Here is a 144,179-nt window from a genome sequence, read left to right as displayed (position 1 = left end):
TGATTAGTATTCTTTTTTTACGTTCCATCTAAATGGATTCATTTTCTTTCTAATAAAAAATATTCCTACTTATTTCTTTAATCTCATAATTTGTTTTTCACTTTCTTATTTTATTTTACTCTTGTATACTTTATTGTCTCACTACTTAATTTTCTAAACATCATTTTTTAAAATCTCATATTCAAAAGGAACGCTTCACTTATAGCGGAATGAACGAAGTATCTTTCATTAGAATGTAAGGAATTATAAGATCGAATGAATTTTTTTTTTATAGACATAGATGGATCGAAAAGAATAATTTTACTTAATGAAGTTTCAAAAATAATGCGAGTAGTTTTGAACTTTTGATAACTACTTGTCATAGTTTTAGAAAAGACAGTTCAATAATTATTGGATAAGATTATTCGGAAAATATGGAAAGCATGAATAAATCATTTATTCATATTTGAAAGATTGAGTCTCAAGCTTAGTTTCAGGTTGTAATTGTAATCGCGTTGATCAGCCAGAATTTTGCATCTTTTTAAATTGCCAATTGAATATGAACAGAATCAGGAATATATTCATACATAAATTCTATTTTGGCATGCCAAATAAATGATTAAGACCAATCAATAATGAATTATATTCCATAATACTAGAACAAAGGATAAGACATCACATCTTGTGTATAGTGATCTCACGATAAACACGTGAAAGTTTGAAAAGATAGAAAGCAATATATAAGTTTTAACATGAATATTGTTTTATAATGTCATGAATTTATAATCACTAGTGAATGTTTATAGGCATTTCAAGCGCACTCTTTTTAAAAAAATAATAGGATGAAGAAAGAGTAACGTAAGAGATCTCTTAAATAACTTTTTCTCTACTTTAACTATTTATTACTATTAATTTTATAAAACAAGTGTAGAAATGAAACGACTCTGTTAAAATGGAACAGAGGGAGTATAACGCATGTGCCGATGCACAGATTTTGGTTTATTTATATTATTGAAAATTATAATTTGTGTTTTTTATTTTAATAATATTTTGATTAAATGATATATTATATATATATGGATACAATAATAATTGAAGAGTAGAAATATAATTAAATAAACACTATTAATACAAATAAATTGTTAAAGTCAATTATGTATTTTGAGTTCAAAGAACATTATTATAATATTTAAAAGTAATTCTATTTAAGAAAACTTTATTCTTTCTAATAATGTGGGTCTCTTTCTCCACTAAAAATACTTCAATCATATTTTTTTCTCTCTTACTTTACCAATTATGCATTAAAACATGTATTTTTGAAATGTTGACTATTTTTTAGGGACTGGGGGAGTAGAGTAAAGGCTAATTTTGGTCCTAAACATATGACTAAAATACGAATTTGATCCAAAACATTCACTTTTTTTAAAAAAATGGGTCCATAACAAATGAAAATGTTGCCGAAGTATTCCTTTTTTTTACGGTTCCGTCAAAAAACTAACGGTCAACGCTAATTGCACAGTGGCATGATCGTTAGCCACAATAACTTGTCCACAGCCACAAAAACTTGTTCAGTCCAATAACAGTCACGCCACAGCCACAAATCACATTATTTTATCAATTGTTGGTATATTTTAATTGGACGGGAACAAAATTTATTAGACAAAAATAAATATAATGGAATGAAATGAAAAAAATGAACTGGGAATAGATTTTTTATAGATAAATTTTTTTTAAAAATAAAAATTATCCGGCGGACACCGCCGCAGCTTTCTCCGGCGTGCAACAGGAGCGGCGGCTCTGCCACCACCTCCGCCGCTATCGCCCCGTCCACGCCGCAAATGCGGCTGCACCCTCCCCGCCGCGGCTCGCCCTTGTCCAACAGTAGACCGCCGCAGCGCCGTCGTGGCTCACCCGTTGTGGAAACTCTAAGATGACTTAGTGAAAAAATGATTTAATAATTTTAAATACATGAAATGATGGACCTATAGGTATAGAGTATTCATTATGCAGAGAATGTGCACACTCTTTCCATATAATAAATGGTCTATATTTATATTTAGAGTGTTTTCATAATCTATATATCTAGTTGTAATCGAGGTTATATCTATTTTCATTTGTCAAAAGTTTATTAGTATGATATACCAGATAGGATTGTGATGCACTACTTTTGCACTAAATAAACCTGCAAGCATACAGAGTATATCTGGTATAGCCAAAAACCGTTACCGAATATCGAACACAGGAAAAACAGACAATGACTGTCTACCTTCTACTAAGCTTCTTCTACTATTTGGATAAATAAATGATTTTGGATTTTTGAAACTAAAAACAACTAATGCAAATAAATCACGGAGATAAAACAGATGAGGTAAGGGAATTCCAGGAATGTGCTTTCACAGTTATGGTTATACAGATTCCAACTACAACACCCTAACATAGTTCATACTTCAGTAGGACGAGTCGCCTAAGTTTTTCCCATGCGGTACAAACATAGATTACATACACTAGAGGCGTCAATCCTAGATTTGTAACTCCCTAAAGCTCCTATGACCCTTGAAAAGTCCTCACTCTCAATTAACAGTGTCGTTTTAAAGGAAGATAATTGTACTATCAACTAAGTCGTTCTAACTCGCCAACCTCCTCTCACGATTATGTAGCATGTCAATAGATCATCACATAATGTGTCACTCAAACGTGAAGCAATTATCCAGAACTTGAATGTAAACAAAGTAAAAACAAAACGGATATTAAATAAATAGGAACTGTATAACTAAAGTCGTTACTAACACATCCCTAGAATTCTATGAGTTTAGTTACACATGATAGAATAATCTAAAAACTTAGTTTGTAGGGAAATCATAAAGAACATAAGAACTAAAGCAAATAAAACTCAAAGGTTGAATCCGTGTAGCCTTGATCTTCTCTTGATTCCTTCTTCAAAACCCTTGAACTTTGATGATCAAAGAGAAACTCTTAAATATTATGCTCTGGAATTATTTGGCAAAAAAAAGATCCTTGTTGATGAGGTTTTAGGAGGTATATATAGCCACAAATTCGTGCATCCTAAATTAAGGCAAAAAGTAGCCAAGTATGGTAAATCTTTGGGAGAAAATAGGTCAAATCTGTGCGCCGCGTTTTCCTAGCGGGCTGTTGCACCTTGGCTAGCGGTCGCTGTGGATTGATCCGTAGCCTCTGCCTCTTGAACAGCGGTCACTGCACTTTGTTTCAGCGGTCGCTGGCAATCATCCCATAGCTTCTGGATCACTTGGAGCGGTCGCTTCGCACACCCCAGCGGTCGCTGGGCGTGTTATTCTTTTCAACACAACTTTCCCTGAGCGGACCGCTACTGGCTCAGAGGTCGGTGGCGGCCAGCGGTCGCTGGCTGGGTTGCAGCACCGCTGGACGGTTCTAAAGCTCCAGATTTCCAACTTCGACTTTTGACTTTTATTTTAGGCTCTAAAATGCAAATTTCTCACAAAACACGTAAAAAAAATACCAAAATAGATAAAATATGCAATTAATGGATATGTAATGCACCTTTAACATTCAAAACGGACTAAATAATAGCTTTAAAATAGTGCAAAATCCGAGTGTATCGAATTGCCACTTTGGTATTCCTTGAAAAAAATTTCTCTTTTATATCGAACATTGTCATTTAATGCATAAATTACATATATATAGTCATAAAATTTCGACAGTGGTAGAACTAGGTGGGGTCGGCCGACCCGGACGCCGAAGAACCTCTAGGTAATGCCTTGCCATGGCCACCGACCCCACAACATCATTCCTCTGCCCCAAACCTAGCCGCGGTTATTACCCTACTTGTTTTTAATTTAATTGGGCTTCAAATTTTAGTCCTTGAGTTTCTTTTTCTTTAAAATAGCCCAAATGGCCCAGACTTATAGTAGTAGTATAATAAATTCCATTTCATTAAAAATGAGACTTAGCCCAGACTTAAAGTAGGCCTAAAGGCTGTGATTTTCTTTTTATGTTTGAGAATATCTTCAAAAAATTGTTTTCTGGATTTAAGGAATGGAAGTGAAGATAGTATTTGATTTATTCTAATATATAATTAATGTTTTGGCGTATAAATATTTTGATAATTTGATTGAAAATATGTTTCATAATTGAACTTGGAAGTAAAATAGGAGTTTTGTAAAATTCTGTATTTTTAGTTATACAACAATAGTATATTGTTTTCAATTTTCAGGAGATGAACAACGTGATATTACTGAATTTTTGATTTACTAGCTAGTAGTACGAGATTTTAATTTTTACTTTTTTATATTGTACGCAATACAAAGGGATATTTTTATGACTGACTATGGTAGGTAGTACTTACTAAATGATGGTGTTATACTATAAATTATCCTATATTTTTGTGAAAAAAAAAATACTTTATTTAAATATCTATATTATTTAACTTTCAAATACTCACGCAGATTAATTTCTGGATCCGTCGTTGTGGACATTTTTCATTTTTAACTCGTTAGATTTGATTCATGTATGATAATGAAATAATGCTTTTCAAATGGAATAATGCTTTTCAGACACATAAATCGTATCTAAGGCTAAGCTACCATAATGTATCATTATAAATCCCGATAATACCTTGTTTGGAGTTTTGTTCATAATTATTAAAAAACAAAAGCAAATTAATTAATATTACCATGTCATTCTGTTACAGAGACTGTCCCTCCCTCAACTTTAGAAAAGTTAAATGTTTTTCTTTTAGTTCCATTTTATGAATTGGGTCACTGGGTACAAAGTTGATGCCTAGATGCGTCAATTTTCCCGTGACGACTTTTCTCCCTATATATATATATAAATCCCCACTGCATATTTATCAGCACAAAAAATCCCACAAAACTGGGCGAGTGTAAGAGTGTGATGGACTTTTCTTGTTACAGAAATTTTTCAAAAATGATACACTTGTTCTTGTCTTGTTGCCACCGCATCATTCTCTTCAAAATCAACGCCTTTTCTGCATATATTATCTACTTTCTCTCACTCTCCTGCGTTGGTTTCGGATTTCTCAAGGCTCTGAAGCCAAGAACCGATGCCTTCACGCCTCGAAACATCGACCTGTTCTACACCTCTGTCTCGGCCGCCACTGTCTCGAGCATGTCATCTGTGGAAATGGAGGCTTTCTCCAACGCGCAGCTCGTTGTCATGACGTTTCTGATGTTTCTTGGGGGCGAGATCTTCGTCTCCATGCTCAGAGTCCACTTGAACGCTTTCAAGGTGACTAGGAAACTCCGTGTTGAGGGCAGAGACGAGCCTCATGTAAGTGTTGTCAAAGTGCCCGATGAGACAGGGACCCTATCTCATCAAGATTTTGATGATGAGTCTCTCAAGTATGGTTCTATTCGATTTCTGGGTTGGGTTGTGTTGGGATATGTTGCTGTGGTGCAGATTATTGGGATCGCGTCTGTTCTGATGTATCTAGGCCTTGTTTCGGGTGCAAAGAATGTGGTCCGAAACAAGGGGATCAAGAGATTGACCTTTGTTGTTTTCACAGTGATGTCTAGTTTTGCTAGCTGTGGATTTGTGCCAACGAATGAGAATATGGTGGTTTTCAAGGAGTATTCCGGGCTACTTTTGATTCTCATCCCTCAGTTGCTGTTGGGGAACACGTTGTTCCCTGCAGCCCTGAGGGGTGTATTGTGGATAGGTCGAAGAAATAATATGGCAAAATATCTACTAAAAAGTAGTGGCATGGAAATAGGATATATGCACCTGCTCCCCGGGCTGCAGTGTTTGCTACTTGTAGCTACGGTGCTCGGATTTCTTTTGATCGGTTTTGTATTTTTCTCCTCCATGGAGTGGAACAATGCCGGCTTAGATGGCCTCAATACGTATCAAAAAGTGGTGGGCATCGTTTTCCAAATCGTTAACGCTAGGCATGCCGGTGAGACTATCGTCGATCTCTCCACGATCGCCCCGGCCATACTCGTGTTTTTCGTGCTCCTCATGTTAGTCTCCCTCTCCCTCTTTTTTCTATATATTTATTCATAAACACAACATATGGCAAATTATGCTAATACAGAGCTTTCCTATGATTGTTCATATGGCAAATTTTAGTTTTATTATATGTACATAATTGCTGCATGATCGAAAATAGAAACTTCCACATGATTACGATTCCAAATTCTCACAGCTAGTCCTCACTATTATGATGAGCACATTTTAAGTAGTGAGGTTATTCTTTATCTTATCTTGTTCCCCATGGTAAGTGGTAACAAGAAAAATAAGTGGATATTCTCTATGTCATATTGTTACTGTTACCATATGTTAAGTTTGTGCTCAATAAAATACAAATCAGCATTGTTATCATTGTCTGCCACAAATATTAACTATTGTTAGTGTTTGGTTAAACATAAACTGATAAACCAACTGGAGTATTTACATACGTTTACTAAAAAATAGTCTTAGTTTTTCATTCCGGGTCAACCACTGAAATTAAACTCCGTTCATTTAGAGTAGTAAGTTTTTTTGCTTTATTGAGATGAGTTTCAATTTTAACCGTTTAAAATGTAGTGTATTTTGAACCAAATAAATATTATGATGTCATAAGAAGTAGACATTATAATCACCAATGTTTTATATTGATAACATTGATAAAATATTACAGGTACCTTCCGCCATATACTTTATTTCTACCTATTGAGAAGGATGAACAAATCATGTCAAAATGTGAAGGAAAAGAGAAAAGGAGAAATACAATTGTCGAAAATTTCATATTTTCACAGTTATCTTATCTTGCAATATTTATTATTCTGATTTGCATCACTGAAAGGAAAAGCCTTAAAGAGGATCCTCTCAATTTCAGCGTGCTCAATATCACATTAGAAGTCATAAGGTAAACAAATTAATGCTAATTTATTTATTTTTTATTTCCTGTATATTATCTGAATTTACACACAACAGAATGGCCTGCGTCATTTTATTATCATGTGGCGCATGCACATCTATTTTATTTAATTATATAAAAACCTAAGAAATAAGAATTTTAAATAGCTTTGCATCTCCACCTTCCATTTTAGATTTTCTTTATAATATTGTCATAGGAGTAGTTATTTTCTGAAAAGATCCAAAAACATGATATTTGATTGAAAAACACAAGTTACTAAAAAAGTTTCTGGTCAGATATATTCTTGAAACTGGAAATCAATTAAAGACGAAGATAAAATTCTATTCCCATCTCACAAGATTCTTTAAACCACATTAATTAAAATTTAAGAATCTTCGACTTGTCTAAAAAAAGTTCCATCTTTTAAAATTTATTCCGTGATGGGATTATACTAGTAGTATATTTTTTTATATATCTAATTTCAAGGCTTAGGGGAAAACTATAAAATACAATTGTAAAATTAATATATAATGGGTCAGAAATTATATGCGACATTTATTTATGATGAGTAGACCTTTTTTTTTTTTTTTTTACTTTTTCACAATGATAATAAATGACCCGTTTTTATTGTTCTCTCTTTTCAAACAAAAAAGTCAATATTTCATTAACTATCTAGTCTACATTTGACCAATCCTATAACTAAAAGTTGTCATAAATATTACTCCATTTCTAATTTGTTTATGACCACAAATTGCAGTGCCTACGGCAACGTTGGATTCACAACTGGTTATAGCTGCGATCGTCAGCTAAGAGCAGATCCAAAATGTGTCAACAAATGGTATGGATTTTCCGGAAAATGGAGTGATGAAGGTAAAATTATCCTCATAATAGTAATGTTTTTCGGTAGACTGAAACAATTCAACATGAACGGAGGGCGAGCATGGATGCTGTTATAACCGGTGACAGATGCAGAAATTTATTCAAGTCTATAATTTGAGTTTCATATATATTAAAAAAAATGAGCTCGGTGTATAAAATATCAGATAATAGCCACTCTTGGCTCCGCCAATAATCTTGACTAGTATGCATATTACACTATTGTATTGTAGATTGAATAGTTTTTATGTAATATAGTTTTCCTAGTTTTGGGGTTTATTTAGAAAATACTATGTTATGGTCTTTTGTAATGTGCAATTACTCTTTTTTTTTTTTCTTCACAAACTATTTTAATTTTAAAATAATAAATAAACTGGTAATTATATTAGAAACTACTAAGCTCTCACTTTCAAACTTTTGTTACAACTTTTTTTTATTACTAATTATTTTGTAATTGGACTACCCTAATTTAATTTGCTGGCATTGGAAAAGTGGATATGGACTCCAGCCCACACGCACCAAATCCATCTCAATCAAATGCTAGTGATCAATAAAATTGATTAATTGTTGGACAAATAAGCGCACTATATATTATTTCACTTTAACCCAAACATTAATGTTCATCACATGAGCTAATGAAATAGACAAAGCAAATATAATGTTCAACATTTAAAGATTAAAGCGAGAAAGAGGTTTACGAATTTGGGATCCTACACGACAATCATTTCGAGTTTCTATGTTAGAGCCCTAAACGCTTAGCATGCAAACACTCATCAAATAAAGGTACTCGTAAATTGCAATCGAGCTGTTCGAGTCTTGGCAAAAAATTCATCCGCAACTTGTTCAATAGTAAACAACCTGAGGTCGAAGCAAGCTCAAACTTGATTAATAGGCAATGAACCTAGTTCGATCAATAAGACAAAGCTTGAAACAAGCTCGAACACCCGAATATTTAAATGAGTCAAGCTTTGAGATGGATAATACTCTACTCGAGCCAACTCATTCACAATCTTATCTATGAATAGGAAAAATACCACATTATTAATTTGACTTTTAGTAATGTCTTAATATAAAAGAACCATTGATTATAGACGGAATTTCCATCATTAAACCAAAATAAATGTTTCAATAATTAAAGTTTAGCGCGATTTACTCGTGGATATGTTGTTTCAATAAAAATCCTGGTCAATAAAATATCAACCTAGCCCATCAGCAAAATTTATTGATGATTATCATCATTAAAAAGGTTGTCACGAATGTCTTTTTGCATCATGGTTAGCCGACAGATTAGCCATATATAGATGTGTTCATCGACCTAGATACCAATAGAGATTCCAGAAAATCTATTTCTGATTATGTGTTCAGTTTAGGAAGTGGAGCCATAATAAGGTAGAGTGAAAAACTGATACGATCCTATCTCCCAATTATTTAGTTATATTTTGATTTACAGTATTTTTTCCATATTTGTTTAGATATTTGTTTCTTTTTCAATAAGTTAGGGTAGTAGTATTAGACTATTATAAATAGGAGAGATTGTTATCATATTATTCAATCAATTAATGAAATATTTTCCCCACGATATAATGATTTTCCCCACCAAAGATATCGTGTGTTTTCCAATCCTAATTTTGGATTCCCTCCGCCAATCCTAATTGGACGCTAGAGTATCTATCAGCCGCCGAGTAATCTGCCCAACGGGAGCGACTCCCGCGCACAGAAACTCCGCCATCGTCCGCCGAGCCTGTTGGCCGTCGGAAATTTATCTCACCGCCGAGCAAAACTCGCCGCCAGTGCTTGTTAAGGGAAACACCCTTAACAACTGGTGCTTTCATCGTGATCTCACCCTCCCACCATCTCGAACCGAAGTACACCGCTGCCCGACGGAAAACATTCCACGCACAGCAACTGCTTTGGTTGTCAAGTCCCGCCTGTCCGCCGAGCTCTAGCCACCGGACAATCTTCTTTTGCAACGCCCGACGAGAAGGATTCTCGCGCGCTGCGTCGAAGTCAGAACACCATCATGTCATCCAAGTATCATCATTCGCCAATTCGATCATAGCCATACACAGCCACTGCCCGATCCTGAGTTCTCCTTTCGAACAGCGCCGCCGCACGAAATTCAACAGCCACCCAAACGTGTTTCAGCAGCTTGGCATGCCGATGGAGGAGAGCCCTCACAATTCGACCACCCACAGCAGCTGCTTTACCAGTCGGACAGGTACAGCCGCTGGAACATTCCTAGAACAGCAGAGATCGCACGCGGGACAGAGATCCATGCCAAGCTGGATCATCTCCTTGTTGTGTTTGATAACTGGGAGAACAAGTAGGATACCACGGATCGTCGTGTCAGAAAATTACATGCTCTGCAACGACCTGAGCCTGCTCCCGACGGTGGAGAGCGTCGAAGTGCAAGATAGCCATGGAGTAACCCATCGCCACTCCCGCTCGAAGATAGACCAACTATCCCACGACATCCTAACTTGGGGTATCCGGGGCGCTTTCACGACCAACCCCATCCGCAAACCATTGCTAACAATTGGGATCAAGAGGAGTGGCAGTATCGCAGAGACTACCGTCAACGACAGGGTTTTGAGGAGTATACGAGGCGACACCAGCAGCTTCGTAATGGATACGTCGGGAAGCTCTGTCCACCCTCACGTTGGGATCCACCCGACTATCGCTGCCCGTAGTCCTTGCAGCCTATGTACCGGTCACCGCAGTCCGACCGATTGCTGAGTCACGGCACAGCTCCGTTGCCTTCCGTTGCCCCGCCACGGTCCGGCTTCACGCACCAGCCACAAAAGTCCAACAAGTTTATTGCTTCGGGGAAGTAGCGTGATCTACCCAATACTCCTAATCTCATGATTCGTTCGCCTTGCCCAGTCCAATTAGGCACCGTAAGTAATTACAACGAAAACTGCGTATTTATAGATTGGAGCAAGTCGCCCTTCTCGCCTGCGTGAATGCATTGTTTGAGGAGAATATTGATGACGATAATCTAGCTGAGGGTGTTCCTAACAGCATTGCTCACAATGAGGGTGTTAATCTTGTTGTACCAAATGACGAGTCCCTGGAAGAGAGCGTCAAGACCGACAATACACCGCTGCAAATGCTCGTCGGGACATATGATGAGAAGATTGATGATCTTAATGTTCCAACACATAAGGAATTGGAGATGACAGATGATATAGCGACTTTGCTGGAGAAAGCAAATAAAGCCAAAGCCCTTTGATCTAGTTTAGAGCTGAAAGAAAAATATTTCATTATGTTGATTGAGAAGCCAAGCAAGAGAGAGTGCATGGGGAATCAGAGCCTTGTTGATGACATCAAGGCTGGATTTTGATATGAAAAAACATGACAATCAAGAGGAAATGGAAGAGAAGAGAAGGTTTTTTGAGGATGAGCTTAAATAAAAAGCGGAAGAATTGGATAAAACATGGGATGTTCATTCCGGTTTGCAACACTTGCTAGTGTCTATATAGATTTGAATGTCAGTAATGTAACAAGTATGAATCCTCGATTACCGTTGCTCGACGCCGATGCAAGGTTGATTCCTCCGGGAAATGACACGCCGTGTTTGAGCATTCATGTAGGTGTGGCAATACTTTTCATTTTAGCTTTGAATAGTCACGACAACAATGTGGCGGGGGTGTCCACCATATCTTATACCCAACACAGTTCTCCATTGGTGACTTTGAATGGAAATGATGAAGGGAAACGAACAACTATTCGGTGGGCATTTGATCCAGGAGGAGATACCGCGCCAAAGCTTCTACTTTCAACTCTCTTCGTGGTTTTATGGTTCCCGCCTTGAGGACAAGGTGGATTTCAATCGTGAGGGAGTTGATACGATCCTATCTCCCAATTATTTAGTTATATTTTGATTTACTGTATCTTTTCCATATTTGTTTAGATATTTGTTTCTTGTTCAATAAGTTAGGGTAATAGTATCAGACTATTATAAATAGGAGAGATTGTTATCATATTATTCAATCAATTAATGAAATACTTTTCCCACCAAAGATATCGCTGTGTTTTCCAATCCTAATTTTGGATTCCCTCCGCCAATCCTAATTGGACGTCGGAGTATTCTATCAGCCACCGAATTATCTGCCCGACGGGAGCGACTCCCGCGCACAGAAACTCCGCCATCGTCCGTCGAGCCTGTTGCCCATCGGAAATTTATCTCCACCGCTGGTTCTTGTTAAGGGAAACACCTTTATCAAAAGCATAAATGCATTGCCGACTGTATTCAGGAAGCTGTATACATTAATGTTTCAAAAGTAGCAAAGAAAGTTGTTTGGCTCAGAAAGTCCCTAATGAATCAGAACATGATTCTAAGTCTGCAAATGAGCATCGCGATTTACTATAATAACATTGGTATGGTTGCTAACTTGAAAAAACTCTCGCCTTTTAACAAATCAATGTACTTCCTCTTCCTCTGTCCTAAATAAGTTGTGTCACTTCCTTTTTGCAATCATTTTTAAAAAATTGTAAAAAATAGTTAAAGTGGATATATAATAAAGTAAAAGCAGAATAATTAATACTCTTATCTACATTATTCCTGGATTTACTTTACTATAATATCCATTTTAGCTATTTATTACGATTTTTTCAAAACGAGTGCAAAAAAAAAGAAAATTCAACTTAGTTAGGACGGAGAAAGTAATAAATAATTAATGGCATATAATGAAAGTTATTCACGTAAGCAGAGGCGAAGCTATGTTACCAATTTCAGTAATAATATATAATTAGGCAATTTAGCACTATTGTTATAAAGCAATAGTGCAGATGGCAGAACACTTGGCTCTTGTCCTCATTGTCCGTGTTCGACTCCCCTTTGCAATACATTTATTCTCTATTCATTTATTTTTATTGTTTGCATATTTTTACCATAAATTTATGTATAAAAATTATTTAAGATCATTAAATAATTATATTTGCAATATAGGAATAAATGGAAAAAAATCATATAAATATAATGGGTCCTTTTGTAGTCAACATTATTTATAACAATAATCACCAAATGTATCTATAGTTTCTGTCCGTCCTTAAACTATTTCCCTCTCATTATTCATCTCTATTGAAACCCTACTGCTTATGTTGTACGGAGTAGTTGTTTTTTTCTGGCAACAACGATACCCAAAATTTGAGCTTCGGTATTAAAATTCTGGCTTCGCTTCTATATTGTGTTCAGATTTCTGAACTCAATATGTAATCGATTTCGGATCATATAAATAGACTAGGATCAAAGGTCTACCTCAACTCTGCATTATTCCACCAATTAAAATTTCGATTCACCAAATTAAAATGCTGAAAGAAATGCAGTAAGATAAGCTTGAGAGTTGGAGCAGCTATAGCCCATAGTTTCTTCTTCCCCGGCAAAGAAATTATGCCTTAATTTAGTACCATATTCGTGATATGTTGCTCGTTTAACTGATAAACGCCCTTAACTTTGGAATTAAGGATCCTACTTGCCGGTGTGTGAGATATGAAGGCCGATTCTCCCCTCCCCAAATATGGTGATGGAAAAGTATATATATTGGGAATCAATTCATTATTTAATTATGTGGTTAGTAAAAATGACAAGTGTCTAGTTATATATTACTACACATGGTTATATATTTTTCTTTCGATTATTCCATTTTAATTGACGTGTGATTCAATTTGTTTTCATAATAATACTAGGATATATTATCCACCTTCTAGACTATTCTTTCTATTTGAAGAATAAGTTGAAAACTAAACAACTCCTTTAACTCCACAAAAACTAACAGGCACCTTTACGGAGTATACAAAAGATATGTATTAAATTCAAGCAATTTAGGAGTTTTGTTTCTTGCATCATCTAAAATCAATTTAGTTCTCTTTTCACAATATTTCATACGCTAATTCCAACTTTTAATACTGGGCTTCATATATTTAAAATAAAGCTCAATCTCCATTAACAATGATCAATTTTAATTTCCTTGAGATTTATCTATTGATCATAATCCAGATATTTCCTTGTTGAAATAATAAATTTCATTTAAGCATATTTTGGGATGTTACATAATGAAACGATTTCAAATCCCTCTTATTGCATAAATGAAATAATTGCAACATTGATTTGAGTTTTACAAAATTTCAAAAAGCATTTGTAGAAACTCAATAGGTGAGAAAAATTAATTGCAGAATCCATGTGCAAAAGCACTATTTCCACAGAATTCGAATGATTTCGCATTCATTAAATTGTGGGAATTGTCGATCCTATGGTGAATAAATTCATTAACTAAGTTACATAAATTTGTTGAGGAGAAAATTGAGAGATACTGAAGTTTTAGTGCAAAAATTTCATCAATAGCGGTGATAAGAACAAGAATTAGAGGATGGAAGCTGTTAACAATTGGAACCAGTAATTTGCAGAAGAAACTCAAGAAGAGAGATGAGAGAATTTTTAGGGATTTTATTTCTTGGTTGAGAGTAAAAATGGAAGAGGAAAATTACAATTGAATTAGCCCTAATTCCCGACTAAGAGAGTAAAGCTAAAAGATGGTCAACTTATTAGTTGATCCAACAGTCAAGATTTAATCTATCTAAACCAATCTCAACGGCCTAGATTTAATACAGCCTTAAATCTATCCCTCATCTAAAATGGCTAAGTGTTGAGCTGAATGAGTAATGTCATCTACAAATCTCCACCTTGCTCAATCAGTCTCATCACTTGTCTGCAAAAGAATTAATCTCCTGCACAGCTCCACCTTCTCTCTTGGCAAAGCTTTTGTGAGCATGTCTGCTGAGTTAACCTTGGTTCTTATCTTGTACACTTCAACTTCACCCTCTTCAATCTTCTCTCGGATGAAGTGCAAGCGCACATCGATGTGCTTGCTCCGTTCATGGAACACCTAGTGTCTAGCAAGAGCAATGGCACTGCTACTGTCACAGCCTATAGCAACACATTTCTGAACAACTCCTAACTCTGCTGCAAGACCCTTCAGCCAGAAACTTTCTTTTATTGTAGCTGCAAGTGCCAAGTACTTGGTCTCAGTTGTAGACAATGCCACCACATGTTGTTGGCTGGACTTCCAACTAACTGCAGAGCCATACATAGTAAACACATACCCTGTTTGTGACCTTCTATTGTCTATATCCCCAGCATAATCCGAGTCACAGAAGCCCATTAATGCATTACCACTGTGATTCTTATTTCCACCATACATGATCCCCAACCTTGTAGCTCCTTTCAAGTATCTCAATAGCCATTTGAGTGCCAGCCAATGATCCCTTCCATGGTCTGCCATAAATCTACTAGTCAAGCTCACAGCCTGTGCAATGTCTGGTCTTGTACATACCATAGCATACATCACACTACCTATGATATTAGCATAAGGAATTACCTTCATTTCTGTTCTTTCTTCCTCAGTCTGAGGTTTCTGATCTGTTGACAGCCTGAAGTGTTGGGCTAAAGGTGTTGTAGCCTCCTTCAGATTATCAATCTTGAATCTTCTAAACATCTTCAACAAATAATCAGATTGCCCCAGCCAGATGCTCCCCTGCTTCCTGTTTCTGATTATGCTCATTCCCAATATTTTTCTAGCTGGGCCAAGATCTTTCATATCAAAGCCAGATCTCAGATCCTCCTTTACTTGCTCCACCTCAATCTTGGAAGACCCTGCAATGAGCATATCATCCACATACAATAGTAGATAGGCCACTGGCACTCCACCTTTCTTCTTGAAATAGACACATGAGTCATACTTAGACCTTGTGAAACCACAAACCAGCATATGAGTGTTGAATTTTTTGTGCCACTGCCTGCTAGCTTGCTTAAGACCATAAAGACTTTTAACCAGTTTACACACTTTCATCTCTTCCCCAGGTACAACGAACCCCTCGGGCTGAACCATATAGATTGTTTCCTCCAAATCTCCATTGAGGAAAGCTGTCTTAACATCCATCTGCTCAAGTTCCCAATTGTTCTTTGCCACGACTGACAACAGCATTCTGATGGAGCTATGTTTCACAACAGGTGAGAACACCTCATTATAATCTATCCCATACTCTTGAGTGAATCCTCTTGCCACTAACCTGGCTTTAAATCTGACAGAACCATCAACCTCTAATTTCTTCTTAAAAATCCACTTACAAGTGACCAACTTTCTGCCCTCCACCTTTTCCACAAGAACCCAGGTTTTATTTCTTGTTAGTGAATCCATTTCCTCTCTCATGGCCAGCAGCCACTTATCTTTATCCTCACTTTCCATGGCCTCCCTGTATGTGAGAGGCTCCTCAAGCTCAATCTCCTCTGCAGCAACTAGTGCATAGAAAATCATTTCAGAATCAGAGAACCTGCTAGGAAGCTTTCCAGGTCTTCTGACTCTATCTCTGGCCAACTGCCAGTTTCTTAGATCCCCCTCTTCATCACCAGATAAATCAGATCTAGTATCAGAGCCCTCAGCTGCATCAGTAGATATTTCTTCAATTCCAGTGTCAGAAACTTGCATATCTGGAGTCTGAGTATCAATGTGCCTATCTCCAGGCTCCACCTCAAAGTCACTACTATCATTAGCAACTATTCTTACCCCATCAGAAGTATTTCCCTTACCCAAATATGGCATATCATTCTCCAGAAATATCACATCTCTGCTTATTATTATCTTGTGATTTCCAGGCTCTATGCACCACAATCTGTAACCTTTGACTCCCTTCTGGTATCCTAGCATAACACACATTAAAGCCCTAGGATCAAGCTTCCCTTGCTTCACATGAGCAAAAACTTTGCAGCCAAATGTTTTGAGATTGTTGTAATCTGCATTCCTGCCAAACCACCTATAATCTGGAGTATCACCACTGATGCTGCTTGAGGGACATTTATTCATCAAATACACAGCAGTTGAAGCAGCCTCTCCCCAGAATTTCTTTCCCAATCCCGAGGAGAACAACATACATCTAACCCTTTCAACAATGGTTCTATTGGCCCTCTCAGCAACCCCATTTTGTTGAGGGTTCATAGGAACTGTCCTATGCCTTTTGATACCCTTTTACTTACAAAAATCATCAAAACTTTTAGACAAATATTCAAGTCCATTGTCAGTTTTGAGACACTTCACTTTACAGCCTTTTTCTAGCTCAACTTCAATGCACCACTCTTTAAACTTGGCTAATGCCTCTGACTTTTCCTTTAGTATGTATATCCAAATTTTCCTTGAATAATCATCTATCAATGACATATAATATCTACCTCCTCCTATAGTGTTTACTGATGCTGGTCCCCAGAGGTCACTGTGAATATATTCCAGAGGAGAGGAAGATGTGTGCTTACCAGCAGGGTATGGGAGCTTCTTAGCCTTTCCTTTGATGCAGTCCTGACAAGGCTGCATCTCATGTGATCCATCAGCTGATATGACTTGCTTCTTGACTAACTCCTTAACACTTCCAATTGCTGGATGACCAAGCCTTTCATGCCACACTTTGAGACTTGAAGATCCAACCAGATTCAGTTCATCCCTTTGAATCTTGATGACAGATGCATAAAGATAGTACAAACTGCCTCTTCTCTCAGCTGTCATAACCACATCCTCTCCCTTCCTGACCAACATCTTTCCACCAGATGACAGAAAAGAACACCCCTTCTGCTCCAATGACCCCAATGATATCAAATTCCTCTTAACTTCTGGTATATATCTGACATCACTAAGAACTTTCACACTTTGATTTTGCATCTTAAGCCTGATGGATCCGATTCCCTTCACACTACACAGTTGATTATTTCCAAGAGTGACAGTACTATTAGCATCATGCAAATTCTCAAACCACTCTTTATTTGGACAGATATGAAAGCTGCACCCACTATCCATGATCCAAGATGCCCCATCAATAGTTTCCATTATATTCAAAACCTCAACTGCACTACTTGATTCAATACAGTCAGAAGTATTTGTACCTTGATTTCCAGATGTGGCTTGCTTCCTTTTCCACCCGAAGCAATCCTTCTTTAAATGCGCAGGCTTCTTGCAGTAAAAACATACTCTACTTTCCTTCTGATCACTCCCAGAAGATTTGGGAACTTCAAATTTCTTCGTGAAGGGTTTCTTGCCCTTGAAACCTTTAATGTTCAGGCTCTCTGAAGTAGGATCAACACTTCTTGAGCCAGAATTCTGCAACTCCTTTGCCCTTAGTGCAGATTGCACCTCCAAGAATGTGACAGTTCCTTCTCTCCCATACATTATTGCATCTCGAAGCTGATCATAGGATTTGGGTAGAGCATTGAGAAGAAGTATTGCCTTGTCCTCATCGCCAATCGTCACATCGATGTTTTCAAGATCATCGATTGCTTTGTTGAAACCCTCCAACTGCTCGAGGATCCCCTTCTCTTCCAAGAACTTGTATGAGTACACTCGCTGCTTCATGCATAATCGATTGGCGAGGGATTTCGTTAAGTACAGGTTCTCCAGTTTCTTAAGGATTCCGGCCGCCGTGGTTTCTTTGGCGACCTCCCTAAGCACCTTGTCACCAAGGCATAGCACCACCACACTGTGTGCCTTTGCTGCAATTTCAGCTCGCTTTGCCACCGCTTTCTCATCAAGATCCACCGCGGCCGTCTCCTTCTCTTTCTCCGTCTTAAGCGCCGCCGACAACCCTTGTTGAATGAGCATCGCGCGCATCTTCATCCGCCATAGACCGAAGTCATTTTTCCCGGTGAACTTCTCGGCTTCGAGCCTTGCCGCCATTCTTCCCTGCGAATTTGATTCCAAAACTAAAAAAGGAACGCAATCAACTCCGATTGCTCGCTTCCCACAGACGGCGCCAGTTGTTAACAATTGGAACCAGTAATTTGCAGAAGAAACTCAAGAAGAGAGATGAGAGAATTTTTGGGGATTTTATTTCTTGGCTGAGAGTAAAAATGGAAGAGGAAAATTACAATTGAATTAGTCCTAATTCCCGACTAAGAGAGTAAAGCTAAAAGATGGTCAACTTATTAGTTGATCCAACAGTCAAGATTTAATCTATCTAAACCAATCTCAACGGCCTAGATTTAATACAGCCTTAAATCTATCCCTCATCTAAAATGGCTAAGTGTTGAGCTGAATGAGTAATGTCATCTACAGAAGCAATAACATAGAGTAAATAAAATATATGACGCGATACAAGTGTGGAATTAATTAATACTAGTGTCACACTCCCGTGTGATGCACGACCCATTTTATTTTCATTACATTTAGATATGAAAATGACGGAAACCTTTAATGATTAGTATATCCAATATTCCGCAATCACGTTCATTGGCTTAGCCTCTACTGATAAATATATTGATAATAATAATAATTTTAGTATAACATTTGTGCAAATGCATGTACCATTAATTTATTTTTATATTTATTTAAATTTTTAAAAAAATAAGCAATATCTATACATAACAAAAATAATACTATATTAATAAACTAATTTAGTCTTGAACTAAATTAATAAAAATATAAATTATTATAAATTATGTATACAGTCTATTTTAGTCTTGAACTAAATTAATAAAAATATAAATTATTATAAATTATGTATACAATCTATTTTAGTAAAATTATAATGCGTGATCATTATTTTTCATTATGTCCCAAATTCAAATTATAATATAATTAATTAAAAAAAGAATTTAAATTTAGCTCCCATGACATAATTTTACATAATCTCAGCACTTTTACTTAATTTTACATAATCTCAGCACTTTTACGTGTTAAGTATTAAGATTCTACACAATTCACATAACGAATCTCAAAATGATACCAAGATTTTAACAAAATAATACTTGTAAACAATGCAGATAGTATTACCCTGAACACCTTAACCTTTAACTATAGCATGTCATGATTCACACCCCTAAATATGTGTGATTTGTTTCCTTAATTAATTTAAACTATTCAAGGCAATATACCATATCACCATCAAATGTTCTTGTTTGTCTATTTGTTAGTACTATAAAATAATCAATCTTCACGTATTATAATTTTCGGTTAGTCAATTACGTATAATTCGTATATAAAAAATATCTCTAAAATTTTGCCATAAAAAATCGTTTCCAACGTCACACATACATAAATTTTCATTTCAAAAAGGAATATATCCCTACAATCAAGCCCTAAAAAACTGTTTTCAACATTATGAAAATTCATTACCTATTCCAATGATATAAATGGTACATAAGCAACATCCCTCTCCTCTTTATTCTTCTTTATTGATGAAAACATTTTCCACCTCTGTCAGCCGAAAATGCTATCGCCACCTAGCCATTCTTGCGACTGTTGCGACTCCCTTCACCACATACATTTCATCCCTTTTTCTTTGTCGCTTAGTTCTTTTTAAAGAACATCAAAGATTAGAGTTCATTTCTTTTGAAGAAAATTAAGATTGATCAAGACAAAGAATAATGGTATGGTGTAAAGTTTTTTGCTAAGAATAAAGGCATCATCTCTCAAGTCTCCATCTTCTATAAAAGAGAAATTAGTGAAAGAGTGAAATTTTAGTTACCAAATACCATATATTTATAGTACAAATATCTAAACTTTTCACTTTTTTAAACGTATAACATTAATATTGTTTTTATGTTGTTTATTAATATGGATAACGTATCACTAATATTTTAAAAGTATATAGTAATATAACATATTATAAGAATTAATCCTCCACTAAATCTATTGATATTAGCATTGATCTCCTGTCAAATAATAAATTCACTCTGTTAAATTTATTAAAATATAGTTTAATATTGATACAATAATAAAGGACATCAATTTCAAGAAATTTATCATATTAAAAACCGTTTACTTTAAATTACTCTAGAATTTATTCATATGATTGGTAGTTACAAAAATTATAAATATTTAAATTTATATCTAAAATTTATACATATTCAAAATATAGGTCAAAACTCGCTTTTTATACGTATAGATAGGTAGATGACATTTAATATAATTCTTTTCTAATAGTATTACTAACAGTGTTTATTTTTTAATCCAATTCAAGATTATATGTCTTTTATATTTTTAATAATGTGTCAATGGCATATATAAACAGCCGTATGTTCTTACTAATTCTCTTCATATTATGAATAATCATGGGAGTAACGGTAAATAATTGCAAGAATAATTACTCTAGAATTTATTCATATGATTGGTAGTTACAAAAATTATAAATATTTAAATCTATACCCAGAATTTATACATATTTAAAATATAGGCCAAAACTCGTCTTTTATATATGTATAGATAGATAGATTGGAAAGAGAAAATATTGAGGAATATAAATTTTAAAAAATTATTGGTGACATTGCCACATCAACATAGTCGCCAAAGGCGCTCAAATAATGTCACTTAGCGGACCGCCTCTAAAAATAGAATATCTTAAATACATAAAATTAATTAAATAAAAAGGAGCTTAATTTTAGTACTCCCTTCGTTTCATAGTAATGAAGACGTTTTTTTTCGGCACGGAGAATAAGAAAAATTGTGTTATGTGAATTATGTAAATGGAGAATAAAGTGGAAAATGAAAAAGGTAGAAAAATAAAGAGAGAGAAAAGTAAGAGAGAATAAAGTAGGTGTGGAAAAATATGTTGACTTTTACTAAAAGAGGAAATGACTCTATTACTGTGGAACGTACCAAAATAGCAAAATGACTCTATTACTGTGGAACGGAGGGAGTAATTAGGATTTGAAAGGTAAGTCAACAAATTAATTTAGATCATTAAATTTTGAGTGAACTACATTTTTAGGTCGTATACTTTCAGCGATGAACATTTGCGGTCCCTATACTTGCAAAATATCATTTGCAGTCCTCATACTATACCAAATGCTCATTTTAGGTGCTTTTTCACTTTTTGACCAAATTTTTGGACAAAAATGTCCCCAAAAGACTAAAGGGCATTTTTATACACTCATTGGATATTTATGTTAGTTTGAGTACTTTAACTATGATTTATATTTTATTCGAATTATTTTTGTTTGGATTGTTATAGGATAAAAACATAGTTTTAATCTTGGATTTTAACTTAATAAAAATCGATTTACTATAAAGAACATATTCTATTTCCTCAAACTAAAATGAATCAATTAAAAGGATGATTTTATAAAAAAAGGGGTGGGGTTAACATTTAAAAAGTCTTTAGAAAAATTTAAAATATCGTTGCTGCACAAATAATTTAATATTTTAATATTTCAAAAGTATATTATAATAGTTGTAATTTATAATCATATTATATTGCTATTATTTCATTTTTATTGTTAACTAGGTTACTTCTTCACGAAGAAGTTGGAAACTATTTTTAATCTCTAACTTTCTCAGATTCAACCTTTATCATTCATTTAACAATATGACCATTTACTATTCTGGAGCAGAATTTTCGTAAGAGCTAAATATAATTTGAAGAAGAAAAACTGTAAAAAAAAATTTGGGTAGGATAAAAAGCAACACCCTTCATTTTTACTAGCTTCGCCCCTGTGGGTTGTGCAAAATGACACTATAACCAATCTAAACAAAATTATTAAAATAAAATACAAATCATAGTTAAAGTACCTAAGCTAACATAAATATAAAAATAAGTAGTATTACTATTACCAACTTTTGGAGAGAGAGTGTATAAAAATGTCTTTTAGGCTTTTGAGGGTGTTTTTGTCAGAAAATGTGGTCAACATGTGAAAAAGCATCTGAAATGAGTAATTAGTATAGTATGAAGACCGCAAATAATATTTTGCAAGTATAGGGACCGCAAATGTTCGTCGCTAAAAGCATAGAGCCTAAAAATGTAATTCACTCTTAAATTTTATTGGATTGGGCTAAATCTCACTAAAGAAAAGGTTCAAAACGAAGACTATCCAAATCTCATTGGATGACTAGACAAGACAAGCCCATCAGAAACCATAAGGAGACTCAGATCACATGACTTACACTGAAGCATAGTTTTCAAAATCTACATATTGAGATTTTCGAATATTGCATCCTATTTATCACTCTGATATCTTTTTTCTAGATTCAGTGTTCCATAGAATAGTGCTCACATAATGTTCAAACCTTGAGTAAGGGAAATTGACTATAGAATTCAAGGATCGAATTAACTGGTGGTCTAATGGAAATAACAAACCTTCGTCTACATAGGATCATTTATTTTGATACGGTGTCTGTTTAAATCTAGATATTTTTATGTACTAAATAAATAAGGTTTCAAATATTATATATTCTTTATTAATAAATATAATATATATAAATTGTACATGTACATAATATTCCTAAATTTTAAATATAATTAAATTAATATATTATAAATGAGTTTTGTTATTATTAGTATATTATATAGTTGCAGGTCAAAACAAGTGCATATGAAAACTTATAGTAGTAATAAATTTTCACTGATTTGAAATTTAGTATGTAATATTTAATTTAATTATTATTTCTTCTTAAATTTATAAATATAATTTAACATTTTAGTATTTCGTAAATTGTTACATAGTGATTAGCATTAAAGTTATTTTAAGTTAATTTATATTTATAATTTAGTTTTTAATTTAATAATAATAAAAAATAAAATAAAATACATATATATACAATTTATATATACTCCCATCCCTTATAATTTGTCACCATTTGACCCTGCACGGGTTTCAAGAAATGTAACATAAAGTGAGTTGAAAAAATTAGTGGCATGTGGGTCGTACTTTTATATATTAGTTTTATAATAAAATGTGAGTCGGAATATGTTAGTGGAATGTGAGATGCACTGCCAAAAATGATAAAAATGAAAGGTGACAAGTTTTTAGGGACGGAAGAAAATAAAAATAAGTGACAAATTTTCAGGGACAAAGGGAGTATTTATCGCTACCCATTTTTAAATAGCCTCAACAATTTATTTTGTTGAAAATTAATTTATGCATTTGATGCACTTTTTATTAGCACTAAAAATACCAGCAAGTATACATGGTAGATCTAGTATAGTTAAATGTCAGTACCGGATATCGAATAAGGAGAATAAATTTACAAATCGTCTACCTAATACACAGCCTCATATACTATTTTGAAAAACATGATTTTTTGGGTTGAGTAATGAACTAGACAGAAATAAATAAATAAATAAAACAAGTAATGAAACAAAATGGAGGTAAACTTGGTTTGAGATAAATAAAGCAAGTAATGAAACAAAATGGCGGTAAACTTGGTTTGAGAAAGCAGAAGAGACAAGAGAATCCTAGGCTAGCGATGTCATCAACTCATTAGTGATTCAAATAATTTAGAGATAAGAGATTAACAATAATCAAAGTAACAACAACCAGTTAAATATAAACCAAAGAATAATTAAAGTAAAATGAGTTCTGAACATTAAACAAATAAAAAGAACATAGAGTCAGTTACATTCATCCCCTAGGATTCTATAAATTTAGCTATCCATAGACAGATAATCTAAATAAATAATCCATCCATTCCACGTTACTTGAGGCGTTTCTTTCCAACACGGGATTTATGAAAGTTGTGTTTAGTGAGTTAAATAAAGTGGATGGGAGAATAAACTAAGAGAACGAAGAGAAAGTAGAGTAAAATAAAGAATAAAGTAGGTGAGATTAGATGTTTGTTTTTAGTCAAAAAGAGAAATGATTCAAGTAACTTGGGATAACCCAAAATGGAATATGACTAAAGTAACTTGAGACGAAGGGAGTATAAGAAAAATAAGACATGTTCAATCAAACAAAAACTAGATAAAACTCGAAATATTTAATCTTGCTCTTGCTCGATCTCCATTGAATTCTATGCTCCTTGTAGAAGATGGAGTAATTTATGTTTAAGGTAGGAGAAGGGATAAAGGCACTCAGAATGGTGAATAATATGAATTATGTTATGGGGTATTTATAGGCTCGAAAAAGGTTTGGAGAAGGTAAATTTCGTGCTCCATAGGTTAAGGAAAAGATTTAGCTTCACAAGGTAATATCCTCTTTCCTTTCCTTGAATTTCCGCCTAAATTCAGCACTTGATAGCATTGCGTGACTTTCGTAAAATGGTTATAACATTATCCACAAAACTCCAATTGAGATGATGAAGGTATCAACGCAAAGCTCTTTCGAAGATAAAGAGAATGGTATGTAGCACGCCCTAATCGAACTTCAGAATCGCCGGTAAAATGGGTTTGAACTGAGGTTGCTGCGCGCGAACAGCCCAGCGAAAATTTTCAGCTCTGCGGACTAGTTTTCAGTGACCACTGGCGTGTGCCAGCGGCCCGCTAGGTAGCATTCTGCTCCAGCTTCTGAATTTTGACCTTTTTATGTCTTTTTCGGCTCTATTTTGTATATTTCTCACAAACCACGTCAAAATATCAAAATGGATAAAATATGCAAATAATGGACATGTAATGCAACTTTGACACTCAAAATAGAATAAATAATGGCCTTAAAATAGTGCAAAATCCGAGCGTATCAGTCTTAAAATTAGACACTGCAATAATTATGAAGAGAGATTGAAAATTTAAAATTTACATGCATTAAAATTAAAACCTATCACTAAAATGACAATAACGAGTATAACTGTAAAATTGTTAGCACACTAGTTAAACATTAACAAGTAATAACTTTATGTTACTTCCTTAGTTCCAGCTAAGATGACACGTTTCTTTCTTACACGTGTTTTAGAAAAATGATACTCCCTATGTTCCTTGTTAATTGAGTCATTTTTTTATTTCCAAGATAACTGAGACATTTCTATTTTTGGCAAAATATAACACTATCTTTTATTATTTATCTTTTTGTGACGATGTTACTGTCTTCATTGTACCTTTTAGTTATATATTTTTATATCAATTTATTATTGGTAGTATTTTAGTATTGAAGTATATAGTTGTAACGATATAAATGTCATAATTAACAAATATTTTCATGTTTGGTTTAATTGAAAATATATTTAATTTTATATCTATAATTATCTAACATATTGATACTGTATAGTAATATATTTTTTAATTTTTTAATCTTGTTTAGTATTATTTAATTTATTCAATTTATTCGCAGTATCTAATTAATAGAACAAAAATGTTATATGTCGCGCATAGCACGTGAACTAAGAAAAGTAATTATCTCCCACTAATTGTGGTCATCCATAAAATTGTTAAAACTTAGGATGACAATCGACCACCAAATACAACAATCACGAACAAATTTCAAAGAAACTTTAATTATTCAATGTCTAGAAAGCTGCAATCACTCCCACTATTTATAGGTGCACAAAAACTCTATAAACATGAAAGAAAATAGTTAAAAACTTGAAAAAACAAAATAAAATTTTAAAAGTAGTAAATTGACTATATCACCCTTAAAACAATCTCAAATGTCCGAAATCTATCGTCCATCATGGCTTTTGCAATGAGTTGTTTCATCATCATCATCCATAGGATTCACATTCTCAAAAGATATCACATGCATATCTTGTGTCATTCTGTCACAACACGAGTATACAAAGATTTAGTGCAATTCAGTTGTAGATTAACAGTAAGATGTTGATGAAAAAAAAAATCATACATTATCATGTTTGATCTGTTTCACATTAACTGATACATTTTCTTTTTGGAATGTCACCACACATTTTTTAAAACAAAAACACAATTCTTTCCTACTTTTTCATCTCTCTAATTAATTCACAAAATAATATTTCTTCCGTCCCACCATAAGCGAGCCATTTCTTTTGACACAAGATTTAAAAATTGAAACTTAAAAAGTTAAAGTTAAGAGAATAAAGTATATGAAAGAGAAAACTAGAAGAGAGAAAAGAAAAAAGTAGGTGAGAAGATTTTATTTTTACTTAAAATGAAAACGGCTAACATATGGTGGACGTCGTGAAACGAAGGAAATACTGCATAAAATGTTAAATAAGAACTGTCCTACTTAAAATAGGACGAAGAGAGTATTAATTATCATTTGACTAATATTTTCATCGGAAAAGTATCCGTTAACATTGTTGATAACTATCAACCATCTAGATGAAGTATTAGAGTTTTATATATCATCATTGGTGGGTTAACATCTGTTCTAAAGTTATTAGCGTTTTTCAACCAATGATGGTTCTATTATCAGGGTAGATATTGTTGGATATACCTCAATTGACAAAAAACAAATACAGAACACAACTGGTGAATAGAAAATTTAAAAAAAAGAAAAACAAGATAGTCTGCAGTTCATTATGTTTAGGCACGAAATTAAAGAAAACATATGCATAGTACCTATTGTCTGTCTAATCTCAAACATAGAATTATCATAATGAAACTATTGGAGTAAATTAGATAAAATGATAAAATGAATACGATTTCCTGTGTTCGAAATGTGAAACTACACAACAAAAAACAAGTCACGGGGTATGTTAAATGACAAACCAGTTCCCTGCTACCACTCAATTCTCTCTCTCCTCACATTTTGTGTGACCAACTACACCTTTTCTATAACATGTTTTGAGGAAATTCAGGCTTCCATTTCCCCCACCTTGTCATAATGGCTATTTCATCACCTCAATTACAATTACTAATTTTCTCCATCTTTTCTTTCTACATTGTTCAACTTCACGCTCTCAACATCGGCCTTCAAGTAAATGTTGGTCTCGGCTTGGTAAGACGTTTGCCCCCTCTTTTAAAACAATAACATACTTATGGTTTAACGTATCTCACATCACATATTTCAGTATTTTATTCTTATTTTTAAATGAATTTATCTCTTGCAGTTCAAGGAGTGTAGTAAAACGTGCGAATCAATGTTCTGTGAAGGTAGTTGTGTTTTTTTTTCTATACATAATTTAATTTCCTCTTCTCTTGGATCTTGTGGTCACATATTTTTTTTACCTTTTTTCTTGTTTTTTTTGAATTTTGTATATTTGAAATTTTAGCACCTCCATTTTTACGATATGGGAAATATTGTGGGCTGTTATACACTGGATGCCCAGGAGAGCAGCCGTGTGATCGCTTAGACACATGTTGTATGCATCATGATCAGTGCATATCAAATATGGGAAGTAAGTTCTTCAATTTTGTCAATTATTGATTAATTATGTTATGTAAATTTCTAGGTATTTTACATCTCATATTCGACCCTAGTTTTGATGGCGACCCGAACCCCTGACCATAATTACATAGTACTCTCCCACCTCGCTTTTCGGATAATGATTTCTCCATTTTAGAAATTATAACAATTTAATTAAGAATTCTCAAAAAGAAAAATGAATCGCTTTAAAATATTTCTTAACGGTTTAACTTTGGGGAAACCTTTAACCTCAAAATATAACTCACTATTGACTAACATTATCTACCATTCACAAGCAATCATAAGCATAGAAATATGTGGAGTAAATGTAAAAAGTGGAGTACAATAATTAGAGATATGTGGTCATGAATCACCCTCGCCAGTCCCCTCCCCGTGCATTTCACTAATGGTACATTATGTAACATGAAATTTAAATTAATTTGTAGCTGCATTTTTATAAAATTAAATATGCAATTATAATATTTTAGTTTATATTTTTATATGATAATATAAAGTATATGAAAATATATTTTTAATTCAAATGTTTATTTGATAACTCAATTGTTTTTAAAAAATTTGACATTAATTGACTGCTTTTGTTAATTTTTATTAATATACATTTGTAATTCTACATTATTCTTTTTAGTATATTATCGTAAAGGGTGCGTTATAATGCTAACTTTTCTTAAATTGTTTGCTAACTCATCAACGTAGTGTATTAAAAATGTCAACACGATCACATTAAAATATCAACACATATTTGTGTTGACATTTCAGTATCATCGTGTTGACAATTTTAATACACTACGCTGATGAGTTAGCAATTTAAGAAAAGTTAGCAACGGATCACACCCCTTATCGTAAATATCTTTTTTATTTATTACATTTACACGTTTTTTTTTTATTTTCATCTAAGAATCATCGTACCCGTGTGGTACCGTTTTTCCAATTTGTCTCCACGTTGAATGATAATTTTAAATAATACTCTCTCCGTTCTATTGAAGATGACCTTTTTTTTTTAGTTTGTCATGTGCCATCCAAAGGAAGGGGTCATCTTTCTTGGGACGGAGGGAGTAGTAGTTGGTAATTCTGATTATTTGGAATGCTAAAATAATCTAATGTTGGGTGAGCGCAGACGATTACTTGAGCCAGAAATGCAATAAAGAATTCTTAAAATGTGTGGATTCATTCAAGAAGTCAAGGGCGCCCACATTCAAAGGCAACACCTGTGAAATTGGTGATGTTATCCAAGCTATTAACAATGCCATGAAAGCTGCTATCGTTGCAGGACGAATTTTTGGTAAACCTTAAACACCAACCAATTACTTAAATTTTTAATTGATCGATATTGTTGTGTAGCAAATTTCGATCCCACTCTCTATTGGCTAAGGGTTTGACTTTGACTGCAAAGGATAAGATTTGGGTTATTACTATACTGCTCTTCGTACCTAAATCTCACTTCAATGATTTCCATTAAATATTCAAATCCACCAATTCCAGGGGAGGATCCCCTGCCGTGGTTATTAACACAGCAGTGTGCGGTGCTTAAAACGCACAAATTTACAAACTAAACGCAACATTTCTGCGGACTCTTTTCATGTTTGTTTTAAACAATTTTTTGATCTATTAAATAGTAAAACACTTAAAAAGGCGTTTGCATATAAGAGTATTTTATTATACATGTTGACTTTAAAATTTAAATTTAAATACAAGAATTATGGAGTAGTTAATAAGGGTGCTTAAAACACACGAATTTAGAGTTCCTATATTTTGGTTAATTGAATCATAAAGGATTGTTGAATATTTTGGCATAAGAAGATAGAGGTAGAGAAATAAGAAGATAGAGGTAGAGAAAGCATTGAATTATGGAGCATATACATATTTGAAAGTCAATCCAGCACAACCAGTTTCTCATATTCTTTCCCAGAAATGGCAGCTTCCATCACTGCCACTGGATCCATCACTCCACCTTCTTCAAGAAATATTTTCAGCAAATTCTTGGAGAATCCACTCACAAGCGCCACCCCTTTCTGATTGGCCGGCACCGGCGTCGCTCTCGAATCCCTCAGATTCCAAAACACAATCTCCGGCACACACTCTCCATATCCCTTCTCTTTATACTTCCTCACTATCGCCTCATAATCCGTCTCCCATGGATTCGATGAAGCCTGATCGAATTCCATATCACTGAACACAAACAGCCTCTTTATCATCTCTTCCGCTTTCAGATTCCCTTTCACAGCCACTTTGAGTATCAAATCAAACACCTTTTGGAAATCAGTGTTCATTCCCCATTCCATTCTTCTCACAAACTCCGTCTTCGATTTCAACCTCTCCCCTTCCACTCTCTGAAGCCTCGGGTTTTCGCTGAATGTGATCACCTTCCCCTTCCATGGCTCCTCGCTCAGTTCCGACACAAGCACCCCTAACGCCACCGACACCTCCATCGGAATCCCGGACATGCTCCCGGAGACATCACACACTGCAAGGCAATTGCTCAATTTCCCAATTTTAGCCATGTCATCCACCATTCTCCTCCACTGCAGCTCCGCCACTTCTCCGCCATTCTCATCGTTCAAGGATTCTATTATCTCGTGAGGAAGCAATGCGCCGGCGGCAATCGTGGCTTTGCCGGACTTCACTTTATCGAGATACTCTTTAAACCTTTGTTCATCGTGCTTGAAGAAGAGAGTCTTGTATGTTTTCATCGCCACAGAGGCCACTCTGTTGTATGGCAAAGTTCCCCATTGATTGGCGCCGATGTAAACCTCCGGCAGCTCCAATGCCTTGCGCAGCGGCACCAGCACCTCCTTCCTCAGACGATCCCTCACCCGATACGCGTAATGCGCCTCCTCCACGCCTTCGTACTCTGCAAATTCCGCCCTCGGAAACACCTTCTTCCCTACAGTCTCACACAGCAGAGTTATTCTGTCGAAGGACGAATCCAGAGAGGGGCACCATTTGGCGGCGAGGCTGATTTTGTTGAAATTCCCTGATTTGTGCATCTCCATATCCGATCTCAACTGCTGAGCGAAGAGATCGGAAACGCAGTCGTGCAGGAACTTGAAATTGGGGTCGTGATTGAATCTATCCACCACTCTCTTCGCTCTCTCGATCCTCTTCTCTTCAGGCGTCGATTTGTTCAATCTATTGAACTCAGCCGTATAGGTGATGCCTCTTCTCCTCTTTCCGTTCCGATTCTTCGACTGAGATGAATTCCATAACTCTCCAATCTGTTTGGCCAATTGGCGTGCCTCAGGCCCTTCGAGGAGGCGGAAGAGGATCTCGAGCAAATCCTTGAAATAGCCGAATTCAGCGAAGGAAGCAGCGTTGGAAGCAAGGGTTTTGGGGTGGTGGTGGTGCAGCCAGAGGGCGGCGGTGTAGAAACCCTCTTTATCCGATTTGCCGGTGCCTCTGACTCCACGGAGATTGCAGACGAGCTTGAGAGCCTTGAGAGGATCATGATCCCAGGCGAGCTTGAGGCGATCGGTCAGGGATTGAGGAGGCGTGTCAGGGACGATGTGGAAGAAGAAATCCAAGCAGGGATTTCCGGTGGAGAGAAAGGTGGGAGAGAGGTTTTCAGTGAGGCCTAACGGCGGGAGTGTTGTTGTTGTTGTGTTAAAATCTGCAACCATAAGATCGATGAATGCATCGCCGGTGGAGGTGGATTTGGGTGAGTGGTGGTGGATTTCCGGTGGTCCGACGAGAATAGCGGGTGCCATGATTGTATTTGATAATTAATTGTAATGCGAAAGCGGCAATTGTTATATAGCACAGGAAATACTTGAAGGCCACGCACAGCCTGCACAATACGTGGTGACCAAGCACAACACAACTCCATTTCTTTTATTTATTCTTCATAAATATATTCAGTAACCCCAAAAATGCAACCCACTTTATTATTCCTTTTTTTTTTACCGCTTAACTATTTTCTAATTCAAAACATGAAAAAGGTGTATATCAGCATGAAATAAAAATTCTGATATCACAGTAAAAATAGTGTTTTATATTCAAAATGTAAAGTTGCTGTTACAAAAAAATTGATCTGCCATCCAGAGATTAAACTATGCATTTGACTCTCTTCAAAGCATAAGCACATATCTTTCAGAGAAGAAAGTAAATATACAAAGGACAACAATTACTTTACTTTTATTTTATAATTATTTTTACTTTTCTATTTTGTGTTTTTTATGTGACCCCTGCTTCCAATGCTACCAATGAAAGTAGTCTTAGAGCAATGTTCATGACCATGGTGTCTTAATCATTAAACCGTGTGGTCGTGGTCGTGGCCGTGGTCGTGGTCGTGGTCATAGTTAAAAAATACACTTATCTGGAACCGGACTAATAAGGAGGTGTTCAGTTTGCAAGATTGTATCTTAAATATATAGTGTTGGTTTATGAGATTTAAATCCCACACTCAATCATAGATGGATAATCATGAGATAATTCCTCTTCAACTAAAATAATCTCACAACTCAATCCTAAATTTTATACTCCTTCCGTCCTTTATTAGGAGTCTCATTTCTTGGCGGCACGGGTTTCAATAAATGTTTAAAAAAATGGGTGAAAAAAGTTAGCGGAATATGGATTGTGAGTGGAATGTGAGACCTATTACCATATATATACTGGTCTTATTTTATCTAGGAAACCGAACACACCTAAGTGTATTAATAATAAATCATACTCACTCCATTTCCTCATAATTGACTCATTTTTTTCATTTTGGAAAGTTTTCTCATAGTCGAGTTTGAGTCATTTCAATATAGGGCAAATTGCCTGTAAAGTCACGACCTTTCACCATAATTTGATTTTTCCCGTGAACTTTAAATGTTGCATGAAAAGTCATGAACTTTACTGAACTGTGTAAATTTCTCATCTGACGCGACCCAATAGATTTCCGACACAATTACCTATTCTAAGCGGCGTGCCAGAGGCGTGACTTGACAAAACTCCACTAATTCTGATTGTTTCTCTTCTATCTTTGCAATCTCTGACCCTGAACTTATCACAAACATACAAGTAGAATAATTGAAAACATACAAATCGAATTCAGCATACAAATCGACATAAACATACAAATTGAATTTCACAAATCGAATTCTGCATAATAGTAACATTAATTCCACAATTCGAATGGAACCCTAAATTTGTCATTTGCCAAGTCACGCCTCCGGCGCGTCACGTAGAATAAGTTGTGTCAGAAATCTATCGGGTCGGATAGGATGAGAAATTTACACAGTTAGATAAAGTTCATGCTTTTTATGCAACATTTAAAGTTCACGGGAAAAACTAAACTATGTTGAAAGTTCATGACTTTCCAGACAATTTGTCATTTCAATAATATACTATAGTTTAATAATTAACACTTTTTCTCACTCTTACTTTACTCTTTCTTATTTTATTCTCTCTGCCTTATACGCTTTCTACTCTATTCTCTTTACTTTTCTATATGATACGACCATGGAAACCGCGTACCTGCAGCTGGCGTTATTCAGTATTCTGCCCATCGAGATGACGTCCGAAAGCCTTGAAACTGCCTCCATTGTCTTCGTCTTCGAAAGAGCTTTGCGTGGGTACTTTGCACACCCCAATCGGAGTTTGGATGAGGGAGATATGACCGTTCTACGGAGGTCGCAAAATGTAGAAGAAGTTCTACCCGGCTAGGTGACTTTTGGTCACCAAATTCCACCCGAGCAGGTGGCTACCCGAAGGCATGGCGGGAATAACAAGTTCCACCCGGACGGGTGGCTTTCGGACACCAAAATCCACCCGGACGGGTGGCTACCCGAAGGCATGGCGGAAACAGCAAGTTCCACCCGGGAGGGTGGCTTTCGGCCACCAAATTCCACCCGGGCGGGTGGCCCACGCAAAGACTAGAATTTTTGGGCCTTTTTCTTGGAATTTGGCCTTCAACTATAAATAGGACTTTATCTCATTTTCTCCTTAGATTGTGATTGAATTAAAGTTATCTTCCTAATGAGTTTTCATCTTTGAGGAATGTATCCAATTCCTTTCTTGAAGGTTGTTTGTCTCAATTTCATAGATTGATTCAAGTAGAGGTATGCATCAATGCGTGTATCCATTGAGTAGTGGAGCTAAGGGGTGATAGAGCTATTGAAAGTTGCATAAGGTTGTTTCCATCTTTTTGGTCAAGGTCCTATGTTCATAACTCTTTTATCTCATCATTATACACATGCTTTCCATTCCTAATCTTCCATCCATTCTTGTTTAGATTCAATTTTTGTTGGTTTGATCTTTTATTATCTTTTGCTTTGTGTTGAAAAATTGAAAATAGCCTCACAAAAAATAATTAGATCAAACATCATCAATGGATAATTTCTTGAAAAATGAATCATAAAATACATGAATCCTTATTACTATAACTCTTACTTCTTTTTATCTATCCACTTATCGTACTAAAACATTTTTTTAAAAATATGTGTCGAAAAAGAGAAAGTGCTCCTAGTTTCCATCCTTCCTAAAATCAACTCTGGCCAATGTATTAAGGAAAGAGTTAACACTTAAATCAATCTCTAAAGTGAATTGCACGATCCTTAGCAACCCTGTAGCTGCTACTCAAGCTCATCCCGTGGCATTTGAGCTTCCTGTAGTTTTTCTTAGTAAACAAAACATGACACAAGACATAAATTTGGAAGGGATGGAAGGAGTCAAAAATTTTCCACAATTAAATTTTCTGGAGAATTAAAGTTATATGCATTTCAAAGTTTGTATATTTGTTTTACAATATTATAAGTTCGCCCTATAAATTAGAGTCTAGAACTGACGGTCAGAAGACGTAGACTTCCCAGTGCACCACGTATGATTAAATTTGGACGAAGCTTAGTTTTGTTAGAAATTTACTAGTACAAGTTAAAAGTTTATGATATTTTTGGCATATTTAAAGTTTGCGGTAAAAACCTAAATTGACCAATAATTGATATATTTTTTTGGCTAATTTAATGTATAAGACCAAAATTTTTAAATTAAATGTAAAAAGACCAGTTTTAGACATTTGTCTACTTAAAATGTCAAAATTTTGGAAATGAACATGTAAAGTATTTTTTTAACATTATTTTAATAGTTTGAGAAAATATCATAGTTGACTCTTCAAGTTTTTTTTTCCCAATAAACGTCAGTGTTTTGATTCCACATATTATGTCACATAAGAGCATCCACAATGGAGGCTAGCGGATAGACTAGCCAATCGTCGAGCTCTAGCCGATTTGCGGACGCTAGCTGACCGCTGGCCGATCCCGCTAGCCCCCATTGTAGGCTCAATTTCGACTAGCCGATTGCATTTTTTTAATATATTTTTTATACATTTTTTTATTGTATTTTTTTAATGTATTTTTATGCATTTTTTAATTGCATTTTTAATGTATTTTTTTATGAATTTTTTTTAATTATGTAATTTTTTTAGGATGTACCTTTTTTTAATTTATATAAAATTATTGCATTTTTTAATGTATTTTTTTAAAAAAATTAGTGAGAAGTAGAGTGCGGCGGGGGCTCGTGTGTGGAAGCTCGTTTTTTTTAATTATGTAATTTTTTTTAATTAATGTACTTTTAAAAAAAATGAAATTAATGAATTTTTCCGTATATGTGTCGTAAATTTAATTTCGTATTTTGTGTTTAATTCCGTAAATTTAGTTGGTTTTTTAATAGTGTTGATGATGTGGCTAGCCTGTGGCTAGCCTATTGCTTGTCCAGTTGCTGGTAAATTTAATTCTGTAAATTAATATGTCTCGTAAATTTTGTGTTTAATTCCGTAAATTAATATGTCTCGTAAATTTAATTCCGTAATTTATCGTAAATTTAATTGCGTAAATGTCGTTGTTTTTGAAATATTTTTATTGCGGCTAGCCTGTGGTTAGCCTTAGACTAGCCTATTTGCTTAAAATGATGATGTGGAAGGTGGAATTTTAGTGCTGATGACATGGTAGGGAGAGAGAGTGACTAGCCTGTGGCTGGCCTAAAACCATCGTGGATGCTCTAAAGATTAACCATGCCACATAGTATCAAGTGTGCCACGTCAATTTTAATGATTGCTATAATGATCGATCATAAAAAATTACTCCCCCATTAAAAAAATATGCACTTAGTATTCGGCATGAGTTTTAATGTAAAATTGGTTAGTGGAGAATGAGTCCCATCCAATTAGAAAGAATTATTGTGGTACGCTGGGAGTAATAATGTAAATGATTTAGGAAAATATTAAATTTTTTTCCAATATCATGATAGTAATAGTTAATTTGTTGAGTATAATATCTGAATATCCTTTAACTTTTGTCTATATTTTATTTAAAAAAATCTTTTAAGATAGGAGAAGAGCTCAAGTCTCACTCCCGCGCTTCTGTATCCCATTCTCCGGCCACTTCCATTTCTTAAATACGCTCAGCCCAAACCACAATTAACCATTTAATTGCAATTACTGTGCAAAATCTTAAAATAAAACGAAATTAATTTAATGGAAGTTGGGTGAAGAAGATGAATAATTAAATCATTACTGAAAATCCGACTTAATACGGAAAAAAGGTAGATGGTGAGAGGTTGGTGAGAGAGAGAAAAGCGAATCTGCAAATCTGCTTGTGGATCCAATAGGAAAAAGAGATTCAGGAAGAAATGGGACACAAAAAGCATCTTGTTTTTGCCTACTACGTCACCGGCCATGGATTTGGCCATGCCACCCGTGTTGCCGAGGTTCTCTTTTAGCTACCACCATTTCTGTTGTTCTGTTCTTCTAATTTATTTTGGCAATGTTGAATGTTTATGAATCTCTTCTCAATTGTGTAAATGTGCATTGCCTATTACTTAGGTTTCATTAGTTTCTTTGAGTTTGATTGAGTTCTAGCTTTGAACTTATGAGAGATTATTTCTGAGAATGAAATTGATAATCCTTTTTTTACAATTATTAACAATTCACTAATGCTTAGAGTAGTTAGATTGGATGAAGTTCAGCTTGTAACAACGAAGCATGTCTCGATATTGTTAGGAGAAATGAAGGTGGGGGGGTTCAGTTATTGTAGGGCTTAATTTGCTCTTCGGGAGCACAGGTTAGGGAAATGCATTTATAGAGTCTACTCAAACTGTTTATGTCCAAGTTAGGGAAGGAGATACTTTGGGAGTAAGGGTCGAAGAAGGACAATCACTCATTTTTAAAACCAATGTTCTTAAGAAAGAGCCAAGAGGGAGGGGGTTCTTCCAAATGAAATCCAATGGGATCCAGGGAGACTATGTCTTCATTCATAGTCTTCCAAGTGCTGGGAATAACCTTAATGGTGAGGTTTCGGGAATATCAATGGATGATGATGCTCTTCATAACATGTGGGATACAGAAGTTTTCAGATATGTAACTTGTTTGGTTTACTTGAAACTGTGGACATTGGTGACTTTCACGAGGTTGGTGACGGACTATCTTGGCTGCAAATCTTTTTCGGAATCCTTCTTCCTGCAACCTAGTTCTCCACTTTTCCTTCTCCATCAAAGTTTCATCAATGTACTATCCTTGCCATTGTTTGGTCTCATCTGGGCCTCTCATGGCTCATGCAGTCATGCTGGGTCATTTTTTCATTTAAAGGATCAATAATTGTTCTCCATTACCTCATTGGTCGTGGTGACTCAAACCCCTAACCTATTGGTTGGAGGAAAAGAGTATTACCAAATAAGTTGCAGTTTGTTGTATACTTAGAGATCAGAATTTTAGTCTTGTAATTTCATTGTTTCTTTTGGAGTGGATGGCTTGTCTAAATGTATACATTTCATTTCTTTCTTGGATTAAAAAATACCTTTGATTTCCTTAACAAAAGAGAAGAAGAGAAGGTATCATATTTCTGTATGATAGCTTCTTTGCTTTTGCACACAAAAAATCTCATTTCGTAGCATTTATGGCTACTTTGGAAGTTCATAAATTGATGCTGATTATTTTTCAAATGTTGCTTATGTGCAGGTGGTTCGCAATCTCATCCTGCTAGGACATGAAATTCATGTGGTTACAGCTGCTTCAGAGCACATTTTTACCACAGAGATACAGTCACCTAAACTTTTCATCCGCAAGGTCAATCCCCTACCTTCCCCCCTTTTTTGTATCCGAGACTTAATATGCTTGGAGGTACAAAAGCTATGTATACTGTGCCTCTAGAAGCTGTGCCGCTCTAGATAGAAAGAAAAGTTGCGTTTGCATAAAAATCAAAACTTGTTTGTCGGATGCTAGCAATGTAGAGTGGATCTTTTGGAAGATCTGTTGTCAAACTCATGTAGACTGTATAATAAATGTAATTTTAACTCTCTGCAGGTGCTATTAGACATTGGAGTCATTCAAACAGATGCATTGACAGTTGATCGTCTTGCATCCTTGGAGAAGGTACTAGGCTACTAGCAATATAAATGGAGAAAGTCTTATTTTTACTCTCAATTCACATTTTACATATTGACTTCTGTTGATTGTCTCATGACTTATTTGCTTCCACATTTCAACAGTATGTTGAGATAGCTGTGGTACCTCGGGATTCTATATTGTCAACTGAGGCTGAATGGCTGAAATCCATAAATGCTAGTTTAGTGGTATGACATACAAAAAATCTCTCCCTTTCAACTGATATACTGACTTAAGCTTGCTTCCTTAAAACAATTTGACATAGAATCATCTACTTTAAGTTGGATCGCAGATGAAAAAACGCTCTTTCTATTTGTACTGAATCACAACAGGTATCTGATGCTGTCCCTGTTGCATGCCAAGCAGCAGCGGATGCTGGAGTTCGTGCTGTTTGTGTGACCAACTTTAGGTGATTATACATATTTAAATCAACTCTATTTATTTTGTTTCTCTTCTGATCTTTAACCTTTTGTAGTTGGGACTTCATATATGCCGATTATGTTATGGTGGCTGGACGTCAAAGTCACTCTATCATTTGGCAGGTAAGTTATAGTTAATTTAGCCAACTTCAATGGATAATCATCAGCACAACTTCCAACCAAATTAACATTTTGGTATTTAGAGAACTCATAATTTTTTCATTGCAATTACAAAAGGAGATGGTATTCTTCCATTATTGATAACCACTGAGAAGAGTTCATCTGATGGTCCGATGATCGCATGATTGCATTGCTTACTTTAGAGTTAATTTAAGTGCATTAATTAGACATTTTGTCATTTTATTCGCTAGCTTGTGAAGAAATGTTCCATCTTAATTCTTAAATCTTTCTATGACAACTATAGAAATGCTAGAACAGTGCATTGATTTTTGAAGGTATCTGAAGACGGCTAGGCATCACCCACCTTCACCGCATTGCCTTGCGGCCCTTGCCCCTACATTATATGAAGATCATTAAAAATTTATTGTGCTTTCACTTAGGACTCATCATCATTTTTTAGCACTGAGATCTCAAAAGTATGGGGTCATAGCTCCTATAACACTTGTTACCTCTAAGCAAAGTCCACATTTATATGATATATGTCTCTGCTTCGGGACCAAACTGCATGGATTTATTTTTACGCTTTCATATAGTCTTGTTTTGGTTATAATCATAATCATAAGCCCTAATGATAAGGGGAATAAATTGTGTTATTTGATGAGAGCATGGATCATAAATTAACTCTCAATACTACTCCATGAAGAAACTGTTACGTACTCTTCAGTTGTATTGATTTCACATGTGTGCCCTTTTCACTTTTGTTAAGTAGTTGTACTCTTAGATCTTTACTTTGAAATTTTCCCTCCTTTCCTTAGAAGAACTTGAAAACCTTTGTTTTGGTTTTGCTTATTAAAATCTTTGCAGATAGCTGAAGACTATTCTCATTGCGACTTCGTTATACGTCTCCCAGGATACTGCCCAAGTATGGTGGTCCCAGAATCGTGTTCTCTCTTAAAAATTTCATATATGTGCACATACTAAAATATTATCTTCTCTTTTTCTCTGAACCAGTCTAAATTTTTGGTAGCTGCATGAACAGAGAAAGTGCAGTATGCTGGTCTCTTTGGTAACCTTTAGAATTTTGAGAACCCTTGAGAAGTTGTGGGATAGGGTTATATTCAATGTTGATTGTATGGTTTTGATTCACGAGGATTTTAAACCAACCTTGTCTCTAACATTGTTAGAGATGTATGTCTTATTTGACTACTAGTGGATGGAGTATCCACAATGTGACACCTGTCTGATGATATGGAATAAATATATTTAAAATCAACCTCTCCCTCCATGCACCAATGCCTAGCCTACACTGACACGCACAATATTTTAGTTTTATAGTTTCCATCTTATTATGTCTTCTAGTACCATATACATTAGATTCTTCTGTGTGTCTTCATTGTTTAGCTGAACGGAATATAAAATGATATTCAGCATACTGACAAAGTCTGCTAAGCAGATGTCAAAATAATTGCTTCATTAATTTTCAGCTTCTCATTTGTTTTCTCACCACTTTCACCATAATTCATTTAGATTACCAATTACCATGCATGTCTGCTGAACTAAGATTGGGGATATCAAAGGTTCAATATAATCTGTTTAGTGTGTGTAAATAGGTTTACTTTATAGTTGAAATCATATGCAACTAATTCTCAAGCATATGCGAACCTTGCAGTGCCTGCTTTTCGAGATGTGGTTGATGTACCTCTTGTAGTTCGGAGATTGTGCAGGTCACGGGCTGAGGTTAGCTTATGCTACTAAATGTCTTCTGCTGGTGTAAGATACCTTTCTGATTGTTGATTCACTTTTGTTCAGGTTAGGAAAGAGCTTGGAATTGCGGAAGACACGAAAGTTTTGATTTATAATTTTGGCGGACAGGTGGAGATTCTAACTGTACATTTTAAAATTCTGCTGTTTGTGAAGGCATCAGAAATGCCATTCTCTTTATCTTTTTCCGATCAAAACTTTTCAAATTAATAAACTAGTCGTGAATTTTAAACGACACTTTAGATGTGGCAGTTCTAGTGTTTTGTCTTAGGTGCAGGTACTTCTGTAGGAATGTCAGTTTTCTCTAGTTAAGATTTGATTTAGTGACCGCTTTTGGATGGTTTGTACGATCTTATATTTCTCAAACAATCACTAATATCAGAGCTATTCATTGCTTACAGCCAGCTGGGTGGAAGCTTCAGAAGGAGTATCTACCCGATGGATGGATATGTTTGGTTCGTCTCCCTACATGTTCGTGTGTTGCAGTTTGTCGTGAGTTATAATTTTGCTGGTTTGCATACTGTTACTTTATCTAGGTCTGCGGAGCATCAGAAGGGAAGGAGCTTCCAGAAAATTTTATTAAGCTTCCAAAGGATATTTATACACCTGATTTTATTGCAGCCTCAGACTGCATGCTTGGTAGCCTTACACCAAACTTCTTGCCATTTTTCTGATGAATGATTCAATTTAATTAGTAGTATTTTCAACTTACATTATGATGACTCACATCTCTCAGGTAAAATTGGATATGGTACCGTGAGTGAAGCCTTGGCATACAAAGTGCCTTTGATTTTTGTTCGCAGAGAATATTTCAATGAAGAACCGTTTGTTAGGAACATGCTTGAGGTGCATTCTCACCTTGTATATTCATTAAATTTACGTGCGATGTTAATGCAAACGTAATAATTATTTGAGATCTTGTCAAACTGTATCATATTGCATAAACAGTTTTATCAATGTGGTGTGGAGATCAAAAGGAGAGATTTGCTTACCGGATGTTGGGCACCGTATATTAAACATGCAATTTCCCTAAGACCGTGTTATGATGCAGGCACTAATGGCGGTGAGGTATCTTATCTTTTTTTTTCTTTTAATACTAGCGGGTAGGAATACATGGCAGACATGGATAGTTCAGGTTTGGCTGCTGGATGAAAGGCTTTGTTTGATGATATCCAAATATGAGCTGACTTTTATAACACAAAATTCATAATCAATGGCATACCAAATGGGCCTTTTTTTTATGAATGTATGCTTTACTGCAGGTAGGAATACATCACAACTGTTACTATCTTTCTTCACTTGTTTCTTCTATTTGTTCGACAAACCATTAATATATGTACATTTTTTGGTTTGTATTAAACATTGCTCCCTCCGTCCACGAAAAATAGGACACATTGTGAATGGCACGAGTTTTAATGTGAAATTGGTAAAGTAAGAGAAAAGGGAAAAAAGTAAGAGAGAAGTAGTGTTTGTGGAATGTGGGGTCCATATTATTAGTAAGAGAGAAGGGAAAAAAGTAAGAGAGAAGTTGTTGAAAACTTTCTTTTTTCAAAACATGGTCTATTTTTTGTGGACAATCAAAAATGGCAAATGTGGTCTATTTTTCGTGGACGGAGGGAGTATATTTTTTGGATTAAAGTTAAGTAGTTTAGATTTTGGATTTGATGCCAAGCTACATTAAGCATTAAGTACATAATATTCTTTACCAGTACCGATCATCATCCAAAATTTTTCCATTACAATTATATACTCCCCCACCCCCAAAAAATAATCCATTGTTGCCATTTTGGCCCGTCCATCAAAATTAGTTCAATTCCATTTTCAGAAACTTTTTCACCACACATTGCACTACTATTAATGTTGGTTTCACTATCCACTAACACTATTTCACTGGTTTGTTTAGTTAACTTCAGCTAACTTGTTCTCATTTTTCATGAATTTAAAGGTGGTTGCTCATATACTTCAGGATACAGCTTTGGGGAAAAATGTTACTCCTAAGGTATTTTTTTCTTCAAGCATCTTATAATCCTCTGCTTCCTCTTTACTCGCATTTCAGCATCCTCTTTTGATTAAATAGTATTAGTGCTTTTAGGACTGATATATTTTAAAATCCGAATTAAAGAAATAGTGTCCTAGTTTCCTAAGGATTTGATTTAAGTCCATAATAAAAGTTTGATTTCATCTGAACACCTTTAAACAATTTATGAAATTAAAATGTGATAGGAGAACAATGTAAACATGATCTATTGTTTGGGTTCACAGATTCTCTCCTAGTGTTTTTATGTGTTTTGCAATATATCACTCTTACTCCTTACACGTCTTGTTTGATTCAGCTTAGTGGATCAAGAAGGCTGCAGGATGCCATTGTCCTTGGGTATCAGCTCCAGAGAGTTTCTGGGAAAGATATAGATGTCCCTAGTTGGTATGCACTTGCACAAGACGAACTTAGCTTTCGCATACCATCAGCCGATGAGACCAGTACCTTGACCAGAGAGTAAATTTTTTGTCTTTTAACTTTAAATTGGTTGCCGCACTTGCACTGATTTCTAATCCTTGATCGCTTGGAAGTATTACGACTTTCTCTATAATTCTATATGTTTAGGACTGACGACATCGAAATCTTGCATGGAGATCATCATAATCTTTCAGATACAATAGGTTTCTTAAACAGTTTGATGGAGCTGCATGCCTTAACCAGCATCAGGAATAGTAGTCAGCTTCACTCACGTGAAAGTCTTGCTGCAGCTGCAATGTTTAACTGGGAGGTACTTTGAATCCAGTTATGGATTTTTGCAAATGCATCTCAATATTGGGTTTTTGAACTCTGTAATATATGGTGTTTTCTTGATATTTTTTACATAGTATAGACAATTTTGTTGACAATTGTTCCTAGATTTGGTGGAATGATATAAGAATTCATAATTATATTTCAAAACACTATCCCCATACTTTAATATATAACCTAGTAATTAGTCAAGTTTCTAATTTCTAGACTGTCCACTATGTGAGTTGGAGGTCTACTGACATAGGCGGGCATATGAATCTACTGATATTCAATATCTCAATCAAATCATTACATAAGGCAATAAAATGTTTCCTAAGAACATGCAATAATGCAATTACAATCTGTCATCACGGGCTTGGTAATATTGTTATTAGGGCCAATACTCACAAGGGAGCTTGATCACGAGTTTCTGTGTACTTCGGACATTTTCAATAAACTGAAGCTTCCTAACATCTTATTAGTCACTTTTCTTGTAAAAAAAGTATGGTTATGTGGTGTACAATTTATTTTAAGTAAGCTAAACATATTATTTAGATGATACAGAATCATCATAAACTCGTCTGTCTCTTTAGTATGTTCCATAATTCCAGTCTAGTTTATAATCGCTGCAATTTGCACTTATAGTACTACTTGTTATGCTGCTCTTCATATTTCAAGGTTCTGTTCCTTATCTGGTTTGTAGGAAGAAATTATTGTAGCTAGAGCACCAGGTAGATTAGATGTCATGGGAGGATTTGGAGATTATTCAGGAAGCTTAGTTCTGCAGGTGCTTATCTATCCATGAGATGCTTCTTTCATCCAGACAATGGTGACTTCTTTGGTACTACTAAATGCTTGTTAGTAATTTTCAAATACCTTTACCGATTTCACTTGCAGATGCCTATTAGAGAGGCGTGTCATGTTGCTATTCAGCGAAGTCATCCAGGCAAGCACAAGTTGTGGAAACATGCTGAGGCCAGGCAGCAAAATAAAGGACAAGGCCCCACACCAGTTCTCCAAGTTGTATGTAGCCATGAAAACTCTTCAGGAAAAACCACCTTAAAACGTTAGATTTAATACTTAATAACATGAATATCAATTTAGAAGCTTTGATTTCATAAAAACAGTCGCTAGTACTAGTAAAACCAATTAGTAAGAACTTTCAGTTAATGTTGTTCAACTGTTCAACGACTAATCAGTTATTACTAATTGTCATAGCTATATTAACATAGACAAATACGTCGTGTCTAGTCATGATTTTATATTTTCAAGTTACGTCCCTTCAGCTCGGTTCATTTAGCTACCAAGCTAGTTCACGAACTAACAAGCCGGATACTACCATCCTCAAGCTTGGCTCGTTTAGCTAACGAGCTTCACTAAATGAGCTTTTATCAAGACAAGCTTGCATTAGCTCATGAGTAGCATTTTCATTTACAGCCCTAGCTCTGCATGCATCTTTCTACAGCAGAATGAGTTCACATATGCTTAGAGAGATCTCTATTCCAACAGTTTAACCTTGTAATCACATATTTGTGATTATTTTCCTAGAAACCTGAATTAAGAAACATAATATAGGTTTTTTATCGACAGAATTTGGCTGCTTAAGAGATTAAGCGCCCGCATAGGTATTTGATAGGTATCTGTAGCTTTCACACATAAGCACTAAGGTGTTGGTTATGCAGGTATCATTTGGCTCAGAACTTAGTAACAGAGCTCCTACTTTTGACATGGACTTGTCTGAATTTTTGGAAGATGGACATCCTATTTCATATCAGAAAGCAAGAGACTATTTTGCTCAGGACCCGTCACAGAAGTAATTCCATTTTTCATGTTTAGTTTACTATTACTTGTTCTATAAAAACTAGTTTGTCACTATCCTGATGCCATCCTAGGTGGGCAGCATATGTTGCTGGTACAATTTTGGTATTGATGACTGAATTGGGCATTCAATTTGTGGACAGTATCAGCATACTGGTAAAGATCTGACGTTATGGACATTATTATTATACTCCTAATTGGGAAATGCTTTGTTGCATAACAACTGCTACAGGGAATGTTGTTTTCTGCTTCTGTGAACTGATGGTTTGAGTAGATTTATGATAATAATGTCTGGCATACCATGAACTTAATCACATAAACTGATTGTGCTCTACATACCATTATCATTACTAAGACATTTTTTGATAGTACAAAAAAAAATTGTAGTACTGTCGGGTTTCTTGTAGTAAGTATGTAGCTATGTTTGAACAAGACTGGCAACCATCATGTGTAGACAGTTAATAGGAAATATGATACCCCCTCCGTCCCTGAAAGTTTGTCTCATTTTTCTATTTCCGTCCGTCTCACAAAATTTGTCCCATTTCACTTTTTACCATTTTTGGTAGTGGACCCCATGTTCGACTAACTCATTCATACTCACATTTTATTATAAAACTAATATATAAAAGTAGGACCCACATTCCACTAACTTTTTCAACTCACTTTTCATTACATTTCTTAAAACCTGTCAGGTCAAAGTGGGACAATATTTGGGGGACGGAGGGAGTATTTTATTTGATATAGACTCTTAGGGAATAATACCACTAGCAATGGGGTGGTAAGTCACATTTGAACGTTAGTAGGCTAACTGCTCTGTCCCTGTAGTTTTAAGAGGGTTGGACCATCTTCATTATTCATTTGAAGTCATAAGCAATTTATAGTAGCATAACTGCATAAGAAGTAAGACAATGGAATAAAACTGTTTAATAGAAAAAAATAGTACTCCCTCCGTTCCATAGTAGTGGAAGCATTTCTTTTTGGCACGGAGATTAAGAAAATGATGTGTAATGTATTAAATAAAAAGATAATAAAGTACGAGAGAGGAAAAAGTAGAGAGAATAAAGTGAAAAAGTAGAGAATAAAGTAAGAGAGAAGGAAAAGTAAGTGAGAAGAAATGCGTGACTCCACTACTATGGAACGTACCAAAATGGCAAAATGACTCCACTAGGAGGGAGTAAATATTACAGGGTCGGTTTCAGACTGACCAAAAAGATCCATATGGAGCTGTCAAACTAGAGAATTTCGCAACAGAAAACAAAGTTTCTGTTTCTATTAATGGGTTGCATCATGCTGGAGTTGCTGAGGATTTCTCTACTATTGTTTTTCTCTGTTTTCTCAGAAATATATGCAAAATGCTAGTTTTCAGTTGATTCTGTTAATTTTTGTGGCCCCTGTGCAAGTAGAACTATCAGTAAAAGCTAAATTTGAAAAACTTTCAAGGTGATTTCTGGTGTCCCGGAGGGCAAAGGTGTATCATCTTCCGCTGCAATAGAAGTTGCAACAATGTCTGCTGTGGCTGCTTCTCATGGTAATGATAGATGCTACTTCTTCAGGTGTCAGATAGGAATAGTATGATCAGTCAAAGTCTTCATATGTTAGGCAATAACAACTTCAGTATTTACTGTTTGAATCCAATAGATCATTCTGCTTATATGTTTGTAGAGGTCCAGCATGAGTAGATATGAATTTTGCAAGCGATGGTATCTTAGATAAAGGAGGCTAGGAGCTTAATATCAATAAATATATGAATCAATCTAATACTCTAGAAGCTACTCGATGGTACTGTGTACTAACACTAACTTGTACATCAAGAGACATAGATCCATAAAACCTGAGTGTAGATGTACAGTCTTGGATGAAGATTACTAATTAACCCCTCCACATGACCCGTGAGCTGATCAAATTTTTAATTTTTATTAGAGTTTTTCCCAGCCTTGTGAATGAATTATTTGACTGCTGTTCTATTTTTCAGGATTAGATATTGCACCAAGGGATCTTGCTTTGCTTTGTCAAAAGGCATGCTACGCTCCTAATCAATTTTCGTCGGAGTTCCTTTAAGTCTAAATTTTACACTGCTATTTACCGCTTAACATTGATCGAGTATCTCATGTAAAAGGTCGAGAATCATGTTGTTGGTGCTCCGTGTGGCGTGATGGACCAGATGGCTTCTGCATGTGGTGAAGAAAACAAACTACTAGCAATGTTGTGTCAGGTGTGACCTATAGTAAAGCATGCTGTTCATCATAAATTAAGAAGCTACTTAACAATTGAATTGTAGTTTTCCTGTTTCTTCAGCCTGCTGAAGTCTTAGGTCATGTGGAAATCCCTCCTCACATACGATTTTGGGGGATAGACTCAGGGATACGACACTGGTATACATTTAGTGATGCACTTCTTAGATCATTTCTGTAGTTAATATTTTGAGTTTTGTGGTCATGAAGAACTTTTTGGTGTTCCAATTGTGCCCTCTATTGTTATAAAAACTGCCGCAAATATTCTGTTGTCTGGTGGTATTTGAGAAATACTCCATATGATTTGAATTTATGAAACATGCAATAATCTATAAGTTAATATTTTCTGATACTCCAAGAGAAGCTTCTATAATGAGAAGATGAGCTATTGAGATCAATTTTTGGGCTTCACTACAACTCTTGAACATATTAATCTGTCCTACTTTTAGTAATGAACTGAGTTATATAATTCTTATAAATAGGGCTATGATCCCTATTAAAAATGAGCCACTCACCCCTTAAAAGGCCTCTTAAGGGGTGAGTGGCCCATTTCTAATATGGTATCAGAGCAGGCCCAAGTCAATGATGGATTTTATCTCTTTATCTGTCCTCTTGCCTACCCACGTGATGGAAGTCCGACGTGTCATTCCAGCCCAAACGTGCGGGACCTGTTAAATGTCTAAATCTTGTCCCACATCGACTTGGTGAAGATCCTATCTAATCTATATAAGTGTGGATAACCATCCCCCCTTACGAGGCCTTTTAATGGGTGAGTGTCCCATTTGTAATAATCCCTACTTTACAGTGTGTAGAAAAAAAGTTCAGTTCAGCTACTTTGTCATGGTCTTTTTGGAGGATGGTCTCCTAATCACAGGAGTAATTATCTTTTTATTTTATTTATCTTTGTTTATTTCGTATGCTTTGTATGTGTATTAGCGAATGCATATGGTACGCCTGCCTGTTACTCCGTATCATATTTCTTAACAGTCATTTATTCCATCAAAGTTACGGATGGAAAGAAATCACTGTTTCCTGCTGGGGATCTTAATCAAATGGTTACTGACTTCACTTGAAAGTTAATTATGGTTGTCACCAACCAATAGTTGTGAAAAACTTACTAATGAGTTTCAGAAACATTTTTGGCGTTGCAAAAGAATCTGAAGTACGCATTTTATAGTCTTGATTAGGGAATGGATGGCTGGGTAGAGATTGAATTCTATTTATTTCAGGTGGCAATTGAATATAATGTGGATCATTTTCTTGACTGAGAGAGTTTTTTCTGTCTGTAACATCCTCCATTTCAAGCTTCTTTTCAAATAGACATCTTATCCAGGATGCATATTGCTGTTACATATTATGACATATTAGTCCATCATCGACTTGGTAAAGATCGTGTTTTTAGTGTATAAGTTGGACAGCCCTCCCCTTTTATAAACCATTATAAGAATATAATGGGCCCAATCCTAAAATGGGTATCAAAGCAGGCTAAAGTCGATGTGGATATGTTTGGTCATGTGTGTTTGTCTCGCATCGGTTTGGCAAAAGTCATGTTTTTGGTATCAAAGTGACTTCATTTGTAGTTACAAAGGTATATCATATGCTATTTTTAAATTTCTTTTAATGGTATAATCACATCTTGGATCAACTTATGGCTTGAGTTGATTAATATTGCCTACACTATGTGGTATGATCCATCGATAATTTTCCCATGTATTGCTGTTTAGGCTTTCAAAGCATTGCTATCAGCTGCTCCTTCAGATGATCAACTTTGTGCACTTGGAGAGCTCATGTATCAGGTATCTTCAAATATCTTCCATATTCTTTTATTGATGCAAGGATTTGGAACTTTGTTTCACATCGGGCATTTCCTCTTATTACAAGATCCCAACTGCTAATGTGAACAGCCCTGCACGTAGATCTATTGTTCTTGGCCTCATCAAAATCTGCAAATTCAGTACCCCAATAAACATAGCTCTATATAAATTAATAATCAAATAAATACTATCTTTGAATGATACAAGTATATACAAATAGTATGAAGTTAAATTTACTAAAGTAGAATTGATCATTTACTCACTAACATAAATTATACATACATTAGTGTCACTACAGCTACAATGCATGTGGACTTGGTTCAGATGGGACGGATAAGTTAGTCCAACTGGTACAAGAAATACAGCATAGCAAATCCTACAGCGGGACTCTATTTGGGGCGAAGATTACGGGCGGAGGTTCTGGAGGAACAGTTTGTGTCCTAGGGAAAAACATATCAAGAAGTGTAGATCAAATTGCTAAGGTATCTTTCAAGTATTCTTTTGTAGTTTACAACATATCTAGCTGATTTCCATTCTTTTCAAACTTCACGTGTGACATTTTATTGTCTCGTTGTATGAACAAAACCATCTTTACATGTATATGGTTCATTTCTTGTGCTGAAGCTTTACTACTACTAAATTGGTTCATTAATCATAAGCTGAAACCTTTGCAACTGTATACTCTTCCTGATAGAATTGGTGATCCTATAAAACCAATATTCGACTGGCTCGGCCAATGATACCACAGCCTTACCTTGCCCCCTATTTAAGTCTGAATACGAGGTGGTTGGTAGGATCAATTTCTCCTTCTCACTTACTTACGGCTGGAAAATAGACCATAACACTGCCAAGGTTTTATCTCTATTACAGTGCTTAGTTTTCCAGATCTCAAAATGTTGGTATTATGCAATGAAGCAACTATGGTTAAGTAAAAATTACCAAAATGGCCGTTGCGATATTTTTCTAACCTCGAACAGCAATTAGTTTTGAACCCTTTACTTCCTATTTGTCAGGTTGCATGATTTGCATCACACATCAGGATGAAAAGCATTTGATATTTTTTCTAGCCGCCATTTTTTCTAAGTATTACAAAGTTTATGCCGGTGTGCAGATTCAGCAGAGGTACAAAGCAAGCACCGGCTTCTTGCCTCATGTCTTTGAGGGCTCTTCGCCTGGTGCTTGCAAGTTTGGCTATCTGAAAATACGCCTTAGATCGCGTTCGACCTAGAATATGGAACGTGGCTGTCTCGTTTTGCAAACATTGCGGACATTAGTTTCGTGCCAGCACAGTTTGCAGGTACGTGAAACTGCTACTGATGCCACTACCTTTTGAATATTAATTGGCTGTGATTTAGATCATGAATAACTCTTCAATTGCATTATAATTTGAGGCAAATGTTACACCATTATATATGAATGATACTACTTCATCTATATTTCATATTTTGCCTTTTTTTTTTTCATTTCAAAAACATTAGATTCAAATGAGCGTTTGTCCAAGCGTATGTTATCTTTGACGGAGAATGGTGGAAAACATATGTTTTTCTCTCTTTTTGCACTCATTTCACACATTCCTTATTATGCATGATTGTTGATGATATTATATTTTTTCATTCTTCGATTAGGAATCCCAGTCTGCCATTTCGGTCCGTCTGCAATTAAGAGTTTCTTTTCATTTTTACAATAAATGGTAAATAGGTTATACATTCCACTAACTTATTTCACACATATTTGATTACTATAAAATGTATACCCCTCTCTTCTCAGGGCAGTTGAGTTGTATTCTTTAATTCCTTTTGGGGCTGGTCCCATAGTAGTCAAGCCAAATTTTTTTTAGAAAAAAACTTTATTATCTCTCCTACTTTATTCTCTTTCCACTTCAACTTTTAAACATCAATTTCTTAAATCACATACCCAAAAAAAGTGCCTCAACTAACTTCGGCGAAGGTAGTATATAAAATGAAACATTCTAGTATCTTTTTCCACCTTCTGACTTTATATTTCTTAACTCATGTGGAACTTAACCGGGACTCGTAATCGCGGACATGAGGAGTACGTAATAGTTAATGCACACTATAACACCATTTCCAAATAGATTTTCCCAGTTAAGAATACAAATCAATCACTAGATCAAAAATTTAAGCACAAATAAATATTACAAGAGCAAATGAGAATATCTATCAATGTAAGTAAATTTTGTGATCTATAAATTGATGGATTTGAAATCCTGAGATAATCCTCTTGATGATCGCATGTCACTTTCGCTGGCGTATGGTGATACGAAATCATCATCGAATTCCTTGTCTTTGATCTCCTCCACCATCTCCACCACCTCTTTAATCTCCGGCCGCCTCTCGAGGTTGGCCTGGCAGCAGCTCAACCCTATTTTCAATAGCTTCATCATGTCACCTGTCACGGCCATGTCTTGATCAAACACCAACGCGCCAGTGCCGAAGGTTTTCAGCCAGGTAGCGACGTCGACATCAGGCTGTTGGTCTATGACAGAGGGTCTCCCGGTGAGGATTTCGAGTATCAAATGTCCAAAGCACCAGACGTCGGTTTTCTTGGTTAGTTTGGCAGTTTCCTTGTACTCAGGCGACTTGTAGGCGATCATGTGGTGTTTTGCATGGTCTTTGTTGAGGATGGGGATTAAGCCGTAGTCGGTGAGGAGGGGGTTGAAGTCGGCGTCAAGGAGCACGTTGGACGCCTTGAGGTGGCCGTGTGCTGGAGTGAGGCTAGGTAGCTCATTGTGCAGGTAGAGAAGCCCTTTCGCCACCCCTTTGACGATTTTCAGCCGCGTCCTCCACTCTAGTGATTGATTTCCTGATCATAAAAATTTATGGAATTAGGGTTGGTCGTCGATTTTAAGTGACATGTTTTCCTCTTTTTGGATGTCATTCTAATGACACATTTCCTTAAATGGAAATATCATCTCTACTTTATTCTTTCTTCTTTCAACTCACAAAACATAACTGTATAAAATCTCGTGCCAAAAAGAAAATGATCCACTTAGAGTGAGACAAGAGAGTAGTTTTCTTTTATTATTTCAATCTATTCAACAAATTTTTTTAACACATATTAAACTATTAATAAGGTGGGTCCACCACCCACTAACACTAGTTCAATTTCTTCTCTTTATCTATCATACTTTACCAATTTCGTATTAAAACTCAGTATTCTTAGATATACAAACATACCGTGTCTTGGAGCGGTGAGACTGCCGTTGTGGACAAAGTCAGCTACGAAGAGCTTCTCCTCCTTCTTGTAGTAGAAGGCGAGAATAGGGTGCACATTGCGATGGTTGATGCGGCCGAGCCTCCTCATGTGCTCGTTGAAATCTTCCTTGCTCACTTGGTTCATGTGCTTGAATCTCTTGACGGTCATCTTCTTCCCCTTGAGCCCCGCCTTGTATGTCGATCCGAACACGCTGCTGCTTAGAATCTCGGCCGACGACTTCAGCAGCTCCTGCATTTCGAACCTCTCCGTCTCTTCTTTCAGGAAAGTCAGCAGCTTCATGCTTGGCTTCCCGCCTTCGGGCGATGCACTTCCGGTGCTTCTTACCATTCGGTTTAACTCCGGGCTGCCCCTTTCCATTCGGTTTAACTCCGGGCTGCCTCTTTCCATTTGGTCTAACTCTGGGCTGCCTCCTTGCTGTTTCTTGCCACACATAAGGAAGATGCAAACTCCTAAAAGGGATACGAGGGCTGCCCCGGCGACAACACCAATTGTCGTCTCCGGGAACAGGTGCTGGAAGCTCTCGTCCTTGTTTGCGGAGCATGATTCAAGCGGCGCTCCACACAGCTCTTTGTTTCCTGATCGCCACAAATAATATCGTTATTATTTCATTCTATTATTGTTAAAAGGAGTGCATGAACTAACTCCCCCTTTCAACGATTAAGTATCATAAGTTGACTCGGCTTGGGTTTCAAGAAATATAATGAAAAATAGGTAGAATAAAATTAGCATAGCGTGGTCTTACTATTAAATGAATAGTCAAATTTGGGGTCCATTAGTTTTTTAATAAAATGTGAGTGGAATGAATAGTCAAATTTGGAGTCCATTACCAAAAGTAGTAAAAATTAAATGTCATTTAATTATGGACGAACTAAAAAAAAACTTGAAGACACTTAATCGTAAACGGAGGGAGTAATTCCCAAAATTACTATTCTAAAGCTATAAATAGATATGCTTACAAATTTTATACTCTTATCGTTGCAAGGTTCAACAATTCATTCCCAAATTACATAATAGTAATATGAAATTTGAGTTTTGTTCTTGGGACATATCCCAAATGGGCAAATACTAATAGAGTATTAGCTGCATTTATATATTTTGCTCGCACATTTTCTAATTTTTTGGATGGTTCGAACCCAACAATTCACAATCACAAGCTTTTTAGTTATAAATTGCTTGCAATATTTTGCTTACACTACACAACTATGAAGCTTTATAGTTTGTAGTCATGATTCATGAATTAAGAACAAACCAATACTTTCATCCCTAAAATTGCTTTAAAAAAAAAAAATTGTAGCTATATATGTGCTATATTTATACTACCAAAATTCATATTTTGATATCTTTGCTCCTATTTCTGAAGGTAAAGAAACGAGTAAAAGAAAATTGAAAACAGAAGGAACAAAATTTTACCAGAAAACGAGGAAGCATGTAGACGGCTGAGGGCTTGAGGGATTTGGCCTGCCAATCTATTATTTGATACATTGAATTTTATCAATCCTTGCTGCTGGAAATTGGGTATTTCTCCTTCAAACTCATTGTCTTCGAGCGCCAATTCTACCAACCTAGGCACCTTTGCCAACGTAGACGGTATAGCGCCAGAGAACTTGTTGTTAGCCAAGTGAAGCTTCTTCAATGACCGCATTCCATAGAAGGCATTGTCCGGGATCTCACCAGAAAACTTGTTGTTGGACAGAAATACGGTCTTTAGCGCGCCATGGAGCGTGAGGTTGGGCAAGGAACCCCTGAAATCATTGTTCTTGAAGCTCACACTTCTCAAATTGGGCAATTTGGCTAGGGTTTCAACATCGATCACGCCACGCAAACCCATATTCTCGAGCTTCAGGCCCCACACGTGGCCTTGTTCGCACAAGACGCCTTTCCAACCGTTGCATGGGGGCTTGGAGACGGTCCAATTGCCCAAGGCGGCCGTGTTTTCAAGGGAGGCTTTGAACTTGAGGAGGACATTGCTATCTGATTCACCGTGTGAGGTGGTGAAAAGGAGGAGGAGAAGGAAGAGGAGAATCGGGGTGGCCTGCAAAAGGACGTCGCGCTGAACCATCATGAGTTGTGGTGGTGGCGCGCACTTCTCATGAGTGCGCGCCCTTGTCAGTGAGACACCTAAAACTCAGAATGTCCTCTTTGAGGGCAAAAAGAATGAGGAAATTGTAATGAAATTTGGGAAATATGGTGGTTATAATTTGTGGATGGGAGAGAGGCTACCAAGAATAGTGTGTAATGTAATGTCCACTATCTCATTGCATAGTTTTTGCATGAGATATTTGCGTTTTGCCTTTACTTTTGTTTAGATTAGGGTTTAAGATTGGTTGGGATGAATGATTTATATCCATATTGTTTACTCGATTTTCTTCAATTAAAGTCCACACAACGTCACTTATAACTTATTATGCATTTTGCATTAAAATCTCCGAAATTTGTTTTTTCTTCTGTCAACAAACTTCAGTTTAAAATCATATATAAGTAAAAAATCACAATATAAGAATCGTCGTGTCTTAGTCACAGTAAGAGAGATAGAGAGAAAAAGTATTTTGAAGTATTGTTAGTGGAGAATAGGTTCAACTTCATTAAAGAGAAAAAAGTTTTCAAAATTACGCAAATTCTTGTCGGTCGGATTAAATGGAAAGAGTGGATATTCTTGTGGGACGAGGGGAGTATCTTAGTAATAATTTTTCCAGTCATTTTTACCTACATATATACATCATATAAAAAATACGTATTATGTATATACTTCCTCCGTCCACAAAAAATAGAGCATATTTATCATTTTTGGTTGTCCATTAAAAGTAGAGCACATTCATTTATAGAAAGTTTTCAACAAATAATAACTCTACACATCATTCCACTAACACTACTTCTCATTCACTTTTTCTCATTCTCTCTTACTTTTTTCCCTTCTCTCTTATTTTACCAATTCTACATTAAAACTCGTATCGTATACCAATTGCACTATTTTTTGTAGACGGAGGGAATAATAATTTTAAGTGTAATTTTTTGGAATGTCAATTGTGAAAATGACAACCGGCATATTCTAATAATTTGCATATAATGAGATAAGTGCATGTATACTGCACTGTTACTCCCTCCGTCCGCAAATAGGAGTCCCGTTTTTCCATTTTAGTCCGTCCGTGAATAAGAGTTCCGATTCACTTTTATCATAAATGGTAATAGGGTCCCACCTTCACCCAACTCATTTCACTCGCATTTCATTTAAAACTAATATATATAAGTGGGACCCCTATTCCACTAACCTTTTTCTCACTCACTTTTCTTAACATTTCTTAAAATCCGTGCCGCCAAGGAATGAGACTCGTAATGGCGGACGGAGGGAGTATAAATTATAGAGAGAACATCTTTTTTAGTACACCAACTATCCCAAATGAATAAATTTAGTCCGTAACATTTCATAATATCTTTTGAGGTCCATCAACTATAAGTTAATATAATTTTACTACATTTTGGCTATTTCCAATATTTTCATGACCAAAGTACCCTTAAGTCCAAGAAGGACAATTCAATCTATTTATCCTCTCATTTTCATTAAAGTATTTAATTTATTTTTCTTTCTTTATTCATTCACTTTCTTCTAATTTATTTGAGATTAAATTTAATAGTGTCTTATACTATTATTATTAATATATACCATACCTTATTTGAATATTATGAGAGTACTTTCTAGTGCTAGTTAATACTTTTATATGATTACATTCTCAATTATTTAGATAAAATTAAGATAAAATATTTTATTTTAATAAATCTCTTAATTAAATTATACTAATACTCAAGTTCAGGGAAATGATACGCTACATCCTTACGTGAGCATTATCCTCTTTTCATGCTCATACTCTTTAATGAGTTTGTTTTGTACTTATATATTTGGTTTGTATCTAATACAACATCTATAAATCGAGCTTTGATTTTTATAATTTTTATAAAATTAAAACAATTTTTTAATATAACAGAATCAAGCTAAATATATAAAATAAAATAAATATTATTAAATAAACATGAAATGAGGATAGTGATCGGATAAGATCCTTAGATAAAGTATAAAGTATGTAGGATATAATTTCCCTTTAACTTCAATACATATAATAATCTAAGTTCAATATAAGTGCGCTTTGAAATAGCGATTAAAATAACAACGGTAACAATTTACATATATGAAGGTTCGTAGGCTCGTAGCAACATGATAATATCCTCAGTTCAATATATATAAAATACGTCCATTGCATATATACTAGTGAATTGTATTTTATGTTTCAGTCAAACATTTTTACTGTATAATTGCTACGTCTTGTATGTGCACACGAATTATAACTAAACTACACCATACATTACATTTTATATGTAGTGGACCATATTTGACCTTAATTAATGAATAATGCTTCCATACATATACATACATAAAAAAAACGTAGTGTATGATCAAATATTAACTACTCCCTCCATCCCTAACAATTCGTCACCGTTTGACCCGACTCGAGTTTTAAAAAATAATAGAAAGTGAGTTGAAAAAGTTGGTGGCACGTGAGTCCTACTTTTATATACTCCAGTTTTATAACAAAATGTGAGTGTAAAAGAGTTAGTGGAATATATGGTCACTACCAAAAATGGAAAAAGTAAAAGGTGACAAATTTTTAGGGATGAACGAAAAAGGAAATAGGTGACAAATTTTCAGGACGGAGAGCGTAATTTACAGTAATAACTAATATAACTAATTTCAATTTTGTATGTGAAAAAAATATTAACACAAAGACATAAAGTTATTGATTTTCATATGTTGATAAACTTATGTCTTTATATTGATATTTAAATTTATATGTTGTATTTTGAGATAATTATGTCTTTGTATTGATAATTTTAAGAGTGAACATCTTTTTAGGTCCACGAACTTTGTTAAAGTATCATTTTAGGTCCGTAAACTTTGAAAATATCATTTTAGGTCCGTCAACTAAAAATTAATATCATTTGAGGTATTTTGAACTTTTTTCGGATGAAATGCCCTTAAGGCTTTCAAAGGGCAATTTGGACAATTCTTTCGTCACTCATCTTGCGCCAGAGACCTATAGTCCAACAATTTTTAACGAAATTTTTTTATATTTAAATTCAATTTGGATGGTAATTGATCTCCATTCTGAAATTCATATAAATAATACTCTGAATGACAATCCAAATTAATAGCTATCTAATTTCAAAATAAATAAACTAAATATAATTCACAAATCACTTATAGTAAGTTCTTAAAATGCAGTTTAGATTGAAAAAATATAATAAAGTATCAAGTCTCAATTCACTATCCCTATATAATTGGTCATCTAATAATTGAAAAATTAACACATACTCCCTCTGTCCCACTAGAAATGAAACGTTTTTCTTATTGGGTTGTCCCTTTAAAAATGAATCGTTTCTTAAAATAGAAATAACTTTATCTCTAATTTCCCCTCTCTCTTGCTTTACTCTCTCTTCTTTAACTCACAAAACAACACTATATAAAATCTTGTGCCGAAAAGCAAACGTTTCATATTTATTGGGACGGAGGGAGTACTATTTTTACAGCAAATTTTAATTATATTTAAATTCAATTTGGATTGGAATTGAATTAAATAGTAGTAGTAAAAAATTGTACAAATTGCCCTTTGAAAGCCTTAAGGGCATTTTCGTCCGGAAAAAGTTTAAAATACCTCAAATGATATTAACTTGTAGTTGACGGACCTAAAATGATATTTTCAAAGTTCACAGACTTAAAAATGATACTTTGACAAAGTTTATGGACCTAAAAAGATGTTCCCTCTAATTTGAATACACAGAATTGAAAGTTATTACTTATTACTGTTGACGCGATCCACAAAAGGTTCCAATTCTATTTATCAAACTTGACTTAAAAAAAAAACTTAAAATCCTAACGAACTCGGATGACAATTCTCACGCTTTCTTCATACTTCTTGACTCCAGTTTGCATACGCTTAGCTTCGTTCGTTGGCTTATAATCCTGCCGAAGGCACACTGGACTCCATTCATCAGCAAACAATCCAACTTCTTGTATAAGCCGTGGGTTGCAGACTTCGGTCCACTCCACCGGGGTTCTTCTCCAACATTGTTTGGATTCAAAGCGAGGATCGCATCAATTAGAGTGACCAAATCCAAGCAGAACATATGTTTATTAGAATATAGGACAAAACAGATGCATTCATTGCATTTATAGTAACAGGCACTTAACACAGCATAGCAATTGAATAAACTTCCTAGCAATTTCCCTACACAAAGGGCAAGAGTATCATTTCACAATGTCCCTCAAATCTCACTGGATTTGAACTGGCAGGAAGTGTCCAGTCAGCGGCTTCCTCGTGTCGAGTTAGGCAAAGTTTGGACAGCAGCTAGGGGATTTACTTGGTATGAGAATGCAAGTTGCCACAGGTCCAAACAAGCCTTCCTAAAAGAGAGAGCATGCTTAACAAGAAACCTGCATCAGCACAACAAGTCCTTACTAATAGTTAACTGAAGACTAAAGTCATAGTACGATAGATGTGATTAAACAGATTATGTGCAAAATTAAGGAAAATAAAATATGCATCTCCTCTCTATTGTATCAACTGACGGAGATTGTAAAATTGCCCAAACATTCGCAAACAAATTCAGTTAGCACTACGAAGAATAAGGTTCCGTACAACTAGCTATAAGTCGAGAACAAGGAATACGAAGATGCACTTAATGCGAAGACTAAAAAGACTACAAAGGGTTACACTTGAAAAACATCTAAGTTGTATAATATGCTGATTTTTCAAATTTATAGATATTACAGTCAATGTCAATGTATGGTTGAATCCTCAGTCAAGTAATGATTGCACAAACATGACTTTTAGTTTGGAGCAGTTATAAAGAGATTCCTTCATTTCAACTGAAGCAGAATTAATTATACTGCCCTTCAAGACTGTCACATTTTTAGCTGTGAGCTAGAGAAAATATGAAATGGATAGAGCAAGTATTGCAAAAGATTGCAGCAGTCTGTCAGCGAGTTGTTAACTATTGAAATAGAGAATCATGCTAGGTAAAATCTAAAAATGATACCAATGATTTCCACCAGTGAGGCCAAGAGTATTCTTACCTCTTCAACATGACTTGCTTTTTTCTTGTGATGTAAAACATGATCAATAGCAGAGATGCCAACAGAAATTTCCCACTTGGTATTGATAATTGAACATTGCCTAACTTCACACTAAAAGTAGGAAACCACAAGAAATATGGAACTCTGTTACGAGAAAGTTTCAGAATTTCCGCCTTTGCTGTATTATTATTCTGTTCGTGAGTAGGGAATCCTGGTGCATTATCTTTCTGATGTGCATTATATGGTGTTTGGTCTTTTAAGAATTCAGGTTTGTATAGAGAAGTTTGAGATGAACTGGTCACGGAAGAACTCATTGATTGTAAGCGCCTCAGAAGAACCTGTGAGACAATAGCAGAAGCAATTATGTAACAGCAGAAAGTTTCAACTGAAATTACAAAAATTAGTTACTTATGGATATTGTTCATGAGCAGCAATGTAAGTATATAGATCTAATAGAAGAACCCAGACAAATTGAATATTACTTTCGAAAGAAGCCCCGGTATCAAATAACCCAAGGGATCCACACACACTCAGCCAGTGTGATTTGATCCAACAAATTGCATTTCATGGTATTTCAATCCGAGAGTTGAAAAATAGAACGATGACCAAACCAACCATTATAGTGTTCGATACAGACTTCCCACAAAATCCTTAGCTTCTACTTGTCAGATCTCCATTTTAAATTACGAATAAATGGGCAAACAGTTTAAGATGATTCTTAACTTTAGTGAGGATGCCTTGTCTTATGCAAATATTTAAGAAGATTTATAAATTTGACCAAGTTGTTATATACACGACCATTGGTCAATAGTAGTGATTGGTTGATGGAAAGGATGATGGCATAATGCATAACAAAGTCACTCTGAAGAGCTGTGAAATTAAAAATGACATAAGATATTGGACGCTATGAAATTAGAAAAAGGATAAGACATTTCTTATGTTACCTGACGCTTCTCAATAGGCAGAACAGCCTTTTCTACCCAGGATATAGCCAGGTTCGTGTCTTTCAAAGTTGTAGCGAGAAGTGTCACAACATAGAGCTCGACAACTTCTAAATACTTGTCAACACTGATAAAAAATGGATAGTTAGATCCTCCTGTATCAGCTACCCTAGCTTCTTCACCTAAAAGAGGATGGTATTTGTCATCCACATACGTCCAGCTGTTTACAAATTCCTCAAGAAAACCTTGAGCAATAGATGAGAGGCCCTCTGACAATTGAAAGCACACCCTGTGGGGGCAATAAAACAGTCACCCTTGCTGACATAATGACATTTAACATAAGATATCTGATGTAGCAGATGAAGCACTTGGAAACGGATAATGCATGATTAGGCTTCCCATCATAAGAACATATATAACTCTCAGATCGAATAACTGACATCTTCAGAATCCCCACTTGCCTTCATTCTATGCAACGAACATAGATTCCAGATGTATCAGAGACAACTGTAAAGTCCCTATAGAAGACTAATTCTATCCGAAAACCACGAGATTCAGAAAATTGGAGAACACAAACTAAGGGCTTTGGGAGGATAAGGAAATTCTCTAATTATCCTTCTCTTGACAAATGTATATATTTTATTTCCTTCAACACCACAATAAAACACTGCTGCTATTGCATAAAACTAATAAGCACATTCACATACATAGTGCTCATGTATTTCCATGCTCCCTTTTGTACTATAGATTATCCAAAAAAACCCCGTAGGGTTGGCTTATCAGTTATAGAATTGCATTGGAGAAACATTTTATCAAATAAGACAAAATCTCTAGTTAAGAAGTAAGAGGCTGTTTTATAAGCTGTTTAGGGGTCTTCAAAAATGTATGGGAAAATAAGCTTAGAAAAGCAGGTTCTAAAGCAAGGTCAAAACGTACCCCGCAACGAAAACCTGAACAGGAATGAGATTGAGTGAACCAAATAAGAGTTTGAAGTCCTTCAATATCTCCGACGTCCTGCAAATAACCTTGTCAATTGAAATTTTAGTCACAAAACAAACAACAGAAATTAAAGAATTGACCTTGCCAATTGTTTCATGGATTGTACGAGAATCATGCCAGCTGATTCAAGCATATCAATCCATTCATCTTCGAAGCTCTCCGGAAATTCCGAAACCTGATTGATGCGATTATTATTCTGGAGTAATTGTTTAAGAATAGAAGAAGACAACGAGGCCGCCTCATCGAACAAGCAGCAGACGAGGTAACTGCAAATCGGATTACAAAATTATAGTAAATGTGAAGATGAAAGAGGGAAATTTGATGAATAGCAGCAATTGTTACTTTTCAGCGATATCAACTTGTTCCCAGATTGACGAGCTTTCATCCCTAATATCCATTTTCCCTTCCAATTCTTTCTCTGCTTTCCTATTTCGGTTCCCTTTTCTAGAGATGCGTAACAGAACACACAGGATATGGAAAATCCAAATCCAAATAGGTCGAAAAATTGAAAAATACAATTTACATAATTACTTCTCCCATCAAAAATAGTTATAGATGGACACAGTAATTTCTTCTCCCGTCAAAAATAGTTATAGATGGACATAGGCATGCTTATTCGGTCGGTTCATGTTCTAACAGACCGGTTGATCGGTTAATCTGTTTTAATTTTTCACAAAACTGGAACTGGATCTGGAACAGGTCGATTCCGATTCCAAACTGGAAACCGATGTATAATTTTAATCCGAATTTATTTATAATTTTAAATAGTTCAATACTACAAAAATAATAATTTAACATCTAGAAATATACCAACAAATAATACCTGAAAATTCAAATAAATACACAAAAAATACAAACCAACAATACAATAATATTCATGTATGGGTAAGAGTGATGTCAAGTGTAGTAGGTCGGACAAGTCTGTTTTTTTTTTAAATATAGGAGTTTCTATAATTTAGCAATTTTTTTAAAAAAAATGAGTTTTAAAATTGAATTCCATTTTTCCTTTTTTGGCTAAACAAATATTCCATGGAATTTTCATACTAATTGATCTTGTTGTGACTTTTTAGTTTATAACAGAATATTTAATAAATTATTCACGAACAAATTAAAATCGTATATCAAATGAATTGTTACATAAATTTGTTATAAAGTTAAATTTCTATCATATGAAATGATATAGTATTTGCATAAGTTCTTTTGGAAATTGAAAACAAACTTATGATGTCCTACTTATAGTAGTTAGTCCATAAAAACTGGATTGGGTAAATAATTATAGATTCAAAGTATTACGATTTAAATATTTTAAATACTTTAGAAAACAGAGCTCGCAAATTTGACATTGTTTAAATCTAAAAATTACTCAATGTTTCAAATCATTTTACCTCAATTCAATTTATAATTCAAGTAAGTTAGATTTATTAATATATTAAATTATATAAGAAAATTTTAATTGAATTGTACGGTTCCCGGTTAGGAACCGATTGGTTCCGATTCTAACCGGGACTGGTTTTATTTAAAAAGTTAGAGCTGTACCAGTTTCGGTTCCGGTTAATTGAGAACTGCAGAACCGTTTATGCACCCCTAGATGGACGATTCGTATTTTAATGGAATATTAATATTAAAGAAAATGAGAAAAAGTGGAAAAAATACGAGAGAGAAAAGAAAAAGAGAAGAGAAAGAAAATGAGCGAATAGAATAGTGTTGTCAATAATTTAAGAGAAACATTTCATTAATTGAGATTATTTTTTAAGGGTACACTAAAACTAAAAAAAGGATGAAAATATTTTTTATGGACTATAAAATAACTGTATTTGCCATGAAAATGAATTTCAATAGAAAAAAAAATGTAAAATTGCTTCGTCTAGACTAAACCTAGGTCCTCTTTTGAACCTTCCTCACAATCCTAATCCTAAATACATTCAAGCCATCACAAATCAGTAACTCATGTTTTAAATACTTTTGCAGCCCAGCTAAATTGAGTTGTATATTTCATTTTAGATATTCTAATTATGTTGAATTGTTTTTTTTTTTTTACAGAAAAAACCAAATACCAAATTATTCTTACTTTATATTCTTTTATATTTTATGTTCTATCTTATTTCATTTTATATTTATTTATTTTAGTTAATATTAATATTGTAATCTTTGTGCTCAAAAGGAAGGTCTCAGTTTAAATGGGATAAAACACACAACTCTATAACAAATTCATTAAAGGTCTTCCACACTTGATGAGTCACCTCTCCTATTTTTTAAACATTTCTTAGTAATTTGTAATTGTAAACATTTATACTCTCTCTGTACTATAAAAATATGGGCATTAAATATAATATAAGAATTAAGACAAAATTAGTAAAGTAAGAGACATAAAGAGAACGGTATAAAATAAGAAAGATGATACCTTGAAACTACAGTATGTTTTTACTTACTTCCAGTAGGTTTTGAAATGATTCAACACATGCTTCATTCGAATTCATTTATCTGGGTTTTTACTTTATTCACTTAAAAAAATGCAATTTATTCCAGTATGTTTATTACTTCATTAAAAAATGTTATTACTTCATCAGACAAAGTTTTTACTTTATTCCGGTAAGACTTCAGATGCTTCTATACATATTTCATTCAAATAGTTTATTACATCATTCAATGTGCTTATTACACTATTCAATTAGGCTATCATTCCGTTTTGTTGTTAGCGTCGTGGTGACAGTGATAGACATTATAGAGAGAAAGAACGATACGCGACGGCGAAACCGCCTTTACGTACCGGAATGAAGTAATAATGCTATTGGAATGAAGTAAAAACCTACTGGAATGAAATAATATATTTTGGAATGAAGTTAAATCTTTCCTAATATGTTAGTATGACTTATTTGCCTTGGGCTAAGTAAAATATGCTCTTGCGGAAGACGAAAATAATTTATAAATTTGATGCATCTATTAACAAGGAACGAAGGGAGTACATGGGAGAGAAAAAACATCCTTAACTTTACCATCAATAATTTTATAGTAAAAAAGAAGTAATTATCTCAAAAATTACATTATGACATAATAATATATATAAAAAGTAGTACTATATAAATATTCATAATATTGAAAAAATAGATGAATATAAAAAAAAAAAGAAACTAAAGAAATATCCTAAATAAAGTATACACTATAATATTAAGAAGAAGATAACAAAAATATTAAATTAAAAATGGTGAGTGAGAGAATATTTATTATTTCATCTTCTTAATAACGTGAAGCTGTATAAATTATACTCCCTCCGTCCCGCTTTAGCAGTCTCATTAACTTTTTTGTCCTCTTTTTGTAAAAATGATAAAAAATAGTTAAAGTGGAGAAATGGTAAAGTAAGAGAGACAATAATTTAGATAAGACTCTTCTCTATATTATTTTCTCTCTTAATTTTCTATTTCTCCTCTTTAACTATTTTTTATAATTTTTACAAAAAACTGAAAGAAAAGTCAATGGGACTGCTAAAGCGGGACGGAGGGAGTAGTTTTATTTACTATACTAATTAATTAGATACTTATAAATTTGGGCTTTCATTCCAATCACTCAACCCTAATGACCCAAGCCCAACATAACATATAACTAATAGCCCAGTAAGGCTATCTTCTTCCCCAATCTCACATGCAAAATTGCAGAGCGCGGCGATGGCAGGGATTGTGCAGAGCGCGCGATGGCGTCCAGGGTGGGGATACTGGGTCCAGCACCGGCCAAGCCCTGCTGGAGTGCTATCTCCGTCCCTGCTTCATAGAATTGCGAGTATAGGACTGTTGAAATGTCATTTCTCCTCTAAGGTAATGTTAGTTTATGATATAAAATGTAATGAAAGGCCGGTGTAATGTTTGAGGGTCTATGCTGATAGTCTCGCAAATTTAATGTAATAACAATCCATTTTTCTAGTAATGGATGATCAAATATTTTTGCATTGTACCTACTTGTCTACACTTTGCTTGCATTCACAATTTATAAGACAAAAATAAAACATCCTCTATCTATGAAATATTTTATTAACTTTAACACAAATTTTAAAAATATAAAAAAATAGATTAAAAAAGTTAATAAAATGTGAATTCTATTTTATATACTTTCTCCGTCAATCAAAACTTGGCAAAAGTTGTCCCGACGCAGATTTTAAGAAATGTAATAAAGAGTGAGTTGAAAAAGTTAGTGGAATGTGATGTCTACTTTTATATACTCCCCTTGTCCACAAAAAAGTTTCATTTTGCCATTTTGGGCTGTCCACAAAAAATAGTCTCATTTCTATGAGTGGATATCTCTCTTACTTTACCTACCTTTTCTCTTTCTATCTTACTTTACCAAATTTCTCATTAAAACTTGTGCTGCACAAATGTGAATATTTTTTATGGACAGAGGGAGCATTAGTTTTATAATAAAATGTGAGTGAAGATGAGTTAGTGGAACATGAGGTTCATTACCAAAAATAATTAAAAGTAATTGTTATAAGTATTAGCGGACGAACTAAAAAAGAAGACTAGTGACAAGTAATAGCGGACGGATGAAGTATTAACTATATTATAAAAGGGTGGTGATCAATTGCTAAATAATTAGTAAATCTAAAATTGAGACCAATTCCTAACCGTTAGATGTGGAATTAGTGGTTGAAATAATGTCAAGTGGATTATAATATAAATTTAAATAATAATTAAATAAAGTCAAAGAGTATTAATGTCAATTCATTAATATAGTAGTTAAAACTAATTTATTTCTCTCTTTTCAAAATCATCTCAAAATTTTAAATTTACGTAACTCTCTCAATTTAAATAACTTTTTAACAACAAATTAAAGATAATTTATAAGGATTCTAACGAAATCTCGATTGCATATGTTCCAACAACGTTCGATTGATGAAATTTGATAATTTTTATTTCAGTTTTCGCATATGTCACCGTGTTGATATTTGTAATACACTATGTTGATATAAAAAAACACGAAAATTATAATATGTTAACTAAAGGACGATCTTACCCCTTTGTTGATATTTTGTCTATTTATTGAAATACATGAGGTTTAATCTTATCCATTTATTTTAAAATCTAAGGGTGTAGATTTGGTCTTAATTTTGGATTATGATATTATAAGTAATATAAGAGGACCCTATTATAAAATATGAATAAAATATATTAACAGAGTGTGAGTTATATGCATAAAAATAATAAAAGTAAAATATATAGTAATAACTAAAATTACATTTTCATATTTTAAAATAAAAATATGAGAGATTTAATTAGAGAATGAAGAATTACTAGTACTATTTCATAAGCCTGTCACCATCATACATTCAAAAAGGGAAAAAGGAAAAAATGTAAAAATTCACTATTCGTATAATGAATATTGATAGTATTGTTAATTTGTCATTTTTTTTTTAATTTAAGTAATGTGCATCACATAAAAAGTCGAATTCATAATAATGCATCTCAAGGTGCACAGAAATAGAATGAATGGACTGGTTTAATATGTTATCACCTTTGATATAATAATATTGATAGATATTATGAGTCATTATTTGGATGGGGTAGTTCTTTTATTTATTTTTAGATAAATTTTGGAAGTATTAAGTACTATCATTCGATGAATTATTGCCAACATATTGTTAATTACTACTCTCTCTGTCTCATCCTTCAGTCTCACGATATTTGAGTCACTAATTTTTTACATTCGTTTTAAAAAAATAAAATAGTTAAAGTATAGAAAGAGTAAAGTAACTGAAAGAATAATGTTGAAAAAAGTCTTTTTCTTTGTATTCTATCTCTTACTTTATTCTCTATCAACTTTTACTATTTATTATAATTATTTCAAAATTAGTGCAAAAAGAATGGACTCAAATAACATAGGGCGGAGGAAGTACTAAAGTTGCTTCAATTAATTATGCCCAAGTCGAACCGAAATTTTCAAATGAAATCAAACAAATCAATCTAATTTGTTTTAATTCGGCTGTAAAAAATTGGAACTTCAAAAAACACCGAAATTATGTAAATTTTTCGTATCTAATTTACTTGAAAAAAGATCCAACTAATAATTTATTAGATGTTGATGCCTTGTTTTTTTCGTCCGTGAAGATGCCAATTTGGACAACGTTATTCCACTTTCTTTTGAAAGATTCATCGGATGTAATATCACTAATAGCAGTTACTTCATTATTCCCTAAAAAATATAAACATATATTTTGATACGAGTTTTAATGTATGACTAGTAAAGTAAAAAAGAAAGATAAAGAATAGTGTAAGTATGTTAATAGAGAGTGAGCTCCACATCATTAGTACTGTACTGTAATGATATAAGTTGTAAATAAAATGATAAGTATGAGTAATGTATTATTTAACTATTCTAAATTAGAAAGTTCATACTTGTCAAGGACGGGGCAATAAAGAAATACTCCATCCGTCCACGATTAAGAGTTCCATTTCTAAATGACGTGGGTTTTAAGAAATGTTAAGAAAAGTGGGTGGAAGAAAGTTAGTGGAATATGAGTCCCACTTTTATATATTAGTTTTAAATGATATGTGAGTGGAATGAGTTAGTGGAATGTGGGGTCTCTTTACCATTTATGGTAATTATGAACCGAGACTCTTATTCGTGGAACCAAAATGAAAAAACGAGACTTTTATTCGTGGACAGAGGGAGTAGTTAATATTTTTCGCTAAAGGAGGGACTGTAATTTAAACACGTTTATAGGACTGCACTATCAGGACTGCATGACAAGGCTTTGTTATGTAATCTAAACTTATCGTTAGCATGAACAAGGTGTGTTTGGTTTTGTAACTAATTTAATTTATTCTTTTTTGGAAGCTGGTTAACTTGATTGCTCAAATCTTTTAGATGACGAGGACTTCCTAACTCAAAAACATTAAAAAAATATTTTTTTTGTTTTTTCCTAGTTGGCTCAATATAATGAAATATTTTTTTTTCCGACTATTTCCTCATGCTCGAGCCTCTAGTAGAAAAGACATTAATTACTCTTACCAAATATCCAAACACCATTATCACGTTGATGCCATATCGTTATTATTATGGAATCATTTGTCGGTTATAATTGTATAGGTGGAAAAATATCTTAAGTTCCAGGAATATGTCTCTAAGCCTGTTAACGTTTGTTAGGCTAAAAATTTATATTTGTCCAATCAGTTTAGAGTTTTTCTTTTGTTGGATAAGGGATATTCCATCGACAAAATGTAATGAAATATTCTTCATGCTAATTTGTAGAGACTTTAAAAGTTGAAATAGATGGCCCAAAGATTTAAGGTTGATCCATATATAAAGGCAAGCATCATCCTTTAATCATTTAAATAAAGAATGAACGAGCCTCACGCCACTTGAACAAACTCCTCGATTGATCATTTTGGCATAGTTATGAAATGTTGTTAATGTAGTTGCATACATGTATTTAATATTTCAATTTTAATTTATAAATGTTTCTGCAAAAGTTCATGCTGACAAGATTTGAATCATTTGATGAATAAACAAAACAAGATGTATATTGTTACAAATCTACGTGAATTAGTGAACATAAGTAAATATGATCACTTACGTCTATGCAATATAATATTTTTAACTTGATTAAAATTTTAAATGTAACTTGAGATTTTATTAACTCTTGGATTGTATGTGCAACATGGTTTGTTGTCAAAGCTCTTTCTATTTTATTCATATCATTGCGATTCTAATTAAAATTTTAGAAAATTTTGTTTCCTTTAATGTATTTTAATCATATCATTGCGATTCTTATTATAATTTGAGAATATTTATATATTTATAATATACCTATATAGGGGAGCTAGCACTAGGGTGCCCCCTTATTTAGAGTCACAACGTACATCCAATCTGGTGCTGCCATCAATCTGGTGCTGCCATGACACAAAACATGCAATATTTTAAACACAAAAATGCAATCTAGTTGTATATGCATTTCCACAGATTGCATTTTAGTTGTAGGTAAATTACATTTTATAGTGTTGAGTTTTGCATTCACATAAATTGCATTTTATATTGTTAAGTTTTGCATTTTCACATATATAAATGCAATCCGTCTATATATAAAATGCAAATTAAACAGTCAATATCTAAAATGCAAAACTTAACAATAAAAAATGCAATCTACATATAACAAAAATGCAATCAGCCGAAATTCATTTATAACTTCTACAAATATATATTGCATTTTAGTGTTTATAATATTGCATATTTTGCGCACATGATAGCACCAGATTGGATGTACGTTATAACTTTAAAATTAATTATTATACTAGTACATCCATACCTATATATGTTTATTTCAACGTGGTCCTCAAAGTCGCTTGTTCTCTTTCAAATAATTACAATTATTTTAAATTTCATGAATGCTGCATAACAATAGAAGTTATTCATGTTGTGACAGAAATTAATTAGTATTCTCTAAACTTCGATAGATACATTGAGTACACATTATTCATGTTATATGTAATTAAGCTACTAAGTCACCATTCAGTGCATGGACCATCTAAACCAGGGACCATGGAGATGGGACCAATGGGTGCAACTGAATTTTAACAAAACATCAGAGGTGTATTGATCATTATACTTAATATTTTTAAATTAAAATATTCGTACAATTTCCTCATTGTTGTTATTCATTTGATTTCTTCAAAATTTATTAATTAAAACTTACACATCAAGATCATTTTTATGTGTCCCGGTGTTTCGTTATAATGGTATGTATTTCATCTGTCCCGTAAAAATAAAAATTTTAGGGATGACACAGTTTTTACTGTGAAATTTGTAAATTAGGAAAAACGTAAATAGAAAAAGTAATTAAGCTCACCTTATAAGAAAAAAAAAAGACCTTTCAAAAATATAAAGAGGGTTATTTTTTTGGGATGAACCAAGAAAGAAAAGGAAGAAGACTATTTTAAGAGATGGATGGAGTATATATATTTATGTAATTAATATTTGAGATGTGATTTTTAAATTATTCATTCAGAAAAGAAAAAATGCTATCTTCTATTAAGTATCAAATGGTATACTGTATAATCTATTGTGGACAAGGGAATAATTAATGTCAAATGCCGAAGCCTAGAATTTGAATTCACCATGACCCAACCTTTAAATTTCTATCTAGTTTGCTAATAGAAAAAAGGTAGTACCATCGTTTATAATTATATTGGTTCAAATTTTTGGTTGCACCATTTTTAATAAATGCTTCATGTCGTGGAGAGGCTTCATTTCAATTTCATGTATTGATATTTTTTTATTGTTGTGTTGATTACAAGAAAAAGATTATGACTGCATTATTAACATTAGCTTGTAGATTCAAGTCACTTATTGCATTTTATTAATATATTATCCACCCCAACAAATATTTATGTCTCCATCACTTGAGTATTGTAATTTTCAAATCCGAAGCGAACAAGGCCGTTTGTCACTATATATAGTATCACGATGATTAATTAGTGAAACTCAATATAATTACAAAAAAAAAATTGAAAATGTGGAGACTGATACTCTCTAAAGGTGATGATGATCCATGGCTCACAAGCTTCAACAATCACACCGGAAGACAGTTTTGGGAATTCGACCCGACCCCCGGGGCAGAAGAAGAGCAACTGCTCATTGACAAGGCTCGTAGCGACTTTGTCAGAAGTCGCTACGAGGTCAGACATAGTTCTGATCTCCTAATGCGCATTCAGGTCTTTTATTTAATTTTTTTTGAAATGCACATATGAGATGAAGGATGTTGAGATATTGATAATTTATTCATGATTATAATAGTTTGCAAAGAAGAACATTTGTGATGTGGATCCAGCGAAAGTAAGAGGCGGAGAAGAAGTGAGTGAGGAACGAGTGGTGGTAGCGTTGCGAGGGGCGCTGAGATTCTACGCCACTCTTCAAGCCGAGGATGGACATTGGCCCGGCGATTATGCCGGCCCTTTGTTTCTCCTCCCATTCTTGGTACAAATTCTCTGTCTTCTTCTTTTCTAATTAAAAAATATACATAAATTTCAAGACCGCAACACCCAAAGACCTTTGGCCTCTATGGATTAACCACTACCACTAGGACAACACACGCATAGTGTAATAATCATGCAACATAACAACGAGCTTTCTATCGAATTTTTTCGCAGATTATATCATTGTTTGTAATGGGCGCTTTAAACACCATCCTTCCGGCTGAACACCGGAAAGAGATACGCCGGTACATCTATAACCATCAGGTTAGAATATTAGTGACCTGTACTTTGAGTGACAGTATTGATTGCTTGTATAGATATATTAAAAAAAGTTTTTAAGGATTAGGAAAAATTATTGGAAATGAATTACAAAATAAACTTCCCTGATACGCTCATATTTATTTTCATGATCAACTTATACTAAATAGTTCATTCAAGAATTATTTGTATATAGTAAATGAGTTATAAAATACTTTTCACGGTGACAAGTCTATATAATTGGGATGTCCAAAACTCGAAAAAAATACCTATATAATTAGTTTGGAGGGCATATATATAATTCATTGTGTATGATTTGGTTCAATACAAGTGGCCTATTTTTATAAAAAAAATTTTGTTTGTGCAAACATAAAATTAGTTACTAACATAGATTTCTTATTTTAGGTGTGTAGTTCACAGGGTCCTCATATATAACTAAATTTTAGTGAAAAATCGTATAACTAAACATTGAGGTCATTTTTAGATAATGGACGATGTCCTTTAAATACGGAGTATATCATAAAATGATTGTAAAATGGACTCCATATTTTATTCCTTATGTGAACTAAAACCATAAAATAAACTGTGTTATCTAAAAATGTTTGTTACTGTATACAGTTATTTATTAATCACTACCTCCCAGTCCATATATGCTACTAATGAATTAACCTATAACATTGTTGTGTGTGTTTTAAAAAGCAAAACGCTCCTAAAAGTAGATGGTAGATTCAGTGAAGTTATTTTAGTTTATATGATATGTATATAGGTAGATATATTGAATGAATGAAAGTGAAAGTGCAGAATATTGATGGAGGATGGGGGTTGCATATAGAAGGGCAGAGTGGCATGTTTTGCACTGCCCTTAACTACGTGAGCCTGCGGCTGATGGGAGAAGGAATGGACGAGGGAGATGGCGCGATGAGCAAGGCCAGGACGTGGATTCTCGATCATGGTGGCGCTACTTACATTCCCTCATGGGGAAAGTGTTTTCTCTCTGTCCTTGGTGTGTATGAATGGGATGGGAATAACCCTATGCCTCCGGAGCTCTGGCTTCTTCCCTATTTCCTCCCAATCCATCCGGGCCGCATGTGGTGCCACTGTCGCATGGTTTATCTTCCCATGTCGTATCTATTCGCTAAGAGGTTCGTAGGGCCAATCAATGCCGTTGTTCTATCTCTCAGGAAAGAGCTTTATCCTCAGCCCTACCACCTCATTCAATGGAATTCAGCTAGATTCCAATGCTGTAAGGAGGATATATACTCCCCACATCCACTCATGCAAGACATTCTCTGGAAATGTCTCGACACGTTTGCAGAACCTCTTCTTACGCGATGGCCTCTCTCCAAGATGAGACATAGAGCACTTCGCTATGTTATGGACCACATCCAACACGAAGATGAAACCACTAATTATTTATGCATTGGTCCTGTGAATAAGGTGCTGAACATGTTGTGCCGGTGGATTGACAATCCCAATTCGTTGGCAGTGAAAAGGCACGTTTCGAGAGTGAAGGACTATCTGTGGCTGGCTGAGGATGGCATGAAGATGCAGGTGCGTGCGTGCGTATATTTATTAAGACGAATGTATTAATATATGCATGTTGTTTAAATTGGTGATGGCAGGGATACAATGGGAGTCAGTTTTGGGATTGTGTTTTGGCAGTCCAAGCAATAATCAATACCAATCTTTCTAGTGAATATGGTGTGATGCTTCGAAGGGCTCATGACTTCATCAAACGATCGCAAGTAAGTTAGACGGCCGTTGAGAATTTGTGTATATGGTGTAAGGTGATGAAAAATGTTACTATAACGAGGATAGTATGTGTGTGAATGATAGATGAGAGAGGAAAGCTTGAGTTGTTGGTACCGGCATAGGACAAAAGGCGGTTGGCCATTTTCAACCACAGACAATGGGTGGCCAGTCTCAGATTGTACAGCAGAAGGGCTCAAGACAGCCCTTCTGCTGGCGCAGGTGGGTTCGGATATAAGTGGAGAAGCGTTAGAAGCGGAGAAGCTGTACGAGGCGGTCGACCTAGTCTTATCCCTTCAGGTTATGCTTCAGCTGCTATTCAACTAATTTTGTGCACATACTGATACATACTAGACTAATCCCATCTTGCAGAATAGCAGTGGAGGCTTTGCATCGTACGAACTCACGAGATCGTACCATTGGCTAGAGATGATCAATCCAGCAGAGACGTTCGGGGACATCATTATCGACTACCAGTGAGCATTATCATAAAAATGCACACCAACTTTGAATTGAATTGAATTGTTGTAGCTTATAAATATAAATAACGAAATAGGTATGTGGAATGCACATCAGCAGCAATCCAAGGCCTGAAGGTGTTCAAGAAAATGCATCCAGGATATCGAGCAAAGGAGATTGAAAGATGCATAGACAAAGGTGTCAAGTTTATTGAGAGCATACAGTTAGGTGATGGGTCATGGTATGGAAGCTGGGGTGTGTGCTACACCTACGGAACATGGTTCGGAATAAGTGGACTGATAGCCGGCAGCAAGACCTATGACAACAGCCCATCTCTCAGAAAAGCTGTTCATTTTTTACTCTCCAAACAGCTTGCCTCTGGTGGCTGGGCTGAATCCTATCTCTCAAGCCAAAATATGGTATTGCAAATCATACTCATTTCTCATTTCTAACTAATGCTAATACTAATAATGTTGCAACTGCATTATATATATAGGTCTACACAAACATTGGCAACAACAAATCCCACATAGTTAGCACTGCATGGGCTTTGCTAGCACTTGTTGAAGCAAGCCAAGTAACTAGGGACCCGGCTCCGCTTCATCGTGCAGCTAAGGTGCTCCTTAATTCGCAAATGCCAAATGGAGATTTCCCGCAACAGGTATAAAATACTTTCTCAAGTCCATAAAAATAGTCTCATTTTGCCGTTTTAGTTCATCGCACAAAATTATTTGGCTGGAAATCTTTTCACGACACAACAGATTACAATACTACCCACTTACATTTCTCTTTGTCTCATACTTTACGGGTGTAGTTCCTAAAGTCTCTATTATTTGGAGACGGAAGGATTATATAATGTTTTATTTGGATTTATTGCTTCTTATTAATTCTACTAATATAATTATACTATGTTATAATTTTTGTTTGCAGGAAATAATCGGTGTGTTCAATAAAAACTGCATGATAAGCTACTCAGCTTACAGAAATATTTTCCCAATATGGGCACTTGGAGTTTATCTCAACAAAGTATTGCGACTATAAATGTACAAATTTTTACATCCACTCTAATAAATTGTGAATATTCATCTGCCCATAGGCATAATTTCAAATTGTGTTTTATCTATTATCAGCCACAGTTAATGTTATTTGAAATATAACTACAAACTTTATCATAAATTGATTGGATTATTAGAGTATTAATGAAAATTATTCAGCTTAAAATTAAATAAAGCGTCTCAGTCTATTAGTAGATCAAAAAAACTAATCGTGTTATATCGTTGCAATTCAAATTTAATATACAATTTGCAGATTTGGTGTATCGAACATGGAATATAAAATTATGTCGTGATTTCTATGGATTTTGCATTGATTTGGATATAGAATAATACAAATGAAAAGATATCAGACAACTACTTTAGTTAAATTTGAATTGATTTGATAAGTGATACTCTGGAGTGTTATGTTTATCTTATATACAGAATTACAGATACTAGTATTGATTGAATTGATTGGCCAAATTAAAAGGCAATGCGTCAACTTCAATTTAATATACTCTATTATGTTTATCTGATATATTTATTTAATTGATTGGCCAAAAGGCAATCTGTCAATTTCAATATTCTTTAATCCACAACCCATCCTTAAATTAATTTCTTTTTGTTAACTATGTATAAGCTTTATATCACTTTTATCTATCTTGTTGCAACTCCAACACCCACATAATTGTGGAAAATCCAGAATCTCATCCACTGGTTGTGTCATAAACATCATTCTACGTGGATACAGTGAATTTATTTGGGCTGCTTTTAGCTGCACTTGGAAATATTGACAGAGAAAGAAAAAAAATGAAACTATTGTTCGAAACTGTAATTTGCAGTCATAACGAAGAGTCATGTACCTTAGTAAAGAGTCGTGTATGCATCTATAAATACCATTGTAATCTCCACCATTTTATTCATTCAAGGGAATCATTCAATTAAATTATCATATTCAGTATTTAGTGAAATATATCTATCTATATCATGTTCCTCTCCAAATATCAGAGTACCCTAAACCACTATTATCGATTCCCATACCCAACAAATAGATATCTAGAGCCTTGTTATTTAACATGGCATCAAGCATTTCCATGTTTTCTTATACTCCAAATCAAGTTCCTATCTTCGAAGGAGAGCTCGTATGATTTTCAACACAAGCTATTTTAATGAAACGATTTTGCAAAATGACTGTTAACTATGAAATAAATAAATTGAATCTGATACAAACTTCTAATCAAGAATCTGAAATTCAAACATCGACACAATGATCAACAAAAATGCGTTGGCATAATACTGACCAATTCAAAAACAACAAATGATACATGTTGTGAATCACTTCAGCAAAAAATACATAATCTAAGATATTCATCACAGCTTTCAGACATGAACATCATGAAAACTAACGCTCTAATGATAATCTTCAAGATTGCAAAAACCAAAATACATAAAATCCTGAAGTACTTATTTCTTCTTTCCAGCCTTTGTCTACACAATGATGTAAAACCATAGTTAGCATGGCAATTGGATCACATCAAAATTTTAGAGGGCTAATCACAATGAAAGGACCTTCTTGATACCACAGATCTTCTTCGCTCTGTTCTTGCATTCTTTCAGAATTCCAAAATAAGTAATGTTAGATAGATATAGGAAACAACTTATTTTCAGCCTGTTAAACATGCCTTATGCTCTCATTATTATTTTAACTGAGAGTGCTAAAACTATAATCAAAACATGTTCCCGAAATGATACTATAAGCACTGTTAAAAAAATAGTACTAGTAGTTAAATATAGATAAATTACCATGATTACTCTGTAGCATTTTTCAGTGGATTTGCCACCACCAGTGTGTCCTGAACTTGAACACAAAGATGGCATTTGTATCCTTAACCTCATACATCCTAGACAGCTTCTCCTTCAATAAACACAGACAACTAAGATCAAGAACATACTTCCTACATACAATGCTGATTTCAAATAGTTGTGTTGTTAAAAATCCTATTACTTCTCATGCTCCATTAACATACTCATCATCAACATAAGAAGATAACTGAAACACTATTACAATTAACAGCTACCGTCTCAGCACATAAACATTAGTCCATAAATCTATCCTCTCTTATTCAAGTCCAGGCCCAAAACATAGAAGAGCTATTTTCGTATAACATCATAATTCATAACATTATACTAAGTACATGTTCTGTAACATCTATCTACACTAAAAGAACTCCTAACTTACAAATATATAATATTCATAATACTTCTGACCTATATAATGTAGCAAAAACAAAATTAATGAAGGCAAACTAACAATGTAACCAAAAAAACAGACCTTGGAGACATTAGCTCTTCCAGGATGCAACATATCGCTGATGAATTGCTTCCTCGAGAGGAGGCGATTTGTCATGAACTTCCTTGTTCTGATTGTGACAGCCTTGGCCGGCAATTTCCTGCAAAATATTACAGCAAGAGTTGAAACTGAAAAAATGTATCCTGTTTCATCAAGATTCAAAATCATCGCGTTACTTTCACAATCTGTACAGAGATAAATCTACATTGTGCGAGGTGAAATAGTAAAATTTGAGCTACAAATGCACAAAATTCTTAAAAAATTACAACATGTATTTCTATCAATATTCTAGATCATCACCATCACTTCCACAAGCTAAAGGTATATCTGTTTCATCAATATCTTCGCTTCCACAATCTGCAAACTGCTCAAACTCAGAAGCAAGCTTCATCTCCTGCGTGATCAGCTCCGCAAGATCAGGCCGTTTCGTGTTCTTGTAAGCCTCGACCACCGCCTTCACCAGCGCCTCACTAGGTGCGACCTCCCCGTGTTTCAACTGGCTGTGCACGCGCTTCACCCCCTCGACCATCCCAGCTCTCCCATAGCAATGCACGAGATTGATCAACGTCACAACATCGGGCTCGACCCCTTCGTCCTGCATCCTCATGAACATCTTCAATGCGTCATCTATCTTCCCGTAAGCAACGTAGGCCCGGATAGCAGCATTGTAAGCAGAAGCATTCGACCTCAACCCTACTTCCTCCTTCCTAAAAATCCCGCACCACTCGAGAGCGTAGGCGTGCAACCCCACAATGGAGAAAGCTGAGGTCACCACCGCCTGTTTGGCAAATGGCCTGCCCTCGTAGTAGGATGTTTGGAGGTCGCGCACAGCCTCAGCAGGGACACCGCCCTTCTTCAAGACCGTGAAGAGGACCTTGAATGTCTCCTTGTTTGGGGCGACCTTCCCCACCACCACCATCTCGTGCAAAAGCTTGCCACACTTGACAAGTTGTCCGTGTGCAGCATAGCATGCCATGACTTTGTTGTAACCAACGCAGTCTCTCAAGAAACCCGACTCCCTCATCTGCTCCGCTACCTCAATGGCTGAGTCGAGCATCCCCATGTTCTTGTAGACGAGCATCATGGTAGCAAAGGTGACCCCATCGGCCAAACCTGTCTCCCTCAGATGATCATACATTGCCTCCCCCTCAGAAAGCATCCCCAATTCAGCATACACATTCAGCATGCTGTTAGATGCCACGATATCCAGGCCCCTATCAAGCATCTGCATCCTCTCATACATCCTCCTCGCCCCCTCAACGGATCCGATTTTACCATAAGCCTTGATCATTGAAGTCAAGATCACTTGGTTAGGAGAAATCCCAGAGTCCTCCATGGCCTTGAAGTACACATTTGCTTCCTCAAACTTCCCATCCTCAGCAAACGCATTGATCAACGAGCCATACACGATCTCATTAGGTCTCACATCTAACAGAAGCATCTCTTGCAACACATCAATTGCAATAGAGAAGCTTTTCTTCTCTGCAAACCTAGCAATCACGGCAGAGAACGTCAAGCATGAAGGCTTAAGTCTTGCATCCATCATTTCATTCAAGAATTCCCTTGCTCTGTCTGCTAAACCACCTGCAGCAAGCATCTGGATAATAGAGTTGTACGTGCACTCATCCGGCCACGTTCCTTGATTCCTCATGCTCTTGAAAAGAGAGATTGCTTTGTCGTACATTTGAGCCTTACCATAAGCTTTGATCATCACATTATACTCCAACACATCCCTCTTCTGCCCAAATCCATCCCTTTCGCCATAAAACAAAGCCTCAGCTTCAGTCCAAAGTCCGTTCTCAGCATAAACATCGAGGAGAGCTCCATAAATCCTCGATGAAAAGCCACCACGGGACTTCACCCTCTCAATCAACAACTTCACTCTCTCATTCATCCCAACACCAACATACATCTTAGCAAGCAATGGCAGAGAACTCTGATCAACACATTTCCCGAACCTCTCAATTTCTTGGATCACAGATTCAACTTCTTCAATCATATTACGTTCACTCAATATCTTGATCACAACCCTATGTGTTGCATCATCGGGGAAAAGACCAAACTCCCTAATCTTCCTAAACCACCCTAGAGCTGCATCTACATCCCCTAAATCAGCATAAAGTTTCAAAAAAATGTTACACGTCTTCGTATCCGGTCTAATACCTCTCTCCTCCATTGCATCAAGCAAAGCCTCTGCCTCAGACAAATGCCCCTCACTCCCACATATGAAAATCATAGTGTTAAACGTGAAAGCATCCAACGGCACACTGGCCTTCAACATATCAGAAAACACACCCGCAGCCTCCTCCAAACGCCCCGCCTTCCCATACAAATCAATGAGCGTGTTATAAGTAGTCGTCAGGCGCGGCTTCCTCGTCACATCACTCTCCTCCACACCACCAAAATCTCGCGATCTCCCCCCACTTCGAAAGAGCTCAGTCAGCAAGAACTGCTTCAAGCTCAAAGCTTCCTCATCACTCTCAAAATCTAGATAATCCAACTCAACTCTCCCAACACACCAATCCTTATAGAACTTATCCGCCTTATCAAACTCTCCCGCATCCTTCAACACCTTAATGACAGTGGACATTGTAACCTCGTCGGGGAAGACCCCCCTTAGTTTCATGTGCTTGATCCACAAAAGAGCCTCCTTCACCAGCCCTGCCTTCCCATACACATCCACAAGCATCCCATACGTGTTGTTCGTGGCCACAACACCCTTCTCGGACATCTCGATCCAGCAGAGGCGCAGCTCATCCCATTTCTGAGCCCTACCCAATGCGCGAAGCACCACATTGTAATGTATCACATTTGGGGCATAATCTTGCTGGGATTTAAACCAATTAAAAACCCTAATTACCTTATCCCACCTACTCTGCTCTTTGAGAATCAAAGTTTGCTCCTTGGGATTGAGCTTCCCGCAATAGGAATCGAGAAGGGTTTCAACATCTCTCCTGCCCTCCAATTCACGCAAAATCACCGGCAAAACGCCACCGTACTTCTTCTTTTTTCCTTTATTCAAGCTTTTTTGGGAAAAATGTAAGTCCTTGGAAAGACACTGGAGCTTAAACCCTAGAAAAACCACATCTTTACCATGGTATTGGTGACAACTAAACCCCCAAAATAGCGAGCTCGTAGGGGAGCGAAGGCTGCGAAGCTTAGATGGTGAAGAAGATGGAGTTGAAGCTTGTGCCAAAGAACTGCCGCAGCATTGCAACATCATTTTTTTTCAATTTTGAAAAGAGAGGGGGAAAAGAGGCATCTAATTGGGCGCGCTCACCATCTTCTCTTCTAGCTCTTGAATGATTTCCTGGAAATATGGATAAATAGTCGTGAATAGTCGGAAATGGCTACGGTTTAGGGTTCAAATAACCTCCAAATTATAATCTGAGTTCTGTGAAATGTTAAGTGCAACTATGAAGAAAAGAGAGACTTGTCCATATTACAATTGAACAAGCCTTTCCACCTCTTTAAATAAGTTCTCGTTCCAAGCATGCTGTTTTAAAATCAATTAGCACATAGCCTCTGCCCCAAAATCATAACCAAGCATGCTTATTGTTTTCATCAAAACTCCAACTTTTTTGTGTTCAACTTGAACATATGGAATCACCTTGTTAATTTAGGAATGAATCTAACCTTTTATTTCAGGAATTTTGAAATTAGGAGATTGGGCAGAGTAGCGATAGAGGTAATTGTCAGAACAAAATTGAGGGGGCTGGTGTAGAGACGCCAGTGAGTTTCGCCGGCGCTGCTTTTTTAGCCTATTTATGCAAATTCTCTATATAAATTTTATTTTTATTTTTCTCAACCTATTTTCATTTTCCTGAAAAAATTCATATATTGAAATATGTAAATTGATTTTGCTAAAGGAAATATTAATTCAACTAATTAAATAATTTTCTTTTTATTACAAATAGTTTGTCCTCTTGAATAATTAATTATGTTCTTCTTCAACCTTGCCTCTAAAATTTTAATTAATAAATCTACTGTTGCATGTTTCAGAAATGTTTAAATATAAGTTTTTGTCTACTATTTATAATTATCTTTACAAATTATTATATCCGGTAATAACTTTTATGCTGATAATTCATGGATTTTTTTGAATGAAGCTGCAAATCATTATTTTTCAAGTTTGAAGAATTATTCTGACAAGAATTTTGTTTGTTTTGCATACTTTTTGGGATATTTATTGAAACATAATTTATTTAAATAACGGAAAATTTATAATTTGTTTGGGCACAAGAGTAATTGCTAAAATAAATTTAAAACATATCCTTTCAAATCCAGAAATATAATTATTCCTAAATATTTACAATTATTATACTTATTTTTATTCATAAAATTCTCTCAATAATGGAACCGTATTTTGTATCTGACTGAAGAAAAATGAAAAGATGAAAAAATAGAAAGAATAAAAAACCGTAATTTGTAGTGCTGAATTCAAATGCTAAAAAAAATACAAAATAAAAGAGGATTAAAGTATTGTTTTCGTAATTTGTTTAAAAAACAAAATTGGGTGCAAAATGTACATCAACAAGTGTTTAAAGAACTCCTTATTATTCTAAAGAATCACTAATTTAAATTTAATTGAGAAGAAAAACAAAAGAACTACGTTTGATTAGTAGCTCCAGCCTCCAGCAATTAGGGGTGAGAATTCGGCCGGTTCGGTTCCGATCGAACCAATTAGTCGGTTAACCGACTCCCATTTTTTCCGAAATCGAACCCTTTGTCGGTTCGGTCTTCGGCTCCAATAAGTGCAATATAATATAGTAAGTAATAAGTAAAAAAAAAAGGACAAAAACCATGATTTCATTCCATCATAAAAAACCAAAATTCCAACAAAGTTTACAAAACTAAGTCCAAAACCAATATAAACCAACATCATTCATCAAACTAATTTTTACTTTTCTAAAACAATAATAATAAAACTAAAATAAATATATAAAAATTAAATATTTAGAAAATAACGGTTATTTGATTCTAACCTTTCAGTTCTTGGTTAAAACCGGAACCGAGATTAGCTTAAACTTAATAATCAGAATCGAACCTTAACCGAAAACCGAAAAAATAAGGTTCAGTTAACCAAGAACCGAGAAACGTTTCCCCGGACCTACCAGTGATAATAGAACATGAACATAATTTATATAAATAACGGTAATTATAAACCAATTCATCTTACCTTCGGGATATATTATACCAAAATCAACACAAAACTTGAAGGCGATCTTCGCTTTACAACATCTTCTCGAACCACGTTTCCGTTTATTTGAAGATCCTTCCTGCTTATTCACTACAACATCTTCTTCAGAAACGTGCAATGTTAGAGTTTGTATACTAGAAATCACATTTCGAGAGTTTGAATACTGTAAAAACTCTTATTTTATTTTTCAAGGAATAAAACCGATTATTTTTGTCATAATGTTGTTATGTTTTATATTTAATGGATGTTTAATGCATATTTAAATGTATAAGCAACTTAACAAAGTCTAAGTCTTTGTTTTAGTAGACCGGTTGTGGACGACGTCTACTTTAAGGTAACACAGTCAGTTCTGTCAAGTCAGAGAGAGTTTCACTTGACCGAGTGGAAATGTGGCGAGAAGTCACTTGAACAGTGTGAGTCTAAGTGACCAAAAACTGTCAAGTGAGAGAGTTCCACTCGACCAAGTGGAAATGTGGCGAGAAGTCACTCGGACAAAGTGAGTCTAAGTGGCCAATATAGAAAAACAGATCTTTTCTTATTCGATTTTACCCTTCCCAACCAATTATCACCCACGTTATGTTTTTCGTAGTCCAAATTCATTTTGTCCATTATACAGCTGAATGTTAGTATCAAATTAGCTGTTTTTTAGTCACCGTTACTATTTTCTTGTCCAAATAAAATACATTTTAAATTTATACTCAATTGATAATATACATCGACTCGATTTGGATCTCATATGTCTGTATTTCTAACTTGATGCATTCCAAAGGCATGAGCATATTTCAAAGATAATAATACTACTACAATTTTACAGAAAAAGTTAAACTTGCAATTTAGTTGTGTCTAGTCGTATGTATCCAATCGATTTTGTTAAATTATTATTAAAAAAATTTGCACTATTACAAGTGTGACATTATATTTATGAAATATATGTATATATGGTAGTGATAAAATGAAAATTTATATATTGTACAAACTCAAAACTCATCAACACAGCTTCAACACAATTTCAATACAATATCAACACAGTGTAAAGTTTCAAGATTTTAATGTCAACACAGTATCAACACAATATCAACACAACATCAATCATTGACTACCGTTGAAATTCTGTTGACATTTTCTTGTTGATGCTTTTTTGTGATCTGTTGACATTTTTCAATGGTCCAGATCATAGTTTTGAGTTTATACAATATTTAGAGTTTTCATTTTATCACATTCCTATGCATATAAGTGTAAGTTTTCTATTTAATAGCGTGTTTTTTGGTATAAGATAAAAAATTCTAATAATATTTAAAGTTTTTAAAATAAGGATAAACATTTCTAAATATTCCTAAAACATGACACAACATAATTAGTAGTATTACACTCCATGCATCATATAGGAGTCTTCCTATCGGACTTTGCAGTGAAGAAGATTTATGGGTTGAGAAATATAACACGCTAATATTGTAGGGAAACTTCTAATTTATTGATTGATTAAATGAATACAATCTCTTCTATTTATAATACTAGAATACTCCTAACGTATTGAATATGAAATAAATATCTAAACATATGAATCAAACAATAACTAAATAATTGAGATATCCTATGATATGATCGTGTCGTATGGTGAACCTATTGGAATCAAAATTTATGATTTACATAAATGATACATGTTGAGCACTATTAATAAACATAAAGCGAAAGCATACTCAGATCATGACGTGTTTGATGAATTATGAAGTAATGTTCTTAAGAGAATCTGTTTCTCTTTTCCGCCTTTTGTCAATAAGAATGGATCTATTGACGTATTATTTGTTACAGTTAGGGAATAACCCCGTATTTAGAGAGCGAATCTCTAATTTTATTATAACTTTAGTTTCGCTTAACAAAATTAAAATTATTAAAATGGTAACTTCACAATAATCCTTGTATTTTTGTAGATCAATATACTACGATGTTGATTGATATATCTAATTATTTAAATATAGTCACATGGCTAAATCATGTTATGCTGTTTTTTCTTATTTATTGAGAAAAAAGAGTAAACGACAATAATTGGGCCGAGCTAGCGACCCCAGTTATTCAATTAAACCAATACGGGCCCAAACTTTTTGGCCCTATTAAAATGCAGTTCCCCTTTCTCTCTCACTCTATCTCTTCTCTCTCTCACAGCGGTTGCGCCCCCTTTCGCCGCTTCCCCCCATCTCCGCAATCTATTGGTATTGGACAACTATTTTATTCAATAGTTACATGTTTTGTCTAGCTATTTTATTATTACTAATATTTTGTTTTGGTTTTCATTCAACAGCACATGCTCAATGGAGCCTGCGAGGTCAGATCACAAAAGTGGTATATGACCAGTTAATTGCAATCCAAAAGTTCATTACAAAGTAATCTGTAATCCTCCTCATAAGTCTTTCTACTTGGCACAAACTTGCATGACCTCTGAAAATGCATTTATGTCTGAAAATTGTGTAGTGTCTACTGTTTTTAGAAGAAGTCTTGATTAATATCGCATTCAAACTGATTTCAGCACTATCAAAGATTCAGAAACTTTCAAGTATATGCTCTTTTGATTTTAATCAATTTGCTTTGACAGAAAAAATTAGTTTCACTTTACATGAACGTAAATGAGAAGGACAGTGCAACTGCACACTATCGTAGGGGAAATGATAATTTACTTTGGTGGAATGCTATAAAAAATGAATGAAAAAATTAACTTTCTACAGAACCTGACTCATTTCACCGATGGGTTGGATCCCAAGTTGTAAAAAACTAAAATTACATATTATTAGTACATGTTATCTGAATTTATAGAATTATTTATAGTTTTAGAAAAATAATAATAGAACTAAATACTTAACATCTAGTTTGAGATTCTTGGCCCACAAAACCTAGCCCATTTCACCGGTGAAGCTATAAACATCAAATAAAATTAACTTATTAGTATAGATTTTTTATGTTATTAGTAATATAATTTTAGTTTGAAAATCAACATATCAATTATGTTAGTAGTATTTTGTAAACTTATAAATATTTTAATTTAGTTTATGTGTGCATTTGTAAACTCATTAATTAATGATCACAAAAGTGGTATACGGTCAGTTAATTGCAATCCAAAAATTCATTATAAAGGAATCTGTAATCCTCCTTATACGTCTCTCTACTGGGTCCAAACTTGCATGACCTCTGAAAATGCATTTAGGTCTAAAAATTGTGTAGTGTCTACTATTTTTAGAAGAAGGATGATATCACATTCAAACTGATTTCAACACTATCAAAGATTCAGAAACTTTGAAGTATATGCTCTTTGATGATTTAAATCAATTTGCTTTGGCAAAAGAAATTAGTTTCACTTTACATGATTTCTTAAAAAAGAAACTATTGGGCACTACGTGGAATGTAAATGAGAAGGTCAGTGCAACTGCACACTATCATAGCGGAAATGATAATTCACTTTGGTGGAATGCTATAAAAAAATGAATAAAAAAATTAACTTTCTACATGACCCGACTCATTTCACTGATGGGTTAGATCCCAAGTTGTACAAAACTAAAATTACATGCTATTAGTAGATGTTAACTGAATTTATAGACTTATTTATAGATGTAGAAAATTAATAATAGTACTAAATACTTAACATCTAGTTTGAGATTCTTGGCCCACAAAACCTAGCTCATTTCACCGGTGAAGTTATTGTGACGCTGATAAGGCTAATTTCATGCATTGGTTATGTAGTGAAAAACATCACATTTCTGCTGGATCTAACAAGTTTTGTTAAGCCAGGTGTGTGTGTAGCGCTAGATCCAGGAGATGCTGGAGGAGGATATCTAGCGAGGAGCAGGAACGGAATCACGAGGAAAAGCTAGAGGAAGGAAGCCAAAAGCTGAGGGCAATCAAGTCAATCAATACCTCGCTGGGCCCCACCTCGAAGCTTATAAATAAAGGAGTGCGCAACAAGAATGGCAGATCGGTTACACTCCACACACAGTCACGCTCTTAGCACACACACTAGGGAAATGGGAAATTTGGGGTGGTTTTCGTTTTCGTGAATTACGTATCAGTGCACCACCGTCCCTTGAGGGCGAAGAAACAATTGTTCTCTTAATTTCTGTTTACTACTCTGTTCCGTCTCGAACTTCACGTTTGGAAGTCGAGCTTGTTGTTTTGTTGCTGAATCAGTTTATCCGTTCTGTTTACGTTTGATTTGCCTTGATGAAGTTGGATTTCGTGTTGATTATTATGACGCTTGCTATTTTGGTTTGTTTATTTGAGATGTTCTCTTGAATTTGTTGCTGAATATTTTAGGAGATTCGAGAATCGTGGTATTGAAGTTGTGTTCGGTTGGATTTTTGTTCGGATGCTTGGATCCGGAGTGGATTTAGCATCCGAAGTGTGGATCTGAACAGGGGAGGTGAAATTTGTGCATGAGATTATGGGGATTTTGTTCTGCTTGGTTTGCTTCGTCTAGTAGTGTGATTTCCGTCGTTGTTTCGTTTACCGTTAAAATTATGTTTCCAATCTACATCTGAGTTTGTTTTTCTCGATCTCTGCATTTATTTGTGTTCGTTGAAGAAGATGAAGTCATTTTCAGTTGATGCTTTAGTTAGTTAGGCTGCAGATTCGATTCTGTCCGTACTTACCTTTTTCAGAGTTTGGTCCCCACTTGTTTTAATCTCCTTGGTCTAGAGATGTTCGTAGAAGTCCCAGATCTAGTAGTTGATTTGATTTAGTTCTTATACATAATTCATTTTTTGCCTAGATCTAGCAGTTAGCATAGCATACTTTATTTCCAAATTCACTTAGTTAAATTCCTCAACCCAAAATATGCGTGGCAGCAGCCAACCCAAAAATAGTTTCCAATTCTCTACGCATGTATTTTACGAGTCCATCTCTGTGGGATCGATCCCTACTTCCCTGTGCTAGTTTAGTATCTGTGGTTGAGGGTTTTGAAGGTTTGCTTGCGTACCAACGACCAGACTTCCAGTCTTGTGAGTCTCTAGACCTTGTGATCTAGTTGATTTACTGGATCTAGGAAGTGTGTAATTAGAAATTGATAGGATACAGCAAGCAAGAAAATCAACTCTTCAAATGGCGCCGTTGCCGGGGATGGATGGCGTAGTTTGTTTATGTGTTTAGAGATTTGGTGTAAATAGTTTTAATCTTTTGAATTTCGCTTTTGGCAGTTTATGAGCAAGGGCTCAAGGTCAGGAATCTGGAGCAACCCATCTTGGTCAAGGAACGTGCAGTTGAAGTGGCAAGTTAAGGAATCAACATCCGCCATAACTACCAGATCGGGGTTGTCAACTGTAGATCCATTTCCGTTTGAATCAGGGAGTGAAGAAGAGTGGAATTCATCGGGGAAAGAGGATTCACGGTCGTCGTCAGAAACTGAGCATTCGGAAAGGGAGGAAGAGGAGTCTGTAATGGCAAACTTAGTGGACCTAGACCCAGAGATTGGTTCGCTAACTGCACATCTCGACGGAGAGCCAGCTCATGCCATAGTGTCAAATCAACGTCAGCGGTCTATTGAGATCAAGACGAATGTGCTGGGCGTTTTACCTACATTCTCTGGACGGAGGAATGAGTGTCCTTATGAGTTTTTGAACGAGTTTAGTAAGCTATGTAGCATCCAGAAAAGGCCTAACGAAACTACCGAGGAGGACTATCGCCTGCGAGCGATTCCATTTGCATTGAAAGGAGAGGCAAACACTTGGTTGCTGAGGCTTCCACCTGACTCGATCACCACATGGAGGGATTTCAAATTGGAGTTCCTGGACTATTTCTTTCCGTCCAATAAGACAAACGCTTTGAAAAAAGAAATTCAAGAGTGTAAGCAGGACTACGATGAATCTTTAAGCCAATATTGGTCTCGGTTTAAAGGCCTGCTTGACGCTTGCCCAAATCACAGGATGACGGAGGCTGAAACATTTTATCTATTCTACGAAGGGGCAAATCCTGAGTCCAAGGACTTAATGAATTCCTCGAGCGGGGGGAATTTCACCAAGAATAAGGCAAGCGAGGCACGCGAGATTCTGGGAAGATTAATCGACGCGAAGAAGGCGTATGACTGCCCGCGTGCTATCATGAGGAGAAGCTCCGCGAACACAGTTAAGGAACGAGAAGGAGAAGAGGTTAGAGACAGAATAGATCGACTGGAGAAGGCACTGCTAAATGCCATTGAAAAGAAAAATACCCCTGGGTCGACTGATAAGGAAAAAAACCCAGGTCAAGAGGAACATCAGCTTCAATTTTACAATAATCCCTCACTCGATGGAGATTTCCAAGCTCAAGTGAATGCAATGGGGAATTGGAATCAAAGTAATCAAAATACCAACTGGAACCAGTGGAAGATTAAGGAGGCACCATGGAGGGACAATCCTTGTTTCAGATGGGCTGAAGGGAACCAACAACCACAGTCACAACACCCAGGTCCAGCGGAGAACCAGCAGACATGGCCCAGCCGGAATCAGGAAGGACCACAGCATAATTCTAACTGGGCAGGGAAGCAGCAAGAGGGGCTGAACAACTGGAATTTCCGTAACCAAGGGGATCAGCATAACTGGAACAACAGGAACCAGAGCAACCAAGGGAATTCTTATGTGCCACCGCATCAGAGGAACAATTCAGGAAACAATCAAAATTTCCAACAGAGTCACCCAGGTCCAGCAACCCAGTACAACAATAATCAAGGAGGTCAGGGAAATTTTCGCCAGAACCAGGTGGTTGGAACCAATCAAAATCAAGGATTTAATCCCAGTTCAATTCAAGGTTTCCGACCACAGCGGAATCTTGATGACATGGTGCATGACCTGGTAAATTTCCAACAACACATGCAGAATAACATGCAGGCTAACAATGACGTGGTGCACAAAATTCAAGATGCCCAGCAGGAGCAGAAGTCTGCCATGGACATGTTGGCAAAGCAGATGTCCCAGTTGGCCACGTCGCTGAACGAAATGCGGGGAAATGAAGGGAAATTGCCTGCCACTGTCAAACCACCAGACCGAGCAAATATTAGTCAAATTACCTTGAGATCGGGGAAAGGCTATGAAGGACCGAAGCAAGTGATAAACGAGGAGACACCCTCACAGATGAACGGAGAAAAGGGGAATCAGAAGTCTCGAGGAGATGATCCTGGACTCAGAGAAATTCCTATACAGGATGACCTCCAGGAGGGAGATTTAAGGGGATCTATGCCTCGACTAAGTGACCCATTTTTCCTTGATCCAGAACCTGAGTTGGAACTTAAAGAGGGAAGCAGGGAGACAGGTGCAGCCCCAGCAGGGAGTTCCACGAATGCAGTAAAGCGACCCAAACCATTCCCATATCGAGGAGAAGCCAAGAAAAAGAAAGATGATACTGAGGACCTTGTGGAAATATTTAGTAAGCTGGAGATTAACCTACCCTTTTTGCAGGCTCTGAAAATACCCACCTTCAGCAAGTTCATCAAGGAATTCATAGCAGGAAAAACCAAACCTGATGGGAAGATTGTTATAGGAGAAAATGTATCCGCCGTGATACAAAAGAGGAGGATGCCGTCAAAGTGTACAGATCCAGGTATGTTCACTCTTCCTATTTCTATAGGTGATATTAAAATTGAGCATGCCATGTGTGATCTAGGTGCTTCGATAAATGTCCTACCGCTGTCAATATATAAAAAATTGGTGGGAGTCAGTTTGGTCGATACTAAAGTAGTGATTCAGTTGGCCGATAGAACATGCATATCGCCTGAGGGAGTATTGGAAAATGTCATAGTCAGAGTGCATGATTTCCTATACCCAGCTGATTTTCATGTGATAAAAATGAGGGGTAATGAATCTGCTGAGTCTAGTGGGGTGTTACTGGGGAGACCTTTCCTTCGCACCGCGAAGACTGTTATTGATGTGTTTGATGGAACCATATGCCTGGACTATCATGGGGAGAAATACACCTTCAACATTGAAGAAGCTATGAAAAAACCGCTTGATGTTGAAAACTTGCATGTTGTAGATGTAATTAACCCCCTAGTCCAAGAATATCTTGAGACTGAACTAATGCAGGAACAGTTTGACAATTCGGAGCTGAGCCAGACTGTAGAAAAGGAGGTGACAGGATGGTGTGAAACTTTTTTCACACAGGACTTGACAGATGATCAGATCAATGAAGCGATCATGGCATTCTGCCACCAGCCACTATCATTCCAATCAGCCAGATCTGTTCAGGAGAAGAGCCCAGACGAGGGAGCGAATCTAGAGGAAATGGCGCCAAGAAGTAAGGCGGAGAACCCTTTACCTCAGGAAGCCATCACACCGAAGAAGGAGTTGAAAACTTTGCCTGAAAATTTAAAGTATGCATACCTGGAGGAAGGAGAAACTTGTCCAGTGATAATTAACAGCCGCTTGACTGAAGACCAAGAGAGTGCGCTGCTGGAAGTAATAAGGAGGAACAAGAAGGCCATAGGGTGGACACTTTCTGACCTAGTTGGAATTAGCCCTGATCTTTGCATGCACCACATCAGACTAGAGGAAGGGGCAAAGGCTCGGCGTGATCCACAAAGGAAACTGAATCCAAACATGAGGGAGGAAGTGCTCAAGGAAGTTCTGAAACTACTGTCCCTTGGAATCATATACTCTATTCCAGATAGCGAGTGGGTCAGTCCGGTTCACATGGTACCGAAGAAATCTGGAATACAAGTGGTGAAGAATGACAAGAATGAGTTGGTGCCTACTCGACTGGTCACTGGATGGAGGATGTGCATCGACTATAGGAAACTAAATGAAGCCACCAAAAAGGATCATTTTCCTTTACCATTCATTGACCAGATGCTAGAGAGGCTGGCTGGCAAACAGTATTTCTGTTTCCTCGACGGATATAGCGGTTATTTCCAGATTTTCGTGAACCCAGAGGACCAGGAAAAGACCACATTTACATGCCCTTTTGGAACTTATGCCTACCGAAGGATGCCATTTGGTCTATGTAATGCACCAGGTACATTCCAACGTTGTATGATGAGTATTTTTTCGGATCTACTAGAGGTATGCATCGAGATATTCATGGATGATTTCACTGTATATGGAGGCTCATTTGATACTTGTTTAGCCAGCCTTGACCTAGTGCTGCAAAGATGTCAAGAGAAACATCTAGTCCTGAATTTTGAAAAATGTCACTTCATGGTAACTGAGGGGATTGTTTTAGGTCATGTGGTCTCTGAAAGAGGAATACAAGTGGACAAGGCAAAGGTGGAAGTGATTGCAAAGCTACCTTACCCTACAAATCAAAAGGAAGTTAGAGGATTCCTCGGTCACGCAGGGTTTTATCGAAGGTTTATCAAGGACTTTGCAAAAATTGCGCAACCACTCACTCATTTGCTGCACAACGATGTGGAGTTCGAGTTTGATGAGGGATGCAAGAGGGCATTTCAATTGCTCAAGGAGAGACTAGTGTCCGCACCAATTATCAGGGCACCGGACTGGAATCACCCTTTTGAGATAATGTGCGACGCGAGCGATTTCGCTGTGGGAGCCGTCCTAGGGCAGAAGATAGATGGGAAAAACTACGTAATTTTCTATGCGTCCAAGACACTAAATCAAGCTCAGAAGAATTACGATACTACGGAGAAGGAAATGTTGGCTGTCGTCTACTCGTTCGAAAAATTCCGCCCTTATCTTCTTGGGTCAAAGGTTATTGTTTTCACTGATCATGCAGCAATAAAGTACTTGCTAGCTAAGAAAGAATCAAAGCCAAGGCTAATTCGATGGGTCCTACTTCTACAGGAGTTTGATTGGGAAGTAAGAGACAAAAGAGGAACAGAGAATCGAGTGGCTGACCACTTGAGTAGAATTCATCAAGGAGATACGGACGAGGCTATTCCCGATGTTTTTCCCGAAGAACATTTGTACTATATGGACGAACCACCTAGACCGATAAGCTGGGAATCTGTCTTAGTTTTAACAGGTCCAGGAGAATCTGATCGAGGAAAGCGCGTACGTAACGCAGAACCATGGTACGCAGACCTGGCAAATTACTTGGTCACGGGAGAGGTGCCAAGTTCAGGGGAAGCCTCCCGGGCCCAGAAGATGAAGCTTAAAAGCGAAGCCAAATATTACTTCTGGGATGATCCTTATCTTTGGAAGATGTGTGCAGATCAGATAATTCGACGTTGCATTCCTGAATGGGAACAAAGAGATGTACTCCATCATTGTCACTCCTTGGCGTGTGGAGGGCATTTCGGACCAAGGAGAACCGCAAGGAAAGTTCTAGACAGTGGATTCTACTGGCCTACATTGAACAAGGATGCCTTTGAATACTGTCAATGCTGCGAAAGGTGTCAACAGACAGGGGGAATCTCGAGACGAGATGAGATGCCCCAAGTGCCCATAGTGATCTGCGAAATTTTCGATGTTTGGGGGATGGATTTTATGGGCCCATTTCCGTCGTCGTACGGAAATGCTTACATATTGGTCGCTGTAGACTACGTTTCCAAATGGATAGAGGCGAAGGCTACGCCCACTTGTGAGTCTAAAGAGGTGGCCAAGTTTCTGAAGTCAAACATTTTCAGCAGATATGGAGTTCCTAGAGCGATTATCTCAGATCAAGGAACACACTTCTGCAACCGCACTATAGAAGCGCTCATGAGGAAATACGGCGTGCATCATAGATTGTCTACACCATATCACCCCCAATCGAATGGGCAAGCTGAAGTCTCTAATAGGGAGATAAAGAGTATTTTGGAAAAATCAGTTAACACCACAAGGAAGGATTGGAGTAAACGCCTTGACGATGCTTTGTGGGCGTATAGAACTGCTTACAAGACACCAATCGGGATGTCACCTTATAGGTTGGTGTTTGGGAAAATGTGTCACTTACCCGTGGAAGTGGAGCACAAGGCATACTGGGCCATTAAGGAAATGAATATGAAGTCTGTGGCATGTGAAGAAGAAAGGAAGCTGCAATTACAGGAGCTGGAGGAACTACGGCTAGAGGCATTCGATTCAGCAATGTGGTACAAGGAAAGAACGAAGCTCTGGCACGACAAGAACCTCCGGGTCAAGGAACTTCAGGTGGGGCAGAAAGTACTTCTATTTCAGTCCAGACTCAAGCTAATGCCAGGGAAGTTGAAGTCAAAGTGGGTAGGTCCATATACCATCGTTGGCCTCCGCGCACACGGAGCAGTGGAAATCCAGGGAAGTGCTCCTAACTCGGTCCCTTTTCTTGTTAATGGCCATAGATTGAAAGTCTATAGGGATAATTCTGAGCTATGCGTAGTGGAGGAAATACCACTACGTGCGCTCTCAGTTATCACTTAGCCAGACAAAGGAATATTCTCGATGAACTCCTGGGTCAAGGGAAATGTTATGTTTTTACACACTGATCCAGGGGATTCGAGAATATTCAAAGGTAATTGTACATAGTTTAATTGCTTTAGAAGACAAAGAAAATCCAAACAAAATAAAAATTCAAAAATTTCCAAAAATATTTTCGAAGACCCAAACTCAAAGGGGATTTATGTCTCGTACTTTAACCTTGACCCAGGAGTCTGGGGTCTTCATATTTTTTTAGGTCGCGGTCAAGGGAATCAATTAGAGGAAGAGTGCATGAAGGAGCAGTTGAGGAGGGAAGTTATAATTTGAAATTCAAAATGCCGACAATTATGGAGGAGTACGGTCGCTGATGTCATGCCTGCAACCGTCTCTCTCTTCTGTGTAAAAGATGCGAACCGACCTTCTCTCTCCACATAATAATTTCACAACTTGCTCCTCCCTCTCTCTACTGTCATTCTCTCTCTAAGCTTACAAACCCTAACCAAATCGGCCGAAGTGGCGAGGCACAGAAGATCATCCACAGCAGTCCCTCGATCAAGCCATTCCAGCAGTTGACCACCCCGACTATTCCCGAGAAAGTTCCAAATCCACCGAGGACGAAAATGCTAATGAGGAAACCAGGACTCGATCAAGCTGCAGAAGGAAAGGAAGAGCTGGAGCAACCAGCGAAGAAGAAAGTGAAAACAAACCGCCCCAGTGTTCCACCACCGTCTGGCTCTCGCGGGAGCCAGCCCCAGAAATGAGCAATTTCCCCAGACCAAGTAAATTTTAGTTTTTGTGTTTCTTTTTCTGTGTTTTATTTCCATGCGTTGCTGTGTTTTATGCTATCTTCTCCCACTTAGCCCAATGCTTGGTCTAAGTGTGAGAAGTTCTATGTTTTCTGTTGGTTTATTCTTCTCCCACTTAGCCCGTTGCTCGGTCTAAGTGTGAGAAGTGAAATTGTTGTTTAATTCTGCATTGAATTCTCTGTTTTCCCCCCTTCACGACGATGGCTTGAGGACAAGCTTGAGTGAAGTGGGAGGGGGAGAGGAATCAATGCAGTGTTATTATGCTTTGAGGAGTCGTAGGTCTAGGGGTGTGTCGCATGAACTAGTGGATATAATACGGCAGATTCCCTTAGGGAGAGCAATTGAAAATAGGAGGTATTCCAACTTAGAAGCCTGATTCTTTAGTAAGCCGAACCAATCTGAATGAAGCGAGAACGATAGTAAATGCCTTTACTTGCTCAGTTGTGAAGCCCTACTCTAGAGGTGAGTTATAAGCCTGTGATAACACTTAGAGCTAACATATGTCAAAAGTCTGCCACTGAATGCTGAAGGAAAAGAGAAGAAAAAAAAAAATATAAATAAAAAAGGGGGAAAGGAGAAAATATATAATCATAAAATCTGGAGGTATAAGCTGGACGAAGTCCAGAGGAGGAAATAAAAAGAGAGAAAAAAATCAAGGAGGTATAAGCTGGACGAAGTCCAGGAAATCAAGGAGGTATAAGCTGGACGAAGTCCAGGAAATCAAGGAGGTATAAGCTGGACGAAGTCCAGAAAGAAAAAAGAAAAAAAAAGGGGGATAGTGACGGAGGATAGAAGGAGGAATTCTCATAACCCGAGGTTTCAGTGGTTGGCAATAACTTAAGAGAGAATCGGTCCTAACATCCCTGGTGAGGAATGAGTGATCGAGTGAATCTAACAATTGGGGAAGTAAAAGGCTATCTTGACGAGCTGACAGATTGGCTAGGTAGAGGGGAGAAAAGGGCCTATTTGGAGGAGTGCAGCCTGTTGGATTGACCTTAATCTTGTGGGGACGGTTGTCTAAAAGTTGAAACCAGTTCATGCATATGTGTTTATGTGTTTTCATCTTATGTGATTATGTACTCTTTGTTTTAGTGTCTAGCTTTGCCTCAGTTGTGTCTAGGTGTAGGAGTTTTGTCTAGAGTCTGTAGAGTCGGTCAAGGGGATAACCATGCTTGAAATTCGCCTTATTCTTCTTTTCTTCTTGTCTTTATACTTGAGGACAAGTATGGTTTAAGTGTGAGCAGTTTGATAAGGCTAATTTCATGCATTGGTTATGTAGTGAAAAACATCACATTTCTGCTGGATCTAACAAGTTTTGTTAAGCCAGGTGTGTGTGTAGCGCTAGATCCAGGAGATGCTGGAGGAGGATATCTAGCGAGGAGCAGGAACGGAATCACGAGGAAAAGCTAGAGGAAGGAAGCCAAAAGCTGAGGGCAATCAAGTCAATCAATACCTCGCTGGGCCCCACCTCGAAGCTTATAAATAAAGGAGTGCGCAACAAGAATGGCAGATCGGTTACACTCCACACACAGTCACGCTCTTAGCACACACACTAGGGAAATGGGAAATTTGGGGTGGTTTTCGTTTTCGTGAATTACGTATCAGTGCACCACCGTCCCTTGAGGGCGAAGAAACAATTGTTCTCTTAATTTCTGTTTACTACTCTGTTCCGTCTCGAACTTCACGTTTGGAAGTCGAGCTTGTTGTTTTGTTGCTGAATCAGTTTATCCGTTCTGTTTACGTTTGATTTGCCTTGATGAAGTTGGATTTCGTGTTGATTATTATGACGCTTGCTATTTTGGTTTGTTTATTTGAGATGTTCTCTTGAATTTGTTGCTGAATATTTTAGGAGATTCGAGAATCGTGGTATTGAAGTTGTGTTCGGTTGGATTTTTGTTCGGATGCTTGGATCCGGAGTGGATTTAGCATCCGAAGTGTGGATCTGAACAGGGGAGGTGAAATTTGTGCATGAGATTATGGGGATTTTGTTCTGCTTGGTTTGCTTCGTCTAGTAGTGTGATTTCCGTCGTTGTTTCGTTTACCGTTAAAATTATGTTTCCAATCTACATCTGAGTTTGTTTTTCTCGATCTCTGCATTTATTTGTGTTCGTTGAAGAAGATGAAGTCATTTTCAGTTGATGCTTTAGTTAGTTAGGCTGCAGATTCGATTCTGTCCGTACTTACCTTTTTCAGAGTTTGGTCCCCACTTGTTTTAATCTCCTTGGTCTAGAGATGTTCGTAGAAGTCCCAGATCTAGTAGTTGATTTGATTTAGTTCTTATACATAATTCATTTTTTGCCTAGATCTAGCAGTTAGCATAGCATACTTTATTTCCAAATTCACTTAGTTAAATTCCTCAACCCAAAATATGCGTGGCAGCAGCCAACCCAAAAATAGTTTCCAATTCTCTACGCATGTATTTTACGAGTCCATCTCTGTGGGATCGATCCCTACTTCCCTGTGCTAGTTTAGTATCTGTGGTTGAGGGTTTTGAAGGTTTGCTTGCGTACCAACGACCAGACTTCCAGTCTTGTGAGTCTCTAGACCTTGTGATCTAGTTGATTTACTGGATCTAGGAAGTGTGTAATTAGAAATTGATAGGATACAGCAAGCAAGAAAATCAACTCTTCAGACGCCCCGGAATTTCGTTCCCTTCCTTTGGGATAAATTGGATCTATTAGTTTATTTAATTTCCTTTAGAAGATGTGTCGTAGTTTATCGTTGTAAATCTCGACTTTGGAGTAATCTAAGCATTTTTGTTGGAAGAAATAAAGTGCAAGGAAATTAGTGTGTGTTCAAGGAATAAAAGTAAAGGAAATACTTTTATTAGAAAAATGCAATTCTAGAATGCAACATTTCCACTTTAAAGATTCTAACCCTAAGCTAATTTTGGAGACTAAGCTAATTTTGGCAAGTATGGGAAAATGAGACAAATAGTGTTGTAAGCAAATCTTCTTCTCCCTCTTCTATCTTTTTCGGTCTTGGAGAGACCACAAGGTGCCAAGAGGAGCCTCCACATCAATCTGCCAAAGTATCACAAAAAGAGGATAAATACAAGTCCAACAATTCATAGAAAAATGTTTTAAGATAAAAGGGGTAAGAATCTTGGAAGGAGACAACTCAAGGCTGACCATAAAGACGATTTAGGACTGCCAAGAATCTCACAAATGGGAATAGAACAATTCTAGACAAGGTCTCATGACCTCATCACAAGCACAATTAGGGAAACTGTTTTGTCCTCCGTCAAGATCAAGGAGGCAGAGGATCAGCCAAGAAGGCAGGCCCCATAACTTACACCAATTTAGTATGAAAAGCCTTTTAGCAAAACTTAAAAGGGAATTGAGATACAGCCCAAAGAGGGAGCCTTTGTCCCCAAGAATCTGCCACAAATAGCCAAAATCTATAGCTATGTAAGCAGCCCCATCTCCCTTCTCCTCCCCTCATTTTCGACACCATAAGTTTCACCAAATCATTCGAGAGTGCAGCAAGGAGTAGAGGAGGAACAAGGAGGAGTTGTGAGGCAGGACATCAGTCCTATCAGAGAGGAATCATTAAGCTAGATAATCCCAACAACACCCTTTGCATCATATAGATCAACCACAACACTTAGCCAAGAACTTAGAGCTCAATAAGATTTTCACAACAATAGCTTGAGCAAGTAACATGAGAACTTAGATGCATAGGAGAAACCTCAATACAGTAGCAAGAGCACAAGACTTATGATAAATCAATAGCTAGTGTTGTAAGAAAAGCAATCAAATCAAGGGAAGAACCATTTCAGTAGGCCATACACCAAGACTCCATCTTTGAAACTTCTCAATCGAGCTACTGTCTTAGAAAGGGATTCAAGGTATAAACTTTACATAGAAAATTCCTCAACATAGCTACTGCCCCAAAGAATTTAATTACTTAATAGAACAAGTAAAAGGGGTCGGGAAAAGAAGACTTAGCTAAGACGATGGGCTGTCCGGCAGAGAATCGGCGGTGACGGACGCTGGCGCGAAGGAGGCGACGGCTCCTCTCCACCGCTGGTTTCTCCGAGGATGAGAGTGTTAGAGTTTGTATACTAGAAATCACGTTTCGAGTGATTGAATAGTGTAAAACTCTTATTTTATTTTCCAAGGAATAAAACAGATTATTTTTGTCATAAGGTTGTTATGTTTTACATTTAATGGATGTTAATTGCATGTTTAAATGTATAAGTTAACTTAACAAAGTCTAAGTCTTTGTTTTAGTAGACCGGTTGTGGGTGACGTCCACTTTAAGGTAACACGGTCAGTCCTAAACAAAGAAAAAGAAGAATTTCACGACCTAGATGAAATTAGACTATCCATCGTGAAAGGTTGCAATGTCAGTCCGCATATTTCTAAGCCTTATTGAAATAAGATGACATTGGTGTAGTAAAGCACTGAACGGATTTAACAGCAAGACTTGTCTTTATGCTATCTACTGAAAGGTGAGGTCTTGATAAATATTTGTTTCTTAATCAATGTAGGTTAGCATTGAGCATACGGTATTGATTATGCATTACTTTGACTTATCAAATGGTGCGGGTTTTTCGTAACCCAATAATCCTGATATATTGGGTAGTGGTGATTAATATCTAGCGGTGCTAAGATTGCTATTATATTGAATCGTGCGCGAGGTGAGTCTCGTTTGATGATGTCCTCAAGAGGAGCGCGAAACAAGGTTTTATTATTCGGAACCTAGCTAGTTGGAGTATGATCACTCTATGAATAATAAATAAGCGTTTCATGCTAAGTCCACTCTTGGAATTAATAAGAAATTAATTAATTAAGTCCATAGCAGACATTAATTAATTAATGGACATTTTTATCTCAAGCGCGAGAAATGAAAGTTAAAACGGAAACCCAGATTACTTATAATTTCAGATTTGGATGGGGAGAGTTCAAATATTACTTCTGTAGTGGCTGCTCGTAATATTCCAATTAAAGCTTATATTAAATTGTGGGTTTAATTTAATTAGTAAAAAGTAAATTGGATGAGCCCATATCCAAAACTTTCCATAGATCCCTGTCTGGCCCAAAATGAATTTAATATAAATAGGAGAATAAATGAGACAGAAATAACATAATTTATTTCACTGAAATTTTCGTCCCTCCCTTCCCCCTTATTGGAGTTGGACGATTTTTCCTCTCCTCCGTGGAGTAGAATTTCTGTCTTCTTTATTTAAGTCCTAGTATTCCGGTGAGATCAGCCCACGCTGATATTAGAGTACAGTTCGGGAACCAGAGAGAAGATCCGTGGTCTAGTATTCAAAGCGTCACGTGGAGAAGTCGCTAGTCATCGTCAATTCTTTGGAAAATTAATAAGGTATTATTTCTGCTCCGTAGAAAAGCATGTTTTAGGTTTCATTATACTTAAAGCATGATTAATTCAAGTTATCAGCATGATACATGTGAGAATTGCGCGAATAGATTTTGTCTAAATAATATGCTAAATAGATCTGATTATTATGTGATTTATTTGTTCGATTAATTATTAAATTATGAAATTCGAACGCGCTTCCGCTGCCAATTCCTTCAATTCGTATCAGAGCCAGTCTTTGGCTCTGATTTAAATTTCGCGAAATTCATGTATGCATGTGTTATTTGATTACGAAGCACGTTCTTGTATTTTATTGTTTAATTTTTATGCATGATGAACTCAAGAACATTCGAATCAATAGAACTTGAATTTTCGATTGTACGAGATGTGCAATTCGTCGGCACTTGTGATCGAAGAGGGTTGTCGAGTTAAGTGGGAGAGCGGAAAGCGATCGGCCGGCGACGCGCAGACGAGGGTGGTCTCGTGCACGCCGCCGGCAAGACCGCCGGTCCCGGCAAACCCCACAAAAACGTGACCGATCAGTGGGAGCTTTGAAGCGATCATCCGGCGACGTACAACGACAGGAGAACTCAGAAAACAACTACGAGAGATACAATATTCACAACAGCACACACATCACGCAGCACGCAATACAACAGAGAGAGCTTTCAAATGGAAGATACGCCCATCAAAGTTCAGCCTTCAGCTCTAGTGCTGGTGGTTACACTCCAGCAAAGGTGACAGACTTAAATTGTACGTTGAATCCAGCCTCCACATGTAGTGGAGTACACCTACAAATAGGGTAGTCATCCATGCAATCTAACACACTATAAGTATTCTATGCATCATAAGATCTCTTTCTCTCAGCTTTGTTTTTGTTGTCATCATCCAGTTCGTCGGAGCTTTACTAGCGGCGCTGCTACTTCAGAAACGAAGTCGTATTATCTTTGGGGATGACACGCCAATCCTAGAGCACTATCGGGGCATATCTCGTCCTATGGAAAGTGGACTCTTCGACTTGGCTTATTCTTTAGTGTTTATAGTTTCTGATCTGTATTTCATTTCAATTTATTTACGTGTAGTTTCTCCATTCTTCATTTGGATTGTAATGTTTATATCTCTATACTCATGTTACACAACAATTTCTTTATAGTCTTTCAGAATACATAGTAGAGAGAATATAAATATATTGAACCGTTCGACATAGAGAACATAATCCGAGTTCATATTTTTAGATGATATAAGAACATTTATTTTATATTCAGTCTCTCATCAAATAGAAAATTACAAATGATATCTAGATTTATTTTCATAATAAATTGAATATTCTTTAGCTTAACAAATGATATCTAGATTTATTCTCATAAGAAATTGAATATTCTTTAGCTTAAATTTAATTTAATTAGACAAATAAAAAATATCTATACATATCAAATTAGTGTTAGTTATATGAATTATGGGGTGCGATCATATCATAACTCATATTTATATGATAACCTAATAACCCTATCATTTTATGTGTCAAAAGTATCATTTTTACTAAATATGATATTTATACACGATAAAATGATATTTTTTCAGCATGCATAAAATGATGCTTTTATTCCATAAAATGATATTTTTCGTCCATAAAATGAGGATTATTAGGTTATCACCATAAATATGGGTTATGTTATGATCATATCCCTATGAATTATATACCTACATTCAAATAATATTCATGTATTCAATTACTTAATAAACAAGAAGGAGAAACTCACTAATAAATGTTATTTACATCATTCGATGATCTCTGTAGATTGGATGGGCTCTTCTCCATCTATAGATGGCTTTATAATTGTGGCAAAAACTACATTATAGACAATAGTAAAAACAAATAGAAATGAAACAGCATATGCCCAAAATGATCCTGATATTTCTGAATTCTCTTCTATTCCCTCGAAACTCGGCGACCGGCTCATGTCCACAGCTGAGCTATGTCCACAAAAATTAGTTCAATTCACAAATATAAACATAACATGTATTCAAAATCTGCAACAATTAAGTGAAATAAAACCTGATTTAAGCTTGGAATTTGATTACACGTACATGTATTAGATTTATAGTAGTAATAGAAAGCATTACCATTTATCACTTTTTTTATGATAAATAAAAATGGTAAGAAAAGTAACCTCTAATCTTAGGGGTGGTAGGTTGTTTGGTAGAGAGAGATTGAAGCTGTTCATCAAGCTTCCTCAAAGCTTCGCGGGCCTTATCTTCATCCGTCTCAAATTCAGACTCCTTTTCCGCACCATTAATTCTTATACCTTTCTTTATGGTAAAATCTGATCTTTTTATGGATTTGGAGATTAAAGGATGATTGTGCAGAAAAGGAGAGCTATAATGAATAAGCATCTCTGCTTCAGGATATCAGATAGATAGATAGACGCCTTATCAGTTTTGTTGTTGTGTGTGTGTGTGTGTAAATTGAGGGAGTATTTTTTTATGGATTTGGAGATAGGTATTTTTTATTGATTTTTTTGGTTTTAAAAATTTATCCACCTCCATTGGGCTTAATAAGTCAAAGATAAAATCATATTGGGCCGCAAAAAGAGAGAATTTTGTGGGAAATAAAAAGACCTCATCTATTAGTGGAGGAAAAAAAAGAGAAACCAGTGAGACTCTTTAAAAAACAAAATTAAAAGTGATGGGGGAAAAATCCGTATATTATAAATCTATTTTATTTTTTTTTAAGAACTATCAGCCCCAAAAAAATAAGAACATTTAGAATCCCACATAAATTAATGCATAATTAGTAAAATAATAAAAAGATAGAAAGAAAAAGTAATAATAATATTGCTAGTGGAGAACGAGGCCCACTTTATTAGAGGGAAAGAAGTTAATAAAAACAGAAGTGAATATTTTTATGGGACATCCTGTAATGAAAAATGTTCTTATTTATTTTTATGAGACAGGAAGAGTATTATTTAGCAGCAAGAAAGTTACTCCATTCGTTCCTTATTAATAGAGACATTTCTTTTCTGCACAGAGTTTAAGAATAGTGTGTTAAATGATCGGTGAAAAAAGTAAGTGATAATAAAGTAAAAAAGGGAAATTACTTTTTGCTAAAAATAGAAATGACTCAATTAACTTGGAATTTCCATAAATAGAAAAATAACTCTATTAATATGGAACAGAAGAAGTACTTTAGAAGTACTTTCCTATGTAGCCCAATTGTTTCTTCTACCCTCTACTGCTAGGAGCAATCTGAAGTGTTGTTTCCTACCCCCTCTATCCCATTAATAATGAACCTTTTTCTTTTTTAAATAGTCCCATTAAAAATAAATATTTTCTAAAATCGAAGAAACTCTATCTCTACTTTTTCATCTTTCTTACTTTACTCTCTCATTGAGACTGCAAACAAAATTATGTAAATTCAATTTTAAGTGGCTCTCCAGTTCTGCCCGAAATTTATGAACAAAACAAGCAATTTGCAAAAATGGAAGTACCTAGTATTTTATCTCCAATAAATATCATCATGCTCATACATCACATACAAACAACCATAAGGTAACAAACAACATGGACTTGCAAATTAACCACCCTTCAACTACAAACGGGGAGGATGAAAGAAAGTCGGTATACTAATCCCTCATCTACAAATCAGCCCTTCCCACAAGTTATCTTCTCAACCAATACAGGAAAGGATCGGATTAAACAACATGATTCGCAGCCTGAAGCAGTAAATGTAGAATTCTCGAAACAATCTGCAGGCTGATACTCATCTGATCACAAAGTGGATACGCACACAATATCGCAAACTACATGTGGTTTCCTATCCTCTACCCATGCCATATACTCTTATTTACCGACTACAAGAAAGAATTCTTTGCTAGCATCAAGATGGAGTGACGTACAGCACAGGAACCAGCCCGGCCAGTTTCCCGTCTCTCCCTGGACGTTTCTTCTTGACCTGCTCAGCAACTTTGGAGTTAGCAAACTACACTAGCTGCTCAAAATCAAGAATCATGTGTACAAGCAGCCAATAGTGAAAAAATAATTCCGCTAACTTAGAATTCTTAGTTGATATTCAAAGATTTTCGAATTTCAACAATCAAATTTTCTTGGTATCCTAATTAGTTACACCATTGGACATCAGTAAAAATTTTATTTGTATGGCATGACTAGGAGATAATAAAGACGAAAACTAGTTTTGCTCCTGTAGAAGGCACTGGTTATGTTATTAACAGAGTCACGAACTAGGGTTTTTAGATTGCGCATTGTGTGGTTAGCCTGCACATTAATATATGATACAGTAACCATCTATAAGCGCTCTTGATGAAATGGAAAGAAATAAAACCATTAACCGCAGATTTAACCAGCACCCATGAAAGAAAGGATGAGAAGGATTTAGTAGTCAAATGCAAAATCTTGATATAGACAAGAGAAGCCATTTCCCATAAGTTGTGTGATCATCATGCTCGCAACTTTCAGGAAGTAACTTATGAAACACAGTGACATTAATAATAAAGTAACTATAGTAATTATAGCGATGCATATTAAAGTGCATTGTACTTACAGAATACCAGCCATCTACTTCATCCTCTATCTCTAAATCTTCACCAGCTGTAATGCTTAGCTGCAGGTATCAGAAAGCATGAGAATATACACATGTGATGATGTGAGAACTACAGCAGTAACATTCAAGCAGTTTTAATCCATATGAAGCACGACTTAGCTTCTGCAAGTGGGCAGCTGAAATGTTAATTTAACTCACCTCGTCGTCACCACCAGCTGTGAAGTCATAAAGTGCTGTCCCGAATTGTGGATTCCCTGAAGATGGTCGTCCATCACTAAAACTTTGTGACCCAGATCCAGACCCAGACCCAGCTAAGGGATTCTCAAATGACTCATATCTTCGATGATCAGGTGATGAATAAGGTGGAGGTTCTTCTCTTATCTGCAAAACTTATATATCAGGCTAGCTTTTTTATTTAACAATTATAATGTGGGAAAGAAGGAAGTTTAGGTATCTAACCGGGGAACCAGGACTTTCATATGCACCATATCTACTTGCACCTGGCTTTTCCTGCTTAGCAACTCAAAATTGTTTATTACTGTATTATGTATATAACCACTTTGGCTGGTAAACAAGGTGAAATTAAATTAACAAATTTTTGGCCAAGTAAAGATAGTATATGCCAGTTGGAGTTTTTAATTTAAAATTGGGCCGGGCATGGGTTAATTGGGTCGGTCTATTAGGGTTAATTGGCCGGTCTCTAGTTAATGGGCTGAATAGTCAAAATTCAAAAACAGAGGTAAAAAATCAAAATCAACGTTATGGCGCCATGCCCGTGGCACCCGCCACAAAAACACACTAAAAACCGACGTGGAGATGCTGTTTCCACTTTCCACCACCGAACGCCACGCCATAGCGCCATGGTGCCGCCATATCCGCTAATTAACAACATTGGTTGGATTCAGTTGAAGGAACATCTAGAACTATGATATTTATACTACTGGTATGAGCAGACTATATTGACAAGTTATACGGTCCAATTTGTAGATTTGAGTATATTGTGAATATAACTTGGTTGGGGACTTGGGGTTGATCTGATGTCTGACAAAAACTACTCATTCGATAAATATATCTTCCAAGAAAGCCTAAAATATCATTCAAGGACATGCACCAACTTATTTAGGCCAAAATCAGCTATGAGATGGTGATAAACAGAAGTTGATGAAAATGTGACATACCTTAGTAGATGCTTTTGAGCTGAATAATGATGGATAATTCATTCCTCCAAAGTGGGAGGATATGGATGTTTCAACAGATCCTACTGACTCTGGGGATGAAGAACCAGATGATCTTGCATCATATTCCTGCAGATCACACATATTTAATAAGTTGTCTACAGAGGAGATAGATATCAAAGGACCAGGAGAGATTCTAACCCCCGTTTCTGTCGTTTCCAATAGAGTCTTAGCCCACATATCATCGTAACTCATAGAAGGTCTGGAAATTATGTTCTCTTCTTCTACATCAGGGGCATCTGTACCAGCACCAGCAAGAAATTCATTGACCTGAAACACAGCATGTATAAAGTGAATCTCTCAGTCTCAGGTCAAAAAAACAAGAAAATTACAACAATCCATCAAAGAGGCAGAGAAAGCATGATTCAATAAGAATATTAACTAAATTGATAATTTTCCCAGCATCTACTTAACACTTTCCTTAACAACATCAGAGTAGTAGCATGACATATTAAGATAATCAACTACAATTTCCTATAATGGCTTAAAATAATGTTAAACCCTTCAATACAACATGAAAATGTGCAGGGGTGCTAAGAAGAAACAAAAAGTCTGATTTAAAAAATCGGAAAGAGTAATTCATCAGAAAGGGATGAGTAACCCTCAAAAAATACTGACATACCAACTGGCAATATCTTATAACAAACCAAAAATACAAAGAAAAACTGATATTATTTGTGATTTGAAACACACCGAGCAACACTACCTACCCGGCTATCCCCACGCCTCCTCTAAAGTTTCTTATTTATCCTCGAACATTCGTCCTTTCCTGTCTAGCCTTAGTAACCAACGGAGGGTTGGTACGATAATCTAACACAATGATTTACCCTTTTTGCATTTGCATCTAAGCTAACAAAATGAGACAGGATTGAATCCTTAACTGGATATGGCTATGGCATAAATCATGCCAAATCATTAACTGCCCAAACATATTTCCCATTAATTATGTGGCTATCCTAAATCCTCATCTTAAGAATCATATTTGTAGATAAAAGTAAACACATTAACAAAGGGCAACAACAAATGAGGTAGTGCCCAATTACTTCACTTGTTGCAGCCAAAGAGAAAAAAATTATTTATCCCAATATTTTTTTTTTTGGAAATAATAAACATTAATTCTTGGACATGCTCATTGATTCTTACCCTGTTCATAGCAGGTGCCCCATCATCAGCAAGATTTGCAGCCCAAAAATTAACAAGGTCATCATCAAGTGCATCTGGCAAAGCTGACTTTGTTTTGACCGTTTCATAGATAAGATCAGGAACCCTTGTCTTGGAAGTTTCATAAATAAGATCAGAAATCCCCGTGGCAACAGCAGGGTCATTGAGGCCCGTTGACGCACTTATATTGTGCCGAGTGCGATAGATATCAATGAGCTTAGCACTGTTTCATAATATCAAAATAAATAAAATAAACAGTTAGATTGATTCTAGTAACTGAGTTTTTGTTATCAACATCAGCAATGACCAGGAAAACAGTTAATTATTCTCAAGGACAATGGTCTATGTTTTCCCTTGGTCATACATTGTCCAAGAAATTACTAACTACAATGAAATTGCATATACTCAATATAACTTTGCAAACTAAAGACAGCTCTAAAAATCAACCCTTGTTATATACAATACCCCTTAAAAAGAACCGTCTAGGTTTTGTTTTCTTGATTAGAACAGCACTGAGCTTGGGCAGAAGAGACTCTTCCGATTGCTTATTAGTTGTTACTCCCTCCGTCCCTTAAAATAGACTACATTTGCCATTTTGGGATGTCTCAATTCTATTTAAGGAAACTTTTTTCTCTCCCCAGTCTCCACTAACTATACTTCAATCACTTTTTTCTTTCTAACTCTCGCTTACTTTACCAATTGTGTATTAAAACCCATTCCATTTCAAATGTTGTCTAGGGACGGAGGGAGTATTTCGTTTTGGTTATTAAAATTATTCTTCTGGAGTTCCCCTATTATTTGGTTGTTAGTTCTATATAACCCCTCTTTTCTGGAATTGAAGTCTCCATAAGTATTGCCATTCAGGTGACCATTAAAAACCAATAAGAGGTAAATCAGATGGGAAAAAAGTACCTTGTTGGGCCTAAAGGGAGATATTTTGCTCTTGGAACATAGCAAAAAAGTGAGACAAGATCTAGCAACCTCTCATGAGTCTCATACAGCTTCTTAAGTTCCTCATCCGTCCATTCTTTCTTTGCATTGTCATGATTGCGCATCTCCCTGAACATTCAAGGGCAAAAATAAATTAAGAAACACATTAAGACAGTTAAAACTCAGATAAAGTATTCCTTACTTTATGAGTTCATCTTGCGCACTATACATTTCATCAAGGACTTTAAGCATGGGACTTATTAAAGATCCAAGGCCCGTACCACTTGCTCCCTGATCTTCACCATTACTAGAATGCATGTCCGAAAACTGAGATTGCACACCACCCTGAGCCAAAGTATGCAAAAATTCATAGATCTGGAGCCTATAAGGCTCACCAGATCTGATTGCCATAGTTGTAAGAGCCTGAGCAGCAACAATGCGAATCTGCCGTGCACGCCCAGAAACCCATGTTAGCATTCCCTTTTTGGAGATTTTTCCATGCCGAAGATTAAAACTTCTATTAACAAATAAAATGTGGTGGAAAGGACAAATCGACCCAAAAATGGATATCATCGTTTTATAAATGCTCCAAACTTTCCTGTTCACCCTAAAAACTCACTGATGCTTTTCAAGACAAAAAAAATAGTAGCACAAAGCTGAAACAATAATCCCTGAAAAAACTTCAATCCTTTTGCTGAGACCTCCTAAATTAGCAAAGGCAGAAGGGAGATCAATTGAGACTGCACCAAACTTTTTTTAGAATTTACATCACAAACTGTATGAAGAAATCATCTACTTAAGATAGTAGAGACTTCAGATCCATTCGTGCAGAAGGCACACAAACTTAGGGCAAAAGAAACACAAGTCAGCTTTCTGTAATGTCCAATTAAATTTACAGAAACTGAAAGGAAGGTATCAGAAGGAAAGGGCTTGAAAGGGGAATTACAAGAAAATATTAGAGATGAATCCAAATCTACCTTCTAACATCCCATTCATTCTCAAGAAGCCAAGCATCCTCCTACTCCCTCAACGAGAATTCAACTTTTGCAATTCATGTATTTCAATATGATGACAGACATGAAATTTTACTTACAAAAAAAAAAAAGAATTGAAAACATTTGCAGTCAACCAAACAAAAGAAGCAATAGGTTTGTGAAGCCAAAAAGATATACGATAAAGTGAAAGATACAAATTTGAGGGAGATACATCTTTCCAAACCCTCTCTTTATTGACACCCCTAACAAGGACCTAACTAATTGGACTCTGAGTACACTATAGAAATGCATTTCCAAGGGCTTTTGAAGGTGGATCTGATAGCAATACCTGCATCCCACTTATTCAAGCACATGGAGGCTGGAAGGTGGGAAAGAAGACAACCAGATCATTTAAGCTGGGCATTTATTCTCACATAAAGAAGACAGCCAGATCATTCTATCACCATAATATAGGGCTATAATTATAAAATCTCATCAAATAGCAATCAGTGCATCCTAGCGTAACAATCTGTATCTAGCTCCAAAATACGTAAACCAAAAGTACAAGATCTTGCAAAAAATGTGTTCAAACTTCAAATATCGACCAGTTTTTCAAGTTGAATTAGGACATGGAGGAAAGCAAGGAACGCGATACAAACCTCCCAGCTGCCACTGAAAGCACACCTTTGAAGGCGAGTTAGAGCGCCAGCTAGTGTCGGATTACGGGAGCTTGCAGCAGCAACCATTTTATCTGCATCCAGCATCATCAATGCTGTACCAGGTGGGGTTGCTGACTCCCAAGCATATTCAGAGGCAGCGTAATTTGCATTTTCACCAAGGAACCAAACCTAGGTATGATTGAAATGTACCTTAGCATATGATAAAACTGCCAATTGGGAAACATAAATATGCAAAATGAGTATATATAACTCACTGCTGCTTGAACTAATCTTTGCAAAGCAAGTGCGGACTTAGGATCCGAGGCAGATACTCTATCAATTGAGGTAATTCCCGAAACTGAGCCAGGCTGAGGGGGTGGTAAGTCGAGAACTATTGTGACAGCTTCTAGGGCTGTGTGTTTTCCATCCGCTCCAGCTCCAACAAGACAAGTCTAGAAACATATACTGTTAGCAAAGATGTGAAAATAGAGCAATACGAAATCTGACTGGATCACCTAAACATACTTTCCAAAGTAGCTGAAGAACATCAGCATCTATCTTCCCTGGAACTTTAGTCGCAAATATTCTAGCAATTTCAAGAAGGGTGACTGCCATATCTGGTGTGGCCTGAAAAACACAAATACGGAGGTGGAAAATGTAACACATCACATATGCTTGAAAGATAAAAAATAAGCTTAAGTTGAGAATGTTTAAAAGCTTTCCATCATGCAGAACACGGGTAACTGTACATAATCAAGATCAGCAATCTATTTTTTGGGAGGCAAGAGTCAACAGATAAGTTGCACTAATTTCTCAACTGAGAGATGAAATATATGAAACTTATTAACTATAGCCACTTAAAAAGTGAAAATAATGTATAATCTAAAAAATCAAACTTTTCCCCACACATAAGAATTTAAGATCAAAGTGTGTATGTTTCACTGTTTTGTTTTGGGAAGGGGGGATCAAAATTCATAGACCCAAATGAAAGAGAGGAAAATGTCTAGAAAGATTAAATATAGCCTCCTTCCATCTTTAGTACCTTAAAACGAGCATGCAATGTGAGCAATATATCGTTTAACAAAGTTGCTGGCCAAGACGGATCTGAGAGCTCAGAAGCGATTATAGATTCCAGTTCATCAAAAGATTCATATGGACTTTGCATCCATATCAGAGCTTTAATCACCATTGCACGCACATAAACACATTCACACGCAACAGTTGTTCGCACGACCTCCATTAGTGAAGCCAACAAACTTGCAATTGTATCCTTCGAACCAATCCCATTAGAAACTGAGGGAGCTTTGCGACCTAGCAGCAATAGCAGAATAGAAAAACAGAATCTTTTACCAGGGCAGATTGGAAGTCATAAGGCAAAGTAATCTGGCCATAAAGAGTAGAAAAGGCTGAATTTATATATATATGGGGTGTGATCAATTGCTAACTTTCTTAAGTTGCTAACTTGCTAACTCATCAACGCAGTGTATTAAAAATGTCAACACATAATTTTGTTGAACTTCAATATAATGTGCTGATATTATGTGTTGACATTTTGATGTAACCGTATTGACATTTTTAATACACTATATTGATGAGTTAGCATAGTTAGCAATTTAAATAGTTAGCAATATAACGCACCCCTATATATATATGTATGTATACACACAAGAATCCACGCATAACTTTCATAGTGTCTCTAAAATGACTGATGCTTAGAACTGAATAAATAAGTTATTCAATACATTTGAAGTGTAGCAGATTCCAATCAGGAAAGTAGGGCAGTTCTTTAAAAAGCAGACCGACGTCATGGAACAACAACTATTTGATGTGAGGACCATTCAATGTTCAACAAAGAATTAACTTGGTTTCTACTTAATTTTCTGTGGGAGTAATATGAACTCTAGACTGACCAATGAGAGAGAAGGGTATAATTATACTAATATCCGCACTTTATTTCCTATAAATTATTATTTGTAGATAACTCAGAACCACCACTTCCTCTGTGGCACCTTCTGAACCATTTCCTTCAACGTCTCAACATAATGCAACATCCTTAGACCTAATGAGCAGTCATCCCCTTAGCTCATTCAATAACCCCCGACCCATAAGACATGCAATTGTTGAGACACTCGATCATAAACAAACAGTATATTATCTCACAATAATGAAGAATGCATTTGCCAAACCCTCTCCACAGAATGATTATCTTCTTTGCACACCACCAGATTTAAAATCAGTAAGCAATAAACCAAAGTGGAGTAACCTCTTTCACAGTATTCAAGAGCCGAAACTATGAAGTTTAATTTTATTAAACATGTTATCAAATGAAACAAAAATAACTATAACAATATCCCACATCGGTGTGTAAGAGAGAAATGAAACCACTATATCACCAATTGGTTTTAGAATGGAACCCTATGCATTTCTATCTATAAACAAACTATACATACTTATGAACCTACTGCATACAACTTAATTCACCATATGGAAAAAGAACAAATGCTAAAAAAGTCGGAAAGCAGAAATGGAAATATCTACGGACACTCATCTGGGATACAATTACATCATAAATTCATCAAGACATACATATCCATTATAGTTTGAAAATAAATACCACATGTTCCTGAGAAGGTAGAGGACCAGTTTAAGGCATAAACATCTGGGTTTAAATAATCCTTGCTTACCCAAACATAACCGAAAGAACTCATCACCATTTCTTATTTTACTGTTTCATCCTATGGCTATGATAACCAGCTCGAATAATTTTGAGAAGACATGATGGACATTATAACCGGGAAATGCAGGTAATACATGAACTACCTTCAGATGGTGCAGTTGGATTTATATCTGGATCATATGAGTCATTGTTGTCAGAGAAAGTATTAACTTCTGCTCCTTCATCTATATCCTGCAGCCCTAATGCGAAAGCAGCAGCACGACTTTTTCCCATTTCCTGGACAACTCTGCTTGCTGCATGCAATACAGGCCGAGAGAAACTCCGGAAAGAACTTTCCAATCTGTAAATAAAAGCAAAAGCACCATCTAATGTTTGAATCAGACATAGATATATAATGATGAATAAGAAAAAATTATGTAGACACATTGCCACATTGAGCAAGTAAATGCCAAATAGAATAAAAAAGAGGACTATGACCTCCGCATGACAAGTTTGATCAGTGGTTGAGGACGCCTAGTCTTTGCAGATTTATCTTTGGTGGCCTTCGATGGAGCAGCATCTTTTTCATCAGAAGTCGAGTCTCTCATAGAAGGTGTATCTGGAAGTTTGAGAATTTCTCTACTTAATCGATACCATCCGGCAGCTCTTTCTTCAGTCCTGTATTGATTTTTTAAAGGAATTTAACTACATCGAGGGAAACTAAGAAATATGCATGTATCAGCTATATGTACAAAAGTCACTCATTAGAAGTTCAAAAAAAAAAAATGGAAGACAAATACTCAAAAACTGCAATTGTACTCATGGGTACCTTTCTGAGTTATCAAATTTACCCAGGATACAAAGTATAGCCTCAAAACAAACTCTTTCACTGGGATCCAAGAGAAGTTGGTAGAGTACAGAATTAAACTGAGACTTGATGTCTGGACGTTCTGCACTCACAAATTTTATTTCATCTCAATATTATCCAAGATTACAGTTCAGGATTAAAACTGCAGTGTGAAGGTAAAATTTAGATATTTTCAAAAACATGTACCATCCAGAACTCGAGCTCTGGCCACCGTATGACACAACTTAGCAAGTGCAACTCTAGCAAGAACGTCATGCAAATGAAGTACATCCTGCAAAGCCCCTGATTTATAGAAACTCTGATGAAGATAATGGTAAAAGAATTCAAGGATGATTTTCACACAATCTAAGGGAACAGAAGCTTTTAAACATCAGTCATACCCCCAGGTTGGACATGCTTTCCTGCAAATACCACAAAATATGAAAATTAGAGATAATTTGAAATCTTGAATTCAAATTCATGAATACAATATCATCCTAGCAACAAAGGTAGGTCTACAGCTGGCAATAAGATATCAAAAGTTTCATCCACATTTTTGTGCTGGCAGTTGTGTTAAGAACTTGACACAATTATCCCTCTCAAATTTATCTTGGTTAAAAAAGCAGCCCTTTATCTCCATAATTCTAATTTCACAACTCATGGTCAACACCCCAAGCTTTGAAAACCTAAGAGGCCATCATGCCACAGGGCTTTCCCTAATTCATTAGATATAATTTAAGAAGTCGGTTTGGAAGTAAGTCGTCTTTTGCTTTCTCTTAATAGATATTGGAAATATCTCCCCAGTCACCGCATATGCTGAAAGAGGAACAATATATGCTGGAAGAGGAAAATATTTGCTTTTGAACTTAGAATCTATGACCCCATAAATAGCAGAGCATTTGGAGGCCTTCAGAATCCTTAAGAAAAAATAAAAGTGCGTTGACAATTTGACATGGGTTTTATCCAGCATTCAGTTTCAAATGGTTTTGCTTACATAATATATTCTGTGAAATGGGCTCTTGCAGTATTTCATACAATTCTTAAGAATTAGAAGAACAAGAGAGCAGTTAGCAGAAAAAATATGCATATTGAGAAACTCTAATACATACGAAACAATGAGTTCTACTACGGGTACGTGCAAAATGCCCTCGCATGAATATCTTATCACCTAGTAAACACCATTTGATATCCATGTCTACGAACAAAATTTGAAACAAAACTGTGAATAACTTCAAAGTGTTACATTACCTAATGCCATTGCAACTGCGTAAGGATCTTTCGAAGCTAATTCAGATAGAATTTCCAAGGAATGTCTGACTGCTACTGGATCAGAGAACAAAACACTGCAATGTCATTCAAATTAGGGTCTTAGATGATATAAAAATGAATACTAGTGGCATAGAATGATTATAATATGACACCGTGTTCTGAAAGACCTAAATGTAAAAGCTGTAAGATCCAAACACAATCACTAGATATGGTTGATAGATGAGCACAACAACCATCATGTTATAATTGGAATATTTCTTGTGGTTCAAAGGGCCAATTAGCTTTAAAAAGTTCAAAATAAAATATTTATGAGTTTAGCAGCATAAAAGACCATCTTCTACCCCTTGAGCCTTGTACAAATTCACAAAGGGCTCCCCTCAGTCCTCACTTCCAAATCTTTTATTTACAGTTTACCATCTAAACCCTTCAAATAAAGTTGCAGAGATATAAACCAAATTAGTAGAAAATCTAACTTCAAATACAAAACAATTACATCCACAGGATGTAACATGTCAGAAAGAACTTGGTAATATAAATAAAGTAATTGGATGCAGCAACTAACACATATCTTAGAGAGTACTACGAGTGCATTTATAAGTTACAAAATACTCCTTCTGTCCCATTAGAAATGAAACGTTTTCCTTTTTGGGTTGTCCCATTAAAAATGAAACATTTCCTAAAATAGAAACAACACTATCTCTACTTTTTCCTCTCTCTTACTTTCCTCTCTCTTCATTAACTCACAAAATAACACTGCATAAAATCTCTTACCGGATTCCAAATGATTCATATTTATTGGGATGGAGGGTGTATTAAAAGGCTAAGAGGGTCCAAAAAGGTGTCTCGTACTCAACCTTTAATATAGAAAATTATAATACAAAACAGATACAACATAGATACTGAAGATGGAAGATAGTTTCATTAACCTGAATCAGGGATTCAGGATTAAGATTAAATATAGAACCAACCAAATCTACCAGACTAGTACTAAAGACCATTGAACTCTAGACATCCTCAGTATGTAAAGCATCAATGAAAGACAGTAAGCTAACCCTTGTACAGCACGGTGAAGAAATGCAGGATTTCCTGGATCCAGAGGGAGTCTTCTCAAAGCACTTATGGCTGCATATTGTAGATTGCTTCGGATGACCGACTGATGAATTGCCATCCAAAAGAACGATGAGAGTGGTTAATGTACTTAGTTAAAACAGTCCCAAAAACACAGAAAAGCTTAATACATTAGTTTTGGTGAGATGCAAGCCGCTGATAAAGATGAAGTTTAAGATCCAGTGATAAACCACCCAAAGTTCCTTAAACTAAACATACATTTAATAAAAAATGGAACAACTAATGCAAAGGATGGAATGGATGCACTAAAAGTTTAGGAAATCCATAAAACAATTAAACTAAAAACCTTAAGGACTAGTGAATTCTTATAACCAGCTAGTGACATCCTGGTGGATAGATGATAAAAATGATAATAATATAATTACAACTAACATTGAACAACAACGTAGGGTGTAGGAGTATGAAATATCCTTAAAAAGTCATTTATTAGTTCATTTTTACCATCTTTCAAGGCAGAAATATATCTATAATTTAACATTGCATACAGCTGAGGCAGAGACAATAAGTTATGACTGGTTTGGATGCATATAATAACTCAAATTAAGAATATCCAAGTATATCACAGTAAAAGATGGAGATTAGCCCTATGATTGGTAGCCAAATGGATGTAAATTAATAGTCCGAGGCAACTAGAAGTCAAATTCATGCAGCCCTAAGATGACAAAACAGTATCCCAGCCTCAGCGACGGATGTAACACTAAAGATACGTCTAAGGCATAATCAGAAGGTGCACCAAGCAGGAGAAGACGTCAAGAGAAACATTCTCATTACCTCCTTATCACCTCCCTTTAATCCGAAAATTCCCTTCTTTCGCTTCTGAGGTTCACCAACCTGGCAATCAAAAACTTCTATTTGAGTATTCAGAGTTAGTTGTACAGTTCTCTTTTTTCATTTAAGAGATAGGTAGAAAGTTATAACTAAACAAACCTTTTCTAGAATGCTGAACACAATTTCATACAACTTGGATAGGATTTCTGAGTTGCTTGAAGGAGCATAAGTAAGAGCCTTCAGCGCTTGCAGCCTACGTGGATGAACTACAAGAGAAATTAAAGAAATAAATAGCAGATCTTCAGTTTAAGATATTACAGAACTTTGTTTGAGATTTCAGAAACAAGAATAGCTACATTTAGACAGCATTTTTTCACAAATTGGTGAATTACAACTAACACACACAAGAACCTTTAAGATCATGTGAAACTTGAAGATTAAAAAATTCAATTCATAAATAAAAAAAATTTACATCCACCCCCAACCCTATGCAAGCTAGAGGTCCCAGAAGACCAGACCAAAGGGAATTCTCATTCAGAAATGTACTCCAAAAATCCAAACCTGTAAAGAATTTAAACCTTGACCCTAAACTCTATTTATAATTTAACTTGTAATATTTTTTCACTATCAATAGACAAAAAACAAATTCAAGAAAAGGTAAGTATAAACGAGATAGATAATGAGTTGTTAAAATATGTGAGAAAGTGTCATTACTCACATTCAACTTCTTCATTTAAAGCTTCAGAAGTTAATCGCTCAACTACGCGGGGAACAACATCAGCTCTCGTCACACCACCAACTGCATCAATGTCAGCCAGAGCATCCCAATTTGGTGTAGGTATCCCACCACCAGGGCTTAAACCTTGTGAACCAGAATCTGATAGAATTCTTGCCAGGTAGTAATAAACATACCGCAGTACAGTCTTATCTTCACACTGCTGGTCAAGCTAGAGTTTGGAATAAACAAAAGGATAAGTCACTTCTCATTCATAGAAAACAAAGATTGACCAGTTTAAGAAACTTAGTGAAAGTAACTTGAATACTGAGTAAAGTGCATCACATCACAACATAAACGTATGGCCATGGTTTATTCTGGAAGACTCTTGACTCATGACATAGATGAATGCTCGAATGTATAACAAGAATGTTTAGAGCTAAATCTTTAGCTTCTTTTCTAATAGTGTTATTGATTGGGACCATTAAGACCATTCTTATCTTATTATTTTATTTCACTTGGACAGTGGACACCCATCCAAGAAATTTTGGATATTCGAATCTTTTAAACATAAACCAACCATCGTAAATCCCTTTAGACAAGCAACATTGAATGAAACTTTCAGTTTGATCTTAGAACCTGACTACCCCTTTCCGTTGACTGAAAAACAGATGAAAACACTAAAGGATCATAAGTTGTACCCCAGTTTCCTTATTTGCATACTGTCATTTTCAAATATTGCTTAGGGAAACAAACACAGTACCAGAAAACTATGGATATGCAGTCAACATCATGAAAAATGCACTGGATGACTAACAAAAAGAGAATTTTAGTTCATACACAAAATAATGCTCCCTCCATCTCCTAAAAGTAGGGACTTTTGGGACGGCACCGGTTTTAATGGGAAATTGGTAATGTACGAGAGGAAAAGAGAAAAGTACTTGAAGTAGTGTTAGTGGTCAGTGGGACCCGCCTTATTACTAGTGTAATGTGTGGTGAAAAGGTTTCCAAAAATAGAAAGTGGACTAATTTTGTGGGACAGACTAAAATGGCAAAAGGAGATTATTTTTGGGTATGGAGGGAGTAAGTAAAGCATTTGTTATAACCACAAATTTAAGTTTCAATTGCTCTTGTTTTTGCTTCTTGAGCTTAAAAAGCTCCATTCTTTTCATCACTACAACAGCAAATCATGTCAATTTTATTGATATTTTTCTAGGGAATTACTGATATTTTTCCCACTGATAGCAGATCTTGTGAATTTTATTTTGCTTACAATTTCTGCATAAACACATGGGTTTATCTCTTTGTTCAAACAGTTAGTAAAATGGAATCAGTAAAGCATTTCAGGGCATGATGAATACATCCTTAAAAGTAAAGAGATTTAATGGTTAAAATTAAAATAACTACTATATAACACAGTTGATTATAATGGAAACTTTGGATCAGACTCAAGAGGCACACCCCTCTCGTGACTCATCAAACTCTTACTATTATACCACTACCAAGCAACTTAAACATCATCCCCTGTGAGATTGCTTCAACCAGCACCATCATCCGCATTTCCTGAGCATCTACAAATTCCCATCGGTAACCACTGATAAGCTTCTGTTCCCACAGCGCCTGCTCTTCTAGCTGATTTCTACATTGCCTTTAATAACTTTGGGTTACAATTATCATATAGGTTTAAAAGCCAGTTTCCTCATTTCATTTTGGTTAGTAGGGCGCTGTATTTGAGAAGGATTCATTGTTAATATAAATCAGCTATATTCACATTATTCAAGTTCATTACCATTTTTATGGTTGTTGCTTGTCTTAGTTAGATCTCTTCTTGTCTAGTTATGATGGTTTGTTCAGTGTTAGTGGATGTACTCTTCAGTAGTTAATTATCTAGGTGTATGCGATAGAAACTAATTTTGTGATACCATATCATAGCACAAGATCAAAGTAAAATTCTTACACAACAAACTAACTAACTTGGTAAAGGAACTTTGGGAAGCTCAACTTGATAGCAAAGTCTAATCAAATAGCAAACACTAAGCTCTAGGTTTTTCTCCACACAAGCATCTGGTTCTTATAGAAAAATCGTACCATTAAAAGTGACGGTGCCAAAGACGGGTCCACAGAGTTGTAGACAGCAAGCTTTGGAAATACATGGTGCACCAATTGCCTCTGTGAGCTTTTCTACAAATATACACCAAGAACATGGAAATCAAGAGATGAACTTATCTAACACCATCAAGGCCTAGCATAAATATATAGAGAATAAAAGCAAACAAAATAATAATACTTGATCTGACGAGGCTGCTAGCTCGTGAATACTCCTTGCAAGTTGGGCATAAGACACTGGCTGTTACAACCAGATAAAAGCATCAGCACCTAAAAAGTTGTACCATTATGAAAAAACAACGACTATGTAACAGCTTATGCAATTTCATATGATCATAGCAGAGTTCAAATTCATCATGGAGAGAAATTGAGTAATGCAGTTATAATTCAAGGTAGATCACTAAGCTGTTTACGATTCATGAAAAAAAGAGCTCAGGCGAATCAAATCCAATCTCATATCACAACATATCTCAAAATCAAGTGGGGTGGAAATACAAAAATTAAAAATCAAGACCTTCTTCTTTTGCCTTTGGGGCATAATATTGGCGCGAACTGGATTGAAAGCAGCCTTGGCAGCAGAGATGGTATCACTCTGGATCTGCATCAGAGTCCCCTTCTTCGACTTCCGTTCCGCCACCACCGGCGGGCCAACTGAGGCCGCGGAATCAATTGGCGGCGGCGCCGTGGTCGACGCCGCAGGTGTGGGCTTCGACGAGGAACCGTCCGAGGTTATGAGATCCATGAGCGTGGTACCCGATGACTCCTGCAAAAATTGAAAACGAACAATTAAACAGGATTGGTGAAAATTGGAACGGCAAATCTAAATTTGGAAGTAGATAATTGAGCGAGGAAAAAGGGAAAGGAGATCTTTGAGACCAACCGCCATGGACAAATCTCGGCGAAATAGCAGGAAGAAGCGGTCGACTTGTTTGTGTAGTGATCGGAGCTTTCTTTTTTCAACTTTTAGAGTTAAAATATGGCAACAAATCTGAAATTAAAATTGAAAGGACTTTTTTCATTTTTAAAAAAATTTAATCAAAATGACATAATAGTGTCTTACCTGCAGAACATTGTATCTCTATAATATTTCAAATTAATATAGTACTATCAAATGTAGAAATTTAAAAAGTCATAAGGGTCATTTCAATAATCTCTGATAAGATTGTACACTGTGGGAGTGTTCAGTTTGCATTAGTGTGTCTCGTATTAAATATATAATATGTTTGGTTCATGAGATTCAATCTCAGAATTCAATTTTAGATGGATAATCATGGGTTGATTAGTCATGGCTAATCCCTTAGGGCTAAAATAATTCCACAACTCAATCCTTGTAGCAAAAGGTGATGCGGTCACCCTGGCCGCCCCCACACCCCGGCCCGACAGTTTGTGAGGGGGTTCAATCAGGGTACACAGCGGCCCGTTAGAGAGGAGGCAATATCTGCTCCCCCGGAACCAACTGCGCTAAACCCCTGCGGGCAAAACTAAAGTATGGGTAAACAATATTTATAGTCGCACAGGCTCACCCCCTAAGGGGCCCCTTACTCCAGAAATCCTAATCGGTATAGGCCCACTAAGGAGCCCGTGTCGTAGGATTTTTTTGGGAGCCATGTTTCGACTATCGCGGGACACACACACGCACACTCCCCAAGACTCTCCTCCGGCATGTTCTATGATGGGCCCGGAGGCCCGAAAACCCATGCACGAAGGCATGAATCCGGGCCAAGGCCCGTTAAGGCACCAGGCCCGGAGGCCCGATGCGACGCCGAAGGGCCCGGAGGCCCGACGGGGAGCACGTGCACGGGGCATGATTCCCGGCCGAGGCCCGAAGAAGGGATGCAACATGAGAGACGCGGGCCCGAAGGCCGGCGAGAGACGCGGACCCGAGGGCTGGCGAGCAACACACCCAAGTGCATGGACGCTAAGGCAGCAGCACCTCCATGGAAATTAATTCCACAGAGTTGGCTCCATTGAGAATCGAACACGTGACCTCGTGGACGGATAAGGATTCTAGGCAGAGCCTATCACCATTGAGTCAATGGTGCTCCTTTAAACTAAAGTATGGGTAAACAATATTTATAGTCGCACAGGCCCACCCCCTAAGGGGCCCCTTACTCCAGAAACCCTAATCGGTACTGGCCCACTAAGGAGCCCGTGTCGTAGGATTTTTTGGGAGCCATGTTTCGACTATCGCGGGACACACACACACGCACACTCCCCAAGACTCTCCTCCGGCAAGTTCTATGGTGGTCCCGTACCACCACGTGCCCTTACACGTTGGAGAATCCCAGAGATTGGTACCCCTTTTCGGCATGTTCTACGGTGGGCCTGGAGGCCCGAAACCCCATGCACGGAGAGTTGTTCCAAAGATCTCTGAAGGGCCCGGAGGCCCGACGTGAAGCACATGCACGAGGCATGATTTCGGGCCAAGGCCCGTTAAGGCACCGTGCCCGGAGGCCCGATGGACGCCAAAGGGCCCGGAGGCCCGACGGGAAGCACATGCACGGGGCACGATTTCGGGCCAAGGCCCGTTAAGGCACCGGGCCTGGAGGCCCGATGCGACGCCGAAGGGCCCGGATGCCCGATGGGGAGCACGTGCACGGGGCACGATTGGGCATCTCAATCCTAGTTTGTATCTTGGTATTATTTTATCTAGGAAACCGAACACCACCTATATAAACTACTACTTCCTCCGTCCCAGTTTAAGAGTCTCATTTAGAATTTATCGGATTTGGATATAAAATTTAACCTCATTGTTGATGAAATTTACACTCAAATGCAATTACTTTTATAAAAATAAAACAAAACAAAATCATAAACATACAAAAAGTCAAAAGTCAAAAGGGTTCCACTTTCCACTACCTCACTTCAATTATTACACATTCCAATAACCACTATCTCACTTCAATTATTACACACTCCAATAATTTCTTAAAACTCGTACCCTAACTAAATTGCACTTCTAAACTGGGACCATAATTATTAACAATGTGTATATTGCAAATTTTATTCACGGTGTGCGGATAATTATATGCAAATTCATTTTTCAACCGAACTTTAAATTTGTACTCCGAATTATAATTAATCCAAACGCTAGATGCATTATAATGTGTACTCACATGAGTTTCACCTGCAATTTAAAATAAAAAAATTGTCAATTTTTCAAATCTAAAATATACAATTACCTCGAAACAAATTGAATTTACAAAATTTAAAAATATAACGTAGACTTGTAATATTATTTGTTGAACATATCTTTTTAGCCTCAAAAGAAACAAAAGTCATATTTAAATCATTGTTATCATATTGGTCTAGTCTATGTACAATATATTGAGACTGTATTCACCTCTTGTACACGGCTCACTTAATTTTCCGAAAACTAATTAACGTCACTTTATTATTACATGGCCCATTTGTTTGGCGTGGGAACGGCCCATCCAGTGATTGCACAAATTTCCTCATCAACATGTCACCATGCCTCAACTACATCTTCTGAATCTCTTCATCCCCCTCTCCTCCAATTTGATTTCACCCCGTTGTGAGTTAAATGATTCTCCCATGCGTTTTCTTCACCTATATACAAGAAACAATGACGGACCCATGAATTGAAACTCGTGGGGTCGAACACAATAGAATATAATAATAAATAATTATTTTAAAAATGTTTAAAATAAATATTTTATTTTCTTACTTAAATCTTTGTTTTTTAAGTTATATTTAAATATTTAAATATTTATAAAATTTTAAAAAAAAATAAATAAAAGAAGAATGTAATGAAAATTATCATTAATAAAATATTTAAATAAAATATAATTACTTTTAATTATCTATAACTATTTAAACTTTATCACATTAAGAGAGAGGAGTAGGCCCAATTATTTCGCCCATTTCATACTAAGTCTTCTTCTCCATCTATTCTTCCCACTGGCGTTGCCGCTGAGGCCTCCATCTTCCTCTCAATCTCTCTCATCTATTCTTTCAAGTGTTATACTCTACGACTCTACCCGTTTTATTTCCGGCAAAGGGTGAAGAATTGCGGTGGATGTCTGTAGCTTGGCGTCAAGACGGAGCTCCGTGGGGTCGAAGGTGGAGTTGCGCCGGATCTCGGAGGTCCATCAATGGAGTTTCCGGCAGCTCTCAGCGGACGACCGTGGGGTCGGTCGACCCCACTCGACCCCACCTAGGTTCGTCATTGCACATTGCTCAAGATCGAGACACCAAATATGACAGCATATAAAGGATAATAACTTTTCAAAGAAAAATAAAGATCATACACACCATTATTAAAATTAAGCAAAAGAAATATATATAAAAACTAAAAACCATTTCGGACTAACAAAATGCAAAAAGAATCCTACTCCGTAATTCATAAATAGGGGTAACTGCTTTTAGAGTCACCAACTTTCCATGAATTCCGGTTTTTCCCACGAACTTTAAAAAGTTCGTGTAATGTCACGAACTTTATTGTCGGTTGCCATTTTCCCATGTCAAGTTTTTCAGTCTGATTCAAACTGTTTGTTTCCTATTAAAACAATGTCCAAATTCTTTTATCTTACTATCGTTATCTTTGTCTTTGAAATGGCTTCACGTGGATATCTTGTACGCCTCAATCGGAACTCGGATGAAGAAGTTATGACCATTATGATAGTACAAGGTCACACAAAGGTCGCAACCTTCATCAAATGGCCATAACTTCTTCACCCGAGTTCCGATCGAGGCGTACAAGGTACCCACGCGAAGGTATTTCAAAGACGAAGATAACAATAGTAAGATAAAAGAATTTGGACATTGTCTTAATAGGAAACGAGCAGTTTGAATCAGACTGGAAAACTTGACATGGGAAAATGGCAACCGACAATAAACTTTTTAAAGTTCGTGGGAAAAAGCGGAATTCATGGAAAGTTGGTGACTTTAAAAGCAGTTACCCCTTCATAAATATTGGTAAACTTTATTATAATACTCCTTCCGTCTCATTGAAGATGACTCACTTTCCTTTTTTGTTTGTCCCAATCAAGATGACCCATTACTTAAAATGGAAACACCTTTATCTCTACTTTATTCCCTCTTTCTTACTTTACTCTCTCCTCTTAACACACAAAATATAACTGCATAAAATCACGTGCCGCCCAAGAAATGGGGTCATCTGAGTACTAACTTTTTATTAGTACTACTCCCTCTGTTCCACAAAAGATTTTCACACTTGTGGGACGGCACGAGATTTTAGGAGGTTTTATTTTGTGTGTTAAACGGAGAGAGAAAATATAATTTTTATATTCATGTGAGAAAAAAAAATTTTCAAAAGGGGAAATGTGATATATTTTGTGGGACAAACTAAAAAAAAGTGTAACATCTTTTGTCGGACAAAGGGAGTATTATACTAATCTCACCAATTATACAAAAAATAAAAAATTACTCCCTCCATTCTATAGTAATGGAGGCAATTCTTTTGGCACGAAGATTAAAAAAAATTGTGTTAGGTGAGTTAAGTAAAAGGAGAGTAAAGATGAAAATGAAAAAGACAGAGAGATGTAGAGAGAATAAAGTAAGAGAGTAAAAATGTGTTGACTTTTACTAAAAAGGGAAATGACTTTATTATTATGGAACGAAGGGAAATCTTTTAAAATCGCCACCCATCAAATTAAAATAAACAATAAATTGATTAATTATCACTAAATACGGAGTATATTAAATCTAAAATATTTATTTTCTTTCTCTTCAATCTTCATCACCGGCGCGTTCATCTGAGTTTTACGCATTGTATAAATAGGGATTAGGGTCTGATTGTACAAACTTAATCGAGTGATTCAGAAATAAAAATTCTCTCCTTTTATCTCAGTTTTGTTTCTTCTCTTCTTCAAGTTTGTTGTTGGTTGTTGAGTAATGTTGAGATTGAACACTTTCTACATAATCCATTGCCTCAATTCGAAAATACAACAAACCCAGTTCACGAAGCCCATTCCCTCCGATTCCACCAAAACCGTCGACCTCTACCACCATCCGCCGCCCGTCTCGAGCCCATGTCGTCAACTTCCTGGCCAATTCAATTTCCTTGCAGATGACCGAAACTCAATCAATTTATATGCAAACCCGAAATTAACTAAATAGTAACATGTATATGCGAATTCTTCAGGCACCCTCTTTCCTCTCAATTCGATTTTTCCTTTTGATTTAGCTTCATCGATGGCACAACTCGCTGCTTAATTTTCCAGGAATGACGATCTACTCGTCCGCCCCGGATGCTGCTTATTTAGTTTCCAGCGCTTCTCCGTCTTCTGGACAGAGCGAGGTGATAGCTGGAGCTGGTTGGGACCGAGCGCAGAGGCATTGAAAAGCGAGCGCGAATGGTGGGAAATGTTCGTCCGCTGGCCGTTTGAATAAGAGAAAATTATAGTATTGCGTAGTAGTTCTAATTCTGTTCTGTGTATCAGTTCTTCTAATATTTATAATAGTGTTCAAACTGCCTGTGTAAGCCACTTATTGGGAAGAACTGCAAAATAATTTCTTGGGAAGAAGCAAAATTTTTAGAGAAGATACAAAAGTGTATTATGCATACATATACAGTTATATACACGCAGTTACTCATTGCTGTAGCCCTATTAGCTTGTGCAGCTTTACAGAGAATGATCCAGCCAAAATCGGGAGGAGATCCTCTGCAGTATTGGGAAACACAGCATCATGTGCTGTGGTTTAAACGCAGCTGGTAGGGAATGAAACGCAGCAAATGCTGCAAATTTTCTTTTTTATAATAATACTCCACTATGTTTATTTCATACTCCGTTAAAATATTTTTTTCATTTAAATATTTATAACTATTTGTAAAATTTAATTAGTTTGATAATTTAAAATACTTACCGAGACCAAGTATCTATCAATTAAATATTCATAAAAATTTAGTTAGATTGCTAAATTAAAAATACTTATCGATTCTAATTAGAATATTCTGATGAAGTAAATATCAACCACCTAAAGTGCTCGGAATATGCTTGGTATTTTCCGTTAACCGAGCACTTTCATCCTTTATATCGAGCACTTTGTTGTGCGGTAATCAGCCATTTTTTGGAGTGTAAGTATCGTATCATTGGTTTTTGTTTTTATTTTAGTTATATATTACCCCTTCCGTCTCATGATAGATGTCATACTTTCCTTTTTAGTTTTTCTTATAAAAAATGTTACATTTCCATTTTAAAAAAAAGTTTACTCTCACTTAATATAAAAATTATATATTTGTTCTCTATTTAACACACAAAACAAAACCTCCTAAAATATGTATCATCCCGCAAGTATGACATCTTTTGTGAGACAAGGGGAGTACTATGTTTTTAAAAAAATAAAAATATCAAATAAAAATTTAAATCCTATAATGGATGATATGATAATTAGAATTGCTACCTATTTTAATTCATCAATTTTACTAAATTTTACAATATTTGTGAATATTTTAAAAAATATTTCAATATAAAATAAAAAGAGAAATTTGTTGCGCTTCAATTCATGTATATGATGCGTCTAAACCAAATTTTATCAAACAAACTAAATTTTACAATAGTTAATATTTTAACGGAGTATGAAATAAACATAGTGGAGTATTATTATAAAAAAGAAAATTTGCAGCATTTGCTGCGTTTCATTCCCTACCAGCTGCGTTTAAACCACAACGTATGATGCTGTGTTTCCCAACACTGCAGAGGATCTCCTCCCGCCAAAATCACCTCCCAAAAACTGTCACTGAAAGATTTTATATTAAAATAGTACTCCCTCCTCTCGGATAATTCGTCCCACTTTGATCGGACACGGGTTTTAAGAAATTTAATGGAAAGTGAGTTGAAAAAGTTGGTGGGATGTGGGCCCTACTTTTAAAGTATTAGTTTTATAATAAAATGTGAATAGGAATGAGTTAGTGGAATATGGGGTTCACTACCAAAAATGGTAAAAGTGAAGTGAGACAAATTATGTGAGACGGAGCAAAATGGAATATTTGGACGAATTATCTAAGACGGAGGGAGTACTCCGAATTAACTTAGTGGAATATCTACGTGTCAAAAAAGTGTTAAGATCCCTATAAATAGCCTTACAAGAAATTTTGTTCCCTCTTCCATCTTGATGTTTATTGTTGCGATGTACTACTAACACAACTAATATTTCATGTATTTTTCATATGAGTTTCATGTGTATTGATCAGAAAAGAAGAAAATAAATTTCAATCCAGTTCTTTTGATGCATAAATGCTGCTACTACTAATGTGGTGTCTTATTTTTTTTATGTTTCTAAGTTTTCTTTTAGTTTTATCTATTCCTTTGCAAAACAATAGAGCCATATGTCGAGCTGATGTGTACTCTCTTTGTTTCTTCATAGTTGGGTTATTTTTTCATTTAGGAAAGTTCGTTGAGTCATTTTTATATATAGTAGTATATAGTACTAATAGTTTACATTTTTTCTTATTCTTACTTTACTCTTTCTTACTTTATTTCTCTATTTTATTCACTTTTTATTTATTATTTTTTTATTTTTTTATCTCTCTTACTTTTTTATTTAATTTATCTATTTAACACATTAAATAATAAATATTTATTTATTAAATTTAGCGCTGAAAAGTTTTACCTCAATTATAAGAAAACAGAGAAAGTATTTGATATCCATCATGACTGAAAAATGGATTAGATATTGTATATATAATAATGTGTAATTCTATTTCTTAAAGAATGTACAAAGTGATTGACATAATTTCTTAAAGATGTGCAAAGCGTGTGACGGAGACGTAAAAAAGGTGGTGTTTGATATAACTATTCTTACAACCAATCTTTTTCTAGGAACATTAAAATGGAGCCTACAATTTTTTACAGCTTAAATATTTTCTTGGTGATCAATAATAGGGGAAAATTTGTAGAGCCAAAAACACATAAATAGGACAGATTCACTGTGAGAGGAAATATAAATGGAGCCAAAACACATTTTGAGCAAAAATCTTATCATACTCATGGATTTATAGGAACGTGATAAAATGCAAACTGTAAATATTGCACATACTCTAAACTTTAATCTGGACAGTTAGAAAATATCAACAAATGATAAAATAATAGCAACAAAAAATGCCAATACAATGTCAACGGTTGATGCCGTGTTGAAATTGTGTTGACATTGTATTGACATTGTGTTAACATCAAAATCTTAAAATATTACACTATGTTGATATTGTATTGATACTATATTGAAAAGTTTGGAGTTTATACAATATATGAGTTTGCATTTTATCAGAGCATCCACAATGGATGCCCTAGTGAGAGTCCTAGTATTTGCCACATCAGCATGCCCTATCTTTCTGCAATGGTGGAGCCCTAGTGGATGCCCTATCTCTTATCCACTTTTCATTTCAATCTTAAATCATTATTTTTTAATTTTATTTTTAATTAAAATAAAATACAAAAATATATTATACTCCCTCCGACCTCCATTAAGAGTCACACTTTTCCATTTCGGTCTGTCCCCAATTAAGAGTCACACTTCATTTTTACCATAAATAGTAAGTAGGTCCCACATTCCACTAACTCAATTCACTCACATTTTATTATAAAACCAATATAAAAAAATGAGTCTCACATTCCACTAACTTTTTCAACCAACTTTTCTTTACATTTCTTAAAACCCGTGCCCGGTCAAAGAGTGACTCCTAATAGGGGACGGAGGGAGTATTAAACACCACAAATGCAAAAAAAAAAAAAACTACATTACTTAATTTAAAAGTGAAACTACATCATACTTAGCTAAAATAAAACTACATTAAAACTAAAATACTAAATTAAAAAAAATCAAACTAGTCATCTAAATTTGGTGTGTGAAAAGTGAAGAAAAATAGAATATTTATAGTGTTTTTAATTAGGATTTAAATAATTTTTTTTTAAAAAAAACGAAAATTATCGGGCTCGGGCATCGGCCTGCAATGGGCGCCCGATCTCACGCCCGATGGATCGGACGAGAGATGGGGCGCGACCGAACTCTCGGTCATCCTCGGGCATACCCGAGACTTGCAATGGATGCCCGATCATGCCCGAGCCCGATCTCGGTCGATCGGGCGTAAGATCGGACATTCATTGTGGATGCTCTCACTACCCTTGATCTATAAATATAGGATCTCAGTACTCGAAAAATGAATCCTCAAATTATGTATATTTGAACGTGAATTTTTATTATGCTAAAACTTGAAGAATTGGAGAGATCCGTACTCGATAAATACTGCTATAATATATATATATAGTCCGTGCATCGCACGGGTGGTCAACTAGTTTAGAATAACTCACGAGATTAGTCCAACAATAACCCAAAAGCCATATTTTATTTCCTACTTAAAAAACTTTACAATAATTTTGAATATGGAGTCTTTTAACTCCAACTCCAAAGAATGAGAGTAATTTACATGATAATATTATATATAAAGTGGAGTAATAAGTAAAAGAGAAGAGTAGAGAATTTGAAGCAACAGGATTGAAGAAACACGAAATGCCTAAGTCCTACAAATCCGCTGTTCAAAAGGAAGTCATGCAACAAGGCCTTGTCATTCTGTTACACGCCTTCTTTATTACCCCACGCTTTATGTTATTCACACATTTTTCGTTATGGCAAGAAGCCCACAGGAGGAGTACCTTTCACCTGAGATCGTGAACCGGGGCGTTGAGGGCTCCGGACCCTACGCGGGCTCCCCTAGCTTCTCTGTAAGGGTGCACCGTGGCCTGCCCGATTTCCTCAGCTCCGTCAACCTCAAATACGTGAAGCTCGGGTACGGGTATCTCATCAACCACGGCTTCTATTTCGCGTGGCTCCCGATTCTCCTGCTCCTTTTTGGCACACAAGTGGGCAAGCTAACATGGGATGTTTTCCATTTGGAATGCTACAACCTTGTTAACACACTTGTTTTTATTGGATTTTTGACCTTGTTTCTATATGTATGTCTTGATTTAACTCCTCGTGCCATTTATCTCGTCGATTTCGCATGCTATCTCCCACCAAATGACCTCAAGGTATGTGTTTGAGATCCTCTCAATTTATGACACTAATACTACTACTACCTCCGTCCACCAAAAATAGAAATAGTCGTGTATGACACTAATTTTAATGTACAATTGGTAAAGTAAGAGAGAAATATCGTTAGTGGAATGTGAGGTCCACATTATTAGTAGTATTCAAATGTTTAAAACATTCCATATTTAGAAATTGAGCTAATTTGATGGGCGACCTAAAACGGTAAAAGTGGTTTATTTTTACCATTATGATATATAAGTAAGATCATGCAATGTCATGGTGTTAACCAGATCACAAGAGATGAATACCTAGAACTAGCCAAGAAATCGGGGCAGTTCAACGAGAAAGCGCTCGAATTCCAGCAGCGAGTTCTCAAGACTTCCGGGATAGGCGACGAGACATACCTTCCACGAGTGGTGTTCCGGCCGGGCTACACAAAAGACCTGAGCGTGGGGAGGGAGGAGGCGGCAGCATCCATGTTTGGCGCGGTGGATGAGCTCATCGCCACCACGGGCATCCGCCCCAAAGACATAAGGATTCTAATAGTCAACTGTGGGGTACTCAACACCACCCCGTCCCTCTCAGCCATGGTGATCAACCGCTACAAGCTGAGGCATACCATCCAGAGCTACAACCTAGGTGGCATGGGCTGTGCCGCTGGCATAACCGCAGTGGACCTCGCTGACGACCTCTTGAAAGCCTACCCGGGCTCGTACGCCTTGATAGTCAGCACAGAGGTTGTCAGCTTCACCTGGTATGGCGGGAACGAGCTGGACATGCTGCTCCCCAACTGCTTCTTCCGGATGGGGGCCGCCGCCGTGCTGCTCTCCAACAACCGCCTCGAGCGGTTGCGGTCAAAATATCAACTAAACCATGTAAGTGGTCCACTTTGCCACACAGGCCCAGTCCAAACCAGGGCTCTGATACCACGGGGAGAGTTCTTTTATGGGGCAATTACCAAAATGCCCTTATAATATATTGTTTGCACATTTTCTAATTCTGTTCTTACCTTTGTGCAGGTGGTACGGACGCACAAAGGAATGGACGACCGGAGCTATAGGAGCATACAGCTCAAGGAAGACGCGGGAGGAAAGCAAGGACTGTCAGTGAGCAAAGATGTGGTGGAAGTGGGAGGGCATGCTCTGAAGGCCAACATTACCACACTAGGGCCACTGGTGCTGCCTGTTTCCGAGCAGTTACATTTTTTCAAGTCGCTGGTGTGGAAGAAGAGCAGCTCGTCCAAGCCCTACATCCCCGACTACAAGCTGGCGTTCGAGCACGTGTGCATACTGGCGACGAGCAGGAAAGCGCTGGACGAGATGCAGAAGAACCTGGACCTGACAGACGAGTACATGGAGGCGTCAAGAAAGACGTTGGAGCGGTTTGGCAACACGTCGAGCAGCAGCATCTGGTATGAGCTTGCTTACTTGGAAGCCAAGAGCAAGATCAAGAAAGGGGACAGGGTGTGGCAGCTGGCTCTGGGCTCCGGCTTCAAGTGTAACAGTGCTGTATGGAAAGCTATCAGAACTGTTAAGCATCACAACAGAAACCCATGGAAGGAGAATTGAACTATCAATTTACAAGGCAGCATCATATATCTATCTACTTAGATAAAAACATTCAATAAACTTAATTAATTTCATGGATAGTGGTATGAGTTTACTGCCCACTCTACTTTCTGATTGTAAAACTATTTCATTATTGATGTTAATTTTTCAGTGTAACTTTCTTCTGGAAATTAAATACGGAGTATTGCTAAACAATTCTTTATTGCTAAGAATCTGGTAAATACGAGCTTAATAAATTCCAATGTTTGCTCTTAAATTTCTCGACGGAGTAACTCATCTTGATAAATACGGTCCCTTATAATTTGTCACCTGATCTGGCACGAGTTTTTAGAAATGTAATAGAAAATGAGTTGAAAAAGTTAGTGTCATCACGTCATGTATGTCAGACTTTTATATATTAGTTTTATAATAAAATGTGAGTGAGATTGAGTTAATGGAATGTGAGGTTCATTACCAAAAATGATAAAAGTGAAAAGTGACAAATTTTTAGGGATAGAAGTAAATGGAAATAAGTGACAAAATTTCAGAGATGGAGAGAGTAATTAAATAAAATTCGATTCTTCACGCAAAACTTCACAATAATTTCTGTGATCAAGCATGAGTTATGTGATTTATCAATCACTTGCACACCTCCTAACATGAAAAATAAAAATGATATAGAATTCACTAAAGTGTACCCCATTCGTTAGCCATTAAATTTCTTATTTTTCTTTTTTCGTCCGTCCGCCAATGCATGAATCATTAAATTTTTACAATTTTTGACAAATGATCCATATATTCAACTAACTCAATACTCACATTTTATTATAAAATGAATATAGGTGAATGGTTTTATGGTTTAGGTTTTAGGGTTTAGGGCTAAGTAATTTTTAGTATTTTCATTTAGAAAATAAAAAAATTACTTAAATTCGAGCCATAAAAATTGCGAAAAGGATCTCCTACTCCATCCCTACACCAATACTAACAACACAATAAAATAGTGGTAAATACACTATTCATACAAAATGTATCACACTTGTTTCAAATTGATAAAGAAAGTTTCAAAGTTATCATAACTAATACAAAAAATCAGTTGACGTTCATTTTAATACAAATCATAACCACAATCTTAACTCCATTAATTATATGCTTATGTGGCATTTGACTCATCAAATAAATAAAAAAAATTAGAAATTATGGGAAATTTATCATGAACTCTCTGTTCCCTTTAGAGAAGTGACTCGAGCAAGACAAGCAATACCTCCATGAAACATCTCTATCTCTCTCGTTTTCTAATCTGTGCTAAATAAAATGGTGTATATGGTCGCTCGTAGCATTTGGTAGTACTTGGGAATGGGAGGTACAGAGCCTAAATGTGCCTAGTTCTTGTTGGGAGTTAATATATGTCTTTATGTTTGGAGTTCTTGATAATATTGGTGTTTCGTCACCTCTTGAAATTTAAATAGAGCTTTTTTTTCCATTATCATATTTATTTTCTCTGATTTATTGAACCGTGTAGCGTAGCAGTGTGAGGTTGTTTTTTTTGTTTTTTTATGTGGATGGCCACAGTGACGGATTTGAAGGGTCGAGGGGGTCGGCAGACTCCCTCCCTTGCCACTAGTACCGCCGGAGTCGGGGTTCGGAGTTGCATTTGACTCCACGACAGATCCAATTCGATCCCCCGGCCCTACTGAGAATGTGGCATATGGAGTTGCACTGTTGCCGACTGTGAACTGTGAAGAAATAAGCATTAGTTTGCTATTGAAGAGGACGATGAATAATGAAGTTTCAGGAGCGCTGGTCTGTTATAGAAGACAGTCTAATGTTTTGGGTTACTAGTTTTGCTCGTCGGTCACTGGATGGAGAGTTTTATCTTTTTGTTGATGGCACGCGAAGATTCTAATCTGTACAGTAGATTATTTGAGATAGGAGTACATATTATTATTATTATTATTATTATTATTATTATTATTATTATTATTATTATTATTATTATTATTATTATTATTATTATTATTATTATTATTATTATTATTATTATTATTATTATTATTATTATTATTATTATTATTATTATTATTATTATTATTATTATTATTATTATTATTATTATTATTATTATTATTATTATTATTATTATTATTATTATTATTATTATTATTATTATTATTATTATTATTATTATTATTATTATTATTATTATTATTATTATTATTATTATTATTATTATTATTATTATTATTATTATTATTATTATTATTATTATTATTATTATTATTATTATTATTATTATTATTATTATTATTATTATTATTATTATTATTATTATTATTATTATTATTATTATTATTATTATTATTATTATTATTATTATTATTATTATTATTATTATTATTATTATTATTATTATTATTATTATTATTATTATTATTATTATTATTATTATTATTATTATTATTATTATTATTATTATTATTATTATTATTATTATTATTATTATTATTATTATTATTATTATTATTATTATTATTATTATTATTATTATTATTATTATTATTATTATTATTATTATTATTATTATTATTATTATTATTATTATTATTATTATTATTATTATTATTATTATTATTATTATTATTATTATTATTATTATTATTATTATTATTATTATTATTATTATTATTATTATTATTATTATTATTATTATTATTATTATTATTATTATTATTATTATTATTATTATTATTATTATTATTATTATTATTATTATTATTATTATTATTATTATTATTATTATTATTATTATTATTATTATTATTATTATTATTATTATTATTATTATTATTATTATTATTATTATTATTATTATTATTATTATTATTATTATTATTATTATTATTATTATTATTATTATTATTATTATTATTATTATTATTATTATTATTATTATTATTATTATTATTATTATTATTATTATTATTATTATTATTATTATTATTATTATTATTATTATTATTATTATTATTATTATTATTATTATTATTATTATTATTATTATTATTATTATTATTATTATTATTATTATTATTATTATTATTATTATTATTATTATTATTATTATTATTATTATTATTATTATTATTATTATTATTATTATTATTATTATTATTATTATTATTATTATTATTATTATTATTATTATTATTATTATTATTATTATTATTATTATTATTATTATTATTATTATTATTATTATTATTATTATTATTATTATTATTATTATTATTATTATTATTATTATTATTATTATTATTATTATTATTATTATTATTATTATTATTATTATTATTATTATTATTATTATTATTATTATTATTATTATTATTATTATTATTATTATTATTATTATTATTATTATTATTATTATTATTATTATTATTATTATTATTATTATTATTATTATTATTATTATTATTATTATTATTATTATTATTATTATTATTATTATTATTATTATTATTATTATTATTATTATTATTATTATTATTATTATTATTATTATTATTATTATTATTATTATTATTATTATTATTATTATTATTATTATTATTATTATTATTATTATTATTATTATTATTATTATTATTATTATTATTATTATTATTATTATTATTATTATTATTATTATTATTATTATTATTATTATTATTATTATTATTATTATTATTATTATTATTATTATTATTATTATTATTATTATTATTATTATTATTATTATTATTATTATTATTATTATTATTATTATTATTATTATTATTATTATTATTATTATTATTATTATTATTATTATTATTATTATTATTATTATTATTATTATTATTATTATTATTATTATTATTATTATTATTATTATTATTATTATTATTATTATTATTATTATTATTATTATTATTATTATTATTATTATTATTATTATTATTATTATTATTATTATTATTATTATTATTATTATTATTATTATTATTATTATTATTATTATTATTATTATTATTATTATTATTATTATTATTATTATTATTATTATTATTATTATTATTATTATTATTATTATTATTATTATTATTATTATTATTATTATTATTATTATTATTATTATTATTATTATTATTATTATTATTATTATTATTATTATTATTATTATTATTATTATTATTATTATTATTATTATTATTATTATTATTATTATTATCACCACATAGGAGCATTTGCAGCATTATAATGAAATCAACCGAGGAATATGATGAATTTCTAAACCTTATTGAACCTGCTATACATTGATTTTAAATTTCATTGCACAAACGTGTCATACATTGTTTATACCAAAATTGCTTAAATCTTGGTGAAGTTTGATGAGTCAAATGCCACATAAGCACATAATTAACGGAGTTCAGATTGTGGTTATGATTTGTATTAAAATGAACGTCAACCGAACTTTTTGTATTAGCTATGATAACATGAAACCTTTTTTTATCAATTTGAAACAAGTGTGATACATTTTGTATGAAAAGTGTATTTACTCCCAATAAAATAATGTTACACAATTCTACAATTAATTATAGGGAATTGCTAGAATGACAATGCCATTTTCAGTGACACTTTGCCATCAATCTTAGGCATTAGATTTGGCGTGAGATTCAATTTTAAAATGACATTTGGCAGTTTAGATTTCTTATTAAAATGAATAAAAATATTGCTAAAGGCTATATCTGGAAATCACAATTGCAGTCGTTTCTTCCGAAACGCAATTCACGGTATTTCTTCCTTTTCTCTTTCTTCTATTTTCGGCATTTATCTCTTAAATCTCTAGGAAAAAACCGCCATAGCTATATTCAGTGTACGCGATTGTTTTAATCTTAAGCGATATTTCCATTCTCTTCTCTGTAATTTTTCCTTCAATATTTAGTCAGTAGTCAATCTATGGAGAATGGTGTTCCCGTTGATATCTATTTCACTGATTTTGAAGACGGTAAGAGGCACTTTCCTTATTTTTCTTCAATTTAGGAGGATACTCAATATTTGTATTACTTCTGTCAGTCAATCCATGGAGAATGATGTTCCCGTTGACACGAATATTACCTATTTTGCAGACGGTAATAATAATCTCTAATCGTGTAATTGTGTTTTTATATTTTATTGGTTATCTATATGTGATTCAACTTTATGCAATTGTGGAGTGTATTTTTTTATACGTGAACTCAAATTCACGACATTGATGTGTGAACTACCAAGTTTGCATCTTCATAGTTGTAATCCGAAATGAATTATATGATGTCGCAAATTACTGTTCTGGGAGATCGTGTAGGATGTCGCAAAGCAGATTGCGCTGTTATTAATATGTTGTGTTGCTTTCCGATGGTGATCCATTTTCATTGCTTAGTTGATAAAATATAGTGGCTTTGTTAAATATGTTTTGTTGCTAACTTACTTGGCTCCATTTGTTTTTGCTACTGTTAAAATATCTCCCAAGCAGAGACAAATATACTGTATTGCTTCTTTGTTTGAATGACAATATCTCCCAAAGCAGATTGTGCTTTAATTCAACTGTGAGTTTGTCTCTCCAGTTTGCTTGATGTAATACCATTTTTTGTTTGGTTCTTTTGATATTATTATCTTTTTTATATCCTATGCAGCTGCTTGTGTGCCCGAGTGCCCTGACAAACTAAAACCATTCATTGGCAAGAAATTCAAACTTTGGACACCGGAATAGCTTTCTACGATGCTTATGCTCGTGAAGCTGGCTTCGACACCCGGAAACGTAGAATCAAATCTTCACGTGAGTGTGTTACTTGGCAATATATTGTGTGTAACAGACAAGGGTTGAAGAATGAGATTGAAATGGATCACATTCATGCTCGTGAAGGATTTTATTGACAAGCACAGAAGAACCTCTAAAAGATGTGACTGTAAGGCTAGAATCTCATTGAGGTACGTTGTGGTGGGTAAATTTGTTGGGTATATAGTGCATGAGTTTGTGGAGGAACACAATCATAGTATGATAGGACTTCCTTAGGCAGTATATGCATTTAAATCGTAAGTTGACTGAGGTACACAAGAAATTCATATGGGATTGCACGAAAGCAAACATTGGGCCATCCATGACCTTCAAGTTTATAAAAGAATTTCTTGGGGTTATGACACTGTGGGAATCACTGTAACCGAACTTAGGAATGCTATGCATAGTTTGAAAACATATGTTGAAGGGTACGACGCACAGATGATGTTAGATGAAATGGCGAGGATAAAGAAGGCATATGATGGTTTCACATATGTTGAAGGGTCCGACCCACCAAAGCAAATCGTAAAAAACGGTAAAAAAAGGATTTAACATGAGACCAAGCATTTATTATCTCTACATCAAGCAAATATGCAACATGAAATAAGCAAATATGTATACTGAACTGATACCCAAGCAAACAAATACAATAAACCAAACACACCTAATCACAATCAGAATTCGTTCAGAATTTTAATCACAACAAATCGTAACCATAAATAAGCAACCATATGAAATTAAAAAAACACCTAAGCAAACAAAAACATAGAATTACAGACTGAATCTTTAAAGCAAGCAAATATGCAACCATAAATAAGAAAAAATGTAAAATGCACTGACAACCAAGCAAACAACAACAAAGAACAAAACAACCAACAAAATAATAACAAGCAATTCTTAATGCCCAAAAAAAACGTAACCCAAATGTATGAAACCGGGTTTATCATGAGACCAAACATTTTTTAACTCTAGAAAAAGCAAAGAATCAATCTTCAATAAGCAACCAAATACATTTTAATAACACCCTGCAATTCCTAACTCTATAATAAGCAAAATATCAATCTTCAATAAGCGAACACATACATTTAAATGATACCCAAGCCAACAAAAACATAGAACAAAGCAACAAAAACTCTTAAAATAAGCAATTCTAAATGACCAAAAAAACGTAACAAAAAAGTATGAAAGTCATGAGATCAAACAATTTCTAACTTTAGAATAAGCAAAGAATCAATATTCAATAAGCAAACAAATACTCCCTCTGTTCGACTAGAAATGAAACGTTTTCCTTTTTGGATTGTCCTATTAAAAATGAAACGTTTCTTAAAATAGAAATAACTTTATCTCTACTTTCCCCTATCTCTTACTTTACTCTCTCTTCTTTAACTCACAAAACAACACTACATAAAATCCTGTGCCGAAAAGCAAACGTTTCATATTTATTGGGACGGAGGGTGTACTTTTTAATGACACCCAACACTTCCTTGTTAGAAATAAGGGGATAAAAATCCCAAGCCGTTACAGGCGGTACTCTAACTATTGCAATCGAAGGAAGATAATAATAATAAGTGGAATGAAAATTACAACAGAAATAATAAAACAAACCGAACTATAAGTTGAGTCGAGGAAAGCCCTCTTTCCGCAAGACATATTATGCCCTGATTAGTGCTCACGGAATGACGTATTGTCCCCAAAGATAAAACGACTTCCTCGTAGCGTGTAGAAGCACCTCAAACCCGCTAGGCACCGACGAACTTGATGAAGTTCCAAGAATCGAGCTATGCAATGCTACTATGATGTAGAAAACTAGAGAGAAGAGAGAATGCTTTTTGTTGGTGTATCTTCCCTCTTCCAAACTCCACCTATTTATAGGATAGGAGAGGCCACCTCAAAGGTCTTAGCATTAAGAGACATCATAAACCAAATGGAGGTTACAAGAACATGAAAGGCCAAAGAACTTAGCCACATGAAAGGCCAAAAGCCTCTCATTCATCACACGTTTTCAACATTCCTAACATTAGAATAAGCAAAATATCAATCTTGAATAAGCAAACAAATAGATGTTATTGACAAAACAACCAAAACTAAATCATTCTCAATATTATGTCTAATTCACACCAGTAGCCCTTAACTCAAAGGTGTACTTATTTTTTTGCAACAAAACAACCAACAAAATAAAACCAAGCAATTCTTATTACCCAAAACATCGTAGACAATTTGTAGAATAAAGGGACTAACAACAGACACAACATTATCTAACTCCAAAGTAAGCAAAAAATCCATCTTCAATCAGCTACAGATTACATTTTTCAGATACCGCATCAACCAAGAATATAGAAAAAAGCAAACAAGAACATAGAACAAAGCATCAAGCAAGCCCTAGGAATCATGGTCTACACATGCAATTCAGAAACTAAGTGAAAACAGGTCCGACAACTCACTGGAATTAACCCACAAATCCCTCGGATGGAGTGCGCCGATTGCAAACTTCAATGGCCGTTTACTGGAGAACCACAAATCGCTGGGGGGAGGATTTCAAACTTCAATTGCCGATTTCAAACTTCTGATTGGGCAATTGCACACGGAAAAGAAGAGAACCACAAATCGCAGGGGGAGGGTTTCGGTGAGAGCAACAACAGACTAGGGTTTGCTTAAATAGATGCAAAAAAATGGTGGATGATCGGATTTGCATAAATTGGCAGATGATCGGATTGTGGGATTTGGAGAGAGAAACGATTCAGTTTCTGACGTAGTGGGTGTGCGTTATAGCTTGGTGGTAGAGAGAGTATGAATCAACGCCCAATAAAACCGGGATTTACCATTCCTATTCGAATTTAATTCCAATCAAAAAGATAAAATTACCTTGCAAAGCAACACATTATTCACGACCAAGTGATCCGTGCTCTATTTCTAAAATCCAATCTAAGCCATCTATATAGGAGATCAGAGGGTTAATAATGGTGTTTTATTGTCACTTTAATTTAGGTGGCACCCTAGTGTGCCCCATTAATTATATGTTTATAACATTATTTTTTTTTGTTGCGAGTGTTGGAGTAGGAGATCCGCCTTGACAAAAATTATGACATTATTGGCAGACTGACTCATTGAAAGAGAAGCGCGCCTTTATTTCAAAACACTGGTCCACTGCAGATGATTGTATCTCGAAATGAATTATATGATGTCGCAAATTACTGTTCTGGGAGATCGTGTAGGATGTCGCAAAGCAGATTGCGCTGTTATTAATATGTTGTGTTGCTTTCCGATGGTGATCCATTTTCATTGCTTAGTTGATAAAATATAGTGGCTTTGTTAAATATGTTTTGTTGCTAACTTACTTGGCTCCATTTGTTTTTGCTACTGTTAAAATATCTCCTATTGCTTGCTTAAAATTAATAATTGACGAGCAATTGTAGAGACAAATATACTGTATTACTTCTTTGTTTGAATGACAATATCTCCCAAAGCAGATTGTGCTTTAATTCAACTGTGAGTTTGTCTCTCCAGTTTGCTTGATGTAATACCATTTTTTGTTTGGTTCTTTTGATATTATTGTCTTTTTTATATCCTACGCAGCTGCTTGTGTGCCCGAGTGCCCTGACAAACTAAAACCATTCGTTGGCAAGAAATTCAAACTTTGGACACCGGAATAGCTTTCTACGATGCTTATGCTCGTGAAGCTGGCTTCGACACCCGGAAACGTAGAATCAAATCTTCACGTGAGTGTGTTACTTGGCAATATATTGTGTGTAACAGACAAGGGTTGAAGAATGGGATTGAAATGGATCACATTCATGCTCGTGAAGGATTTTATTGACAAGCACAGAAGAACCTCTAAAAGATGTGACTGTAAGGCTAGAATCTCATTGAGGTACGTTGTGGTGGGTAATTTTGTTGGGTATATAGTGCATGAGTTTGTGGAGGAACACAATCATAGTATGATAGGACTTCCTTAGGCAGTATATGCATTTAAATCGTAAGTTGACTGAGGTACACAAGAAATTCATATGGGATTGCACGAAAGCAAACATTGGGCCATCCATGACCTTCAAGTTTATAAAAGAATTTCTTGGGGTTATGACACTGTGGGAATCACTGTAACCGAACTTAGGAATGCTATGCATAGTTTGAAAACATATGTTGAAGGGTCCGACGCACAGATGATGTTAGATGAAATGGTGAGGAGAAAGAAGACATGTGATGGTTTCACTTATCACTACGAGCTTGGGTCCGAGAATGAGTTGAAAGCACTTTTCTGGTGCGACGCCATATCGAAGAAAAACTATCACATGTATGGTGATGTTGTCTCGTTCGACGCCACGTACAACACCAACATGTATTGTCTTATTATGTATATCGCATAATTTGTTGTAAAATACTAGAATGCTTGACAAAGTTTATTACTTTGCTTATTAAAGATTCTAGCCTTAAAGTTAGAAATTTCTTGGTCTCAGACCCTGTTTCATACGTTTTTGTTTTTTTTTGGTCATTTAGAATTGCTTGTTTGAAGAGGGTTTTTGTTGCTTTGTTCTATGCTGTTGTTTGCTTGAGTATTATTTAAATGTATGTGTTCGCTTATCGAAGATTGATATTTTGCTTTTTTTTGAAGGGTTTTTGTTGCTTTGTTCTATGTTGTTGTTTGCTTGGGTATCATTTAAATATATGTGTTCGCTTATCGAAGATTGATATTTTGCTTATTGTAGAGTTAGGAATTGTTGGGCGTTATTAAAATGTATTTGGTTGCTCATTGAAGATTGATTCTTTGCTTTTTCTAGAGTTAAAAAATCCTTGGTCTTATGATAGACCCTGTTTCATACATTTGGGTTACGTTTTTTGTGGGCATTAAGACTTGCTTGTTATTATTTTGTTGGTTGCTTTGTTCTTTGTTGTTGTTTGCTTGGTTGTCAGTGCATTTTACATTTTTGTTTATTTATGGCTGCATATTTGCTTGCTTTAAAGATTCAGTCTACAATTCTATGTTTATGTTTGCTTAGGTGTTTTTAAATTTTATATGGTTGCTTATTTATGTCTGACTATTTGCTTGTGTAAAGGTAATCACAGTGTTGTGCCCAATTCGATTACTTCGCAGGTATTGCATGATTTTCTGTCCGTTCACTAGGAAGGACAACCATAAAAACCTGTAACATTTGGAGTTGCGTTGCTATCGGATGAGGGTACTTAAACATATTCGTGGCTGTTCCAGCATTTTGCAGAAGCTATGGGAAAGGCACCTGCAATGATGGTGACAAACCAAGATAGGGGAATGAGAGTTGCAATTCAGCTGCCATGCAGGATTTTGGGAAAAAAATAGAGACGAATTCTCCAGTTTTGCATTCTGCAGAGAAGAGCAAAACAGTTGATGATTTCTATTTCTTTGGAAGACCAAATGTAGTAGAAGTTCATCCACCAAAAGTGGTGAGGACAAGAGGTTCCTGCAGTGATTCGGGCAGCCGTATCGTGTTGGCAAAAGAGAAGGCTATTATATTGCAAAGCAAGCCTAAGCGTAAGTGTGGGAAATGTGGAGAGTTGGGTCACCACGACTCTAGGAATTGTGGAAGACAAAAACATTATATTAGTCCGTAATTCTATGGTGCCTACTTACAACATTTGGCTATGTTAACTCATTTTAATTACTATCCACTGTGTATCTCAGTTGCAGATTTTTGTGCTAGAATGCTTTCTTAGTTTAGTTTTTTCAATTTTTTAATTCGGATGTTGACAGATGTTTTTTTTCAAGCTTATTAAATGTTGGGTTGGCCGTTCATAATTTGTTATTAGTGGACTGTATAACCAATTCGTGAGTACTTATAACCAACTGCTTGGATACAATCAGTTTTATGCTTGATTAGGTTTATGGATTTGTTTTGATTGCTAGGACACATTCATCCTATTTCTTGATTATGTTGTTGGCTTTTCGTGGTTTAACTTATAAGCAACAGTTTGGATATATTGGATTGCGTTTTAATAATATTCTAGTTGCAGGTTGGCGCAGAGTAATACTTGTATGCATAGAACTTGTAACATAGAACTTATAACCAATTGATGGGATACATTCATTTTACTAGTTGATTAAGTTTATGGATTTGCTTAGATTTCTTGGACTAAATCATTTTATTGCTTGTTAATGTTTATGGTTTTGCTTGGATTTACTTATAAGTAACTGCTTGGATATATAGGATTGCATGTTAATATCGCTTTAGTTGCCGGTAGATGCGAATGAATACTTTTGTTAGTAGAATGTTGTAGACAGTACTTATAACCAAATGCTTGGTTACATTAAATTTAATGCTTGGTTATGTTTATGCATTTGCTTGGTTGGTATAGAATTACTTTATTTTGCTTTCCTAATTTCAAGTGTTCAAACATATTTCTCCATAAAGAAAAGAATAGAACAACGAATAACAAAATTTTAAAACCAAAAAACCCTTAAACCAAAACAAACCAATATTCAAAACAAATTCAAATTAGAACAAAGTAATGGTCACTTTTCAAAATCAATGTCATTCATCATTCAAGGTTTGGGGAAATTTGCCACCATCTTTTCAACATCAACGGTTCCTTTATTTCGTGCTTCTTCCATGTGGCTTGTTGTTGTTCTCATCATGTAATCAATGACCTTGTTTTCATTACTATAAACCATAGCTGTAACGAATTTTGCACGGAGCAACTGGAATGCCTTGGATGGCTTGTTGGTAAGGTCGCACTTCCAATCATTAACCTTTGTCCCCATATACGTCTCCATATGGCGCATAGCATACACTCCTATATCTTCTGTAACTCCATTTATTTTCCACTTGAATTCCAGCACTTCAGTTGTAGCTTTTCTCAACATCCGCTCAAAGCTCACACACTTGCTTTCCTCCAACAGCTGTATAAACAAGGCAGTCTACAAGCAAGAACAAAAAAGGTAATCTACACACAAAATAAAGATAGCCTTTTTTCTTCTAAAATATATGCAGGTGATGCACTATTTATTTGCACTATAAATACCTGCAAGTATACAGAGTAGGTATAGTATAGCAAAAGGTTAGTACCGGGTATCGAACACGGGAAAGATGTACACAAAGTGTCTATCT

The 144,179-nt window shown here is 35.5% G+C and overlaps 11 protein-coding genes and 1 long non-coding RNA gene across 26 annotated transcripts; 5 read left to right on the top strand and 7 right to left on the bottom strand.

The window, feature by feature from the left end:
- The first annotated feature begins 4,816 nt into the window (after window positions 1-4,816).
- Window positions 4,817-8,012, top strand: LOC125212352 (putative cation transporter HKT1;4). Its single transcript, XM_048112491.2, has 3 exons — window positions 4,817-5,954; window positions 6,614-6,841; window positions 7,590-8,012. The coding sequence occupies exons 1-3, from the start codon at window positions 4,870-4,872 to the stop codon at window positions 7,786-7,788; spliced, it is 1,512 nt and encodes a 503-aa protein (XP_047968448.2). The 5' UTR covers window positions 4,817-4,869; the 3' UTR covers window positions 7,789-8,012.
- A 19,077-nt stretch (window positions 8,013-27,089) lies between these two features.
- LOC125216733 (phospholipase A2-alpha-like) lies at window positions 27,090-29,140 on the top strand. The gene is made up of 4 exons (XM_048118498.2): window positions 27,090-27,299; window positions 27,412-27,454; window positions 27,574-27,699; window positions 28,843-29,140. Exons 1-4 carry the CDS (start codon window positions 27,186-27,188, stop codon window positions 29,016-29,018), a joined length of 459 nt encoding a protein of 152 aa, XP_047974455.1. The 5' UTR covers window positions 27,090-27,185; the 3' UTR covers window positions 29,019-29,140.
- Window positions 29,141-29,554: 414 nt separating this feature from the next.
- LOC125215417 (uncharacterized) lies at window positions 29,555-31,473 on the bottom strand. Its single transcript, XM_048116824.2, has one exon. The coding sequence runs from the start codon at window positions 31,427-31,429 to the stop codon at window positions 29,597-29,599; it is 1,833 nt and encodes a 610-aa protein (XP_047972781.2). The 5' UTR covers window positions 31,430-31,473; the 3' UTR covers window positions 29,555-29,596.
- A 4,631-nt stretch (window positions 31,474-36,104) lies between these two features.
- On the top strand, window positions 36,105-54,406 carry LOC125215135 (L-arabinokinase-like). 12 transcript variants are annotated; one of them, XR_016136953.1, is made up of 28 exons: window positions 36,109-36,407; window positions 37,654-37,761; window positions 37,999-38,067; window positions 38,184-38,267; window positions 38,412-38,488; window positions 38,555-38,621; window positions 39,483-39,540; window positions 40,288-40,355; window positions 40,428-40,490; window positions 40,781-40,834; window positions 40,916-41,018; window positions 41,116-41,225; window positions 41,328-41,447; window positions 42,325-42,378; window positions 42,713-42,873; window positions 42,982-43,144; window positions 43,847-43,930; window positions 44,041-44,166; window positions 44,826-44,956; window positions 45,036-45,117; window positions 46,402-46,489; window positions 46,934-46,977; window positions 47,078-47,173; window positions 47,257-47,333; window positions 48,917-48,988; window positions 49,305-49,488; window positions 50,118-50,303; window positions 50,632-50,804. XR_016136953.1 is itself a non-coding variant. In XM_089068042.1 (27 exons), exons 1-27 carry the CDS (start codon window positions 36,330-36,332, stop codon window positions 50,232-50,234), a joined length of 2,538 nt encoding a protein of 845 aa, XP_088924168.1. In that variant the 5' UTR covers window positions 36,110-36,329; the 3' UTR covers window positions 50,235-50,560. The 12 variants fall into 12 exon arrangements, 5 of the variants coding, with proteins under 5 accessions (XP_088924171.1, XP_088924172.1, XP_088924170.1 ...); XR_016136952.1 differs by lacking the exon at window positions 50,632-50,804 and adding an exon at window positions 53,604-54,406 and having other exon boundaries at window positions 36,110-36,407; XR_016136955.1 differs by lacking the exons at window positions 50,118-50,303; window positions 50,632-50,804 and adding an exon at window positions 47,827-47,961 and having other exon boundaries at window positions 36,105-36,407; window positions 49,294-49,359.
- Window positions 51,070-54,305, bottom strand: LOC125215134 (pollen receptor-like kinase 1). The gene is made up of 3 exons (XM_048116458.2): window positions 53,654-54,305; window positions 52,204-52,818; window positions 51,070-51,829 (listed from the first exon to the last, which is right to left on the bottom strand). Exons 1-3 carry the CDS (start codon window positions 54,303-54,305, stop codon window positions 51,210-51,212), a joined length of 1,887 nt encoding a protein of 628 aa, XP_047972415.2. The 3' UTR covers window positions 51,070-51,209.
- A 3,998-nt stretch (window positions 54,407-58,404) lies between the features above and the next one.
- On the bottom strand, window positions 58,405-61,828 carry APEM9 (3-phosphoinositide-dependent protein kinase-1). Of its 2 annotated transcripts, XM_048108425.2 has the most exons (7): window positions 61,646-61,828; window positions 61,384-61,569; window positions 61,241-61,318; window positions 60,519-60,593; window positions 60,308-60,431; window positions 59,364-59,701; window positions 58,405-58,721 (listed from the first exon to the last, which is right to left on the bottom strand). In XM_048108425.2, exons 1-7 carry the CDS (start codon window positions 61,699-61,701, stop codon window positions 58,592-58,594), a joined length of 987 nt encoding a protein of 328 aa, XP_047964382.2. In that variant the 5' UTR covers window positions 61,702-61,828; the 3' UTR covers window positions 58,405-58,591. The 2 variants fall into 2 exon arrangements, with proteins under 2 accessions (XP_047964382.2, XP_047964381.2); XM_048108424.2 differs by having other exon boundaries at window positions 60,308-60,593; window positions 61,646-61,815.
- Window positions 61,829-70,779: 8,951 nt separating this feature from the next.
- On the top strand, window positions 70,780-74,824 carry LOC125213073 (cycloartenol synthase-like). The gene is made up of 10 exons (XM_048113433.2): window positions 70,780-70,995; window positions 71,078-71,257; window positions 71,431-71,520; window positions 72,316-73,065; window positions 73,137-73,259; window positions 73,351-73,563; window positions 73,636-73,739; window positions 73,820-74,141; window positions 74,219-74,383; window positions 74,653-74,824. Exons 1-10 carry the CDS (start codon window positions 70,795-70,797, stop codon window positions 74,761-74,763), a joined length of 2,259 nt encoding a protein of 752 aa, XP_047969390.2. The 5' UTR covers window positions 70,780-70,794; the 3' UTR covers window positions 74,764-74,824.
- Window positions 74,825-76,029: 1,205 nt separating this feature from the next.
- On the bottom strand, window positions 76,030-76,991 carry LOC148931037 (uncharacterized). Its single transcript, XR_016136265.1, has 2 exons — window positions 76,326-76,991; window positions 76,030-76,244 (listed from the first exon to the last, which is right to left on the bottom strand). It is a non-coding gene; the product is annotated as an uncharacterized LOC148931037 (long non-coding RNA).
- Window positions 76,992-77,252: 261 nt separating this feature from the next.
- LOC125213071 (Pentatricopeptide repeat (PPR) superfamily protein) lies at window positions 77,253-80,867 on the bottom strand. 2 transcript variants are annotated; one of them, XM_048113431.2, is made up of 2 exons: window positions 80,743-80,867; window positions 77,253-80,416 (listed from the first exon to the last, which is right to left on the bottom strand). In XM_048113431.2, the coding sequence occupies exon 2, from the start codon at window positions 80,327-80,329 to the stop codon at window positions 77,387-77,389; it is 2,943 nt and encodes a 980-aa protein (XP_047969388.2). In that variant the 5' UTR covers window positions 80,330-80,416; window positions 80,743-80,867; the 3' UTR covers window positions 77,253-77,386. The 2 variants fall into 2 exon arrangements, with proteins under 2 accessions (XP_047969388.2, XP_047969389.2); XM_048113432.2 differs by lacking the exon at window positions 80,743-80,867 and having other exon boundaries at window positions 77,253-79,877; window positions 79,967-80,093.
- Window positions 80,868-101,419: 20,552 nt separating this feature from the next.
- LOC125197950 (uncharacterized) lies at window positions 101,420-102,189 on the bottom strand. The gene is made up of 2 exons (XM_048096443.2): window positions 101,885-102,189; window positions 101,420-101,682 (listed from the first exon to the last, which is right to left on the bottom strand). The coding sequence occupies exons 1-2, from the start codon at window positions 102,105-102,107 to the stop codon at window positions 101,492-101,494; spliced, it is 414 nt and encodes a 137-aa protein (XP_047952400.1). The 5' UTR covers window positions 102,108-102,189; the 3' UTR covers window positions 101,420-101,491.
- A 993-nt stretch (window positions 102,190-103,182) lies between these two features.
- Window positions 103,183-119,740, bottom strand: LOC125213496 (uncharacterized). Of its 2 annotated transcripts, none has more exons than XM_048114077.1 (27): window positions 119,600-119,740; window positions 119,234-119,482; window positions 118,901-118,960; window positions 118,702-118,794; window positions 116,617-116,845; window positions 116,058-116,164; window positions 115,902-115,961; window positions 115,055-115,155; window positions 113,982-114,076; window positions 113,135-113,155; window positions 112,941-113,036; window positions 112,716-112,836; window positions 112,385-112,564; window positions 112,051-112,247; window positions 110,273-110,541; window positions 109,756-109,857; window positions 109,506-109,682; window positions 109,231-109,419; window positions 107,800-108,041; window positions 107,580-107,726; window positions 106,650-106,890; window positions 105,648-105,776; window positions 105,450-105,575; window positions 104,731-104,784; window positions 104,470-104,652; window positions 104,272-104,331; window positions 103,183-103,665 (listed from the first exon to the last, which is right to left on the bottom strand). In XM_048114077.1, exons 1-27 carry the CDS (start codon window positions 119,603-119,605, stop codon window positions 103,591-103,593), a joined length of 3,609 nt encoding a protein of 1,202 aa, XP_047970034.1. In that variant the 5' UTR covers window positions 119,606-119,740; the 3' UTR covers window positions 103,183-103,590. The 2 variants fall into 2 exon arrangements, with proteins under 2 accessions (XP_047970034.1, XP_047970035.1); XM_048114078.1 differs by having other exon boundaries at window positions 104,731-104,781.
- A 9,579-nt stretch (window positions 119,741-129,319) lies between these two features.
- LOC125185347 (3-ketoacyl-CoA synthase 10-like) lies at window positions 129,320-131,489 on the top strand. The gene is made up of 3 exons (XM_048081871.2): window positions 129,320-129,725; window positions 130,017-130,601; window positions 130,746-131,489. Exons 1-3 carry the CDS (start codon window positions 129,324-129,326, stop codon window positions 131,292-131,294), a joined length of 1,536 nt encoding a protein of 511 aa, XP_047937828.2. The 5' UTR covers window positions 129,320-129,323; the 3' UTR covers window positions 131,295-131,489.
- The last annotated feature ends 12,690 nt before the right edge of the window (window positions 131,490-144,179 follow it).

This window comes from Salvia hispanica, chromosome 3, assembly GCF_029641045.1.
Source record: "Salvia hispanica isolate PSC_SH4W2 chromosome 3, Shi_PSC_v1, whole genome shotgun sequence".
NCBI lineage: Eukaryota > Viridiplantae > Streptophyta > Magnoliopsida > Lamiales > Lamiaceae > Salvia > Salvia hispanica.
Note: the sequence above shows the minus strand (reverse complement) of the source record. Positions and strands in the feature narration are given on the sequence as shown.

Bases quoted from the DNA above. Each gene is read 5' to 3' on its own strand.
- LOC125215134 (XM_048116458.2), bottom strand. From the start codon at position 54,305: ATGATGGTTCAGCGCGACGTCCTTTTGCAGGCCACCCCGATTCTCCTC. The intron at 52,819-53,653 runs GTAAAATTTTGT...TGTGGCGATCAG, and splicing joins ACATGCTTCCTCGTTTTCTG to GAAACAAAGAGCTGTGTGGA. The intron at 51,830-52,203 runs GTATGTTTGTAT...TTTTATGATCAG, and splicing joins TCTCACCGCTCCAAGACACG to GAAATCAATCACTAGAGTGG.
- LOC125213073 (XM_048113433.2), top strand. From the start codon at position 70,795: ATGTGGAGACTGATACTCTCTAAAGGTGATGATGATCCATGGCTCACA. The intron at 71,521-72,315 runs GTTAGAATATTA...GTGAAAGTGCAG, and splicing joins GGTACATCTATAACCATCAG to AATATTGATGGAGGATGGGG. The intron at 73,740-73,819 runs GTGAGCATTATC...ATAACGAAATAG, and splicing joins GACATCATTATCGACTACCA to GTATGTGGAATGCACATCAG.
- LOC125213496 (XM_048114077.1), bottom strand. The intron at 112,565-112,715 runs GTACCCATGAGT...AAATCAATACAG, and splicing joins AAATTTGATAACTCAGAAAG to GACTGAAGAAAGAGCTGCCG. The intron at 106,891-107,579 runs GTACTTTTTTCC...ATTATGAAACAG, and splicing joins CTCCCTTTAGGCCCAACAAG to TGCTAAGCTCATTGATATCT.
- LOC125213071 (XM_048113431.2), bottom strand. From the start codon at position 80,329: ATGATGTTGCAATGCTGCGGCAGTTCTTTGGCACAAGCTTCAACTCCA.
- APEM9 (XM_048108424.2), bottom strand. From the start codon at position 61,701: ATGGATATTAGGGATGAAAGCTCGTCAATCTGGGAACAAGTTGATATC. The intron at 61,570-61,645 runs GTAACAATTGCT...TCCGATTTGCAG, and splicing joins CAAGTTGATATCGCTGAAAA to TTACCTCGTCTGCTGCTTGT. The intron at 60,594-61,240 runs GTACGTTTTGAC...TTGCCCCCACAG, and splicing joins GTTCAGGTTTTCGTTGCGGG to GGTGTGCTTTCAATTGTCAG.
- LOC125215417 (XM_048116824.2), bottom strand. From the start codon at position 31,429: ATGGCACCCGCTATTCTCGTCGGACCACCGGAAATCCACCACCACTCA.
- LOC125215135 (XM_089068042.1), top strand. From the start codon at position 36,330: ATGGGACACAAAAAGCATCTTGTTTTTGCCTACTACGTCACCGGCCAT. The intron at 42,379-42,712 runs GTATTTTTTTCT...TGTTTGATTCAG, and splicing joins GGAAAAATGTTACTCCTAAG to CTTAGTGGATCAAGAAGGCT. The intron at 43,931-44,040 runs GTGCTTATCTAT...TTTCACTTGCAG, and splicing joins CAGGAAGCTTAGTTCTGCAG to ATGCCTATTAGAGAGGCGTG.
- LOC125197950 (XM_048096443.2), bottom strand. From the start codon at position 102,107: ATGCTTATTCATTATAGCTCTCCTTTTCTGCACAATCATCCTTTAATC. The intron at 101,683-101,884 runs GTTACTTTTCTT...GACATAGCTCAG, and splicing joins TACCACCCCTAAGATTAGAG to CTGTGGACATGAGCCGGTCG.
- LOC125185347 (XM_048081871.2), top strand. From the start codon at position 129,324: ATGGCAAGAAGCCCACAGGAGGAGTACCTTTCACCTGAGATCGTGAAC. The intron at 129,726-130,016 runs GTATGTGTTTGA...GGTGTTAACCAG, and splicing joins TCCCACCAAATGACCTCAAG to ATCACAAGAGATGAATACCT. The intron at 130,602-130,745 runs GTAAGTGGTCCA...ACCTTTGTGCAG, and splicing joins CAAAATATCAACTAAACCAT to GTGGTACGGACGCACAAAGG.
- LOC125216733 (XM_048118498.2), top strand. From the start codon at position 27,186: ATGGCTATTTCATCACCTCAATTACAATTACTAATTTTCTCCATCTTT. The intron at 27,300-27,411 runs GTAAGACGTTTG...TATCTCTTGCAG, and splicing joins TAAATGTTGGTCTCGGCTTG to TTCAAGGAGTGTAGTAAAAC. The intron at 27,700-28,842 runs GTAAGTTCTTCA...GGGTGAGCGCAG, and splicing joins GTGCATATCAAATATGGGAA to ACGATTACTTGAGCCAGAAA.
- LOC125212352 (XM_048112491.2), top strand. From the start codon at position 4,870: ATGGACTTTTCTTGTTACAGAAATTTTTCAAAAATGATACACTTGTTC. The intron at 5,955-6,613 runs GTTAGTCTCCCT...AAAATATTACAG, and splicing joins GTGTTTTTCGTGCTCCTCAT to GTACCTTCCGCCATATACTT. The intron at 6,842-7,589 runs GTAAACAAATTA...CACAAATTGCAG, and splicing joins ATCACATTAGAAGTCATAAG to TGCCTACGGCAACGTTGGAT.